This window comes from Neolamprologus brichardi, chromosome 18 (assembly GCF_056152115.1).
Source record: "Neolamprologus brichardi isolate AB-2024 chromosome 18, ASM5615211v1, whole genome shotgun sequence".
In the NCBI taxonomy this organism is placed as follows: domain Eukaryota; kingdom Metazoa; phylum Chordata; class Actinopteri; order Cichliformes; family Cichlidae; genus Neolamprologus; species Neolamprologus brichardi.
In genome coordinates, this window is record NC_142121.1 from 18,139,655 (window position 1) to 18,249,338 (window position 109,684).

General features: G+C 41.4%; 3 protein-coding genes and 1 long non-coding RNA gene across 12 annotated transcripts; 2 read left to right on the forward strand and 2 right to left on the reverse strand.

Annotated features, from left to right (window-relative positions):
* Positions 1 to 2,613: 2,613 nt before the first annotated feature.
* On the reverse strand, positions 2,614 to 8,081 carry gata6 (GATA binding protein 6). 2 transcript variants are annotated; one of them, XM_006792114.3, is made up of 7 exons: positions 7,974 to 8,081; positions 6,453 to 7,349; positions 5,695 to 5,867; positions 4,869 to 4,994; positions 4,659 to 4,746; positions 4,459 to 4,556; positions 2,614 to 3,981 (listed from the first exon to the last, which is right to left on the reverse strand). In XM_006792114.3, exons 2-7 carry the CDS (start codon positions 7,288 to 7,290, stop codon positions 3,820 to 3,822), a joined length of 1,485 nt encoding a protein of 494 aa, XP_006792177.2. In that variant the 5' UTR covers positions 7,291 to 7,349; positions 7,974 to 8,081; the 3' UTR covers positions 2,614 to 3,819. The 2 variants fall into 2 exon arrangements, with proteins under 2 accessions (XP_006792177.2, XP_035764247.2); XM_035908354.2 differs by lacking the exon at positions 7,974 to 8,081 and adding an exon at positions 7,500 to 7,669.
* Positions 8,082 to 19,828: 11,747 nt separating this feature from the next.
* On the forward strand, positions 19,829 to 35,072 carry LOC102780226 (uncharacterized). Of its 2 annotated transcripts, none has more exons than XR_004843676.1 (3): positions 19,829 to 19,914; positions 21,767 to 21,968; positions 34,929 to 35,072. It is a non-coding gene; the product is annotated as an uncharacterized LOC102780226 (long non-coding RNA). The 2 variants fall into 2 exon arrangements; XR_004843675.1 differs by lacking the exon at positions 34,929 to 35,072 and adding an exon at positions 33,302 to 33,630.
* Positions 31,494 to 88,733, reverse strand: mib1 (MIB E3 ubiquitin protein ligase 1). 7 transcript variants are annotated; one of them, XM_006792112.3, is made up of 23 exons: positions 88,455 to 88,733; positions 87,845 to 88,059; positions 86,906 to 87,077; positions 82,307 to 82,436; positions 78,051 to 78,155; positions 76,950 to 77,016; positions 76,398 to 76,602; positions 74,995 to 75,178; positions 73,820 to 73,964; positions 73,554 to 73,687; positions 72,626 to 72,733; positions 72,286 to 72,483; positions 71,503 to 71,654; positions 43,591 to 43,723; positions 42,206 to 42,292; positions 41,579 to 41,737; positions 38,305 to 38,486; positions 37,111 to 37,300; positions 36,947 to 37,025; positions 36,692 to 36,832; positions 34,629 to 34,700; positions 33,822 to 33,922; positions 31,494 to 33,624 (listed from the first exon to the last, which is right to left on the reverse strand). In XM_006792112.3, the coding sequence occupies exons 2-23, from the start codon at positions 88,044 to 88,046 to the stop codon at positions 33,484 to 33,486; spliced, it is 3,087 nt and encodes a 1,028-aa protein (XP_006792175.1). In that variant the 5' UTR covers positions 88,047 to 88,059; positions 88,455 to 88,733; the 3' UTR covers positions 31,494 to 33,483. The 7 variants fall into 7 exon arrangements, with proteins under 7 accessions (XP_006792175.1, XP_035764275.1, XP_006792176.1 ...); XM_035908382.2 differs by having other exon boundaries at positions 34,629 to 34,697; positions 36,746 to 36,832; positions 87,845 to 88,733; XM_006792113.3 differs by having other exon boundaries at positions 36,746 to 36,832; positions 87,845 to 88,733.
* Positions 88,734 to 91,603: 2,870 nt separating this feature from the next.
* abhd3 (abhydrolase domain containing 3, phospholipase) lies at positions 91,604 to 104,878 on the forward strand. Its single transcript, XM_006792109.3, has 9 exons — positions 91,604 to 91,868; positions 94,148 to 94,311; positions 95,990 to 96,172; positions 97,474 to 97,519; positions 100,166 to 100,278; positions 100,561 to 100,734; positions 102,598 to 102,646; positions 102,734 to 102,899; positions 103,044 to 104,878. The coding sequence occupies exons 1-9, from the start codon at positions 91,707 to 91,709 to the stop codon at positions 103,223 to 103,225; spliced, it is 1,239 nt and encodes a 412-aa protein (XP_006792172.1). The 5' UTR covers positions 91,604 to 91,706; the 3' UTR covers positions 103,226 to 104,878.
* The last annotated feature ends 4,806 nt before the right edge of the window (positions 104,879 to 109,684 follow it).

A 109,684-nucleotide genomic window follows, 5' to 3' on the forward strand; every position in this document is an offset into this window, starting at 1 on the left:
GGTAAATAAGGGATTAAAAGCAACATCATTCACCCGAGCTCATTCCCGGGTGACACGTGTAGCACCTGACTCGCTTTAGGGTCAAAGGCTTTCAGGTTATTGATGAATCATCGGACCAATGTTCATTTCATGTTCAGCTTTCTATCACATCTCCTCCCATTAAGTCCAATTCCTGACAGCTTCCTTGCATTCCTTACAGTACACACATGCACACACAATCGTACACAGTCAGAGTCAGGCCAAGGACATGTGCTCAGCCCTCTGATTTTCACTCTTCTCTGCCACAAATGTCATTCGCTTCTCAACGCCCTGCCTTCCCTGAACACACGCCCAGCATTTCTGTAATAAATAACACTGACTATACATAGCTATATGATGTAATCACTACACTGCAGATTTATTTTTATAGATACTGTTTATCATTGTTTCCTATTATTTTGCACTGACCCTTTTCCCTCGTGTGCAACAAACTTCCTGTGAAATTGACTCGAAGAGCTTACGACAGGGCAGGAGGCGGTACCTTTATGATTGGTTGTGTTTGCCAACCCAGAAGGCCGTGTGTACACGGTTTTGAAAGCACGGTTTGGCTTTTTCTGAACCCTTTTAAATCACATGATAACAATAACAACACGGAACAATAAAAGGGTGATGGACACAAACGCTCCTTCCATTTGAGAGACTTTTTGATGCAAGTCCAAATCTAAAAGACTCTGCAACCAGCACAGCTTTAATGTTTTTAAGTGTTTACTCTACCAGAGTATTCCACAGTGTCTGTCGAGGAAACCCAAAAGGGCTGAGTCAGAGATCCCATCTCTTCCGGAGGCAGGGTTGAGCGTTGCTCTCCTTTGAAAGGCAGCATGGAAAGATCAACGGGTATCTCCTGAGGGAGCCACTGCTCCATACTGTGCTGCTGTCCCATGGCCAAACAGCCCGGGGCCCTGCAGTCTGCTGCTGTTAGCCTGTCTTGTTTACTTAGGGAGGACTTTCAACCCTGGACAGCCATCATGATCTGTATTCTGTCTTTTCTGTTTGTCTGTCTCACCCTTCCTTGCAGCGTGTGATCACTTATTTGCAACAAATTCAAACTCTTATTTCAAACCTGCAACTGTGTGACAAGCATTGCAGCTTTCCAGCCCTCTCAGGTGGCAACTCTAGCATGAAAGTGACCCTCGGCTGTGCGGATAGCAATCCAGATGAGAGCGCAGGGAGGATTTCTGCGCTGCCGTGTTTATATTTCCTCCCTCGTAGCACCATGGATACAGTGCCAAGCTAGGACCTCCTCATAAATTCAGATACCCATAAATATTTGCCTGTGTTTTGAGCTCAACGGTAGTTTGCATTTACATATCTAAAGGTGCTTTTGTAATTTATCTCGTTGGAAGCTCAAGGACTTAATGCCCGGTGGTCTCGGTGGACAAATTGGGTTTTATATAACACTCAGCAGCAAATCATCACAAGCCATGCTTTTCCATTCAGTTTGAACACACAAGTAAAATTTAAAGAAAAAAAGGAAAAGCAAATATTGTGATGGATATGAAGGAAATAGTGAAAAATAGTGTCATTCCGATCTGATGTCAAAAGTCAAGTAAGAAAAATAGGTGCAATAACCGTTCACCTGAAAACTGTGGATTTGTCTGTTACGCAGTGCCGCGCATTCCTCCACACTCAATAAACTTAGCTGAATCAATATGTCAAAGAGCAGACAGATAACGCTAAGCTCAGGCATAAATCCTAACCATCTCTAAAATCTTTTCATGTGGAATTACTCACAGGCCATATTCTCTTAAGTACAGTAAACATTGTGACAGGTACTTTGAGCTGCTGGTTCAAGAGGACACAGGAAAGTGGATTGTTCTTTAAGCCCACAGGGGCCCGAAGAAAAGGAAAAGTCTGGAGTGAAAACGTTACCAGAAAGGATAAAGGTGTGGTTTGGTGAAATCACCCAGAAAAAAAAAGCTGGGTAAGTCTTGCTGTGCAACTTTCAGGCGAAATTCTTGTCTTGCATTAGCTGGCCGTGATGTCTTCTTCTTTCCTCCCAGTTGTGAAAACATCTGAGAAAATAAAGCCCTCTGGTATCTGTTCAGCCAAGGAGAAACGGGGAGTTAAAGTATAGATGGGAATGACTCACACAAAAATATGCAGAAGGTGGTTCTTTCCGTAATTTCCAAAACACTGACGCGTTTTGCTCTTCTTTTAAAAACAAACTGCAGATTTATTTGCATCACCAGAACAATTTATTGGATTGAATTTAAATAATTTCTCATAATATTAAAAAAAAAATAGTAAAACAAAAAGAAAACATGTTATTTCAGAAAAATAAATAAGTCCGGTTGCGTGAATGACATGCTCTTTTTTTAGGATGAAGCAAGTTGTGAACAAAAGCAAAGAAAAAAATAACTCTTTGTGCTAACATTTACATGTAACTTATCAGCCTTCAGTATTCAGTCTCTTCGGGTGAGGGTGGGGGGAGGGTTTTTTCTTTTTGTTTTTTAAAACCTGAAATAGCTCTTGAAGCTCCCACACCACTTGCTTAGGTCATGCAACAAAATGAAAAATCAAAAAGGCTTCTCAAATTCATGATTTGGCATGACCTGTGAGCTTCATAAGAACATGTTACATTAACAATTCTCCTTTTAATCATTACAGCGATTCATCACAGTCATCACAGTGAGCACAGATTTGTTCAGAGGTGACCTCACGCTACACTTTGGTCTAATTTTGGCTGAAATATGATGCAACAGCACATGTTATTATTATGAAGGGTATACAGTTTATAGTGAGTCAGGTAGCGCGGCCAGCAGCCTTCGTTTGCAGTTTATGTGTAAGAACATAAAGGTCAGAGGGTCCTACAGCTATTCTGGGCGTTCTTTGTTCAAACAAGCCATCCAACTGCTTTACATGTGCGAGATTTTGTAGAAGTAGTACCGTAAAGCTGCCCGTTGGCCGACAGTGTTCTCATGTCAAAAATTAAGTCTCAAGAAGTTGATTGTTTTTGCATCTTTTTCTCTCTTTTTTTTTTAATGATTAAACACAACACGATGTGATATAGTCATTTATACCCTGTTTAAACCAAACTAGTTTCAGTCAAATACAGTAAGTAAGAGCTTTCAGTGGAAAACGTGCACATTCAACACTACTGTACTACCGCTTATCGAGAGACAGAGAATAGAAAAGAAGACATCAGAATGGTTTAACTTCTACTCTATATCGATATCTTTATTAACAATCATAGACATGTTTTTCAACTATGGAAGATTTATAAATATTTTTCTTTCTTTTGATTTATGTAAGTTGTCTTGGCACTTATGGCATGATTCCAGTTTTGGAAAAAAACAAAAAATCAAAAAAAGTCCACAAAGAGTTGAGTGCTTGTGTGAAGCACTGATATCCAATCAACATCTTCAAAGAGAAATCCGTTATGTACAAGATGGCTTTCTTTAAGGAGCCCAGATTTGGTTCTGTGTGCCACGGATGGGAGAGATACCGAGTGCAGGTCCAGCAACCATCCATAGCAGGCCACCTAATTGATCATTTGGCCTGGCGTTTCCCTTTTGTTGTTGATGTTGTTGTATTTTAAGGCAAAAAATTTAAAAAAAAGACCCTGACATCAATCTGGAACCCGATCGCAGATACTCCATGCTTGATTCAAGCTTCTAGTCTGACTTAAGGTCATCGCAAACTTCTTTCCCCCTCTCGTCCAACTCTTCTTGCATCAGCTGAGAGGGAAGGAAACCAACACTGCACCCAAATACTTCCACTATACACAGCATCCAGACACGAGGGGCCGGGGATCTCTGTCCGCCCAGAAGGTTAAAATGTTCAGGCTAAGGCCATGGGGCACCAGGGTTCGCCTCTCACTGAAGCCACGTCCGATGACTGGGTCAAGCCCACGCTGCCGTACAGGCCGTCCTGTCCCGAGTACTTGACGGCCGAGCCCGAGCCTGCTCCCTCCCCGGAGCTGGACAGCACAGATGAACTGATCTGCAACCAGAAAACTCTCGGTTAGCAAAAATTGTGAGTTTATTGTATAAAATGTCAGTAAAACTTTTAGATTGTGTAAAACCTTTTTTTTTTTTTTTAATTATCATTATTGAGGACTGAAATGACATTTACATTGCAATAATGGGGAAAAAAGGAGCATGATCAATGTGACACTCATATTAGTGTAATATCACAGTGACATATTAGTTAGCAGCAGTCATAACCACAGAGCATCAGTCAGCCTGCATGTCATCTCTTTATCACAGTTTGTATTTTACAAAATATTCACTCATGAAAATGGGTGAAAAATCTGGCTTTTTATAGTAATTTCAAGTGTAGAAATTCCTATTTAACACACACACACATATATATATAGATATTTCATTGTTTTATTAATTATTAATTATTATTATTAATTAATTAATTTTTATTTTAAACTATTGAAAAAAATTAAAAGCAATTAAAAATCAGTTTTACCCCTGACACTTGTCCAGAGGGAGAGCTGGTTTTCGAGCAGTCTTCGGAATTGGATGAAGAGGTGGATGTAGGAGTCATGGAGACAGAGTTGCTACTTCCTGGAAACATAAAAAAAAATTGTTGTCGTTACATTATTTTAAAAGAGATAAATATGACATACATATTCCTTCGCGCAGCAGAAATATTGTTCAGCTACTCACCAGAGGATCCCTTTGCTTTATTCAAAGTTTTCGGTTTTCTTTTTCTCGTCTGGATTCCCTCTTTCTTCATGGCGAGCGGCCGAGGTACCTGTAAGATGTAAATTTTTTTTTTAAATGAAAATAAGAAATGATTTTTTTATCAATAATGCGTCGATTTAAAAAAATTAAAACTGAATTAGAGGGGGGAAATTCAAATCGCAGTGAACTTACTCCGTGTAATTTTGTGTAGAGGCCGCACGCGTTACACACCGGCTCTCCCTCCGCGTTTCTGCGCCACAGAGTGGTGGTACTGGTTTGACAGTTGGCGCAGGAAAGGCCGATTCTTCTGGACGTTGACTGTTGAGGCAAGCAAAACACAACATCAGTCACTATAATTAAACGTGGGTATGAAGGAAAATAAAGCACCGCACACTCAACTTATTTATTCATACCTGACTTTCCAACAATAATCCACACCCTGTTAGAATCCCAATTTAATTGGCATTTACGCACGGACTTATATTATTATTCATTTATTTATTACGGGTTGTTAATTCGCAGAGAGTTCCTACGTGCCATTTCACTTCCTTGTAAAAACTGTGCGTAATGGCACCATGGAAAATCTGGACACACTGACGCCTTTTTAGATTAGCTTACCCGACAGTAGCTGGGAGCTTGAGATAAAGTGTCTCCTTACATTAACGCTTTCCACGTGTGGATTGATTTAATGTGAATTTAGTGAATAACATTTTTTTCTTATGAAACAACTAACTGATTGTGCTTTCCTTCGCAAAGCACAAGTCCTTGATTCAAATGTGAAATGCATGCTTTATTTATTTATTTATTTATTTTCCCCATTTTATAGAAATCACGTGATCTTGCGTAAATAAATTTTCCTTGATTACAATCAGGTTTGAACTGGGGGCTGTATCATTGAAACCTTCATCCAGAGGCCGAATCGTGACAACGACAGTGACCTCCAGCAATTGTTTGAAACAATTAGGCAGGAAATTGGTTGATTTAAGTGGCCCTCGCCCCCCTCCTCCTGTCTCCTTACCGTCCGTTTCGGTGGTTTAATTAATGGCCGGCTCAGACCATTCATTTTGCTATAGAGGCCGCAGGCGTTGCAGAGAAAGTGGCCCGTGCCATCGCGCCTCCACAGCGGCGTGGAGATGGAGCCGCAGTTCACGCACTCTCTGCTCTCTCCCATGTCGTCCAGAATATCTGAAACTGAAGAGAAATGCTGGAATCAGAACAGGGAGCGGGCTTGTGAGGATTACACATTGTTGCTGGTCATTATTTCATAAGCGATTCTGCTTCTGCACTTCATGTCAAAGAAAGCAAGCGGATAGATACGGCGGGCAAAATGATCTGTTCGTGGATTATAAATTGATTAAAGCGAAGTGTTTAACAAAATTCACATTTTTAATAAATTTATACTGTTGTGGCAATGTTGTTTTAAAAGCCTCGGTGGATTTTACTTCATGTAAATGATTTATTTTATATATTTCTGGGCAGTCATTTGCACCTGTTTCTTGCACACACACACACACACACACACACACACTATCATAAATTCATTTTTGGCAGTGTATGAAACATATTTTTCTTCAACATTTTGAGGTCAGGCCTCGACGAGGGGAACAGGTTTCTGTTACAAAGACGCGCAGGCGATTGGTGCCTTCACTCCAGACACTTCAAGGTTGCGCGCGTGATTAAAATACCTTTTTTCTTTCCGTCCCACACAGTGAGAAGGAAAACTATTCCATCTTTGTGCCTCCCTCTACTTTGTTTTCGTTTGATTTTTTTTCTTACCTCCATTTGGTCCTCGAATCAAGGGCGCACTCCTGCTTTGCAAGGTGTGGAGCATCGTGTTATCAAAAGGTGCCCCGGGCCAAGGCGAGGGTAGCTGGGGTGCAACGTACGGAGAGTATGGGCTCGGGTAGGGCCCGCTGAGGGGACGAGAAAGGCTGTACTGGTCTCTGCTGCTCATATTCAGTGTGTTACTGTAGCCCGTGTCCCTGGGGGTCCCGTTATTGATGGGTGGGCTTGGAGGGTAGTGAAAACGACTGGAGGCGTGCGGGCTCCCGGTGCTGTACGAAGGGCTCTCCGGGGTGGACTGTGACCACACCGAGTGACTGGAGACGGCGTGACCGGGCTGAGCAGACACGTTGGCCGGCAGATAAGACAGGCTGGGGATCATGGTGCCCACCCGCGAGCTAGGGACATACACTGGGGAGTTAGGGTTGGAGTGCATATAACCACCAGAACTTGAATCATATCCAGTCTGGCTCTGGGCCGCAATGGCCAGTGTTTGGTACATGTCGGCCGGGTCCACCAGCAAGCTTGTCTTGTGTGCTCCGGTGGAGAGGACGAGTTTGCTCCCCTGGTCTAAATCCGTAAACAGCGGGATATCCTCGGTAGTGGTCAGGGTGTTGTTATGGTGTCCGAAGTGAAGGTAGGAGTGAAGGGATCTGCTGTCGGAGCGACGGTGCCCTAGCGCGTCAAGCTCGTTCGGAGGTGTCCTCAGCTCATCCGAGGTGGTGCCGTCCCTCCTGCTGTCACCGGGCAGGTAGTTCTGCTCAGCCGGTGACCCTGGGCTGCTGGACACTTCTCGCTTGACCATGGACCAGCTGTTTTCGCCCAGTTCCATCCAGGAGCACTTTCCATACACCGTAGGGGTAAATAAAAATGGCCAGGGAGTGGTCTACCCTGTAACAAAAAGAGTCGGAACCGTTAGGAAACCAGAAGAAATGACCCTTTTCCCGATGTTAAGGATAAGTGAATTGAAAATATATCCACAAAACATCCTGACAGAAAGTCGGCAGGTTTCTGAAAAAGGGGGGAAATGCAAACGGACACCTGGTGTACAGACCAGCATTCATCTTTGGATGAACTACATTTTTCACAATAGAGAATAGGGTAATAAACTACGAAAGCTCCAGTTAATTATTACTGAGTCAGTATCATCTCGAACTCCAATAAAAACCCAGTCTACAGTGACTGCCATGCTCTCATGAAGCGCTCTTAAGAGGCACTGGATCCATCCGTGTCAAATCCCTGTCCTCCCCTCCACGCGCACATACGCAAGTAGACGCACACATAAAGAGATAGGAAACAAAAACGCAATATGTCTTCACAGCAAAAGAGATAACCGTTTGATAAGAGTCAAAACAGATAAGGACCGAAAGGCTGACTGGAGCGATAAAACAATACCCCGAAATTATGAGTTAGGTCTCGCTGCGCTCGCCACGACACCGCCAGATGTTTAAAGCAGCTGTGCGCGCCGCAAAAGTGGGAGAAGAAACGTTTAAAAAGACGAAGAAGAAGACTTACCTGCTACAAGTGTGCCATATAAGTCGTAAGCAAACTTCCTAACAGTGAGCCTCTGCTTCTCTTGGAAGTAATGGGAAAGTTTACCGCAGTTAGAGGAGGTTTATGAGAGGAGGCGCCTCTGGTGGCTGCGGCCGCAGGAGGCGGACCAATCATGTGGAGCGTGAGCGGCTGGAGACGCGATGGGGGTGCCAGCCTATGAACTCCTCCAATCAATCACGCTGAAAAACAGAGAGGGGGGGGGGGGGGGGGACACTTCACTTGATCAAGTCTGAAAGTTGGATTAATGCGTTGATACGATCAAGTTTCATTATTCGAAACTTGTGCTTTCGGTTACAAATGAATACGCTCCCCAGCTGTTTCTGTTTTTTTTTCTGTTTGTTTGTTCTTTAAATTAAATTGTTGTTTGTCTATCTTGATCTATTTACAGGTGATCCACAAATCTGGTGATGAGCCTACAGCAGCTGAAACAAACAGAGAGTCTTTAAGATTTTAATTTCACTGGACTACTCTTTAATATCCAGCTCTTTCATAGGCTACTCCTGTTTTATGGGAAATTGTGACATTTATATGACAGCCAGCGGTTTAATTTAATAACTAGATCGTTATTAATTAAACTGCCAAGAAATGCAGTAAAAATTAACTTACCCGTCACCCTGAACGGGAAAGTGCTACTCCCATGTTTACGCACTGCAGTAATCACGTCTGCAAGGAGCACGCTTTTAACTTTCGATACTTTGGAGATTTTAAAATGATTATATTTATAATCGTTAATCCAGAGTTTAGAAGCTGGGACTTTCCACTGCAGTCTGTCCACGAGTTAAAGACTTGAATATTTTGTTTTGGAGCATTAGTGTAATAAAATGTTTCGTCTGGACAGCTTTTTACTGATGAGAATCCTTAATAAAGACTCCTTTTATTAAAACAACAGCCTATGAAATGATTGATCAAATATATATTCCGTGTGTGAAATGTGCCTTTGGCCTACTTCTTTTTTCTGGTTTCATCTTAATTCAAAGTCCTATCTCCCCCCCCCCCGTTTGTTTATTCTCTGTCATCATTCCAATGATCAATAAATCCCCTCTTAATTAGTTTAAGTCAGACGGCTCTCATTGAGCGTTAAAGGTGTGTGTGTGTGTAGCTCCTCTTTGAAACGCCATGATTCGTTCAGCCCGAATATACATTGAGACGAGTGAAGTGATCAAAAGTGGGGAGGTGTCAATTGAATCATTAACGCATTTGCAGGTCACACTCGCAGCCATTCAGTGGGTATTGTTACGGGTTTTTTTGTTTGTTTGTTTGATTGATTTTTTTTGTCTGGACAGTTGATCAGATTACCTCCAACAGCCCATTCATTATACTTCCAACTACCGCAGGGAAGTCCGAGAGTATACTCTGATACTTTTATAATATTCACCCTGCATCCATCACACTGATAACAAGCACCGAGCTGCATCCATGTTCATTGCTTCTGCAGCTGCACAGCAGACAAAACTGAGGGAAAAATCAACTCACCGCAATTCATGATTCATACTGTAACACGGTTACTCATGGGTCATAGCAACGGAAGGCACAGGTGCACTTTTTGATTTACTAATATCGTCCCAAAAATTGCTAATATGTTATTAATTGTCCCTGTCCCTGCCAATTAGACTCAGCACGGAGTTAACTGTTCACAGGGCCTAACAGTAACAGAGTCTTCGACTGGACTTATGTCCAACGCGTGCCACTGCCAGGCCTCCCATTGTTCCTCCTCTGTTTACTTCTCGCACAAACACTATTATTGTCAGACAGTCATGAATATTATTACTGTAGAGTTATTTTCAATGCTAATTCGATACCCGTGGGCGCAATCGTGCAGCCGTGCAGCAGGTGTTCCTGCCGCTCTTATTTTAATACTGGCTTGATGATTCCTGCTGCTGGATCCTTCTCCTCGCATAACTTCAGAGGGAAACAATGCGGGGGGGGGGGGGGGGGGGGGGGAGAGAGAGAGAGGGTGTCTATTTGTGTAGTGGTTATGCTAATCCATGTTGTCTATCTGATTTCCCAGAACTTTTGCTGATAGAAATTCACGCTTAAGGCGATATTGTGACTGCTAGGCGTCGAGTCTTTCAGGTCCGAGAGGTGATTCTTATCAGAGGCAGTAACCGCACCAAAATGCGCTGCCGTCTCCCATCCCATCACCTCAGCCAGCAGTTGTCAGGAAGGTGAGAGAATACAAAATCCTGTTGTTGCTGTTTTTTTCTTCTTTTTTTTCTTTGTTGCCCCCCTATTCCACCATCACCCCACCCTCACCCCTCCACCCTCCCTCCTTTTTTTCTTTGCGGCTTCTGGCTCACTGGCTGCGAAGCCTCCAGTTGATAAATGAGGTGTTTTCGCAGTAATGTCAGCGTGGGCTGCTCTGACACACGGGGCCCGTGAGAAGAAGTGGCAGGACGCCGCCCTGTCTCCGCGTTTATCCAGCACAGCCAAACACTGCAGGCCAGCCACTGACTGTCAGCTCCGGCCTGTGCGCTGACCATCTCCATCACACATAATTCAACCAGATAGCCTGCAACTGGTGGATAATAATAATAATAATAATAATAATAATAATAATAATAATAATAATAATAATAATAATAATAATAATAAATGGAAACGATAAATAGTGAACGAAATATTTAATTTATGTATTGGAATAATATTGTCAAACTGTATTTAAAATATTTAATAAATACAATTTCGTTAGGAAGTAATGAAAAGACGCAATAATAATATTTATTATTATTAATTATTATTATTATTATTATTATTATTGTTGTTGTTGTTGTTGTTGTTGTTGTTGTTGTTGTTGTTGTTGTTGTTGTTGTTGTTGTTATTATTATTATTATTATAAGCTCATCGCTGAGGCTTTAATGTTGACCCTCTTCAGGTGTCTCAGCCTTATGTACCGACTTGATAATGATTATCTCCAGCCCTCGAGTGCTCGTTGCAGCTTTCTCCTGATTATGTGATGTTATGGAGATAACGAGGAGCAGGAGAACGAATTACGCACGAAAGGGACAGTTAGGGGCATCACACGGTGGCGTGGGCAACTTTGAGACTATTACTCACTTTTTTTTTATTACTTACTTCTTTAAAAATGCCGTCCTTGGTCGTCAGTTTGACTGTGACTGTGTAGAAAGGGCAGCTCTGATTTCTCTTACACGGCAGAGCAATAAAAGGCACTGTGGACGCCAACACGCCCCACGTCCGAAAACATCTTTGATGTCTCGATTATGATTAATGAGAAGCGACTGCAGCTACATGTAAAACACGCAGGAAGGAGACGCAATTCATCATCTCAATCACCCCACGGTTGCTTTTTTTTTTTCTTCCTTTTTTCTTGCTATGTTTTTATCTTTGCATTTCACACACAGAGTCTGTTTTCAATCAAATCCTGTATAATTGGCTTTTAATAACGACGGAAGATTAATATCCAGTATTTAATCTGTGCGGTGTTGTTTGGATTGTATTGTTAATTGTATTTTTATTTTGTCAAACTGTCAATAAAGCAGCTATCCTGCACATATTTGCACCACAGCTTTGGTGACAATCCTGCGTTACTGTACTTTGAGAATCTGGGCTTTTAACGACTTAAATCGCTATAACATTTATGCTACGTGTTCCCTTTACAACACAAAGATTTATCTTAGAAAGCGAAACATATGTAGAGTGAACTGGATTTGCACACAAGACGCCAAATATTTCCAATTTAAAAAAGAATACCTTAGAAATTAAAATATAATGCATTAATTAAATAGACATGTTTCCTCGCATGGCTATATAAAAATACACTTTGGATTTTGTGGTTTAATGATTAATTGATTGATTTTATTTCATTCATACAAATCACACACACACATGTATACACTATGACCATGATTCTGTGTGTGCAATAAATACCAGAATAAGCTGCACTAAAAAGTCATCATAAAGAGCAACTTATAAAAGTGATTTAACTTTGACAGATATTCAAAGTTCAGCTTTAGACACTGATTATTACCATTATTTTCACATTTTAAATGTATTGCGGCTGTTATTATGAAACATAAAATATTAGCAGTAATTCTGTTTGCATAAAAATCAGATTGCAAGTCTGGTTTAATGAATTATTTGTGCATGAAACCCAAAATGGGAAAATTGAATTGTTAACAATTATTCCAAAGAATCTTTTTTATTATATTACATGAGAAAAATGTAATATATTATCCAGTATATCCAAAAGCAGTGCAGCATATGGAAAAACAACAAATATCCACTCTCCCCACAACAATAGCACATTAACAATGAAATACATGAGAGGCGTTGTGAGTTCACGCTGTCTTAACGTGTAGCTCCATCCTTAAAATCTAGATCATTTTGTTCCTGATATAAATGTATTCCCGCTCACACTCCGTGCTTTTCTATATTTACCTCCAGTTCCCAGCGCCTATAAACACTGACGTATTTGCTCTTATTTTATGGAAGACACAGTTAAGTTTTATACCTGCGCCGGTCTTTTTCTCCCTGTCCTCCACAGAATGGCAGCTTGTCCAGAGCCGCTGGAGCAAAGGCTGCTGGGAGGCCGTGAATGCCAGACTCTCCTGTTTGAAGTGGTAGATGATTAAACGGGTCATGACAGGTGTAAAAGCAACCTTTGTCATTTTGGACATGTACCGTCCTTGCTTCCTTGGCTCGCCCACAACGGAACGCCCTGCTCACCTGCCCGAGTGTGTGTGCACTAATGTGTGTGTGCACGCTTGGGTGTGTTTGTGTGGAGTGGATTTTCTGGAGGGGATTGATGGCTGTTAACAATCCTGCACCATCACGCTCCCTGCCTGTCATGTGATGAATGAGTGACGGATACACGTCTGATGGATGAGACGTGAGCCTGTTGTCTGCATATTTGTGGTCTTGGCTCTGTGCTGCTCGGTGTTAAAAAAGAAAAGAAAAACAAGCATAAAATTGCTGCAGTGGAAATGAGTGAATTGTCTGTGATTTGAGAAGGATTGAGGTTATATTTATCTCTTATTATTTGCGTCTCCAAGAATTTCTATTTATCAAATCAGCGTGGTGATGTCATATCAGCCTGACATAAGTTTCAGGGTTCGTTTGACCTATTCTCCTAACTTTGGCTCCAATCGTGTATCTTCTGTATCATATTATTATATTACAAGCTGTTTTTTTATCACTTGTACTTCTCTTATCTATTTTCCTCCCCGAGCCATCATGATGCATATACAGCAGTGAAATGAAGATAAAGGGTTTGCTCTGGTATCATAATACCACAGCTGAAATTCAAATGGGGTTTAGACATATCAGGCGAAATCACTCTGTCATATGCAGGATTAAGTGGAAGAAAAATACCAGCATTTTGTTTTGTGTAATTAAAATATTAGCTTGCTCATTTTTGAGGCTGAATTTGGAAGCAGACCCACCCCAGGAAAAAGTGAATCCTTAATATAAGCAATAAGGCCGAAATGGAAAAAATCTTTACTCATTCTTTGTCGTTTTCATCTTCCCGTGTCTCATAACTCTTGAACAATGAGTCTGACTCACAGCAGGACTCTTCTGTGGAAGCTCTGAGCAAAGCCGTGATCAATTCTGGGCTCACGTCAAAGGAAACGGGTAATCTGATAATCCTGGTTGCATATAAAGCCATAAGAGTTTAAACTTGCATTCAAACAAATAAGGCAAAGTTGGTCCGGTTGACACACAACACTCCTGGAAGCTACATTTAAATTCATACCCTGCTATGATTTTAGATTCAGTGCACATCAGGGCCAAATTTCATAAGATCAGGTTATTTCAAAGTCCCAGTTTGGCAGCTGTGTTTCTCGCCAGTAGCCAGATGAGACAATATGGCCATCTAACACTAAATACAACGACTTTGACAACCTTGCTTTCGACTTTAGACCCTTTATTGAATTGAAAATAGCACAAAAACATTAAAATCTGAAAGTGAGAAACTGTTTCACTAAAAGAAAAAGAAAGTCATTATAAATTAGATGACGTCAATATGTTTCTTTTTATTAAAGGTGCGGCTAATGAAGTTTAGAAAGGTAAATATTTTTCCATTCCTGCTTCATAGAAGAGCTCAGCCACTCAAGAGTCTGAGGCCTGCTTTATCACAGATAATGTGCCAAATGTGGTTAACTGGGTTCATGCCTTCATCCGCTACTACACCCACATACCATTACACATTCGGCTCTGTGCTGATAACACACCTTATGGTCATGATTTAGCCCAGAGTATGTGGGCCTATCAACAACTAAAAAAGAAAGAAAGAAAGAAAGAAAAATCCTCCCGTTTCAATTTGTTTCGAGTTGTCTACTTCTCCTCAGTCGATCAAAAATTACATTTATTTTTTGTGCTTTATTTGTATTCATGCAGTGATTTCCAGCACCCTCCATTCTCTTACAGAAAACATAGTTTTATATTAATCTTTTAAGGCTTTTATGATATTGTGTCCCATTTTCTTTGCAGTTTTATGGTAAATGTAATGTGACTGATCTGTTTTCAATAACCCAGACTGATTTATTCTTTTCAGTGTAACTAATATCAGTAATATTATTATTAAAATAATAACAGTACTACAAAAAACCTTTTTAAAAAACATTTTAAATGTGATGTTTTTTTGTTTAGAATAATAATTATAATATAAAATCTTTTTTTAAATTTTAATATAGGATTTAAATCAAAATAAATCACTGAAGTCTGTTTAATTGTGTAACGTGTCCAGTACAAATATTCAGCTAGTTGCCAATTAGCTTAGGTAAGACAAGAGACTGGAGGGTTGGGATTATTAAGAAATTCTGGTTCTGTCTATATGTTAAACAAACGAGATGCAAAATGCCAGGTATTGAGCATTAGCATTAGGTTTTGTTCACTTTGGGTCAGACAAGCTGTTTTTCTGCGCTACCATGTTGTTAAGTGTTGATAAAATTAACAAATGTTCACTGATACCATTATTCAGCCTGACGAGTATTCGGCTCGTTTACAAATGTTTGTAAAACCTGTAGTGAAAGAAGAACGAAAGAGGACGCAGCTTCGCTCACAGACGCCTCTGCACCTCTGTCTCTGGAAAACAGAGCCTCATCTCTTGCGTAGATTCTGAGGCTATGTTATTGTTTCCATGCTAGCGTCTCCATCCTGTGGAGCCAGTCCCCCTCTGTGTGTTTTGTCTCAGGAGAGAAGGTCAGGTCTCCAGTACATTTTCTTACTTTCCCTGAATCAGCTGTTTGGAGCCCCAGCCTGAGAGAAAACAGCCTTGGCCAAGGCAGCGTCGCTGATAGCAAAGCAGAGGCAGCCTGGAAGCAAGGAGGTGGAGGTGGCGGGATGGCTTAAGGGAGTTTGGAGGGATCGGATACTCGGGCATGGCGCTGCATTGTAGCAGCTGGAAGATCTTGCTATCCCACTCAGGCTTCAAGGTCTACGAAATCTCAGCTGCTTGTTAGAAAGATAGCAGAGGAGTGTGTGGTGGAAATAAGACAATCACCAATTGTTGAACTCACGAGTGGGAGACAGATGGGATATTGAAGGAAGTTAGGGCACAGTCTTTTTCGCAGGTTTTGTTAAGAATAATAACGGCTGAATTAGTTTATCTGTAAGTTTTTGGGTCTCGGTGTTGTGCATGTTGCTTCTCTCTGGCATGGCTTAGTGGGACCCTTGACTAGAACGCATGCTATCTCTGCTTCACCCGTATCACACATCAAATCACCCAGGGTGATTCCAGAGTTAATGAAAAGACATATGACCTCTTCCTTCTGATGGCGCCTTAGTTACAGATTCTTAAAATCAGTGAAAAACCTGCAGAATTTATGTCATATATATTTGTGTTAAAATTCAACAAAAACAACAAAATCTTTACGTTTTTAAGAAGCTGACCAGGTGTTTGAGAGTGTTAGACTATAAGAAGGGACTCCAGTGCGTGAAAAAGCCATAAAAGAGTAACGACTCACCAGATTTTCTCAAGCCTTCCTTATTTATTTATTGCCATTTGCAAGAAACCCATATCTTACTTCAAGCACCGCAACTTACTCAAACTTGTGCAATCTATTTTTTAAGGTTTGTCTTGGTCGCCTGTGCTTTAATCCTTTAACGGCAAGTTTATCATATTTGATACAAGAGATTTAATGAGTTTATTAGACTTTCATATTGTTAAAAAAAAAAGGCAAAAACTGCTGGTGGCAGCAAATATGATGCAAATTTAAACTCATATAGGCAATTAACATATAATGTCTGGGTTTTGTTTGGGTTTTTTTGAAGACTCCATTAAAAAAAGGTGGGTTTTTTTGGTAATTATTTCCTTTTCCATTCTTTATAGGGTTAAACACATCATGACTGAGGTTTAAAATGAGACATGGCTTCAGAAAAAGTGCAAAAAGGAGCAACTGTGATGCTATGGAGCCAAAGAAAGAAAACTGAGATACTCTTCTTTACATCACAAATTCAGTGAATGAATGACTGCGTGTATAAAGTTTATACAGCCTGATTATGTACATCTATACAATTTAGACAGGTCAGGTCACAGAAAAGGTCACATTTAGTATCAGTTAAAGTCTATCCTGTAACTTTTTGAGGGTTCGCTCCTTCCATCCTGCACAGAAATCTGTCTTTTAATTTCACCAAAACCACTTCCTACAGTGGTCATTGGTTGAGAGAAAACTCTACAAAAAGCATTGACTCAAAAACCTGCAGATGTGGGAAGAGGAAATCAAAGTTTCGATTTTGTCATTTGGGCACGTGGATGTCGCAAAGAACTACCACCGATGTCTCATAGTAACCGTCCAGTAGGAAGTGTCGAACATCGGCCCTGACCTTTTTGTAAATACACTCCTTTCCAGGAGAAAATGTGTGCAAAAAATGTCTGCAGCTTTTCAGCAAGTAGAACAAATAAGCTCTTTTATGATCTGATAAGCTTCTCTCAAAAGTGTCTGGAGCTCCACCAGACATAGCCGACTTTGCACGGCGCTTGTCCTTCTGTGACCGTACAGCCTCGCTTCGTCTCGGCCTCTCACACTTAAACACACATGCAGATAAACGCACGTACACGCCGCTCCCCTTCCGCACACATTAAACACACTCTCAGACTGACTTGAAGGTTTCTGTCGCCCTCTCCTTCACTTGAGTCAGTTGCCAGACAATGAAAACATTGAGAGGCAGTTTCTATGGCGTGACCGGGGCTTTTGTTTGACTGAAAAACATATGCATTCTACATGCTCCAATTATGGTTTTATCAGATCGCCGTCAAACACACCAATCATGCACCTTCCTTTGTGCCCTCTCTAACGGTGTGTACTGTACCACGCGGAGCAGTGGCTCGCTGTGTTTGCATGTTTGCCCATGGTGGGAGTATAATATCTCAGGCTGGTCTGCGTCCACGTTGGTGGAAAAACTCGCAGCTTGGTCGAAAAGCAAAGGCGAGACCGTCCCTTTTACTTCACAGCAACAGATTTTGAATGCACAAGTGAATTAGCACGGGGCCCTTCTGCTCTTTCTAACAAACACATTCAGCTTCAGCCCTGACCACCACTGGCTCGGCTGTTGGACACAAAAAGGGCCATATCAGGGCAATCTGCGGCACGTACAGTTAAGTCGCTTATTGTGACTTGAACTGTGTGCTCCAACAAAAGAGACTAAGAAAGACACGGCCGATCTGAATTACCATTGGCTCAGTTCTCGATTGGCCCGACTTCCCTTCAGTGTCAAAGTCACGTCCACATCGCCAGTTATTTCACAAGAATGTTATCAAAACTAAAGTTGTATAACCATAATATAAATATATGTATAAAAAAAAAACCCAGAATGGCACACCTGTGGCTATTAAATCGTTGGTACATTACTTTGGGAGCATAGACGCTGCCTTAAAAAGAGAATTTGATTCTGTTTACAAACCAGATTCTGAACTTCAAAAGGAGCTGTCCTCCAGTTTGACCCCTGCCATTATTCTTACTGACATTAAGACGAACCCTGGCCAGTGTGTGTGTGCGCTTTGTTTTGATAGACGCCGGTCAGCAGCTTAGCCTCGTAGGCTCCACTAAGCCAAGTGTTTACAGATCTGCTAGAACGCAGCCTTGTAGATTCAAGATGCTGCATCCAGGCAGACGTCGCTCCAGCCCGAGGCCTGGACTGATATTATCCATGAAGCACGATTAAACCGACGTGATAACAGCGGCGAATCAAGGCGAGGATGGAGCTCTTGTCAGATACCAACGGTATCTTCAGTGTGACCACATGACGCAGTGTGAGAAAATGCGTGGAACAACGGCAAAGATGACCTGAACACGATGCCCAGGTTTTGTCTTTTAGTTATTATCATCGGAGGTGGGAGGTAACGAAGCAAGTACTTGAGTACTTCTGACTGCTCTTGCATTTGAGGGAAGTTACATCACACATCAAACCCAACTGACCTTAATGGAGGAAACACATAGACAGTCCTATTAATGTATATGGTCTATGCATCACTCAGTCAGCAGGAAGTACAAAAGGCGTGTGTGTAAAAACAATAAAATCAAGTATTTTATGTCAATTAAAATATTTTTATACAACAATTCTATCATATTATATTGATTTCTAAGACATTTTTAATTTCAGCAAAACTTTTTACCTAAATAAACGATGTAAAGAAATCACTTTGTCAAAAACTCATTGCAACTTCTACCTTGTATGAGAACTGTTCTGTTTCCAAATGACTTTATATCATTAATGACAGACACATTTATAACACTTTCATTTTTAGGTAGACAGTCAGTTTTTGGTATGTCAGCGGGACATCCGGATGTTTCAGCATCTGTTTAGCAACAGAAGAGGAGCGAGCATAAAGGGAGCAGTGTTTTTTCAGCAAGTGAAAAGCTCAACAAAAATCAGCAAATACGCAAACAGTTTGTGTGCAGTTGTCTGCTGCATACCTAAATGCGCAGCTACTTTAGTTCCCAGGGAGAGAAATTAATGTGACACAACATCACATCTCAGAGAAAGATGCAAGAAAGACGGAGGAGAGGAAGGAGATCGTTTTAAAGGTAAGCATTGCTCAGCCACATTTGATAAACTGGAAAGTTAAAGCTTACATTTAATGTCCTCATTCTGAACAGTTCATTTTATTTGAACGGATACATGGTGTGAAGTTACAGGGTTTTTTTTTTTTTCATATTGTAAAATATTCTGCAAAACAAACTGAAGCATGCTAACTTTGTGTTATTCAAAGGTTGCATGAAAATACTATGGTGGACTGATGCAGAACAGAACAAAAGGCAGCCAAGATCCAAAGAAAAGCTCTGGATGTGCTTCAAGAAGCCTGGAGAAATATTCATGAAGACCACTTAAATGCTTTGCTGAAGAATAAAGGTGGTCATATCAAATATTAACTTTAAACGTTGTATTTTCATGTTTGTTTGTGCACATATTCCTTATTTTCTTACCAAAGTGAGGGGTGACTTAAGACTTTTGCATAGTATTGTATGTATGATAGGTACTTACTCTAATAACGCATACATTTCTGCTGGGGAGAGTTATCCCTTGTTGGACATGACGCTTGTAGAATTGCCCTGACAAGGATTTCCACTTTGTCACACCGGCTAAAAGCTTAACACTTGGTTTATAAACAAAACCACAACACAAGCTAATGCGCGAAAAAACGTGTTTTTTAAACGCTGCCGTTAGCTGGTTAGCTATCCATGGGTTCCCTATATATGCTAACCTAGCATACAGCAGCTATAAAAAAAAAAAGGTAATTTTGATTTATTATCAGTAGGAGGACTGAGACAACATAGCTCCAGTTTTGATTTGCAAGGTTTTGATTGTATTAAATGCTTGTCTGTAAGTATTTAGGTCGTTACATCACCAAAAGATACTTTACAGCCTTCATCATTTTATGCCAGCAGAAGCGGAGATTCATTGCTCGATGAAAGTTGCTTTCAGCCACCAGCTGCTTCTCAAACAGGTCGGTAAGATTCTGTTGTGATATGATTGCGCTCTATTAAAGAGGTTTTCATTTGGAAACAGGGTCCCTCAACTGGGTAATTATAAATGTTTAACTAACTACTAAGCATCAATTAGGAGAAAACAAAAACATAGAAGAATTTGACTAGAAGAAGGTGTAAATAATGTTTTGTTTTTTTTAGCTGTTCAGACTATTTCGCTATAGCCATCTCAGTATTATGTATAATGGTACTCTGGGGACCGTTATAGTTAGAAGTGTAAACCATTTAATATTCAACTTGTTATGTTTCTGCCTGAAAGATTGTTGGACTGAAAAGAGGTGAAGTTGGATAAATCTGCTATAAAACTGTTAACTGTATGTATATACACTTACTGGCTACTGCTCAATCTAACATAAATATCTAATCAGTCAATCACATGGCAAAACTCAAAGCATTTAGCCATGAAGACATGTTCAAGACCACCCGATGAAGTTCATACTGAGCATCAGAATAAAGAAGAAAATGATTTAAGTGACTTTGAACATTGAAACAGTGATTGTAGTTCAGAAACTGCTGATCTCCTGGGATTTTCCCACACAACCTTTTCTAGAGTTTACAGAGAATTGTTTACAAATGAGAAAATATCCAGTAAGCAGTAGTTGTTTGAGTGAAAATGCCTTGTTGATGCCAGAGATCAGAGAACGGTCAGACTGCTTCGAGGACGTCACCACTAGCTCAAATAATCACTCGTTGCAACCTATGCAGAAGTGCATAACTGAAGACACGGCATTTAGAAGCCTTAAAAACAGATGGGTTACAACAGCAGAAGACCACACTGTTAAAGAGAATCACCAAAACCTTACAGCACAAGATTGGAAAAATGTTGCCAGGTCTGATGACTGGTATCATTTCTGCTGACACATTCACATAGTAGGGTTACAATTTGGTGTAAACAACCTGGAAATATAGATAATTTTTTTCTTGTATCAAAGGTTCAGTGCAGACTGGTGGTGGTGTAATATTGTAGTGGATATTTACACACTTTGGACCCCTTAGTAGCAAATAAGCATTGTTTACCATGTTCATCCCTTTATGATCCCAATCTTCTGATGGCTGCTTTCAGCAGGACAATGTGCAATGGTCACAAAGCTCAAATCAATGAGTTCACTCTACTCAACTGGCCTCCACAGTCACCAGCTCTGAGTAGATGTGCAGCTGACAAATCTGCAGCAGCATGTCAATATGCACCAAAATCACTGAGGAAAGTTTCCAGCACCTTGTTGAGTCTATATCACAAAGAATTAAGGCAGCTCTGAAGGCAAAAGCAAGGCCAACCCAGCACTAGCAAAGTGTACCTAATAAAGTGGCCTGTGACTGTATATATGCCAGCAGGAGAGAAATAAGTGAATGCAATAAATGCAATAAATTCAGCATATCTTGATTAGTGGACATAAATGGATAGATATCAGCTGAAAGATTAGTTTACTATTCTTTTTTTATTATATTGTAAATCTTTATTGTTGTGTTTAGCTTTTAGAATTTTTCGTATGTAAAAAATGTTTCCAGGAACACTAGGCTAATTAAATACATTTGTAGCTTTTGTCTAATAAATAAAATAATCACTGCTTAGGCCTGGTGGGGAGTGGGAGTATAGGAGGGGGTTCAACTTAGGTAAGGCATCAACTACTGAATAAGATATGATTAAGCTTTAAAAAAAATTACAAAGTAATGTAGCATCTTTCAGCAGCGTGCCTTGCTGTACATATGCTGTGAGTCATTCATTGTGGTCCCCCACACCTTAGACTTTTTCCCCAGATTAAAGTACCTCCAGCACTACATGCCAAACATGGTTCCACTTTTTTCTTATACCAGACATCTTCACGTCTTGGCGTTCTATGGCAGAGAGGATAAAGGTCACCATGAAGGTCACAGAAAAAGATCCAGCGAGGGAGGTGACTCAGCTGCATGTCTGTGTGGGAGGGAAGGAAGCTAAGAAGGACAATGAACAAGAAAAAGAAAACAGAATTATGAAAAGGAGGGAGGCCGCTTTCCAACACCACATGTGGTGGTTCCGGTAAGTGATCCACACCATGAGAGCAAATCCACACCTATGTGGGATTCCTACCTGTGACTCAGGTCAGTGGGAGTCTCAGGAGCGAGAGGTGGTAATCAGTAACAGTGTTATATGGCTGTGTTAATAGTTAACGTGGCCCCTAAACACCGTGCTCCAAGGCCCAAACACCTGCAGCCTATTTTACAGGCGTAATCCATGGAAAGAACAAATAGTGAGAATGCTTGTTGGGCACATGAGCTTTTCACGAACTGGCTCATCTAGCATGCCAACAGATGTTTGTCCAAAAAAAAAAAGAAAAAAAAAAAGGTAGCAGATTCTTGGTTAATAATTGTAAATCAAACGTTATTAGCTTCATAAAAACAGGCGTGCTCTGTGGGACTTTATTGCCAAGTTTGTGTTTTTCTCTCTTCTCTCTCTTTTCTTGATATCCTTCCAGGGTCATAAGCACAGCAGTGTATGCTTTCTGCCTACTGACTCCCCCAGATGGCCTTCTGGCTTTACACACACACACACACACACACACACACACACACTTGACAAATACCTTTGTCAAAATCTTGTAGCTGCTTCAAAAAGTAACTCCTGCCTCACAACGTCTCTCTTTCTCTCTGCGCAGAGGTGCAAGCATGCACTGGCAGGAACACAAGCACACAGGAACATGCCTCCCTGGGTTCTTGATAAATACACGGTTAAAATCAAGCTCAGATCAGGATAACCTCTTGGTGACCTCTCTCACCATCTACTGAAGCCGCCCGGTCAGTCAACACCGCTGCATGAAATTAAATGCAAACCAGTGCAACCAATTCTTGTCCGTTATGATTGGAGGTTCCCCATCCAGGCAGAATTAACCAAGACTCAAAGTCCAAGAGCTTGATGCAAACGTAATGGCAGTGACATCAAGAGAGCACTAAGGCAATGCTAATGCCTCTCTATCCGGGCAGATGGAGGTTTGTGTGCACAGTGCAAACAGACCCTTGTACCGAGGAGGCTAAGCTGGAGCACTCTGCAATGTAAAAAAATCTGAGCTAATGTCTGTTTCTCTCTCTAAATTGTTTTTTGATAAGGGAATATCTGGAGATAAGTGTTGTCACTATCCTATCTAAAAAACCGGAAGCCAATTCGATAAATCTCCTCTGTAATCTAATGGGAGTCATGGGCAGTAGCTGCGATCAAGGGAAGACTTGCTTGCTTTCTCTCCTCAGTTGGGTGCTGAGGCGAAGACTCTGATTATTAAAGAACATGGGAGAAGTTAGCCAACACTGCAAGCTTGTAAAAATTGATAACATCTTTACATTAAACAAATGACTATCGCTACTCATTCAGGATTACTTTGGATTTGTTGACATTGAAGTAATACTGATAGCCTTTGTCAGTTGCCCAGTGACAGTACATCTCTGTGAAAGTGCAAAATCCTTGTGGGAAAATGGGGCATATGCATTAGCCTACCTTATGTGTACCTAAAGCGGGGCAAAGATGGTGACACTGATGGGAAACTGCAGTGTTACAATAAAATAACAACAGGGTTGTTTGTGTATTTTCCAAAGCGCAGGAAACATCGCAGCCATGGGGGTTAGGATTTAGCCCACTGTAAGGTCTGTAACAGCTGAAATAAAAGCACTTTCTCATTAACGCGCTTTACTGTGGGAAAGTCCGACGTCTAAATTCAAAAGTCGGCTGCAGAAACACATTACAGTTATGCGGCGTGATGTCAGGAAATCCAATATTGATAACGAGCAGTGTGTTGGCTCAGACAAATACGAGCATTTTACTACAAGCTCGTAGTTACTGGCATCACGTGTTTGGCTGACAGATGTTACAGCTTCTTCGACTCGGATGAAACAGATGACGGTAAGAGTCGTTAAGCGAAACTTAAAGTGTCAACAAAGCGTCATTATTTCGGCAAAGCAATAAAACTGTGAAATGTAATCGTTATAGTAATAATAGTAAAAATGTGTGTTATACTTTTAACAATAGCAGGGTAGGTGATCATTTTAAAAGTAAGTGTGTTGGTCTCTTAAGGGATTTGATAACTACTTATAAACTATATCAGCAAACACAGAGGCCTTTCCACTGTCCTCCTTTTCCTGTGACAAAAACTTAACCCTTTGAGCTGGAGGCGAATGTGGTCCCCCCCCCCCCCCCCCCCCCCCCCGTGACCCGTGCTCCCAGGGGTTGGTGTTAAGTAAACTTTGTCAGCCATGCAACGATCCCCAGCAAAGCGCCGTCTCCCTGCTCATCAGGAGACCTTCTCCCTGACCCCCACCGCTCCCTGCTTTCGGCATTCCTCCACCACACCACCTCTTTGACCCACCTTTTCCTCATGTGCCCCCCCCCCCATCCGTCCGTCCGTCGTCTTGAGTCCTGCTCTCCGTCCCGTCGGCCAGCGCGGCCGGCTGGTGTCTCCTCCTTTGGAGACAGCCTATCAGGGGCCTCACGTCATCTGTCTCCAAGATTTGACTGACAGGTCAACCTCAGAGATTACGGCTACTATCAGAGGAGGAGGAGGAGGGGGGAGGACGGGGGTGGTTGTCTGCCCTCCCTAAGTGGATGCTCCTTTCCCTCACCATGACGCTGGTTGGGAACTGCATCCTGCTTTAGGCCTCTTAAACTCTGATGTGGCATTTTATCTGTCTGGGAGCCACTCTGTTGATTTACCGCAAGGTCTGCAGGGACGAAGGACCAGACGGTGACAGATATCAACTATCTTGGCCAGAGTAGACTGAGAGAGGCGAGAAAATTTCAAGCTTGTTGGCCTTTGCTGTAAAAAAAAATTGTGTTAGTTCCATCTGTCAGTACCAGCAACACTACAAGAAAAGCAGGGGTCTGCTATCGAGGCCCATGTGTTGCATTCCCAGGCTGCACACCGACACAAATATTAACAGAAACTGGAGGCAGAGGGCCGCATTTACAACTCAACTCATTATATTTATTCCGGTGCAGCTTGAAATATCACGGAACAGTGTTTATATTATATATATATAAGTTCATGTCCTTAATGTGGCTTTAACAATTTATCAAATCATAAAAAATAAATCCGTTTCAGACTAATAACTGATCATATGTTCTTTAAAGATTTTCCCGCAGTGGATTATGGGAGAAGACTGAGATGATTACCAGCATCTCTTAAGCCCATCAAGCAATACAGCTTTTTTTCCCCTTAATTTTTTCATCCAATCCAGTTTAACTGATGTGTAAAATCAACCGTCTGTTTCTTAACTGAGCTTTTTTTTATCTGACGATGGGGAAAAGCTTCAAGCTGCAGATATCTCCCTTCATTAAAAGACCAGTATTAACACCGATTTAAAAGCAGCAATGCATAGTTTGAATCTAACTAACACAGTCTGACCACATGCTTTTCACGCTGACTCTACCAGAAGCTTCTGGCCTTCCACATCAGATCATTCTCCTCTGGCAGGTGGTGTAAAGCTGGCTAACTCTCAGGCCCTCGTCATCGCTCCCCGTCCAGACCACGGAGCCCTGAGATATTTGTGTATCACGTATTGATTTGGAGGTACAACCCTTGGCTGTAAAACAAAGATAAAGAAGTTAGCCATTAACTATTTTTCCAGGGGTCACTCTGAGCTTGTTTCACATAGTTGGAAGCCACCTGGAGAGAGAGAGAGAAAAAAAGCACTAAATTGCCTGGCCATGTGATGGACTCTGGAATATTGATTTTTCTCTCAGAACAACAACAAAAAAAAAAGGTCTTTGCAGTCAGCATTTCCCTCTGAGCTCAGATAGGGCTGCTACATTCCTGTCTACTCCCTCCAAGGTTACTGCCTGCTCGGCAGAAGCGAGCACCTGTCAGATGTACATTGTAGCATTTGCTGTCTCAATAGAAGCCCCTGTTTTCCAGTAATGAAAAGAGATCGTAAGAAAGGGAAAAAAAAGGCATCAGTTGGGGGAATTCAGTAAAGTCTGGCTTCTGGGGAGTTTCTTTGTTGTCTCTATCTGGTTTTACAATGATTAGAAACTGTGGCTTTGAATGCTGATCTCCCCCCCACCACCTACCTCACCATCCCCAAGCCTCACCTGGCAGCGTGCGGGAGGACAGCGACACCAACGCCGCCTTGTTTGCTTAGCTGAGGGTTCACAGTGTGTTGAGATCTGCGCTTGTTGATGAAGTACGGCTACCCCATTGTTCAGCGCGCTTGTAATGCCGTGAAACTAATCACATCTAAAGACACCCACAGTGTCGGAGCTGGTTACTAGCTGCCCTGATTTGATACTCGTGCTGTTTAATGATTTATTAAAGTAGCTTAAAATGTGAACATAATGCCTCTTTGAAAGGTTTAGCCGTGCGTGTGCCTTAGTAGATCAATGTAATCACAAATTCTGGATGTACTTTGACCCATTTTTACTTGATTTGAAATTCTAGGCCTGTTAATCTTTGCAGCTTTTCTAACCTCATCATGAATCTTTTCAATCTGAGCACTTGACAGTTTACTGCCCAGGCAAAGGTTGCAGCGCCACGGCTTTATAGAATTATTAAGTAAGCAATTATGATAACCCACTGTTTTAAAGATAATAGGCCGATAAGGTTCTGCCAAACTCACACCATAGTTTGCCCTCACGCCGCTCTTCCCGAGGGGGGGAAATCAATATCTTTTGCTCTCTAGACCCACCGAGTATTTATCTTAAACTCTTGAGCATCAGCTCGTTCCAGATGTTCTGCAGAAAAAAATAATAATAATTGTAATCTGAAATGACACCTTGTAGCTACACAGCGTAATGACCCTGCTCGCTAGTGGCATTTTATCAAAGCTCATAAACCTTGAATGACTATATATTGATAAAGACTGTTTAAAGTGTCACTGGAACGATAACATTTGCACTGTAAATGTGGCTCGACGGCTCCAGTTTCCAATCGTGCTGCGATGATAAGGACGGCACAAGAGTGGGCTACGACCGATGGGTCAAAAGCCGCAGGATGTTTGCTAAATTTTTACAGAGTTAAAAGCCTCGCATTAATATTTTTCAGGTAGCAAGGCATCAAATGTTACTGCGATGATATGCAACGCCTGGACAAAGCATTTGCAGCCGATGCAATGTCAACTGCCATTAATCAGTATTTATGTCGTTCTGAGTGCTCAGCTTGCAGCTGTGAATGTGCAGCACCTCCACGCCTAATAAACTGTAATTAATTCACATAAGGATGTGATATAGCAGCATACAAATTTTTTCAAATTCAAATTTTTTATTTGTCACATACACAGTCATACACAGTATGATATGTAGTGAAATGCTTGGACAACTGCTCGTGACCTAAAGAAAAAGAAAAGGCTATGAATAAGATAGGAAATAAATAAATATGAAAATAAAAAAGGGTAAATTTAACCAGGAAGGAATAAAATAAAATATAAAAAAATTAAGTTAAGAATGAGATAACTGTACAACACAAAAAGAATGAAGGGTAAATTTAACTGGGAAAGAATAAGATAAAATATATAAATTAAAGTTGAAAATAAGATAACTGTACAACAAAATACAAAGTATAGACATTTATAAGAATGTAAGAGAAATATAAATATATATACACACAATAACAGCAGCTGCAATCCACATTATACAGTGTCTTGTGCAGTGCAAATATGCTTAAAGTGATGAAGTGCAAAACAATGTCCAGAATGTCCAGTGTGTGTGTAAGAACTATATGTGTGGGTCAGTACTGTGTGGTGGTGTGATTGAGAGACCGTATCGCCTGCGGGAAGAAGCTCCTCCTCAGTCTCTCTGTGTTGGTCTTCAGGGAGCGGAATCTCTTTCCTGACCTCAACAGAGAGAACAGTCCGTTGTTGGGATGGCTGAGGTCCTTCACGATCTTCCTGGCCTTGGTCCAGCACCATACTTTTCCACGCTTGTGCTAGTATAGGCAAATTCTCTAATGTTGCATCAAATTAAGATTAGGAATGGGCATGAATAATCCCTCGGCGGCAAACCATTTGAATACAGTTGCTCATGATTACTTACAGTTCAAGGTTAAGAGAGCAAAGGTGTGAAAGACAGAGGGAAGCAAATTGGAGATCCCAATAACATTTAAATGAAAAGCTACTATTGACTTGTTCCCTGTAATCTACTGTTATCATTTACAGCGACTGCTATTACGGCTGCATGTCATTTCATTTTTAGTATACTGGATTATAATGAGCTCACTTGTATTGACTTGTGTTGCTTAAAAGGGTCGTAAAGCTTCATTTCTTAAGTGATTATGTCCTGACAGCAGTCGTTTTATGATGATATTTCTATAGATTGTTGCATTTTTTTCACTACATTTACTATTTTCCATGTTGTCATAGAGATTTGACATTTTCAGTAAACTACATGTCTGTGCGGTCCACTGCATGGATTATTGATTGGGGTTTTAAAGCTCGCCTGGTTATTTTTATGGATGTATTTGTGACGGCTCACTGTGGACACGTGTTTCAGTTATTCTGTGTTAATACAGAGTACCTGATAAACTGGCACTGAGCCTCCTGCTCCCTTATGCCCTTACACCTACAGGACTCTGTTTCATTCAGACGTTGTTTGTGTCAACCTCCCCCATCTCCTCCCACTGCATAAATACCGATTAACCGCTTCTGACGGAGATGAACAAGTGGTTCGACACTTTGCCCAGATCGATATCAATAAAGCAATCAGCAAGTCAGGGGCCTATATGTTTTGAAGAAGGATCTGAGGTAGAGGATAACTGAGTTTATGGCTTTACTGTCTAAGGTGGAGCTTGCAGGTACACCCCCCACCACCACCGCCACCATATAAACACATGAAAACACGTGAAGGATTGTATCATATCGCGCCATTTGAATGACTTTAATTAATTTCTTTAAAAACAACTATAAACTGACAAACATGAAGACATTTTATCTTTATTGTGCCAGTGGTTAAAAATAAAACTGCTCATGTCTGTCAGCAATTTACTGTGTTAAATTCCTTTAAAAAAACAAAAAGTGATCCCAAAATGCAGCAATGTACAAATCCAGGCCCCCTTTGTCACGTCCCTCCCTTCTTCTCTGGTCCTCGAAGAGTTTGTCCAGACAACCAGATTGCACTTTGCTCAGCCCGACCATAAACTGAGACAATAAATTCAGCCAGACTTCTGAACTGCATGACATGAGAGAGAAAGAGAGAGAGAGGACCTTCAGACAGTCAGAGATCAATGCTTCCAACATGGCAGGAAAAGCCCAACCGGGCCACAGCAAGATGGATGAAAGCATTTTCACCGTCTTTCTGTGTGGCCTGACTGGAGTCATGGAGCAATTGATTTCTGAAGCTCAGAAAACGTTAAGCTTTTGAAGTCTGAATTTCTCCAATGCTGTTTACACTAAGAAATGGCTCGAGGTCTAAACCCACACCAAGTTTACCTTCTTTTTAAAAAACTAAACAAAACTCACCAGTCAATAGAGATAACTCAGAAAAAATGCATTTCATGTGCAATAAGTAAACTTGTTTTCATTGTGTGTTACCTCTGGGTCCAGGGGTACGTTTTTGCTCAGTTAGCAGAGGACCTGTGGGATCACAGCTCGTCATGTTCTGCATGCAGTCGTAAATTTAAACTGGTGTGGTCGTTTTGGAGCTGCAGGATGAGGAAAAATGGTGTCTAAAACCAAAACAGACTGTGTTGCTGTCCACAAATACAAGGCCCTTCATGACAGCAGAAACCAGTAGTGTTTAGTCGCTGGGTGTACTGCCACCTTGTGATGTGCTCTGAGCTCTGCATGTGCAAGCCCTGTGAGGAACTTCACTCCACGTTAGATGTGTGTGGAGTGCATTTATTTCTGTCTGTCGGGTCATAACTTCAGAGCCAGTGCCAAGGGCGAAGCCTGAGGGAGTGGGGAGCCATACACCTTCCTCCCCCCTGCGGCACGCTCAGTCCTCCGACAGATGGATGTCACTGACCCTTCTCAGTGATCACAGCAGAGGCTCGAAGCGGGGTAGCAGTCATTTTTCTGATCGTGGTCGCCCCGCTCCGCTCTCCGGGGGTTTGTTTCATATCTATCTGCTGCTCACTCAAGCCTGCCCGTGCTGGGCCACCATCACTCACACTCCGCGGGGCAGCGAGTGGATTAGCTGACCCCCCGGTGTGGGAGTAACAGGCCCCCACAGCCTCGTCAGCAAACACTGGAATCTTCAAGCAGCTGAAACTGGTGGGTGAGGTGGTCAGGGATGCTCCCCAGGATCAGGCAGCGGCAAGGCGAGAGATAGCAGCGTCTCCGGCACCCCGACTGTCAGTCAGCATGGCAGCGGGGTCTGCAGTCAGTCAAGAGTGATGGACACAGAGTAGTCTGGCTCCACCAGCCAGTTTTGTAATGGTATTCAAATGGTTTATGGCTTTATGAGGCGAACATTACACTCACATGTCATGGTTGAATATCCCAAACCAAAGTCACTCTTGTGAAAGACATTTCCAGAGAAGCAATGACGTCTGCAACATTGTTGGGCAATAAGGTACAGCTTCACAGCTGACTCCAGATGAGGCTGAGATCAGTCAAACAGTTCAGTTTCTTACTAGTCTCAGAAAAATAAGTAACTTGTTGCCCTCTGTGTGTGTGTAAATGTGTACTGGTAGTCAAGCCTATGACCTGCTACTGCTAGGAAATTTCCAGCTTTAGCCTTTTTAACCAGAAACGACTTTATGGAAGCACATTCCTGCCACTGAAGTTATTTTATCAGATGTTTGAGTTAGTAGGTAAAATTTTTGACTCATAGATATCCACTCCCAGTGGTGGAAACAAGCCTCCACAGATTTGTGTCAACAACACCACTTTTATCCATCCATAAAAGAACGTATGTCGCTTTTATCCCACTGACACGTAGTTTAAATTAGATTTAGGCTAGCGACTCTGTATAACAATGTAGCTGGTCAACCATATGGTCTTCTACTGTTTTAAAGACTAGTGCTTGCATATAAATAACCAAGCATCACAGATTTGCCAGGAGACTTTACAGCATCTGTAAGGGCCTCGTGCAAAAAGTCACAGAGATCCAAGATGGTATGAAAAAGTTGTCAGAGCCTCCTGTACAGTGTTCACTGAGTGAGAGGGTGACAGCATGATGGATGTCTCGCTCTGAGCAGCTGTATACTGCTGCTGCATGTGAGACAAGCTCAAAGACGTCCAGGTTATGAATGGACTAGTCAATGAGCTAGAACATAAATGGCCTTTGGTCATAATTTCTCACTGCTCAGGAGATGCCCTGCTGTCGCACTGCTCAGCGGAGAAGATGCATCACTCTAAACTCCCTAAACCCACCGCGCCGCACCCCACTCTTGCACTTTTCTGTCTCTTTCTGATTAGCATAGCTGACCTATCACACGCTGGTGCTGAGTCATTATGAGGTGTTAGCATTTTCTATTACCTCTCGCCTCCCTTCTGGGCCACCCGTCTCCTCTGCGAGGGCAGACACTGCACAGCAGGAGAAAAGCAACAAAATGCTAATTTTCTCGCCTATAAGACCCTAACACGTGAGCTCAACTTTAAAACAAAAACAAACATAAGAAAAGCTCATTAAAATTTCAGGAGAATCTAAAAACAAACAGAGACTTTAATGTCTCTTGGTTCACGGAGGCCTTTATTTCAGCTATATGGTTGTTTTTGTTGTTTTTTTTAAAAGCACTTATTAGCAATACAGACTGAACGTTTTCTTTTATTGACACAGGTCGTACTGCATATGTCAAACATTCATGCCAAAGAAAATACTACCGTCTACAGGTCTAACAAGGACAGTTACAGGTACTGAAAATAAAGAACAAATGGGCTTTTTGTTCAAACACAACCATAACAAAAAATACTACCATAAAGCGTATTAGTGCTTCTAGCTTATAGAGTCGTGACCAGGAAAGAAACAAAACTGTACTAAAGTTGCTTAAAAGGCAAAAAAATTTAGCTTGCATGTGGTTGCAAATTCCCAAGCAGTTAGTTAGTCGCTTTGCCGAGTCGCCGCACGGGCAACTGCTTTTTAAAAGAGGTAAGGCAAGTTTATCTTTCCTCTCAAATAACAACACAAAAAACAGACACTTTATGACAAAAAAGTTTTTGTTTTTTTTTTGTTTTGTTTTACAAACGAACAGGTTTGCCTTAAAACTGCCACAAAATAATAAAAAGCTTCTACTGATGATTTCTAGAAAGCTACTGTCAAAAAAATGGGGAAAAAACACAAAGATTGGAGCAGAATGTTTGAGAGACTTTGAGGCTACATCGTAGGAAGGCAGTGACACCTACAAGTCCTATTGTTTGGGCAGCGATACAAAATAATTTACTCTATATTTTCATCTTAGTGTTGTAATAGATTGTACTAGGTAGACTTTGAGAAAAGGAAATACACTTAAATTAAAAAATAGTAACACAAAGAGCACCTTACCCCCCCCAACGTTCGTTCACAAGTTTTGTTTTTTTTTTTGTAAGCAAATGGCACGATGTCATCACCGATAAATTAGCAATTCAGTGAACTGTATATATTTATATATACATATATTTTTTGTTTGCTAGACAATACCAACAAGTCTCAAAACACTTTAACACTAACTTGCGACAAGATTCTTCTGTTACAGAAATGTTTGCCTCATGTGGGTTTGTGTGTGGAACAAACAATTACAACAAGAGAGGTGGGGGGGGGGTGGGGGTGTCAGTGGACAGAAGTCGAAAGAGTTGTTGTGTTTGTCTTGAATCCCTACACGGCTGTTCTTAAATCTGCAGCCGATAGGGTGTCGCAACACTGCTGTCGTTACTCAGCTCAGTAAACAAAGTATGGGGCGTAGCACGCTACCTGGCAGTTACACTACTATATCTGCGTTTGTCACTGAGCTCCAAGGGTTCCCCCTGGAGTCAGCGTAGGGGGGGCGGAGTATTTAAACCCTGCTTTTCTAGTGCAAAAACTGCCAACATTTGGTTTTTAAGAGCAGGGACAGTCGGTGAGCAAAGCGTTGCAATAGCCAAAGCTGCAACCATACTGTCGTGATAAACAAAGGAGCTTCCAATACAAATACACTTGAATAAAGGTTTACAAATACAATAAAATCTGCCTGCAGTGGCACTGGACTGCAAACAGATGAATGAGAACTTTATATCAAACGGTAACAGGCCGCCTTCGTCGCCTCCACGCTTCTCACCCCAAAGTAATCACATCCAAAACTCTGATTCTGAACTTCAGACTCGAGACGGGAAAACTGTTTGAAATGTTGAGAGAATAAATGGAAACAACACAAAAAAGGGAGATGGGGGGGTGGGAGGGAAAAGGATGAAGTCTCTGAAACAGGTGTCTTTCTTTCTGGCTGCACTGACGGCGACAGGACAGCACAATTAACTTCAGTCAATTCATCGATTTTCCTTGTTTTGTAACAGGAATTCCACCTGAACACAATCGACCCACTGAGAAAGCGTTTGTGGGACAGAATTAGATGTGCCTGGCTGACGCGGGTGGCTGTGAGGATGGAGGCAGCAGCAGCAGCAGCAGGTGTGGTTGCCGCGTGGCGAGCGTGTTCAGCGTGGGCTTTAAGAGAAGCAAAGAGAATTCGTCGGCGGGTCTAGTAGAGGAGTATGCGGCGTTCGATGGCCTTGCGGCAGATGGGACACTCGCTCATTCGATCCCCGCACAGCTGGCAGGTTCCGTGGCCGCACATGAAGATCATGTTCTTCAGCCGGTCCAGGCACACCGGACACATGGTCTGCACACAAGTAAGCAACAGTCGTAGTAAAACCCTTTCGACATTTAGCATGTCAGTATTACTACCGAGCCGAGCCCTGCACAATAACTTTATGGTGCCGGCGTGCGTTTGATCCCTAAGAATTTTACAGCAATGGTTATTGTTTTGCAGTTCAACTGCGCTTTAGTTCACGAGCCACACCTGGTTAGTGACCTTACCTGTTCCTTGATGTCTTGGAGCTGTTGTTGTAGCTTCTGCACGTCAGCGTTGACGTTGGTGTTCGCCTTGTCTCTCTGCAGGGCTGGGATGTTTCCGCTGGCTGTTTGGACATTAAAAAAAAAAGACGCAAACAGATGGTGAGAATAAAACAAACTGCACTTATCAGCCAAAAGATTAGCACCAGTGGCAATACCTCAGATTTGACCTCTTAAACTATAAACTATATTGCCAATAAAAGTGAGTGCAGCCACAACAACATTACCGCTCTGAAACGAGCCGGGTGCTCGAGTACGTTTTAAAACATGGGTTTTGGAAAATGGAGAAGGATCACAAACACATGCGCGCTGAAGTTTACTGTTGGCAAACGAGCTCGGGCTCTGGCAGTCCGCGCTAACTTGCTTTTACATTTGATTTCTGAAAAGCACACTTTGCAATTATCTGGAATATAAACTGGCACAGGACAAATGATCATGCAGCGCTCGCTTGCTCGCTCGTATATAATGAAACGTGTGTGAAACTTCCTGAACGGATTATTTAAGTGCTCGACACAAATTTTCTGGACTGATGCCCTCCTGAGACTTATTCTCGCTGTCCAAACATCTGCCAGAACACGGCGAGCACCAGTGTGACTCCTGGGATGTGCATCGTACGTATATATATATCATCACACTGAAAGAGAAATGGAGGAAAGGGGGTTAAGGGGGAGAGGGGCCAGGGCAGCACCTTCGGGTGGGGGGTGTAGGTTTGCTGGAGGTTCTCTATAAACAAGGCTCTCATAAGGGAGGGGATCATGGAGGTATACTTACACCAACTTAGTGCCAGATTGTTGGGCTGGAGAAGATCCTGGGATCCCCCTGCCATACTGTTAGAGCTCCCTGCTGGGAATAACCAGTCACATTGTTATAGCAGGAGCTGCCCTCACCAGCTCAGCGGCTGGCCTGATGACCAAGACTACTCACTATAGCCTCTATGAGAGGTTCAGAGAAAGAATCTGAGAAGCAAAACTAGCAAGTTGGAAACAGTGATCAGGGAAAGAAAGGGAAACAGAGTTTCTTCTACTGGTTGCTTAAAGTCGCATGTGTTTTTTCCCCTTTTTTTGCTTACAGGTGACTATTGCCTGGGTTAGAGGTAAAACATGAAACCCATGCACCAAATTAAAGAAGAATGGCGTCAAAATGCTTCAAGTGCCAGGTATATTTTGCACACTAGATTTGCTTTTAAAACAGGAAGCAACAAGCAGGGTTACTGGGGAAAGGGGGGAAATAAAAGCATTCAATGCTGCCCCTTGCATGAGTGTATGTGTCACTGCTTGGGTCTGCATTCACTTTTGCACGTCTGGTAAGTACGACTTGCTGACAAATGGAGAAATTAAAAAAATTAAGATGTGTGTAAACATGAAAGTTGCATACTTGCTACAGTGCCACTGTTAAACTCAAATTAAAACAAAAACAGAAGAAATCACTAGTGATATGCACCGCTGTCAGAACAGAAAGATGAATCGTGAATGCAACCAAAAATAAAATAACTTGTGCATCTTGTCATCACAATATTTTAGGTAAAATAAATCGAAACTGGCTCTTTTGCAGCTAGAAAAATGTTTTTGAAAACACCGCACAGTTTCATAACTGCTCCATATTTCTTTTCAGAAATGGGGGAGCTCTTATAATGTGGATTCATGTGGGTATTATATGCATGCATCATAGGAGGAGCTGCAGGTCATTTCTGCGATACGCTTACAAATGAGTTCATCCATTCTATGTGAATGTGATTAGTCAAACTTTTGGAGGCCACAGGAACATTAATAAGGTTATCTGTGTGCTCTGACATTATTACGTTATTCAGTAAAAGTCAATCTGGAGATGGCTTCTAGGGTTCTACATTAAAAGATTGGGATTTGAAACTAAATCTTCTCTGCTCTGAAGATCTGTGTGCTGATTTCAGACATGGCAGTGAGGCTGCCGTCCACTAAGTGGAGGCTACTACAAATGGTGCGAGCCAAATGGTTCTAATGATTACATTATGACAGATTTAGATGTAGAAGTTTGGAAAGCAAGCGTAACAATTTTATTTATTTATATATATATTTTTAAATGTGTCTCTATGGATGAAAAAATACAAAGAAAACATGACAGTGATGATCATTCCACCTCAAATCATAACATATTTATAACTTTTTCTGCTCAGCCACCTCTGATTTGCCTTAATGTGCCTTGATTGAACTCTGGATATATATGATGATGATTTTGGATCGTTTGTTTGTTTGTTTTTGTGGTACAGTACATCATATTTGCTGACTTGTGCAAGAAAACTGAATGACAACAACACTTTTCTTAATTTTTCGCATGTGTGGTTTTGCATTAACACGACATGCAGGTACATTGTATTGTATTATTTCTGCACTATCAATATTTTTCTTAAAGTGTGCACAAACATGGAAATTTGTAGGACAGCTTTAATCTTTTTTTGCCATATTTTATGCTGAAAAATTCAGAACATTTCTTGATGCAAATTCCACATTTTATTGTATATATAATTTTTATGGTAAGAAATGGTGGTGAGATTTTCATTTGTAATATATCTTAAAACGTATTTGATATATGAAGCAAAAATTTCCCAGCAATCATTATATATGTCCAGACTTTGGACCATAAACTTTTTAGGCGATTCAGGGATGCTCGAGCAGAACGGCCACGATGATTTGAGATAGAATGACGCAAACATAAACAAACTGCAAAAGCTAAGCAGCAACAAAGCAAAAGATAAAAGTAAAGCAGATTATTTGGAAAAAGTAAAGAAATGAGAAAAGAAAAAGAAAAATCTTTGAAGAAAGGGGGTGGATTAAAAGGAAACGTGTGGAAAATTCACTCACTAAGGTCATCATCATCATCATCATCATCATCATCAGCGGCATCATCCTCCATACCTTTCCCTCCACAGCAAAGTACGAAGGGGGTGCGGCGTTCCACCACAGCCCGGCACTGTACGCACTTCTTCATGAGGCTGGCACAGTCTGGAGGAAAGATGAAGAAGATCATCAGTGCAAGAGAAAAAATCTATATTCGCTTTAATACTCACACAGAAGCCAAAAGAGGCAAAATGATGCTGAAAGGTGAAGTTAACTTACTCTCACAAGCGCACATGTGACCACAGGGCTGGAATAACACCGCTGCCTTTTTATCGGAGCAGACTACACACTCCTCGATCTGTGGACGGACAAACACAAGAATTAAAAAAATTAAATAATCCTCACTCCTGTCTGTGTCAAGTAGCGGCTGTGCTTCTTGATACCTTAGTTCTCGACTGCACTTGTTCTTTGCAGATGAGACACTTCTTGACACGAGGCGAGCAGAGGGAGCAGGTGGCGATGTGTCCACAGGGCCCAAAAAGAGTGTCTCTCTTCATGTCCGAACACACCATACACTCCTCCAGTGACTCGATGTTGCTGTTCAGAGATGGGCTGCGGGTGCCCACCTGGCCGCTGGAACAGAAGACAGAGTGTGTGAGCGAGAGAGAGTAACGATTACAAGCGAGAGGCCGGAGAAAACGAAAGATGAGGAAATGAAATAAAAAGAACAAAATAGAACATGACTGTACCAAAATGTTATCTCTTCCTTTATATCTTTAACCCTTTAGTGCATACCTAGAATTAATGCCATTCAATGTGTCCCAGACCGCTGCTTCCTTTCACTAATGGGTTTACAGATATCATGTAAAAAGCGCATACAACAACAAAAACATTATAGCCCAGACACAGACGCGCTACGGATCTGATCAGCTGCTCACAGCACTTCCTACGTTGGAATATACGTCATCACGTTGTCAGCATGTATTTTGACATGTTTTTATGTTCAGCAACTGATGTCATCTTCCCGGGAATTGTAGTGTTTTTCCCTCCTCCAAGGCCTATCACAGCTCCTTGGGTGCTATTAAAAAGAGATGTCTGACTCTGTGCCTGTCTAATTACAAGTTCCTGGGATACTTAGAACTCTGATTGTGCTATTGGAAATACTTTATTCTTTTTGCTAAATATGCATTTGATTTTTTTCCCTCTCTCCACAGTTTATAAAAAATGATTGCATCTGAGGTTTTAAAAAAAATCAATGAAAGCACCAGAATTTCAAGTTTTTTCCTGTCCCCTATGCTCCACACATCTGCTCAGTCTCATGATATTCAGTTTGGTAATTTTTGTGTAATCTTGTTGATGGACAAAAAGGCATCATAAGCATGTTAACTTTCCAGCTTTAAGGTTGGTTGTGTGTTGAATTCCTGAGACTCCATGAAGCAGCTAGCCAAGGAACAGCCTGGCACATAATGTTCTGTGAAACCGTTTCACCTAAGCTTTTGTACAGATTGTCCACGCTTGCTTTTTTATGCTGAGCTCGGCCCGGTACCTCCTGGCTCCAACTTCATATTCACTGTTTAGTCATGAGTGGCATCGATCTTCACATCCAATTCGGCAAAATGTCAGATGAGAACGTTTACCTGCTCTTTTCTTTGTGGCATTTGGCCAAAGCCTTGCAGAGGCTGGGGTCCGGACACAGGTCTAGAGGGGACTGGCCCTTTTTGTTACGAATGGTCAAGTCTGCTCCATTAGCTGCCAGGAAGCAGGCGATGGATGCTGCGCTCTTCTTCTCTGCCCCCTGGGTGCCCAAGCCCATGATTAACTGCAGAGAACAAGAAAGAAGCAGGAAAACACATAAAGTTAGAGAGGCACCAGGTTTTTTTGACATGACAGATTATTTTAAAGTTGAACCTGGGGAGAGGGGAGGTCTGTGATGTGCCTCTACCTCACACACAGTGGAACTTGAACCAGTAATGTAGTTAGGAGTGCAGTTTTTTATTTTATCAATGTCTTCAGAATTAAACTCATGTTAAAATACATACGGGTCACTTTGAATAACACGATCAGAAAGACATCTTAAGATGACTGTCAGAAAATATATTCTTCTAACCCCGAACCCAAAATCCCATTAACTGTAACATCTGTCTCCCTCCCATAGCTCATCGCCACACTCAGTCTACCCCAATTCAAAGTCTCTCCTGCAATTTAGAACTTCCATGTCTGATTGTCTCCAACCAGTAGCTTTTACATCTCATGCTGATGGAGCCATCGGGCCGGCTAATTCAATTCTCATTTTGATGGGAGGGGAGAGCCATGGGAGAGTGACCCAACTGCACACATCTCAATTAGGCCTGCTGTCTGTCGGTTCCGCTCCTCCGCGGGGGGAACCAGAGAGGGCAGGAAGCGGGACAGAAGAGAGGAGGTGGAGAAAGAGAAGAAAATGGAGTGGAAGGGAGACGGAAGGTGACAGGTACGGAAAATCTGTCACAGAAGCCATGCATTAAACTTCTCCCCATAGGGCTTAGTGATGTGGTGTTAACATGGAGACAGTTGAGGCCTGACATGGTCCTTTTGGCCTCTACGGAGGGACAGACTCGTTCAGGATAGGTAAAAGGGAGCAGCAAGCCAGATGACTGTTGGCTGCTGAGCGGATGATGGGCTGGTGCAGTTATCCAGTGATGCTGGTGATAAAGACTGTGGAGCGATTTCATTTTTCACATATTGGAGAGTGGCCCACGTGCTGATGTTATTTAAGGTGTGTATACAGGTCCTGAAGAGCACTGGGACAACTTCCAAGTTTTCCAAGAATGCAAATGCTAAAAGCTATAACAAGAATCTACACTCAGTCACCTGAGAGGAAAGAGGAAAATATGGAGAACTACACTATAATGCCAGATGAATTCACTCGTCCATCCAAATCATTGAATTTAGGTGTTCCAATCATTTCTGTAGTCACAGGTAGTGCTGGGCGATATGGAAAAGAATATTTATCACGATATGAATTATTTTATATCACGATAACAATATATATCACGATATACCACCTGACCTGTGGTCATCTGGAAAGTACGCAGTCTGTAAACAGCGAGCGCAGAGGGTGCAGTCTTTGTTAATGAAATGGTTATGCTCATGTAGGGCTGCGTATCTCTGCTCGTCCGTAGGTCAGTCGTCAAGGCATAATGCACGACACTGCAAACATCCTTCTCTACGTTGGCCCGGCACGCGTCATATAAGCGAGGCAACTCGACTTTACTGGAGTGCTTACGTACCTCGGATGAAGGACTTTGACGAGGTCACGAAAGCTGTCCTTCTCAACTACATAAACAGGGGCCATGCCTTTACAAATGTAATGCGAGATGGCTCCTGTGATTTGTTTATGGCGCTGGGACGTTTTCTCATAAGAGCCTTGTGTGAAAGACTGCTGTATCTTCGGCTGGCTATAGTTTTTCTTTTCCCAACTTGCTGCAAAGAAACAGCATCTGCATCAAAATAAACTATTTCCAACAGTGTAATTTTAGTTCTAAGCATCCCAGAAACGATACAGAAAAGCATAAAGTCAAACATAACTTTTAAAAATACCAGCATAGGCTTATAAGGCCCTGAAGGTAAAAGATTACATTTTCCGCGAAAATTACGTCACTTCTGGTTTCGGGCAGGTAATGGCGGACATGCGATAGTTCGCGCTGACCTATATTCCAACGTAGGAAGTGATATGAACAGCTGATTGGATTGGCAAAGCGTGTTTCTGGAATATTATGTTTTTGTTGCTGCAAGTGCTTTTTATGCAGTTTTTGCAAAGCCGTATGTGGAAGGAAACCGTGACCTAGGACAAGCTGATGGCATAAGATGTACAACTCCTCCGGTTTCATATGCAAAAAAAATTATTGCGCTAGCTCACGTGGTTCCAGTTCTACAGGGATTTAAAAATAGTTAGGCAAAACGGAGCGTGCCCGCTCCGACCAGTTTTAAAGGGTTAATGATATATTTTATGTAATGATTTATAAAATTAGGTTAGAAACAATAGAAATGATAGAAGACAAATGGCACGATAGACACTTTTCTATCGTCCACACGATATATATATCGTCATATCGCCCAGCACTAGTCCCATCCCACCATTACATGTTCCCAACTTTGTGGGAACAGTTTAGGGATGCTCCCTTCTGTTCCAACATGACCACACACCGATACACAAAGCAAAGTCCATAAAGATATGGATCAACGAGTTTGGTGTGGACACACTTGACTAGCCCGCACAGAGTCCTGACCACAAGCCGATAGAATACCTTTGGGGTTAATTACAGCGGAGACTGTGAGTCAGGCCTTCCGATCCAACATCAGTGTCTGACCTTACAAATGTGCTATGGAATAATGGTCAAAAATTCCCATGAACACAACCCTAAACTCCTAAACTGTTACAGCTGCAAAGGGTGGGCAGACATCATATGTGGATTAAGAATGGGATGCCACTTAAGTTCATATGCGTGTGAAGCCAGACGAGCGAATACTTTTGGCAGCATAGTGTAAGCTGCATATGTTACAGAATCACTAGTAGCAGGAAAACAGTGGCTGGTGACCAAACTTGTTAACGAGCCATATTACTGTGCACTGCCTTCCTGGCTTAATATATTTGGGAATGTCTAAATGAATCAGAACATCAGAACAGAATCATATAATAAGATGGCATTCCTAAAATTACTAAGTCAGCCTTTACTGCAGTATACCAGCATTGTTCATTATTACTGAGCTACAGTAAAAAATTCTAAAAACCTAAAGTTGTATATCAGTAAACACAGATACACAGAAACAAACATTTGTTTTATTTTTATGTATGGCCACCTCCTTAAGAATCCCTGACACACGTAAAATGTGATATAAGATGAACAGCGAGGTTAATAATAGATGCACATGTACCGTGTTCTTGGAAGGTTCCCAGGGCTCCACTTTGCTGACATCTTGCATATCTTGGAGCTGCCGCAATTGGGACAGCGTGTGGTGACGCAGTGCCTCGTGAAGCGGCGTGTCCCCATCCTTGTCCTGCACGTCGAGCTTGGCCTCTGCCCGCACCAGCAACTGTTAAAGAGAAACACATAAACAAAGAGTTGCACAAGCCGACAGCGGAGGGAAACTCGCAGCCGCCGTGAAACAACTTTAATTTAATGCTACAATGCAAATGCCACATCCTGATTTATAAGGTTGCCGGCTGCTCACAATGAACTGCTTCAGCATTGTGCTACCCAATTATAGAGTGCATTTTTTTGTGAGTCCACAAGGTGGCAACGTGGCAATCTCAATCCGATGCTACGCTAACACACTCTAACCAGCCTTAGAGAGCCTTTTTCCCTCCCCTCTGAAGCAGGACTTTGTTCAACTGCAGGACATCCAACCGTATAAATTAAATGTGGAGCTGCACCAATGTTTTTCTACTCCCCTTTGTGCACAGTGTAAAAAGACCGACTGAGAGATGACTAAAGACACAATGCTCACTAAGTAAGGCAAGGAAGAGAGGGAGAACAAATGAGAAAAAGAGGAACCACTAACCCGAACTATCTGGGTGTGCTGGCGCTCCACTGCCAAGTGTAATGCAGTCTGCTGGTTGACATTCTGAATGTCTAGGCTGGCGTTGCCCTGGGTGGTGGGAACAAGAGGGAAGCAAAAAAGCTTAATATACACAAGGGCAACAAACATGTTGTGCACACAGAGATGATAGACAAGTAATGAAATAAGAGAAATAAAAACAGGAAAAAAGAAAATATTTTATATTTAATTCCTTTGCACTTGAAAGACTGCAACATTTTTATTTGCCGTGACAGAACGTTGTTTCCTTTAGCCCTGCCGACCAACAAAGTATCACCCGGGAAGCTGGTGGGGGGAGAGAAAAAAAAAGGCATCCTACAATAACGCTGCATGTGATTGTCATTTCCAATTGCAAACACCTCAGCTGAGGAGATGTGGAGGGAAGATAAGTATTGTGATCAGGCAGCGTGTGAAATCCCAAAGTAATAAGACTGGCTGACTGGCTGGCTTGCTGGCTGGGAAACTGCAGTGCACCTTGTACTGTGGTGCAGTTTTTGAATAGAAAGCTGAGCCATCACTGCGAACAAGCCCAATGCAGGAACTTGGGGAGGAAAAAGCTGTCCCTGCTGAAAGGTAGCTTGCACTGCGAACACTCATGCACTGGAATGTTGCAGCAATGTTACTGCCTTGCACCATATCCTCATTAACCCAGTTCCTCCTTGATCAGGTGACTTTTGCTGTAAACCCGTGTGCGAGTTAGTCTTCAGGGAGCTAAACCTGCAATCTCGGTGAGGAAAAGAAAAAAAAAAAAAAAGAGCATGAACTTATGATTGCAGGAGGAGGAGGATATGATGGCCCAGCAGCACTAAAGAATACTCCTGGAGGACCAGCGAAGTGTATGGATTCAATAAAAAAAGAAAAAAAGAGGCATGTATAGGAGCTTCAACTGGTCTACAGCTTGCAGGCTGCAGGGGAGTGCAGTGAAAGCTGCTTTAATGGTCTGTAGGCAGGTAAAGCTAAGAGTGCAGGTTGCTTCAGTGCTTTGGGATAATTGTGAAATGTAAATTTTTTGTATTATGCTTTACACAGATGACTGTTTAAATGCGTTTTTCATTCACACGTCTCACAAGGGTCTGACAAAACAGAAATCCCCATGCCGTAGACTGCATTTCAGCGGTCTACGGAGGCAGGATAGATTCAAGATTGAAATCTACTTTCTAAAATTTTCATGGAACTACAGCATTGGCGTCAAACACTCCCCAACATCTGCTAGGTAGATACACAGGGAGCATGCTTCTGCTGCTCTTTTAAAGTGATAATGGTGCCTCTGTAGACATGCTGTTATAAAGTATGTATTACAGAAATAGCTGCCAGGTTAAGTGATTAAGCATGCATTCAAATGTTGCTACCTGGTGCACCAAAAGCTCAGCCACCTCCACGTGGTTGTTGAGGGCGGCCAGGTGCAGTGCAGTATAACCGTCGTCCTTCTTCTCGTCTACGATCCAAGGCCTCGGCAGTTTGGATAACAGCACACGCATGGCACTGCACAGAGGAGGAGGAGGAGGAAGACAAGGGCGGGAGAGAAGTCAGTGCTTTGCTAGATTCTGGGCTTTGGTGCATGAGAAGACAAAAAATCCTTCAAAAAGTCAGGACAATCAAGTTATTTTGGTATAAATTTTCTGATGTAATCAAAAACCTATCTATGACTCTCAGTCACTGTGCCGTACACGTCACAGCGACTGTGCCACTTATACACAGCACACTCCAATACACAGCTTTTCTTTTTGCAGCAGGGCATATCCCATTTTCACACATGGCGACAAGAATACTAAATCAACTTAGGGAGGAGTTGCTTTACCAAGCACAGTGTTATTTACATCAAGCTTTGAGCAGTGCAAGTGCTGCGTCTTATCTGAGAGTGTCCGTCCCCCCTACAGACTCTTGATTTAAAAAGGGCGGTCACTTTTCCCTTGATGATGCGCAAAAGCGCATATCATTGGAAGGCAACTTGGTAATCAAGATTTAGCTGCATTCACTCAGGTCTCCTCCTGGGGAAGAAACCGACGAGGTGGGAAGGGAGAAACATCTATTGTTTAAACAGAGCTGTTAAACAGAAGTGGTCCCGTGTGTCGACAAGAAGCGGTTCAGTGTCACTGAAGGTCATTTAGAGGATGTGTGCCACATAGACATGTGGCTGCAAAGGCAAATGTATGAGAGGAGTCACAGTGTCAGAGCAGGGATGAAAAAAAAAAGAAAGAAAGAAATTTATAAAAGGCCGACAGCGTCATTAAAGAAAGACAGAATGGCACATACATATTTCCATTGTTTATTAACAACAAAGGCAAGAGAACGTTAAAGTCAGAGAATGGAAATCTACGCTAAAGTCAAAATATGTAGATTTTACTTAAAAAGTTGTAATTAACAGTGTTGTAATTAAATGTCTTAGTGGCCTTCCAATTAAACAAAGCAGGTTTCACAGTATGGCAGTAATATACTTAAATATGTATTTCACCTCATTCATTATCTCTCTGTTCTTGACCCTAACTTCGTTCCTGCTCTAGTGCATGGCCGTACAGGAGAGAAATACTAAACGCTCAAATGAGACACATTCCCGCTTTTAATGTGCGAACAGTGCATCAACTCACTTTGTTCACATACAAAGAAATATAAAACAACATTTAGAAAAGCACATCCCTGAACTCTTCTTGTATCTTCTCTGTAGATAGGTACACAGTGTACCTTCAGTCACCATTAAGGCAGCAGCAGCAGTGCTGGGGGGGAACACTTCTGACCTTGTTTAACCCTGAATACGCATGCAGGGCATATCTTTAAAATGCGACAAAAAAAGAAACAGCCAGTTCGGCTCTGGTTCTTTGATACAACTGACCAGCGTGCACTGTGGTGCTTAAGATAAGCAGGATCTCAAACAGTAAAATGAGGCAGTGGGTTTGGGCACAGGGCAGGAAAGGCCACGGTCGACACTGGTCAGTGAAAATGCTCAACTGTTTGAAATAAAACGATAATCTAGCAAGCTTTTGGTCTAAATGGGAACAGGATGGCTGGCTCTCTGCGGGTGTTTTTTTTTGCTAAACCTATAGCTCGCCTCCCTCCCACTGGAATAATGAAAGAGAGCATCATCAGCACACCCTCTTGAGGAAAGCAGAGAGGCACGGGGCAGGCAGTCAGCACCTCTGTACGGACAGAGATTCAGGGCTGGCGTACTGCTGCAGTGATGAACAGCGCAGCACACTGATCCCAGTCTCCCTTGCTCTTTCGCTCACTCTCTCTCTCCCCCTCTCATTGCACAGACCCTCACACACACACGCACGCACACACACACACACACACCTGCATTGCTTGCAGCCATCTTCAACCACTTAATGCAGAGGAGCACTGCTTAAATGTGATAGCAACCGCACCCATTCTGCCTAATCTCACATTCATAACGTGTCCCCTTTGTTACAAAGACGTATTTGCTTACATACTGTAGATTTTACATCTCATAGGGGACTTCTGAGGAATTTCATCCGTGGCCCACCCGCTGGGTAGGACTTGAGGCTTAAACAAGCAAATCATTCAAGAAAAGATTTTGCCACATAAGGTTATCGCCTGAAGCTGCAACGCAAAACTTGTTCCCAGTGGTTCAAAACAACACTCGTTTAGCCTTGGTGAAGAATCGGCTACATAGGGACACACTGCATTTTTTTAAACCACAAGTTCCCACCAGAATCAAGGGCAAAACTGTCCCACATGAAGCCCCCGTTCTTACCAATTTTCTCACTCCTACTGGCAGAACATTCGCACATCTGGATTGGCTGGAAATATCCACCATGTATGGAAAAACTGGCCAATGAACGCACACCGGCTTTAATACAAGGGCACAGTGGCGCCTTCTAGCGTCCGAATCAGGCGCTTGAGCGCTGGGGCAGGTGTTTACTGGCGTAAGGAGCCCCTCCAATATGTCTAGATTGACAGGCTCCCCTGCCACGCTGGGTGAAATGGGCAGACATTAATATTAATGCCCCATACTAGCACTGCTGCAATGCAGTTAAGCTATTTGCTGTAAAAGCAGAAAAAAAAGACTGAATTAAGAACTGAGAAATAAATTTAAGTTGTGTTTTTATCTCTGGGGTGAGTGGTGTTAGCTGCGACTGAGGGGAGTATAGGAGAAACTGCGTGTTAGCTGATGAGGTCGGACGTTGAGAGGAAGAAAAGAGGAGAAAAGAGCGATTCTGACCAGCCCAGGGTGCAGAGGTTTTACTGAGCAGAAGAATGACTTGACCTGGGAGTTAACATTCACATAATTGAGATAACTGATGACTGAACCTTATAAAATAATGCTAGGGTGAATATGGAAAAGGTATGCTAGCATATAGGGGATAAGGGGGTACGCCATGAAACTGGGTCACCCTGTGAGAGATCTCAAAGAGCCCCTCAGGAACGCCACACTGGGTCTTGTTGTCTTTGGCTGCTATTTGTCATTGACTGTGACTCTGATGCCCTCAGCTTTGTGTGTGTTGGCATTTGTCATTGCATGTAAGACAGTGTGTGTGCACGCAATTGCTGGTGTGAGTGCGAGGGTCGACAGGGCCCTTCTGCTGCCCTCGCCTGGCTGACAGCCATCTGTGTGGTGGTCAGTAGCCGTTATTACAACAGGAAGTGAGAGTCAGGGGACAATAACGTGGGTAGGACAGGGCAGAACAGGAACAGTCAACATCCAGTCTAAGATTAATGGCTGCGCACAAACATATGGTTACTCTGATGTGGGAGACGTGTTTGGCATACCGTCACCCGTTAAATAAGGCTTCGAGCCCAAGAAAAAGATCCCAATTCTGCATCGGAAATGAGTCACCAAAAGGTGCCACCTGCTTCAAGAAAATAAAATTGCTTTATGCAGCCATTAATGAAAATGATCAGTCTCGCAAATCTTACAGTGTTTATATGGTTGAAACGTACAGATCCAAAGAATATGGCTGCAAAAACCCAGTACCTTCACCAAAGCTTCTGTATCAAAGGTAATTCTTGGCCTTGAAATAAAATCCCAGCAAAAAGTCTTCTTCTGCAAAGCTTCCAACAGTTTCAGGGACACAAATAGATCTGTTTTTATCCATATCAGGTAAAGGAAATTTAATGGATTGTATGACAACGCAGCAAACTGCACCTGCCAATCAAGACTATGTAATACAGCTGTAAAGCATTTGGAAAAAGCTGATAAGCAAACCTTTGGCTCAATGTATTTTGTCAAAAAAAAATGTTATTTGCCCAGCCTTTTTTAAACCGCCTCAACAGAGCTGGACTGGTAGCATTCCTTTCTACCTTACAGTAGGATTCTTTCCCCCTCCCAGGTCCTTCTTGGAATAGCCTTTCCAGAAAAGGCAAGTTCAGACGATACATGAGGTGTCAGCTCATTGAGGACTGGATCAATATATTCAGGTCCTTTGAAATAGTGGACCCACTACCTGACAAATCATTCACAGCTGCAGCACACTACCGCTGAAATGGAAAACCCACTTCTCCCCTTCCCACTCCGAGCAGGGAGGTGCTCTTCATCATGTGTGAGGCTCGATCCCCCCAACTCACCAGCAGCTGGTAGGGGGAAGAGTCATAAAACCGCTTCAGTGATGTTAAAACATGCTTACTGAAGGAGACTGCTTGACTGGTATGCTGCATGCTTCTAATGCCTTGTGTGTGTGCACATATGTGCGCAACTTCAATTACAGTAATTCAAGTAGCTGATATTTTTAATGCAAATATAACCCTCAGAGTTCATCGCGGCCACTGCCACACCCCTAGATGCAATTAGTTACAAGTTCACTTTGTCATGACCATCCCACAGGTATGTGCCATCCTGCTGTGGACAGAGTAAATAAACACAAGTAGCGTCCAGACCAGCAGTGCAGCAGAGAGCTGGGGACAAGAACCTAACTGGCTCCGCTCGATAAAAAAAGCTTTCATTACCATGCCGTGAAGAGAATAATTTTCCCCACAATGTGACCTTCCCCTGCCTGCCTCTACCTGAGGCCCCTGAGTGAGCATGCTTTTATTACGGACTATTTGCATAAACCAGGAAGGAAAGGGGTGCATTTCTCTGATGTTTTGATTATCGCTATAGTATTGCCGCTTCCTTGAAGGTTGTCCAGGAGACAAGAGATGCATTTTGAAACATCTCAAATTCAGTTTTCTGTCCATTTGGGCAGTAGGTGTGGTCTATAAAGGCTTAGCTTTAATTAGCCGTAAATCACCTGGTGATACGGAGTGCCCTGATTCATGGCAAGTCATGAAAAAGGGAAAAAAAAGGGACAGCAAGACAGTCAGAGAAGCCCAATGGCGCGTTAATATCCCATTGGTTCGAGATGACCCAATTATTTTCCCATGCTCCTCTTCCTTTGCACTTCATTCTCCTCAGCACCTTGAAAAAGCCTCATTTTCATTGCTGCACAAGCCATAATAGTCATAATACACATCCTTTTACTTAACAAGGGAAGAATGACATAAAAGAAGGAGCAAGGACATGCAGATTATATTAGACTAAAGAGACATCTAAATCATACTTACACTTACCAGAGAATGGCTCAATAACATCATTACTTATAAAACATCTATATAATTATTGAACACCACTTTTCCCCCTTATAGGCTTGGATAGACCGGGACTAGTGCAAGTATTTTGACAGCAGGGAGAAAAAATGTATATTAACCCACTGATTAAAGACTTATTAAAGGTTTAAAAAAGATTAATCAATTCCACTTAATGTGAAACAAATGACACAAATGTAAATGTTACTAAACCCATGCGTTAGTAAAACAAAGAAATAAATTGGAATATTCTGGAAAACAACTTGGAGCCTAATAATTTGTCCAAAATATGAAGGAAAAATATGATCTTGGTAGGCATGACTTCCTGTGATAGCCCTCAATGGAAGCAAATTATATCATTTAAATGAATAAAGCATATAGGGGAAGTGCAATGAGAATTAGACCATCATTTTATTATGGATTGTTAATGAATACTAAAAATTCAAACACATCTATAAAGGGAAGCTGGGAAAAAGAACTCAATATTGAAATATAAAAGAGTGACTGGCAAATCATATGGAAGAACCCCCAACCCACTAATTTTTGGACGTGGAGGGAATTTTGCTGAAATAATGTAATTATATGTTTACTTTAATCCTGCCTGTGATAAAGCAAAAACCCTCAAGTAAAAAGTGTGCTGGAGAGAAAATGTTAGCACTTGAAGAAACATCAGAATAGCTAAAACAAATCGCACAGTATGCATAATGGTAATAAAAAAGAATTAAATATGTTTCTCTAACGTTTCTGTGCCTTATGTAATTTTACAAATAGCCCCATTCTGCAAAGGGATAAATGACTAGTGAAATTATTAGAAATGGCTTATTAAAAGTCTATAAAATGGAAATGATGTCAGCCTGACCCCTCAAACCTGGGTCTGTAGAAAAAGTCACAAGTAGGGTGCAATATGGTGAAGAAAGGACTCGACGATGAGGATTCAATAACCAAACCCTTTGACATGTCATTGGATCTGTAATTCTGTTTAAAACAGAAGCTACTTTCAGCTGCTCCCTTATTCACAAGGGGTCACCACACCAGGAAGCGCCACATGTTTAATTTGGCTTCTTTGAGCAACCCCAGAGGGATTTGTGTCTCCTCCTGAGATTGAACCAGGAATCTTTCAATTTTTAAGTGAATGTATAAACCATTACATTTTGAATTCTAAAACAGATTTGGGAATGATAATACCATTGCACTGCACCAGAAGAATCTTATACCATCTATGAAGCGTGTTAGTATCATGTTTTTGGGCCTGTTTTACTACATGTAGGATAGGATGGTGCATCATCCTCAATATTTTCCACAGTAAATAGTCTAATATACTCTAATATTTTTATTTCATTTGGTTTACTGGCTTCTCTACTTTTAGTAAAGTGATTGTATTTTTTTAAAGGATTTAGTGAATATGAAAATCCAGGATGGTACGTACGTTTTAAACAAGTATAACAGTCAATGCTGATATTTGGACAATATATTGGTGCATCGCTAACATAGTTGGTTATATTGACATAGAAGTATAATAAACTTTGAAAGCAACAACTTTCTCTTGCTTGTGTTAGGCCTCAATCACACAGGCTTGCAGATTGATTGGAGCCCCATCTGGGATCTGGTCAGTGGTTGCCAAGGTTCCCTTTCTGTGTCATGCCACCACATCACTGCCATTTAAATTCTTCTCAAATGTTTAGGCTAAAGCTCTTTCCCTCAGCAACATCTACACTGCACAATCTGTGAGGCCAGTGTTTCATTCCCGATTAACAATTATTTTGCTGTGACTGAGATACTGGTCATGCTTTAATCATAAAGCTTATTTCACACTTATTTTGAACCAAAACTAGACATACTCCTGCTTGGTAAAATTAACAACAAGCCTTTCCAGATACACGCTCAAAGCAGTAAATAGAAACGAGTGACTGGCTACGAGTTCTGCAGAGCGGTGGAGAATTCGGCCACTCTGCAAGTCCTTCGATCGACAGCCACTCATCAGCCGGCCACTGTCACCGTATGGGAGGACAGTCTGAGAGGCCCCTATGATCTACAGGCTCAGGGAAAATCTAGCATCTTAAATCACTCCCGACTCCACCTCCCACCTTTTTATGCCTACAACCATGTCACAAATACATAAGCCCCACATTTCCCCTGAAACACTCATTTCTCTATGGTTTAAGCTGTATTAGTGGAAACCTGACAGCATCCCCCCTCAAGCATGATGGCAAAATGATGACAACGCACCATCAATTTTTCTACCACAGTAATTGGCAGAGCAGATCCAAAGTGACACAAACAAACTGCAGTGCTGCAGCAGATGAGTCTGACTTCTTCGGCATTTTTACTTATAGGCACATAAGCAGAAGACGACGCTGTGGCTGAAGGAGGAGTTTGGTAATTACAATCTATTGTTTGCAGTGGAAAATAATGGGGATCAAAGGACATTGTATCAGCTACTGCCTTCCCTAAGCACTGAGACAACAGGCCATATGTTCCACAGCAGCACAGAAAATGTCTAACCGCCAACTTGTTAATGGAGGGGAAATAGAGCTTATATGAATGTACTGTACATTACACACATACAGCACGGAAACGTCAACAGATTCCCCATAGATCCAGACTCATGATTCATTGCACAGATACTGCAATGAAGGTTTTCCACAGCAATTTTCCACATAGGCTACTCTGCCTAATCCCAATAATGTTTTTTTTTCCCTCCACAAAATGAAAGCCAATTTTCTTGAGCATGCAAGCATCACGCGAGTATCCACACAGCCACATGCACAAACACACCAGGAGACATAAACTAACAGAACTTCTTATCCTGTCTGACCTGTCGTGCTGCATTTACATGGAGCCATTGACTTCAGTGTCCATACGGGTTACCAAGGTAACATGGCCTGCATTATTCAACAGCTAAGCTTCGTTTTGATCTGAACACTGACCTGAATGTGTCCCTCAGAGTACATTAAGATTACGAATACCCACAAAAAACAAACAAAAAAAAAAAGAAATTGTATACCTTAACATGGACATAGAAAGCTAAACAAAGACAAAGCACATTTAACCACACATAATAATTACATCTCTCTCAGAGACTGATAATCAGGGATATGGATTTGAATCCTAAAAAATACTATTGTAACATTCCCAACCACAATCTAGGATGATGATAATGATATTCACTGTATGATACTAGTAGAATTTTGATAAATGACAAAATGTAAGAAATTCAAAATATTTGGTTATCTGTATAACTCTGGCTCTCTGAAAACCTGACTCAGTTATCTGAGGGCAGGAAGATATTAACATAAATTAACCCAATGCCCTATTAAACAGTAAAAAAAGGGCAATTAGGAGCTGCATCAAAAATTTTATATCAGTTTACTTTGCTGATGCTTCACCTCTCTACCAAGTTTTATGAAATTTGACTTAAAAGTTTTTGTGTAAAAAAAACAAAACAAACAAACAAAAAAACGCAGCGATATATATGTATAAAGTAGAACTGAAGAAATACCTGACAGCGAGTAACCAGCTGCATAAAATGTTACATACCAGCAAATTTTCTTCAGTTTTGTGTGGCGTGAAACTGTATTTAGCAATATTGAACTGTTACAGCAATGTTTTACATGCGTTCACTAAACTACGAAACAAGCAGCAAAGCTCAATGTTTCCTAAAAACACAAACCAATGTGAAATCACTGGTGTTAAAGTGTCACCTAATGCACAAATAAATTCTAAAACTTATTCCAATACATCAAATAAATAGATAAACTACACTAGTTTTTTAAGTGGTGGAGACAATATTAAAAATGTCTGACAGCTGCGTTGTGAAAGTATATCACCTTGCTCTGTCATATTTATTACCTGCATTGCTGAGGCACTTAAAGTGCCACAAATAAATCCTGCTCTTTCTAGGTTTGGCAAGTGGGCAAAAAGGGGAAAAAAATGCCATCAGTTAGTACAATGGCTTCACAATGCAAGCATTTCTCTTTGCATGCTATAGTCACTTTCCCAAAAGCTCTTTATGTCCTTGAGTCCCTTCCGTATGGGCTGTACCTCTCCCTCACTCCTTCCCTCCCTCCATCCCTCATTTCTTCTCTTCCCCCTCTATCCATCCATCCATGCCTCCCTCCCTCCGCTACCCCCAACCCTCCCTCTCCCTGCATGTGCTATAGCAACATAGCAGCCAGGACTCAATGTTTCAGCATGCCACAGGACAGACAGAGCATTACAGCATGGCTGAGCTTATCTATTGGCTCAGAGCCACTGTTGGCCCAACCCTAGGAGGAAGTGTGGGCGTTCTGATTGGTCATAGGGGGATTGGGGCTTGTATCAGCGTGTCCTCTGGCTGATCTGTTGGAGTGGTCCCAGCTCATAGAGAGGTGGACAATTGGGGGACTTTTCAAGTAACTCACAGTGCATGCTGCAGCAAAGTGGTACCCAGGTTTGCTGCATGAACCAGTCACTGCACTACATCTTTGATGGTTTCTCACTCCAGTGACTTAACTATTGAATAGGATACAGCGACACAATGCAGAGCCTAAATGAACAACCAGGGGAATAAAATAAAACAAAGGCCTAAATAATTACAAAATACAGGAGCAGCAGCTTAAATCAAGGTGCACAGTGTGCATGGTTTGATTTCTAGGTTTATGTTGAAATATCGCAGTGTGGATTTATCTTTTAATGAACTGTAGCTCCCCACCTGTAAATAGGTTCAATTCCACCAACATCCCACAAGCAGGAATGATCTAATATTACTGTGTACATTGGATCGAACATGGCAAATGGCAGATAAAATTGAAAAGACTAACAGATGCGTCACTGTGTCTGAGGAAGATCACTAATTTTGACCAAATTATATGACGTTCATGACAGTCTGCAAAGTTTGTGACAAAGTTTTCACACTGTTCTCAAACGCTAAATCATCTTTGTGTCCATAGAAGCTCTCTTGAGTCAGGATAAAAACAATCTTTAAAATCAGAAAGTCAAATTGTTGTTAGGTTAGGGCAAGCACAGCAATAAAACCTATGTAGAGTGCATGGGTTGTTTGCATCCTTCCTTCTAGAAAAGAAAAAAAAAAGATCATAAGCTATAAATTGAGGATGAGAAAATGGCCGTGGATTACAGGCATTTGTGCGAAGGTATCTGTGGAGTTTGTGAGTCACTTATTGGTGAAAAAATGTGGCACCAGTAAGCCTCGGTAAAAGATCAGAGAGGCAGAGGAACTTCCCCTGCAGTGAGGCTGAAGGGAACAATGGGCTACTGGATCAGAGAAGCTGACTGCCACTGGCTTCCCCCTCCAGCACCCAGGTAGGTTGGCCCTATTCATAAATCACTTTTATTCCTCCAAGCGCTCAACAGCCTCACCTCTTCAAATGATGCACTGTGTAAAGGGAAAAAGAGGCAGGCGGGTGTGGGGGGACAGGATACAAAAGCGGGGAGCTGTGGGAGGAGGGAGAAGAGAGGTGCTGATGGTGAAGTACGTCGAAATTAAGATGGTTAAAATGGTAAACATCTTTACTCTGTTTAACCGCTTTCTCGAAACTAAATCAGTATTTTTATCCACCTGAAAACTGAGCTTTCACAAAGACATCCCCAGAGGGTGTAAATCTGAAAAGGGCCAGTGCAGTGTAACAGTGTGGATACGCTAAACAGAACCTTCACATAGTAATGACCTAAAATAAGTCCAGTAACGATCAGGGGATGAGTGCCAGAGTGGACTGATGAAGAAAGTCTTGAATCTCCTCCAAAATGTTCTCTCAGGTTATTTCCCAGCCAAATTTTTTCCACATTTCAAAAGATACTGTCAATGTTTTCTGTTATGATGCCGCTGCGTGTCCTATGGTCGTTGTAACGTGACCTTTTTTTGGGGGCAATAGTACCAAATGAGAACAATAAACGCAGGACAATTAGGGAATTAGGGTAGAGGTGAGGGAGAGGGAGGATTTACAGGACAAGTGAAGCCAAAGCCAACTTTGTATAAAATTGGCAAAGATTTTTTGCATACCTGAGAAAGAGACGAATGGACAACCCAAAAACGTAATTCCTCTGGACACGGCTGTCGCTGTCACTTTCACGGAGGTTTATGTCTCCGTGAAACACTAATGTGGATGCAAATCATCCTGTATTTGGACAGCTTAATATAGACATAACCACAGGGAAGGCCCAGGCTCATGGGAAATGAGCATGAAGATGTACTTAAAAAGCACAAACTGAACTTATTAAAAGCACCTTTAATCCCTATATGATGTTCTCTGGTGGGAAGGTACACAGAAAGGTGAAATTAAGATATACTGAAAGACTGAACAAAAACTTCCAGACCAGCTTGAAGCTCAGCGAAAAAGCAGATGTTACACCATCAAAACAAACCAGAATTCCCAGTGCAAAACTTCCCAATCCAAGAGGAAATCTGCCTCTCACTTAGGTAAACTGATAAATGAGCTCTCGTAGGGACTGACCATCATAAGAACAAACCTAAAATACATAACGCTTATTAAGAGACATTTATTCCACAAACCATGTGAAAAAGACTCGTCCTACTGCAAAAGGCTATTTTTCTTGTAAGTAATGGTCACAGATGCTTGCAGTAAATTTTGGAATACACTGCTGAATACAAAGTTTAACATACAAAACCTACAATTGTACACACAGCAGTTTTGCAAGCATGTCTGGAGTCAGTGCAATCAATGCTGTTGCTATGTGTGTGTGTGTGTGGGGGGGGGGGGGGGTACTTTTACAAACCCCCTCATTGTAAAGGAATGCTAAACAACCAGCAACCATGCGAAACTTGCGATTCCCCTCTTCCTAACAGTACATTACAAACGCTTTGTGATCTACCCTGTGAAGCTGGAATCCCACTAGGTGCAAAAGCTCTTCCTAACACCAACTGGAAAGAAGCATCCATCCATCCACAATTTTCTTCTGCTTATCCAATTCAGGGTCATGAAGTACTGGTGCCTATCCCAGCTGTCATTGGGCAAAAGGCAGGATATACCCTGGACAGGTTGCCAGTATGTTACAGGGCTGAGAAATAAATATACAAATTCAAAATGACAACAGGTCACTGCAACTTCCTCTTCAGGAAAATAACTGATTCCCTCTAGTGACGCTAATATTGAATTTAAAAGAAAAATGTTTGCCTGACAGTCGTCAAAGACGATTAAAAGAATGGGACATTGATTATTTTGTTTTTGCATCGCATCTCACCTAACAAGCAAGAATGTAGAATAATGTCAACATAAAAGTCCAGTCAAAAATTCTCAACCCTTTGAAATCTGAACTATAATAAAATTGCCAGAAAATTGAAAATGGAGTGTTTATTGAACTGACAATTAAAAAAAATTTAATAAGAATTTGCATATATGAGTTTTAATTTGTATCATATTTGCTACATGCAGACTTTTTTTGTTTTTGCAATTTGTTGCTTGAAAATATATTTTACAATTTATTTAGAGTTTTCTTTTGGGAGGGTAGGGCATAACACACTAATGATGCAGAAGTCTCAAAAACTGGCAAATACTCATGTATTAAATGTGACAGACTAGGAATTAACGAGTTAACTGCAGGTCATACTTTGCCAGTTGTGCTAAATCATCATCCCACCATGGCCCTCAACTACCCCTTAGGTTTGCTGCTACAGGCTCAGGCAGCTGGGGGCCTTTTCATACTTTTCCATGCTCGCCTATTTTCTCTTCTCTTTCTCTTCACCCTCAAGCGGTCTCTGCAGACGGCTTAGCCCGGTTCTGTCAAATATCTCTTCCTATTAAAAGCAAGTTCTTCGTTCCCACAAACGCCAAGTACTTGCTCATAGACAACCAATTAATTACTGAGGTTCTCTCTAATATTTTAGGTTCTTTACTTCATAGTTTAAAGGATTTTCCGATGACTGCTGTAGTGAACTGAAGTGAACTGAGGCTTTCATGAGGCCTTGTGTTTTTACCAGTACTGCGCTATAACGATATACTTGACCTAACATCACTGTTGTACTTTAATATCACTTTTTTTAAAGGAAGAAAAAAAAGATAAAATATAAAAAATATAAAGTTTACACCTTTATTTTTGTACTATTTAAAAAGATTAATTTATAGAGGAAATACAGAAAAACATTAAAATATTTTACTTATTCTTTGTGCAAATGTCTTATCAGATGTAATCATGTTGCATTTGTTTAACACGTGCTGAATATTTTTTGTAGTATTCTACAAGTTTTTTTTTAAAGTGGAGATATGTCCTAACCGGTAATCATGAAGAGAACAAGCGCACCCACCCCTTCATCCAGTGAAACAAAGCACATCCATTAGTAGACCCTTTTCTTATTGATCGATTAACTGCTCAGCTAAACATTCAGCCCTGTGCTATTCATCATGGAGGGAAGATATAAGCCATGCCGCAGAGTTTCGGGGCAGGAGGGATGTCGGGATGTAATTGAGATTAAACTGGTGGGTTGGGTAGCTGGAACAGGCAGAGAGGAGACCCAAAGGAGGGGGATACACATAACACACAAGGGCATCCTCAGCGGAGTTTGTTAGAAGCCACAAAAACCTTAACCAACTTAGGGGAGAGAATAAAAACACAAGCCCAGACGTGCATGAATGGTAAGTGCATTAACTGTGTGTAAATTTAAACAGAGTACATAAAAAGGCTGAAATTACCATTTATTCAATTTGAAGTGGTTTGCAAACAGAGAGACTGTGGGACAGTCATTTATCTAGCTGCAATTCCCAGCCTTGATTGGCCGTGTATGGTCAAGTTCGGAGCTTGAAATCCATTTTAGCCAGCAAAATGGTCATTTCTTTTAATTGAAAAGCTATCATTTGCAGTGCCAATACATTACTTACACTACACACTTAAATCTATGCAGAATTATCTCCACAATGAAAAGGGTCTGAGATGTAACTAAGGGACTGAGCTTCTTAAAAAGCTTATCAAATAAAGGACTGGCAAACTGCATGAAATTTTTCCACCTCATGAGAAGACAATGAAATGCAAAAACATTAACTTTCTTAATATTCGGTTTTTTGCTGTTAAAATGCAGGTGAGGAGAGTAATAGGACTCGTGGAGGTACCAGTGGGAGGCTAGAATCTGGAAGTTTAAAACAGAGAAGAACAGAGAGTAAAAAGAGCGAGGGCACTGAGGACGGTGCTTTCGTACAGTATAGATGTGCACCATGATGAGACCAACTAATTAAATAGATTCTTCTGTGGTCGCGCCTCGGGAAAGCTTGAAAAAGACACTTGAAAATTAATGAGAGCTCAAAAAAAAAAAGGAAAGAAAGAAAGCAGCACAAACTTTTCAGAGCCTCAGAGGTAAGGGTTCCACTTGTCTTCCTGCACTGCCAGGAATGTTACATATAAATATATAAATAGATAAACAACGATATTTCCTGTTGTCTAATCTCTGCGCTACACAGTCAGCCTTACTCCTCCGAATTTTGCAGTTATTCTAAGTATAGCGGTGAGAAGACAGAAGCTCAACCATAGTCAGCTTGCTCTACATCTATTTAAAAAAAAGAAAAAAAATGATAAAGAGTGTGGGTGGGTCAAAAGGACACAGGGAAGTGAGGGGGTGGTATCAGAGGAGGCAGTGGTGGTAAGGATGTAAAGCAGGGGAAGGGGAAGGTTTCAAGAATACAAAAGTGGAAGCACGGGAGACCACTTTATTTGGAGCTACTAAAAATAGTGCAGCAAATGGTAGCAGGGGCTAGCTGGACTAACGCACCTCTCTCTCCCTTCAGGCCCGTGGAATCGATAGGCTGGGAGCTGGAGGGGAGGCTTCCCGGAGCCTGCAGCCAACAGTTGCTGAGGGGGGGATATGGAGAGAGTGGAGAGGAGAGAAGAGTGGAGTGGAGTGGAGCGGGAACTATTTTTTGCACTGCTTGACTAAATATGGTCAGGGAGGTGGTGAGACAAGACACAGGAGCAGCCCGGCAAAACGGGGCCAAGACATGTTTCGAATGCTTCTCTTCCCACAAAGTGCTAACCGTTTAGCGTAGCCCTCCACGACGTGGAGCCACTGGTCAGTTGGCCCCTTGCCCCCAACTTGCTGCCAGTGTGTTCTTCCTCCTAACTGCAGCAGCATCTCAATTTGATCCACTCGCCACACAAAGGTGACCCTTGCAATGCACTGGAATGTATACGCTGTGATATTGCAACATCCTCCACCTCTCGTCTCCGACAATGCTAATCGAACTTGCATGGATCACAAGCAACTATTAAAAGTACAGCTGTCTTCTACCGCAGAGACACAGCCTGCTGCTCTTCTTCTTCTTTCAATTTTTTATTTATTTTTGTAAATACCTCCCTCCCATTTCCGCTTTCAAACATTCAGCAAACTCCCCTCATCTAACCTGCTGTGTGTAAAGTTCCACTGAATAATAAAAGCGCATTTTAGGAGCAGAATAAAGCTCTGGGGCTGCGCTTTTGTCGATGGAATAAGAAAAAGGCAGGGTGGGAGTACGGTTGGTACACTTTCTGCCTCATCCACCGATCAGGGCATCCTCCCAGCTCTTCCCCCTCAGAATGCACATGATGGAGAGAAGAGTGCTGCAGTTTTTTTTTTCACTCCACCCCTCCTTTTCTCCCTCTTCTCCCCTTTTTTTTCTTCCTCTCAAATAGCATCTCTTCATGTCAGCTCTACGTCTTCCTCCTCTAAAGGTATGACTTGTGTTTGTGTGGGAATGTGCGTGCATGTGTGTATGCCCGCTGCTCCCCCCTCCCTGACTCTGGCACTCAACCCGCCCCGCCAACACCCCTCCTCCTCCCCCCAATCATAGAAGCTGATTCAGCGAGTCAGGCGTGCACCCGGCACACACGATGGCTGCAGCAGCTGGAGCGCTCTCTAGGTCATTATGGCTCTCTTCACTACGGGAAGAAGGAAGAGAGGAAAGGGGAAGAGAGGAGGAGCGGCTCAGATAAGAAACTGATCTGACAGGTAATATATGCTCTTCCATCGCTTTTGGACGGAGTTTACCCCTGACGGGCCTTGATGTCTCCCCCCGTCCTGTCTCTCTTTGCGCTCTCTTCTTCGGATGCAATCAGTTATTAACCGCATGGTTTGCCTGTGAGACGCGTAGTCGAAAGGGGGAGAGGACTGTGCTGTTCTGCAGCAGCAGCAGCAGCAGCAGCAGCACTGGGACAGAACTTAACCAGAGAACACCTTTGGGCTTTTTTCCCTCCCCTTCTCCTTCTCTTGTTCTTCTTGTCATTAGAAAAAGGGAGGAAAAAAATCAAGGCTTTGTAAAAAGAAAAAGTACGGAGAGGAAGAGGATGCAGGAAGAGGTGAAACAGGGCTGGGGAGTTGCTGTGGTCCACATGGATTTTAGCCCTTTTTTTCCTCCCCCCCCCCCCACCACACTCTCCACTCTATCTCTCTCATCTTTTTCTCTCTCCCTCCCTCCCTTCCTTGTCTTGCTCTCTCTCCCTCTCTTGTGTTCCTGGCACTGGCCGGACATGCTGCAGCAGCACAGCTCTTTGGCTCATTAGGCTTCATGGTTGCAGCCCTGCCGCTACCTAATGACGGACTCGTTAACTCAGACCTGCATTGGTGTGGAGACGTTTCCTTATCCACACTTCGCCCTCTGCATCCGACACCTTCCAAGATCCTTTTTTTTGTCTTCATGACTAAAGGATACTAAATTGCTGGGACTTTTGAAGTGTCTTTTGTTGTCTTTTTGGTTCCTGTTTTTGTTTTTTTGATGTTTTTTCTTTTTTAATACCAATTGTTAACTAAACAGAGGGCGGGGGTGGTCACTGCCTTTCTTAATTGATAGGAGGTAAGTTTGAGGATGCGTCGCACTCTTTGAGACCAAGGTTGACTGGCTGTGGCGGAAGAGTGGAATTGTGACCAGAGGAATGACGAAGCATCAGAATAATGAACAGCGGGCAGGTCATGAGTTCTGAACAGGAGGAAAAGCGGATTGACAGCACACAGCTGTGAGAAGTGTATTAACACAGATGTGGGAGGAAGGAGGGGGAATGGTGGGAGGGGATATTGGGCAGCAATGGCTGGCTGAGTAGATGTGTGTCACTGGCTGAACCCAGAGCACTTAGGGTAGTAACCCAGTTTCTTCTCTCTCCCCCTCTCTCTCTCTTTTTGAAGCAGATTGGTGTAGGTTAGGTAGGGCATGCAGGGCACACAATACTGCAGTGCTATCGCCAAAACCAGAACAGACACAACAACCACTGGGCTAATTTGCTGGTTCACGTCTCCCCAACCTCCACCGTGCCCTGTGTAGGAAGGAATTTCACTCCCTCTCACTCTCTCTCGGGCAGCTGTGACATTTCCTAAGCAGGACGTCACACCTTTAGGACCAGGCTCATCCACCTGCCCAACCCCATCTTCGTGCTGAGAACAACAGTCACCTCCACTTACACCTACCCTCATTACTATTCTAAACGCTTCAACTGCAAAAACATTGCACCACTTTTCCCATTTATTCAGTCCTCCTTGGCCACCTTAGTCTCCAAATTCACACCTAAGCTGGTCTCCCCTAATCCATTTTTTGTTGCATCCACTGCCTCAGCATTCAGCCTGCCGGCTAGCTTAGTGTGGTTGGAGGCAGTGTCGACTTGTGGAATGTGCTGGTCCGGGGCAAAGATTCATTAGAGACTTGCTGTACAATTCTCACCACCATGCAAATGGTTATTGATCTGGTCCACCCGGCAATAAAACAACTGGTTCCACTGTAAACACAGACAAGTGAGGTTTGATCAGAGGGAAAGGGGGTCGCAAGAACAGTCTATGTGTGGTAAAGGGAATGATTAACAGAGAGAGAGAGGGAGAGAGAGAGAGGGAGGGAGAAAGAGAGGTGGCGATGACGGTGTGTGTGTGTGCTGGGGGGGTGGGGGGGGGAGACCAGGACCAATCCACAAGTGCTGAGTGGGCATTAGCGCCTTCATGTGACCTATGGCCTGCCTCTGTGCCTAAAGCCCAAATCCTGCTCACAATAGCTTCCTGTTCAACTTGGATCACCCTGATTTTCAAACATCAGCAAGCGCTCCAGTTAGCCACTGGGGACGTTGCTGACACCAGAGAGACAAGGGACAGGAGAGAGAGGGGGGACGGTACATATCGGTCCGTGAGAGGTGGTTAAAGGGGGAAAGGACACCAAAATTGGGGCGGGAGGTGTAATAAGAGAACGAAATGATGGTGTGGAGGAGAGGAAGCGAGGGTCTAGTGGGTGGAGAGAAGTGATATGTTTAGTATGTCAGCGGGACCGCTCAGCTTATAGGTGCACCCCTGCTCCCAGGACACAGCAAATGATCGTCATACGAGAGCGAGCGCACCTTACAACACTTTTTTTTTTCCTTTTCCCCCCCAAGGAGAAAACTCTTATCTACTCTGCTGCTTTTTTTTTTTTTTTTTTTTTTTTTTTTTTAAACCTCCAACCACTTCAAATCTACCTCCTCAGCATTTTTCCTGGACAGAGAAAAAGGCCACCTTTTGATTGCCTTAAAAAAAGTACAAAGGAAAAAAAAGCTGTATTCCTCCCTCTGAGCCTCCTGGTTTCTCCCAGTTGCCTGGAGGACAGCAGGGGTCACTGGGACAGTCGACTATGGTATGGACTCTAAAACTTCTGTTATGTTCAGGGGCGGGGGGACTGGCTGTTCAGCCTTACATGGCAACCAAAAGGAAAGCCTTGAGTGTTGAACTGAATTTACACTCAAAGTCACCTTACAGTGCAGACTACCATACTTGGGAGAGAAAGAACGGTGAGGAAAAATGTTCTGCTCCTAACTTCCTGACCTTGGAAAGAGGTGAGAAAATTTCATATCTAAGATTACCTCCTTGGTGCACATACTTCTTTATGTACCCATATGAACATATGATAGCTATGGAATGTAAAGAAGTATGTATTCTTGGTGAGGTTCGAGCCCTCGTTCTGGAAAACTGATGTGCAGCACTGTCACAGGATACGTTTATGCTTTGTGTCAGATGGTGAAAAGAAAAACGGCAAACAAAGGTAAAAGTGAGGCAGGAAAAGAGTGAATTAATCTAAGTGGTGAGGCTCATACATTAGCTATACTGTCTCTGGGCAGTCTCACTGCAGCAATACTCGCTGTAGGGAAGTTTCTGCTTTCTCAAACTGGCTGACTTGGCCAATAAAAATCTCTCATCCAAGATACGTTAACAATTCATTTGACAATTACTTGGCATAAAATGATTGCAACCATGTTTTAGGCTCTGACAGCAACCTACACCAGCTATGAGCAGCTGCCTTGTGAGAGTGTCATATGAACAGAGCTTCCTTTCATTATTGAGTGATTTTGCTGCATTACAGCCCTTGAAATTCAGCCAGCTGCAACTTAGCACCAACTTCAGCGAGCAGCGAGTGGTATGCTAGAGCTGTTGGACCATTAATACCATAATCTTTTCCAGTGCTGCAGCACAGTTCAAGTGGGGAAAGAAAGCAAGGTGAATTAAACCAGCAGCCTGCCACGGTTGCTGGCTGTTTAAAAATAAATAATAATAATTTAAAAAAACAAAAAACGGAAGAGCGGTAAATTGTTGCTGAGAAGGCAGAATGAACTGTGGCCGCTATTGCTGCTGTCACAACCCGGCTCTAACCTATTGCTGTAACATATAGCTTCCGAGTTGACAACCTTGTGTGTTTAACTATGGCCACCCTTCCTTTATGCTAGTGCCCTTATCGACATCCCCACCCCACATCAACCCCGCTGCCCCGTTCTCCCCTCCCTTTCTCTGATTTCTGTGCTCTTTGTTCACGTTTGCTATGCTTGCCAAATGCTTTGCTGGGCTGCATGGCAGCCAGATTAGACCATCAAAAAGTGACAATGCAGGATCAGGGTCAACTCTGGCCTGTCAGCTGATTCCAATTGTCAACTGTTTCAAACAAATAAAGGCAACAGAACATAGGCAGAAGCGCAGTGAGAGAAACGAAGCGAGGAGGGGAAAGAGGGAGGCGGGGAGTCGTTTGCATGGAGAGCTATTCATATCTAACACTCTCACCTATTCTGACCCTCGCTGCAGCCCGTGTCTGGATCATATATAAGGCTTGTACCAATTTTAGCACAGATTTACCACCCTTTAACCCACAATTCTCCCAAATTTGGCTCCAGATTAAAAAAAAAAAAACAGGAGCACATGAAAGATATATTAATTATAAAAACAAGTGTGTTAAAGGAAGTGAATAACTATCAAACCAAGTTCAGTGGCTTAACTTTAAAGAACATAAATTCATACTAGCGATTTCTCTTTTCTGCAGTAAATGTGGATGAAGCCGACCTTTGAAAAGACAGGATAAACGCCTTTAAAATCCCTCTATAAAAACTCCTGCAGTGGAGTATGTACGCAACCATAGTATATAGGCTGTTGTCACATGAACTCATTAATATGCTAAGTGAAGGCCTGACTTACTCTCCTTCTTTTGAATAAAAGTAAAATCAAAGCAGAGAAGATAGGAGTGCAATAAACACATTATCTACTGTTATACGCATTTAAGCCATACAGCTGTTTGTATTCTATAAATTCGTTCCTTATTTGGGTTTTGCTCGGATTAATTTTTGTCTCTCCGAGTATGAGGAATACTGCAACGTTTTAAATACATGAGAATTTGAACAATGTTTAATTGTCAATTGCAGTTTTTACTATCTGCTAAATGGAATCAAATTAGCTTATAAGAAGTCCTTGAGGAACAGAGGAACTAGCAAACAGAAAAGGTCATTTCAATCCCAATCGAAAATAAAATACAAACCAACTTCTTTATTAATTTAAGAAAAACAGAGTGAAGCAGGCTTTTAAGCCTTTTCCCCTGCATTTATACCCATGTGGATCATATTCTCGCTGTCTTTTCTGTCAAAACATCAAAGGCAGGTGGGGTTGTGTGGCTCGCGCCTGCATGTTTCACCCAGGCCTTCAATAGCAATGACCTGCTGTCTGAGTGACAAACACAGCAGATGCTGACATTATCAAATGCTAAGTGCCTGTCGTCCCCCCGTGCTTTTGCCCTGTTATGGCCCTTAGACGAGGTGAGCGGCCCGGCCACCTGACTCTGAGGGACAGTGTGTGTCTACGTGTGTGTATGTGAGCAAGCGTGAATGTGCATGTGTATGTTACAAATAGACCTGCCTCTGGTGTGCCATATCAAGCTGGCCCTATGTTGACCTCCATCCTGTCTACAAGCAGTCCGGTATATCCCTCAGCTGTCGCCGGCCACTCTGAGAACCTAATTTGTGCCACGGCAGGAAAAGTCAATAATTATAACAGCTGTTTCGACATTTGTTAGCACATGAAAGAATGAAATATTTTTTAAAAAAGTGCCAAACAAATGTCACTTGACTGTATTTTAATGCAGCACGGGTGCTCGAGTCAAGTGTTTTGCAGCACAAATGAGAAAAAACACTGCAGCTATTAAGATTTTAAAGAAAAAACTATAACACCCCTATGCATGGCTAAAATATGGAGATTTCTTTATGTCTCTACGATAGCAGAAATTGCTTAATGATTTCATAATTAGCAACAACTACAATAAGTTTAGAAACATACTTCTCCATGTGGGTGCTCTTGATCATTTTTATATGAACTGTAATGACTTTAGGTACAAAACTGTACAATACTGTACTACCATGGAGCCCCGAAAGAGACATAAAATAATCTGCCCTCAGTCACTGTTCAATGTTCACAGTACTCTTTATACTGCAAATCAGTCCCCGTGACTTAAATGACTGGTTTAAATGAATGTTGTGACTTGACACCCCTCAGTGCTGCTGCAGGAGTATGAGTGAGAGAGTGTGTATGTAGTTATGCCTCTGCATTTGTCTGTTGGGCGTCTCGGTGACCGGAGCAGAAGCGTGCTTGCAGCAGGGCCCATCTGTCAGAGCCTGTAATTGCTTCATGACTCCAGGACATTTGACTCAAGTGCAGTGCCACAGATTATTATTATCCTTTTCTCAGGGAACAATTTTTCTCACTCTCTGAGAGGGGGGCAAACATAAAACTTAAAAAGATAGTGAGGAGGATAAATAGACTGCCTGGGAGGCAGCAAAGGAGAAAGTTGGGTAAGCTTAATCAACTGTACCTGTGTGTTATTGGTGTGCTGGTAAATGGGGTGGAGGGTGCTAAATGTACCTGTTTGTCACACAGGAGTGGATGAATGTGAAGAGGCAAAGGAAAAAAATAGGAAAAAGAAACCCGACAAGTAGGTTTGCATGTCGTGATGAGCCACGTGTCAATTTTTTTAAAAAATGTCTTCATGTGTTTCCCTCCTTCCTTTTTTGGATAAAAAAAGATTGCTGTATTTTCAACAGTTCAAGCGTTTTGTCTCTGACACAGTGACTCCACAATGCTTTGCTAAAGCTGGTAAAATGGAACCAAATCACCTCTTGAATGGATTTGGTCCCCTTCAACCAGCTGTAGCTATGCTTTGATGACTACCGGAGCTCCTTTTGCTGTGACGCATTCAAAACAATCACTGGAATAACAGCAGGCTACTTTTTGATGATGATGGCTTATGGCTTTCTCTCCACCAGCAACATCTGGAGTGTTCAGTGACTGTGCTAAACTTGTCTCATTTGACTAATAAAGAATCCAATCGCAGCTTCAAAACTCTTGTATGGTCCCCTTTCCTGAATCTGTGTTTCCCCTCTCTCTGCCTCCACAGGGATTTATAATCTCACCAGACTATCAACGGCTGTTTCAAAAATAGCAGGGGGACAGAAGTGCGGTGTGCAGTATTTCAGAAATACACCACTCACATGTCTGTGTGAGAATGTACGGCTGTCTTGCTAAGACACTTTCTAAACTCACTGTCACTAGATGCTAACAGTCAATTACACTGTGGGTGGGAGCAGGCAAAAGGAAGGTGGGTGGGGGGAAGCTGCTCCGCAGAGGTACAATAGAACTGCAAAAGAGATTGTGAATAAGAAATACAACAGCAAGACTGCAAGAAACCCAAGAAGGAGCAAAATATAGCCGTTTAGACAATGTACATTACACACAAGCACACTCAGACTCTTTGGCCTCCTTTTCATTAAGCCTGATGTTAGTGATGTTAGACTAGCTGGGGTAGATGAGAGCCAGATGCTTCGGAGGACAGAAGCTTCACGCACAAATCACAGGAGCAAACAGCTACAGGCTCCCACATTCACTCGCTGTGGGTGCAGAACAAGCAGGAAGCGCAAACCTAACTCCCTGTCATAGGACGTCTCCTGCCCGCACACATGAACTCCAGAAAATGTCAAGGGCATCTGGTCAGGACATTGTCAGAAGTTATTGTTTTTCACATGTACCACACAGCAAGAGATCGTTCCAGTGAGCATTCTTTCTTTCTTCTGGAAATTTAGTGTGTTTTGTTTAGGTGAGGATGTTGCCTCGCGTTGAGCTTGAGGACGCGGGACGACCCCTCGCTAGCTGTGAATTCACCTGAGTGAATAGGTATTTGCGCTATTCTCTGCACCTAGCATGTTAATGAACCTAACTGGACCTAACTGATTAATCCCCTTGTGCCTCAGATCTCTGCATTCAAACACACGTCTCTATCGGCGGGAACGTCCTAGAAAAGGCCAGGACTGCAGTGCATGTAAGAAATGCCTTAGATGCCCTTTTTAAAAAATAAAAAAAAAGAGAGAGAAAATATAAAACATAAATATAAAAGTCAGTGCTAAATCATTTGTTCCACAACTGATCTAAAAGATGTAATTTGTCTAATTATTTAAAGCAATTAAGAGGATGTGTGTATAGCATACAGACATTGATTAAATCTCAATTCGATTTAACAAACTTGGTTATAAATTGTTTTTCATTGGACTAATGACCATGAAATGCATTTGTGCACCCTAACAAGCACTAGTTTTCTCAATCAAAGCAGTCCAACTCAATTAGGCTGAAAGAAGCAAGAGTGAACAAACCTCCTGTGTCATCGATGTCAGCGATAAAGAAAATCTGAACATGCAAACGTTTTAATGCAAACATTTGACCCATGTCTCCACTCCTTTCTAAGTGGGATCCCTATTACAATACTACCATTATGGTGGTGCCTATTAGTGCCGACATTACAAGGGGAATAAATGTCTGCATTTCAGAGCACAGTGTGATCTCCTGCACAACCCTCCATCTCCTCAGGTGAGCCAATTATCATATGGGGTTTTGCCTGTATGTTGCCGTATTAAAAGAAAGCTGAGAACTATAAGAGGAGAGGGAGGAGGGCAAATATTACAAGGAGGTGACACGTAAAAGGGTACGGACGGCCGCTGCAGGGCTTGTTTAGAGCCCGTTTATGAGTCATGGGCTATTAATCGTATTGTTTACAGTATTGTAGCAGCTACTGGCTTCGAGCAGCCCAGGGGAAAGACAGAGATGAGCCAGGCTCCCCTTGCAGGCTAGAGCTGTGGTAAACACACAGGGAGAACACACAAGAAAATCCTTCTTCCCGGACATGTTACTGCTGGTTATACCAGCACTTTCAATTTACTAGCAATTGTAAAACTTAACAACTAGCTTTAATTTATGAGGAAATGCCTTAACATGCTGCAGCCGTGTCTGTGTGTGAGTAATGAACAAGGTAAAATATAGTACAACTCCCCAGTTCCTGCTGCTCGCCTGTTGGTAGAGTTGATTTGTCTCAGTGTTTGGGACTCCAAGTTGAAAGATTCATCTGTCACCCACAGGGTTCTTCCTATGTGTCTTCCTCAATCTTGTTTCCACTGCTGGAAGACCCACCCACGCACATAACACATTACAAACACACCAGGGACTCTGACGCAGTCTCTACTTGAACCCAAAAGCCAGCATTTGATGTTTAGAACATACATCACTTAGCGTAACAGAAGAGAGGAAGCTCATTTTTAAATTGTTTTTCGCATTGTCGTGGAATTACACGGCAACAAGAAAATTATATTTTACACTTGTTTGAGCCACGAATGCCAAAAGAGTCTGTGCTCAAACACAAGCAGGTCATCGGGCTTATTAACCTGACGGGTTTTGTTTGATATCCTCCATCTCAATGCTCTCCGATTGGCTTCCAGTTTCAAGCAACTCTCATCCACAGCCATCGAGGCTTTTACATTTTTTTCCCCCCTTTTACAGAAGTATGTCGGGAATTTCTTTAAGCACTCAGTCAAAACAACTGCCTCTCCACTAAAAACACGCCAGACAAGGTGCTCCCACTTCAGCCTAGGGAGACATTTCCGAGGGCTTTAGGACTTGTAGACCGTCTCCACAATATTGCAGGAGCCCGAGTGTGAAATAAAAGTAAATGGGCAGACTGCAGAAGGTGACATATATCTTTGTCTTTCTGACGGCATGGGGACAGAGCGTGGACTGAGACAAGCAAAGCAAGCACAACAGGGCCTTTGATATAGAAACCACCGTACTCAAATGAATCTTTCAGCAGGTCAGCTCTCTAACATATACTCTCAAACCCGACACAGACTATTGTATTTAAATATTTAAAATGCAAATATCTTTTTGTTTAACGGTGCCATTTATTCCTTGAGCATGTTTACTGTTGTTCATTAAAGTTTAAAGGTTGTGCAATAAAAGATAACGGTGGCCTTGCAATATTTTTTCCGCCCTCACCCTCTCGGATAACACAGACAGACTCGGACTGCAAACATATGGCCAATTTTTCAGTTTCCTGTCTGTCATTTTCACTTCTTTCTGCAATTTATTCAATCAATTCTGAAATAGATTCAACAAAGACAACCCTGAATCTATGTAATCATGTTTAATTACAGAATTTCAGGGATCATCAACTCTGGAATTACCTGCTGAAGAGAAGCAGGCAGGCTAGTTTTGTATCATTTCAATAACAGAAAATAAATGAAACACTGCAGACTTCATTTAACATATTTCTGCACCTGTTTTTGTTTTTCCAGAGCATGCCGTGTATCAACACTGGCTTCATATTTCATTTAAGTTATAATTTATATATTATAATATTAATATAATATATTTTATAAAACTGGATCTGCAATTTGTTTTTGAAATTTTATATATATATATATATATATAGCCAGCAAATAATATCAGCTGCTGTTATAGCTGATATTATTTGCTGGCTTGAAAAAAAATAAAACATAGCCCCACAAACTTTAAGATCCTTATAATATTTTAAATTTGCCAATACATTTGAACAAGGACAGATTTTAGCCTTGATAAATGCAGTTTTCTGTATTAATAAAGTGATTTTAGGAGGTTTTTTCAATCTGAAATTAATCAATGTTGGAAACAGGCACTGGCTTTAGATAATCTGACCTACAGGGTACCAGATGTGGAGGGGCTGGACCAGGCCTGTGACCTTTGACAGGTGTTCCACAGCCCTGTGACCTTAATTCCATTTGTCCTAGTGCCAAAGGAATAAATGCCAACGAAGGGGAATGACATTTACCCTGGGATAACCACGCTCATGCGGAAACACACACCTGAAGCACTCACAGCGGAAAGCAGATGTTAACTTTTCTACAAACTGCTCCACTCCCTTTACCGTGGCGATGAAACATCAATTTCCATCACCTTAAGAGGTGGATGATAAACCTGATACACACAGTCATTGCTCAGAGCCATCTTTAATATGCTCATGGCTTAGAGAGCAGAATAAAACAGATAAAGACTGGAAAATCAACCTGCTGGCCAGGAACAGCACCGACAAGGACAAGACGAAGTGCTGCACTGCAAGCCACTCCACACACAATTGTGGAATAGCAAAACAGTGTGCAAACAAACACAAACGCTCCAGGTTTTTAGCTGCACCAATATAACAGTCAACACAGGAGACCACAGCATCCCTTTGAAAGATAGATACGCCTACAGTTCTTTAAATTAAATAGTCAATATAACTGAGATACCAAAGTAGAGCTTACAGGAGGATAACTTTTCTTTAAATTTCTTTTAAAGCGTTTTCAACTTAAACAAAAAAACAGCAGATTCAGTGGAAGCAAATTTCAGCATGAAATTGGTAATTCCCTTTGAGATACTGTAGTACCACATAAAATTAACCCATGACTGTCCTCATCTAGACAACAGAAGGACTCAGTTAAAGAAGTGTAACAGTTATTGGACCTATACTAAGTACAACTATATTCCTGTAGGGTGGTGAGCCCAAATCCTTCATTAAGAGGAGGATAATGAATGATTCTGCCTGGCTCTCTGTCTTCTAGCTGCTAACAAGCAAAATATAAACCCTACTTGTTGTAGTTTTGAATAATTCTGTGCATTGTGTGGGTTCATTAGATTGAAATTAATCCTCTCTTCCTGTTTGATGACACATCAAATTTAATCTCATGCAGGAAAGTGTGAATAATATATCCAGGGGTTTTTTCCTACATATAACAAATTCACAGACATTTTTGTTTATTAAATGGCCAGGCCAGAAACAAGCCGGTTAAATCACCAGGATAAATAAATAAAAAAAACAACTCATATACTGAGACCATCTCATCACTATTTCTGGGGCAGGGAGGCCAACTAAAATGTGATTTGTACACCACACGGACACTTCAAGATATTTGGTGTATCGCACAGTGTGGGTTCAATATGGCGTTTAATCACTTTATTCATATTCATAAAGTTCTCACTGAGGCAATTCTCTGTGGGACTTTCCTGTTAATCTCTGGAATTTGAGAATCAACAAATAAATTAATCAAATGTGGTTAATTTAGTGTGTAGACATAAGCAATGCACATGTCTCTAATTTTGCTTCCACTGAGCATATGAAACTGTTATTAACTGAGATCTGCATCGGCAGATTCCACTGAAACAAGCCTTCATCCGTCACAGTCGCCAAACCGAACATGTCACACACCTGGGGTTTCCTCTCAGGGCGGCGTGATGCAAAGCATTGAACCCGTTGTTGTTGGTGATGGTGACGTCAGCACCCGCCTCCAGCAGCACTGACAGCATATCATCTCTCTTCTTACTAATGGCATCGTGAAGAGGTGTGTCACCCTCTGAATCCTGAAGGGGAAACCTTATGTTAAGGACTGCTGTTTAAATAAGGTAATTACAAGTCAGGTCTGCAATGACCCCTCAAGTGTTACAATGTACTTCAAAAGCAGCTTATTCTATTCAAATTTATTTATATAGCACCACATCACAACAATAGTCGCCTCAAGGCACTTTTTATGGTAAGTAAATACCCTAAATTAATACAGAAAAAACACCAACAATCAGACAACTCCTATCAAGCACTTGGCAACAGTGGGAAGGAAAAACTCCCTTTTTGACAGGTAGAAAGCCCTGCGTACCATCTGTGAACGCCACACTGTTGCTGTTTTGTTGTATACAATGTGGAAATTTCTGTAGGACGTCCTGCGCCTTTATTGAAGTCTTTCGCACAACACTCAAGCCACTTTGTAACTTAATATTTATACCTTTGCTCCCTTATTGTGTGTTTTTTATTGTATGCTTTGACACAGTATTTGCTTTTTATCCTCTTGTTTTGTCATTTATATATCTTTTTATATATCTTTCACAGCAGCACCCACAGTTTAGTTATACATGTACAATGACAAATTCGGGGGAAGTAAGCAACTAAGCTATGCCATGAAGTATTTTCTTAAAGGTAAATAAGTCAAGCGATACATACCTGAAGGCTAGGGTGGCAGCCGAAGTCCAAAAGGGTTTTAACCACCTGTAGATGGCCTTTGTTGACAGCTATGTGTAATGGAGTCTGCCTTCGTTTGTTCCTGGCATTCAGGTCTGCACCGCCCCTGTGCAGCACTTCAATGACAGAGCCTTCATCACCAAAAGCTGCGTGGTGCACTGCTCGGTCTCCATCTTTATCCTGGGAACAGTGACACATCCAAATAATGACTCAGTGTTGTGTGAAATCTGGTGCGAAATGCAATATAAAAGAAAGCTGAGATGCGTTTGTGATAAGAAGTAACACACATCAGAGACAGGTTATTTTTTCTAATTAGACAAACCTCAGCCTCCAGGTCCACATTGTGTTTAAGAAGCAGCTTTAGGACATCCACGTGACCGTTCTGACTGGCTGCCTGCATAGCGGTGTGTCCAGCACACTGCCCGTTCACCTGGAAAAACACATCAAGAGTCACTCAGAATACGGCCGCGTGTCAGCGTGCTGTTTAATGTTTAGATCTGCCAAACATATGGTGATGAGACTGGTGAGGGTGTGTTTTAAATATTTGGATGTTGTACATGTGCATCCACAGTTGTGTGAGCAAGTTTCATCACCAACTGCAGCACTGCAAAAACTCAGAGCATAAATATTAATGTGAACTCCTTTGGGAGTCTCGAGACGTCTCTTGTCCTGGCAGCCAAATCACTTGGCCAGCCTCAGTGTGCTCAGCTTTAAGCAAATAATTCCACTGAAAGGCAACGGGGCATCTGGCCAGCACTCACCAATGACACACACACACACTCATTCAGTCTCCCTTTCTCTAAAGTGAAGACGGCATGGCAGACTGACGTAATCTTTTCTCTAGACCTATAGAAGGCACAGATTTCTGTCCTCCTGCCTGAGTCAGAACAAAATCTACAACCGTGTGGGGTTTGTAGATCTCCACTTGATTCTGAGAGTGAATCAGGCTCTGTGCTGCAGTGCACACCAGTGCTCATTGGTGCCTCCTTTGGGCCCAGCCTTAATGCCTTTCAGATTGAGAGAGGTGCAGGGGTGGGAGGATCTTTGAGAGGTTTCCTGGGAGACTCTCCTCAATATAGCCTCCTCAATATACTGAGAGAAGAGCAGAGCACAGCCAGGGGTATTCCAGCTCCAATTATAAATGTACCTATATCTTCTGCATAGGTTTAATGGTAGAATCATTCATCAAAAAGTCATCTAGAACTTCAACAGTTCCTTATATCAAAACATCAAAATGCTGGAGCACTCACATCCACATCGGGTCTCTTAAGAATGTCCTCCACTTTGGCCAAGTCTCCATTGGCTGCTGCCTTGACCAGCTCCTCATTGATGTCCCCAGACTCTTGTGTCTCAAATAGTTTCTTCAATAACTGAGACAGGCGTTCTGGACAAACGAGCGGAAAACATCAGAGATTGATCGCATGTAGGTGCCAGATAACAGAAAGCAATGAAGCAACGAGGACAAAAAACTAAAAATGATGCTCTCTCTGAGTTAGCGGTGCATGTTCGCACATACCTCCAGAGGCGTTGCTGACAGCGGAGCCGGAAGGGGCGATCTTGGTGACGGCAGCAGGGTTGTACGTCCAAGATGTCCCACAAACCTCGACCTTAAGGTCACTGTCAGAGTAGATCTGCTGCACACGGCCTACCTTCCCCAGGGTCTGTTTAGAAATGTTGTGACAAACTCATTAGTATATGAAGGCTTATTGTCTTTGGGCTACGTCCTGTGTAACACAGTCTGTAAGTGGCAGAGGACAGATGAAGAGGGACTGCAGTGAGGAAAGTAGAGCTGCGAGGGAAAGGATAATGTGGAAAGTACAGCAGCTCAAAAAGCCAGCATCCTACACAGAGCAGCTTATTATAAAATAAAACACTGACAGAAAAAAAACAAGGTATGAGAGATGTTTGAGCAATGTTCTTATTATTCAGAGTGTACTCACTTGCACAAGAAAAAAGATGGATATAAAAGAAAGACCCTTCTACTTGCTAGACCATTTTTCATCTATACAGGCAATTTGGAGAGGACAGAGTATAACGCATTCCAATTTTGAATTATATCATCTCGATCCCGGCTATAAGGGAAAGAGGCACTTTGAGTGTGTTGAGCCGGGTCTGGGGCTGTCCTGGAGGATGTCATCAATAACGGGGACTGCTGCAGCAGAAGCGGCAGCAGGCGGCAAACAGCCATGGTTAGTGATCAAAGCTACAACCCATCTCAGAGTTTTAAGGCTCATTAGCTGCTGAGGGGGGCCAGTTTGGCAGGGACAAGTGGCATATTGGAGTAGACTGGCGTTACATAACCCACGGCATGCTGGGCAGCGATGAATAAACTTCATAATACGGGAAGAATAAAGTCATGTTAAGACTGAGAGAAGATTTTTTAAAAGAACTGGCAGCAAAGCATCCATAGATTTTACACAATGCTGCGTGTAAAGTCTTGTAGTAACTAAGACAAATGTAGCTACAATGAATAATTTCATTACATGTCCCTCTTTGTAGAAAAATTTTATTTATCTATACACATTTATTAAATAAATTGAATTTTTTTCCCCCAGCAAATCCTTAACCATAAATAATCGATTTAAACATGTCCACATTTATTTCCTGTTTCTATTAATGTAACAGCCTCAACGTGACTGTGAGTGCGGTCAACTCTGCACAAATCAGTGTGAAAATCTATTAAACTCTTACAGGCAGCATCGCCTCAGCCCATTCTCCATGGCCTCTTTGTAGTAACTTGATGCGGTCAATGTCGTAGCAGATCTGGACCAGGTCTCCCACATGGAACTGGGAAGTGCCTCCCTCTGCACCAGCTGCGACTTCGCCACTGCGCACTACGTTAGCCTTTGTCAGCACTGCTGGGTTGAACGTCCATCTGAGGGCAGAGAGAGCGATGCATTCAAGCAACACCGACTAGCTCCCCTAAACTGTGATAGCTGATGTGAGGTATAGAATTTGAGCAAGCTACGCTGGAGCAATAAATAATAAGGCACCGATAAATGGGCAAAATGGGGCATTTCTTCTGAATTAATGCAAGCATTTCTCCCCAGACGTGAATGTAAGAGCATAAAGTGTTGTGTTTGATTTCTGACACAAAGCTTGCAAAAAAAAAAAAGGGCAAACTTTTTTTTTTGCTTTGGTGAAACAAAAATGGTGCATGAATTGTCTAGCTAGGAACTTTAATTTACAACATTATTTAATTTGGATTTATTTCAACAACATAATTCTAGGCAATATTAATGAATGCAAAAAAACCTATAGTAAAAAAAATTGCTGTTGTTGACTTTGCTTTTTTAAAATCAGTCAGAACTCATTCAAAGATGGTATGTGAAGCAAGGAAGTATCACTCTGTAACAAGCTTCTTTCAGCTACTCCCTTACCCACAAGGGATAGTCACAGTGGATGTATCTGCATATTGAATTTAGCCCACATTTTACACCGGATGCCCTTCCTGATGCAACCCCTCTGAGGGTCTGTTCCTCTTGTTCGTGTGTTAGGCAAACGTGTTACAGAGTGATATAAGCCTCACTGTGCAATTAAACTGCAAAAAAAAAAAAAAAAAAAAAAAAAAAAAGCAGAGAAAGCGCATCTATACCTCCAACAGAGCAGAAGTCTGAAAGGTCTTCTCCCCAGTAATTATCTTCACAGCATTTGAATAATTTAAGCTCATCAACGTAATAAAAATAAAGTGGGAGCTAAATTTAGACCGCTTTTACATTACTGGTCCACATGCCCAATATTAAACGACTCCCAAAAGAACTTGATCGAGGTATATCTATGATCACTATCAAAGAGCATGTTGAGAACATTTAATAAACACTAGAAGCGACAAAGTGCTTTTACATTCACAGAAAATCCACTTTAATTATGCATTTCACTAGAAATTGACTGCTAATTTATTGAGAGTCTCTTCTCTCGAGTGTTAAAAAGCATAATTACATCCTACGGTGAAGATGTGCTGAGAAGTGTTTTGCTGCTTCTGAATGACCTTAAGTGGAAGGGGTTATCTAAAACTAAGAAATATGGTTTTTAGTAGTCAAATACTAAAAAATAAGTAAATCAATTATTCCGAGCCTCCATGTCAAGCGCTGCACCTGTTCCCGCTGGGGTACTGAACCACAATGTCGTGATCCTCATCAATGCCGCACACTGTGCCGGTGGTGGTGAGCGTCTCAAACATGCCGTCAGTCCACCCTCCGTGTCCATGCTGGAGGGACTGTACAATCTCGAGATCCAGATCAATGTTTACCAGGTCCCCAATCTGAAGGCCACCAGGATTTCTGTTGCCATTCTGTTCACCTGAGACGATTAAGGTAACATTAGATTTATTAAAAATGTAATTTGCACGAGTTGCCCTGAAGAGAGGCAGCACTGCAGAGTGATTGTATATACTACACATCAAAATTTGCTGCAGTTTTAAACCCAGAAAGACAATTTATTCCATGAGTACCTGAACACTGTAACTGCATGACCTGAGTCTATACCTGGTTTTGGAGCCATGTGACTATGTAGTGCTGACATCTAGTGGCCACACAGACTTTACTACAAGAAAAACTCCTCGAATGTCCTTGAATTCACTGCACCAGCATGCTAGGTGAACAAATTGGTGCAATAACGACGCAGACACATATCACCGGCTTGCTTACCTAAAACCGGACAGTGGTCTCTGTAAAATGTCCCTCCTTTGGCATCCTGGACACATTTGAGGTCCGACTAAATGGGGAAAAAAAGATGGAACGGGTTACATAAGGTAATTCCATTAGAGGGGAATAGTGATGGATAATGACACTGAGAATTTATGCACTTTAGTTGCAGAAGCACATCAGTTGCCTACAATACCCACAATATCAGTGCCCTAAGCAACTTGGTATATGGCAGGAAACTGAAACACTATACTGCTACACGGAGAAAGCATCATATCATTTGTGATGACTCAGATGTGCAGCCACTGTAGCAGAGTTAGAGGGCAGAGATCATCATAAGACAGTGCAAACGCTCCTCTGAACTGATGGATCGCCAAAGTCATGACTGCAACACGTCTCAGTAAATTAATAACTGTCTCTTGGACTGCATGCAGCCAGCGGGATGTGTTTGATCTTATAGTACTGTGCACATGAAGCAGGCATCGCAACAGAGGAAACGCTTTGGTCTCTCACGCTGCGTTTGGAAAATACAGTAAGCTGCAATTCTTTTTTATTCCTTTGCAGGATTTATCCGATCTTCATAAAATAAAGCCGAAATAAAACCGTCAATACGGGGGGTCTAATCCATGATTTACTTAATCCAAAGGCAGATGCCACCTACCTTCCTTTCAATCTATTAGAATAACAAAGGACAAATCTGTTATGCAACTGAGAAACCCGATTGGCCGCTTTCATAAAAAGGAAGAGGCAGTCTGCACCAATGAAGGACATGCTTTTCATCTGGAACGCGTGTGTAGCTGAGCCCACGACATCCCCAGGAGAATGTCCCCCCTTTCTAAAGTTGACCGCCATGTTCACCCTGTCCCCTTATAAAGCAGAAGGAACAGATTGCCTTTATCATGCAGATACCTCCCCCTTCCAGCTGCCTGGACAATAGCGCCGTACTCACGCTGGCTGCGTGGCTCTCACAAAGGCCTGGCAGTAAAAGAAAGAGCCTCAGCTCCACGGTTAGATACAAAAGCCAACTGACAGCTGATCTTTTGTGTGAATCCGTCTGTGTGAGAAGGTTAGTGAGCATGAGGTTCATACTAGAAGTTTGCTCACCATTCCCTCAAAGCCAACTCTGTACAGGTTCTTGGCCCCGTTGTCCCACAGTACGTAGGCAGCGCTGTGAGGGCTGGCCGCACTCCAGTCCTGGATCTCTGTTACCTGTAGAGAGAGGAGGGAGGAGATGAGAAACAGCAGAGGACACATTAAAAGCAGGGTGTTTTAATCTGAATTACATGAAAATAAAACAGCAAACATACAAGGAATATACTGCAAAGGTTTGTAAAACACCAAAGCTCTTCTCTGGGTGTTGGCTCCCTTTTGCTCAGTTCTTTGTCAAGATGAGTCCACACTGCTTTAATAATATGGAGGTCCAGGCTCTGAGGAGGCCCATCCATTACTGAAAGTGTTCCTCTGAGCGTTTTTCTAAGCAAGTATGTTTTTGCTGCTGAAAAATGAAGCCATTGCCAATATGTTGCTTTGCAGATGGTAGTGCACAGTGGGTTGAAAGAGAGTCCCAAACCTTGACAGAGCCTCCACCATGTTTTACAGACGGCTGACGACTTGAACCAAAGACTTAAAATTTGGATTCATAACTCCATGAGATCTGTTCCCTCTGATTTGCAATCTAGTTATTGTTTAATTTGGCATACCTCAGCCTTTTCTTCCTGTTTCCCTTACTTAAGAATGGCTTCTTGACAGCCACCCTTCCAATGAGATCATTTCTGATGAGGCTTCAGTAAAGTGTATCAACTGAACGGTAATGTGAATCTCCCCAAGACTCTTGCACAGTACTACGTTGTTTCACATTCTCTGCAAGTTGTCCAGTTACTGAGTTTTTAAAGGAAAGTTTATTCCCTAAACACTAAGAAATATTAGGGGTGGGACTAATCAAGCACAAACCCAATTAGGCGTTGATGTGTGGGGTCACAATTAGATTATGTTTTAGTTCTCCCTGAATTTGCATTTTCACAGTCAATGCTAAACCTTTTATTGTTTCCACAGTTATTTATACCTGTGCAATCTCCAAGGATATTTTAATGAAAAAAAAAAAAAAACAAATAGTGTTTGTTTAAAAAGAAAGAAAAAATAGGCGTCGTTTAGACAAAGTGCACGTTTATAAAAAACACGAGAGGTTTTAACTAAAAAAAAAATCAAGTATCATGTTTTGTTGCTTTTCTTATTGGAGTTATTTATTTTTAAATCTCTATAAATCCCTGAGCATCAGTACACAGATATTAAAGCACCATTACACAGTTGTAACAAAGTGTCATCTGACACCATGTCCCAAGTTCCAACTTGCTTCTTTTTACACACTTTGGAAACATACAAGAAACTGCCTTACAAAGACACTCCCACCACTACCAGACCCTTGTTTATACAGAGATATAAAAAAACCAAAACATTTATTTTTACATGATAAATATAATAACGCCTAGTGCTATTCGTTCCCAGAGAGAAGGCTGTTCTTGTTCTTGTGGTGATGCACTATTAAAATATTAATAAACTCCAAGTAGCTGGCTGCGCTAAACTTCTCAGTGTGTGGATCCAAGTTTTATAATTAGAGGGGAGTGAGTGGAAATCAGTCAGGCTATTCTTGACTAGCTTGTAGGTCCAGTGTAATGATAAAACTATCACTAAAGACCCCGACAGCGCCTTTAGAGATCCTTTTTTTGATTTAGTATTCACTGGATTAAACCATCAATAATGCTATACATATACATTTGTTATGAGAACATGACTTTTAGCTGTAAGCTAACTAAAATGATGCGTTACAGGCATAAAAAATTTAAAAAAGCAATAAGCTATGAATATTGGACTTCAAAATCCATTCTGCTTTGAAAGAAATAAGGATTTTTACAAGACAATTCTCTCCTCATCAGAAGCAGCTCAGAGCTTTCATATCGCCGAAGAGATGCTGTGGAGGAATAAATTATTTCTTTAATTAAAGGCTGTGCCTTAAGTAAATACAGAAAACAAACTATTAAATTATGTTCAGCCCCCTTCCAGTGTTAATTGATTAATGGGCCTTAGGAGGTAATATTCATGCTAACCTAACAGAATATCTAAGCTGGAGGACATGTAATAGTGGTTTTCTGGAGAGCATACTGCTTACAGCATCATAAAACTGTAATGAGATATGCCATTAAATAACACAGCAAAATGAAGTCTTAAAATGCCTAGAGGGACTCTTAAATTGAATACTCTGGGGACTGGACCAGAGTCAAAATACACGCACTTTACAGCACAGCAAGAGCATAAATCTAAATAGACTGGGCTAAACAAATTCAACCTCATCAGACATCGCATTACTTTCTAATGACATATTTAAGGCTAGAATAACCTGCAGCGAAGAAAAAGTGTTTATAATCACAGAAAAGATGAACAGGAATCAGCAGCGTGAACCTAAGGGGAGGAAAACAGGCGCTTCAGTGACGCACACAAGGTCCTGTGTGGAGGACCTGACAACTAAATTGAAGGGTAAAGTTGGATTTTTGTATAGAAACAAATCCTGTTTCTCATTTTCTACTCATGAAGACAACTGTACAATTATGTCTGCTCTTGATTATGGCCGTATTGTGCACATCCACGCCTCTTCCTCCCCCTGTGGTTACCACAACAGGCCCGCACAACATGCAGAAAACCTGCGATGTGAGATAACACCAACACGACTTCTGATAAAAAACATTCGGAAAAATGCTGAAGGGATACATGTAGATGTGCACTGCTCAAAAAAACATTAAGGGAACACCCAGTCATCACATTGTAGCGAATGGAGTTTTAAACATGGCAGATATATAATACTCTTTCCTTAACCCTGCTCACTTATTTCTCTTTAGCTTTGCTTTTAGTTTACTTGTAACATCAGGTAGGATGAGAGAACACCTGCAGCACAGGTAGTCCAGCTCTTTCAGGATATCTCATCCAAAAGTGCTGTAACAATACTCCCATTACATGGGGGGAACTGGACCGGGCTCTGGAAGGGCATGAACCCAGCAACAGAACCTGTATTGGCTTGGTTGTGTGAGGAGAAACAGAAGAAGCACTGCCAGCGTGCTACAAAATGATCTCCAGCAGGTTATTCACATGCATGTTTGTGACCAAGTGACGCAAATACATAACGTCGGGACATATGAAGGTGTCCCAGCATCCTTGGGACACCTTAGTGCTCACAGGCCCATGCTGTGCAACTCAACTGGCATTCACCAGAGAATATCAGAACTGACAGGTCCACCACAGGCACCCAGTTCTCCCTACAGATGAGATCAGGTTTACACCGAGCACATGTGACCGGCATTAAAGAGTCTGGAGACACCCAGGCAAATGTTACACTGGCCTGCAACATCATCCAGTATGACCGGTTTGGCAGTGGGTCAGTGACAGGCAGGTTCCACAGATCTCCATATGTAAGCTAACGGTACCCTGACTGCTGTTACACACCAGGATAAAATTCTCAGACCTGCTGTCACACCTTATGCTGGTGCAGTGAGCTTTGGTTTCATCTTGGTTCAAGTCAGTTCTTATGGAAAATGCAGCTAAATCTTTACAATCAATTGTCACCTTGTTTTCTAATTTTGCTTTTTAAATTTCCTTTTGCTGTCCACAGAAACTTAAAAGTATAGAAGGAGCAGTAATGGACTGATCTCTTTGTGTTATGCTCCTAACATGTTGAGTCAAGCAGTGAATTTCCTGTTTTGTTTCAGGCTACTGTGCTTTGTTTTTAACCAAACCATATCCTGGGATGTAAGATTGTTTTTTCCTGCCTAGGATTTTTTGTGAAAAAGATCTTTGAGATTTCTCTGGCAGGTTTGCTAGGCCTGTATTACCTCCAAGGATTTATAATCTTTTTAGATGTACAGCTTTAAAATAAGGCAGAGACAGTTTTGCCTGCATTTCTCAACGCTATCCATTAGTAATCTCGTATATTTATCTGAACAAACAAAGCTCACTTGTGAAACAGGATTTAGTGGAGACAAATTTCCTGTCTTTTTATTACCATTGATGTTTGAGTTGAGCACTGTTTACCTTTATTGAATGTCTCAATACTATGGTTGTTAAAGATTATTCTAAGTGACTGGGACCCAGATGAGCTCTCATATGAGCAAATTTATTTATAATTTTATTTATAAAATTGCTCATCTGTCCTTCTCCGTAAAGCTAGGAATAGTAAACCCAGAAACACTTTTGTAGGCACTGAAAGCACATCGCTTTGCTATTCTAGAAAATTGGTACATTGCTTGATTTTGGCTTGGGGAGGGAAGGGGGAAAAAGGCACAGTTAGAAACTCCAATTTTTCTGGCAGCTTCCCTTACCTTTCCTCTCCTCCCATTCCCTCCATCCTGGTCTTCCCATTGCCAGTCGACTCCTCTCACAACCCGACCACCAGCAAAGATTCCTCTGGCTGTGATTTTCTTTGACTTGCGACGTGACTCCAAAAGTACTCTGTCAAGACAAAATACGTTTTATAAATGTAGGCCATTATTGTTTATTTGGACAAGCATTAATCACATGCGCTATACTCATCAGTAAGGGTTTCTGTCAACTGTGTTTAGGTGGATCAACTCACATGCATTTTAATTATGTGTAAATACTGCAGAGGAGTGCCTGTTGCACAATAATTACTAAATTATATGCCACTATTCCTCCAGCCACAGCTCGTCCTTAACTGTGTGCCTTCTGTCCAACTTCACTTTCAGTACATGGGACGCTGTTACTATCCTCTTTTGTCACCTCGTGTTTGATTGAAGCAAAAGATAATAAACAAAAGACTTCTGTCACAGTTAGGCTGGATTCAGACTTTTGCTGGCAATTTTGTAGAGCCTGTAATGTAACCTATGGAAGTGTTTGACGTTGTCGCCAGTATTTACCGTGTGATCATGTCCTGGTGTTTTACACACAGTGCCAGCGATCCAATAGAAATAAATAAAATGCTGGGACTTTTTTCCCTTCTGGGTCCCAGCTCTTATTTCCCCACTTCTTTGGAAATTCCTTCACATTCATTCCGATAGTTTTGGCAATCTCCCTCCAGGAATCTGCTGACGTTTATGGGTCCTTATATTGATGCTATGTTTATTATTCTTTATTTTGAGACAATAATTGTTATTCTCTCACTGATAAATTTCTAAACTTTGGCAAAAAAGTAGCTGGAAATGTAGAGGACGAATCGATAGAATCAATAGCTGTAGGCCACATCGACCTGATGTGTAGTTAACTTCTAGGGAGGTGTGTAAGGTATGCCATAGGGTACGCCATATGTTACATCGCAAATTCCCAGCTAAAGCAGTTAGAAAGGGACTGGAATTGATTTTATTTTCTAGTCTTACTGACCACTCAAGGAACTTTACACTACAGCCAAAAACACAAATGCATTCATACAGAGCTTTACTGAACTTCATGTATTCAACGCAATTTAGAATTACCAGTCAAACTAACATGCATGTTTTTTGCAGTGTGGGAGGAAGCTGTAGTCCCCAGAGGAAACCCACACAGGTACAGGGAGAGCATACAACCTCCACACAGTGATGCGCCAAACAACCCAGAACCTTTTAGCTGTGAGGCAGCAGGGCTAACCACAGCAGCACTGTGACAGCTGCCCTTCCTACTACCATCTTCTCAGGTATTTTTTAAAATCACAAACACACAATGTCACAGTGAATAGCGATTAGCTCTCTAGAAGACAAAAGTTTTTATGCACTCAAAATCAGACACACTAAATTTTTGGCACAGCAAATGAAAAGTAAGAAGTTAAGTACTCAAACACACCATCACAATGCTCTGAGGCATGCTCAAAACACCAGCACAGCTATAAGGAAAACAAATTAATAGATATTGGCAAATAAAACCTCAGATAGAGCTCTAACAATCAAAGACCATATGAGTCTTGGTAGGCACAGCAGCTGGACAGTGTAGGTCTAACCAATGCAAACAGCTTGTGGCCTCTAACCACTCCCTCCTCAGCAGTTACTGAAAGAATCTAATGTGGTGTAACAAAACACTCCTCCATGCAGTAGGAGCGGTGTGAGTCAGGGAGTCCTCAAGCACCCATTGTACATTATGCAATGTCTGTCTCGGGGGAAATGCAGTTGAAAAGTCTGCCAGCTGTTGGACCATGTGTTCATTTACTAAACTACGGTGCTTAGCTAATATAGGCCTGAAATGGATGCATCAGAGTACTGACGGTATAAGTCAAATCACAGTCAAGCGCTGGTTGTGCAATTTAGGAAGTAAATACTCTTCCAACAAAATAAGCATCCTTACTCTTCATCTACAGCACAGAGAGGAGCCCCCTGGTAACTTTAAGCTCAACCCATGAGCAACTGTGATCCGGCAGCTCGGGGTGAGACCAGAAGAGAATTTCTCTTCCATTTCAACTCTTCTGTTCTTGTTATCATAGCAGAGAAAACCTCTCTAACACTAAAAAATATATATATATATACAAAACTATAAATCAATTGAAAATCCTGCAGGATATTACTCAGACTGTTCAGGTACACTTTTTTGCTCTCAAACATATGTTGGCACTTAGTCTATAAAACTTAAAGATCCTCTGATAGAGGGCAAGGCAGAGTAAAATTCTTTTCTTCAATCTGACCTGATCTTACCTGAGTGTGAATTATTTAGTAACAAAGTTTCTACTTTCAACTTCTGAAAAAATTTATCAAAGCAGGAATTCAGATAAAGGATATAAAAACAAAATTAGTTTTCCCACATAAACCATGTCACCTGTAAACAGGCGCTTTAGCACATTAATTTGATTTTGGTGAATAAGACAGAAAAGACTGATCGCATCAGATGTCATATGCTCCTGCTGTCATCTGTTTAATGCACGCAGTTCCTTGTGAAGGATTCATGACAAATAAAAGATGTTTTTGTAAAATTAGCTAAGGTTGCTGACAGTGTCAGTACTTCTTGAAGAGTCTTTACTGTAATCCTACCACTTCCTTTACAGTAAAACCAAAATTGTGAGTTGCAGGATCTTACCCATCTCTCTTTAGAATTTTTTAAAAGGTATTTTCGGACAATAAAATTAGATTTCAACAGACAATAAAGCCCAAAAACGAAAACAATGGGGCACACAGTGACACAATTCAATCTGACTGTCAACATCAACTTCAGGTAAATACTGATAACAATATAAAGTAGGGCTGTACGATATGGCCAAAATCTCATATCCCGATATAAGAATTCTATCGTCCCGATAAAAAAATGTAACATTTTCTGTAAATTCTGTGAATCTCGGGCAGCTCGACTCGCACGAAGTGTTTCTGGCTGGGCGTCGTGTATCTGGAGTCGAGTGTTTTATCGATGTATGAAACAATACATTTTTAGACATAAGTTGTAGCAGCCGCCGTTTTCTTTGTGAGTATTTATTACACATCGTGCTGCGGGGAAAAGCCTGCATACTCTTTCATGTGATTCAGTTTATTTAAGTCTCGACAGGATGTTGAGCTTTATTGTGAAAGGTTTATATGGAAAATAAACAAGCAGACATGCGATGGTTTTACCGTTGTTGTTCCTAACAGCAACGAATAAAAACAGGCGCTTGTCCGTCCATAGTGTGGTTATATATAATAGAAAGAGAGAACTTTAAGAAATTAATATATCCACTACAGTGACCATCAAAACGATGAAAAAATATTGCCGTAAACAGTTTATTTTGCAACACCACGAAACAAACGATAGCATAAAATGAAACAATAGACGGTTTAATATCGTCATCCGATATATATCGTTATATCTAACAGCCCTAATATAAAGTGTGGTAGAGTCACTCTCTGAAAACTAAATAATGTGAAAACACTGGATTTCACATGCCTAATGTTATTTTTTCACATCCTGAAGCAGTTATAATAAGTGTATATTTCTATTTTATTAATTTAATGTAAGGTGTCAAATACCTAACAAACTGCTATTCCTCATGTGCACAATGTGTCTATAAAAATCAATCTGAAAAAGTTCTGAAATCTTAATTCAAAACATACTTTATAATAATTCAGTACTATCACATTTTCAATGGAATAAAGACAAACTCTGCAGCAATACTTTGTCTAAACTTCAAGTAAAACGCCTAACATTTCCCACTTAACACCATCACAAACTGTTGTTGGCAGGTGTGTTGCTTTGTTTGCCAACTTATAAAATATTTTTCATTACTCTATAATGCGCTGACACCATCTCAAGCAGTTTTTTTTTCATAGCCACCCAGGGGGATCTGACCTTGCACTAAAGGGAAATCACTTGATTCTATTACTAGTGCTTAATTAAACCTTAAATACATTTTGAAATCAAATGGACAAAAACTTTAAGTAGCGCACACTCTATAGTTTTGCCTAAAAGTATATTTTAAATCGTGAAAACAATACCATAAATGCGTAAAAACTAGTCGACTAATCACTTGAACTGACAACTACTAGTACACAAGAAAAAGAAGCTGCATGCATCCTCCAGGAGACAAAAAAAGATTATATGTTCTCTAAATGGGAAACACTGCACTAATATGATTTTTGAAAAGGTCTGACTGATCTTAAGGTGAGGCTGAGTTGTTGCCAGGCAACTGAGGGCTGGGAGCATAGAGATAGACACAGTCTGCCTAAAAGGCAGGGTGCACAAAAGACCCACAAATAACATACACACACAGCTACAGAGAGTGTGTAAAGGGGGAGACCAACCAATCACAGTAAAATACAGGGATTACCTGGCTACTCTATGTCTACTTTATAATTGTTGGGTCTACGATGAGGAACAATAAGAGCAAATATTGTTAGGTTACACTAGAAAACAGCTGTAGTAAAGGGCCGATTGCTGCATACAGATGAGAGAGCAGGGAATAAAATGTGACACACTTTTGTCTCATGTGATTTTTCGCCTCTGTTCACATGGCAATCTAGAATTTTATATAAATATTAACTAACCTCTCGCTGCCTGGGGTGGTGATCCTGTAGAACCGGTGTCTCAGGTGATGCTTGTCTCCATGGTAACAGGTTGTGCAGAGGTCGTAATTGGTGCACTCTGCACATTTCCAGCGAATACCAATGATGGGCTGTTGACGGCAGGTGTCACACATGGTTCCATCATGCTTGATGCCTGACGGAGCAGAATTAGTCAAAATTTAAACATAATAATGTGCACAGTACACATCGGTAATATTACTGCAACAACTTAGCTGCACTTTGCTACCAACAATGTGCATGCTATCAGTTCAAAAAGAGACACATTCTTCATACTATTAAAAGAGCAAGAAAACGGATTTATTAATATACTGGCAGTTGGATTTGTTTTTCCTTTACAGCTTCTTAAAATCTTTTCCCCTTCAGCATGTCCTTACAGGTTGATCAACAGTGTAAATTACTGCAGGAAACTGCTCCTTATCCAGTGACTAACCAGGGGGCGGATATGGGATGTCTGTCAATGGGATGTGTACTGAACAAAGTAATTGGATTGACATGTATTGCTATTGGTCCTTAAAACCACATCATGCTTGAAGTTCAGAGTCATGATATGTGCTGACATGTTTACGACAGTGACTCATTTTCATACCTTCTATACAAAGCTTTCACTGCCTGTGTACAGACAGGATATAAATATAAATGGGGTAGTTCGTCTCAAATGGTGATCTTATTATATATTCTTAAGTTGCTTCTGAGAAACTTGCAATAACTGTTGTAGCACAAACTCTCTGTTATTCTTACACACTGTAAAATCTCCCAAGTTAAGCCAAAAAAATGAATACATTTTAAAAAGTCCCGTAGCTTGCAAACGGAGCACCCCTCTGTTACACTGGAAGCCACTTCCATGAGACTAAAACTCAGCCTGAAAGTGCGAGCAGAAGCAGGCAGCTGATGTGAAGTTACCTGTTGGAGCACTGTCTAATATCCTCACGTCATAAGCTCCAGAACAACGGTAGTTGGCAGCCGTCCCGTTATCCCAGACAACCACCACTTCCTCTGGACTTTCAAAACTCCTAACGGTGCCGACATGTCCCTCTCCTCCATCCTGCTTCCCCCACTTCCAGTCAGGTCCGCGAACCACTCTCGCTCCAACTCCTTCCATCATGGCTCGGTTATTCCTGCCGGTGGTCATTTAAGAAAAGATGTCGCAAAGGTACAACAATCCTTAAAAGTTACCGAGCTAGCACTCTTTGCTAGCCAACTATGTGTGCGCTGGTAGAGAGTTTCCAAACGCCAGCGAGAGCAAGTCCTAACAGGAAGGAGACTGGAACAATCCACAAAGCTAGCCTGTTAGCTGTGTGTAGCTGTAGTTAGCTGCCCAAGAAGGATTCTGGATCCTCTCCCAAAAACTATTACAACAAGCTAGCATCAACCTCGAGCCAGTGGCGTCCAAGTGTTGCCTCTGGCAGTGAGGAAGTTAATACCCCAAAGTAGCCAACAGCTAGTGCAGATAGATCTCAGTACTCAGCAAACTGCCAGTCCCTCTCCTCCAGTCCACACACTTGAATCCCACCTCTTCAACTTAGCAGGCTAGTGAGCGGAGTTGCTAGCTATCGCAGCTAGCAGGATAAAGCTCTCCTGGCTCCCTGTGGCTGGGGTGAATGTGCTCCTTTTCGATGTTGCTTGTCCTTATTATTATAGTCTGCGATGCAGAAAAAACCCTCCGACATGTATCCTTTATCAGCTAGAGACGGTGCCATAGACTACTCTCAGAATAATCGCGTCGCCATTATAGTCAATCACCGCTCAGACAAGCAACAACTAGCTCCGGAGCTGGACGATAAAGCACGAAGACGCGAGGCTTGGAAAACAAGCGAGTCCAGCCATTGCGCATGCGCACCTGTAAGACGCTCGAGCATATGGACTCATAATACGTGTATTACCGATTATTACAAGTTTTTTGTTTGTTTGTTTTTTACGTTTTTTTATGCTCTTAACGTGTTTTTCTTTAACTATTCATTTTTTCTTAATTTTGAATTTTTTTTATTGTGATTATTCCTCGTTTTTATTTATTTTGTTTTCGTGTTGGGTTCATTTTGTACATTATTATTTTTACTGAAATAATTTTAATACATGACAATCATTTTGATACATATTATAATATCAGGGTTTTAAATCTTTTGGTGATGAACATTTATATAGTGCCATTTAATTGCTTCACTAATTTTCCAATCAGAATGACAATTTAAACTCTCCCACATTCTAATTTAAGTGATTTCACTAGTAAAGAACAACAACAATAATTATAATCATAATGACAATCATGATCATCGTTGTTATTATTATTATTAGTAGTAGTAGTAGTATCTTTCAGCTTCTTCCTTTATTGAATTTCTGCCTTCATTTCACATCTCTTTAATCCTCATCTGTTACACAAACTCTCTGGATGTCCTCCGCTGTTTCTCCTCTGCACATGTCCACGCTATCTCAGCCTCTTTGTTTCTCTAACTTTGTCTCCACATTGTTCATCCTGAGATGTCCCTCTGAAGTACTCAAATTACCAATCCTGTCCATCCATTAACATCTTCAACGCTCTAACCTCCAGCTCTGCCTCCTGCCTCTTTGTTAGCCTCCCAGTCTCCAAACCAAACATCATAGGTCTCACTACCATATTGTAAAACTTCTTTCACTCTTGCTACTACCCTTCTGTCACAAATCACCCCTGACACTCGTCTCCACCCACTCCACCCTGTCTGCACTCTCTTCTTCGACTCTCTTGTGCTGTCTATTGCTTTGGATGGTTGTCATTTACCTTCATGCACGTTCAGATTTCCACCTGTCTCCCTCCTGTTCACACACATGTATTCAGTCTTGCTTCTACTGATTTTCAGTCATCATCTCTCCAGTACCTACCTCTCCCGGTTCTCTTCCACCTGCTCCCTACTCTCACTACAGATCACAGTGTCATTTGCAAACATAATGTACTGAGACTCGTACTTGACCACATCTGTTATTACTACTGCACAGGACACTCACTGTCTCCATACATGTCCTGCACCACCCTCACATACTTTAGCGCCTCTCCTGACTTCCGCATACAAGACCACTGTTCTTTCAGTTTTTTTATTTTTGGTGGGCTTTTTGCAGCCATATGAATTGACACGAATTTAGAACAAAATGGGATCCAACACGTAAGGGTAAGTCAGAGGGCACCTTTTTTAATTGTTCCAACTGAGTAATAATGTATACTGTAGTTATCAAGACACATATTGATTGTCCATTTATTTATTATGATTTTTAGAGTTTTTCTTTCTGTACAGTCAAATGCCAAATATATTGATAGGATAGTGAAGAATTACTGAATGAAAACTAAGCTCACAAATAAAAAATGATAAACTACATTTACCTACACTAGAACATATTTAAGGTAACTTCCATATTCATTGTAAGCAGTTTCAGCCTTACAGGTACTCATCATCTTATGTTTTCCTTGTATACAAAATTATGTACCAGATTGTAAAACCATTAAACTTTAACCACCCCAGATTACATTTAAAAATGTGAGATTAGATTATTTTTTAATTGTCTGTTTAAAAATTGAAAGGACTAATTCTCATATGAATATGTTCTACTTTATCCCAAAAACTTCTCTCATGTTATTAGCGCGCTAGCTATTTTCATGGTGATCTAACATTTGTTTGTACTGGAGATTTTGTTCCTTTTTATTTACACTCCATATGAAAGAAAAATTCTTTAAATGATCGCTCTCTTGGGTCCCAAGAGCAAAGCCTTCCATTGGGTACTGCAAGTAAAAAGTACTGCAATAATGAACATAAACATGCACAGAAAACACCAAAACAACATCTTATACAATATACCAGTACTTTGTGTAAGCACTGTTTTTGAAAGGCTGTTTGATCAGGCCAATTGTACAAGCTGGATGTACAAAATGCATTTATTCACAGTAAAAACATCTTTCTAAAAAATTTACAGCATTTCGTTTTTTATTTAAAGGTAATCCAAAAACAATCAGATTAGATTACCCTGGTTTCCAATCCAGCTGAATATACTACATATTCAATATACTGAATGATTTTAACCCTTTGTATGGCCCTTGGATCAAAAATGCTCTTTAAGCCCAGTGATTCCCTGTTTTTGGACTTGTGAAAAACTGAAAAAAAAAAAAGAATAAATAAATAAATAAATAAATAAATAAATAATAATAATAATAATAATAATAATAATAATAATAATAATAATGTATTTAATTTTTTTTAGCCCAGGTTGCCTGTCTGTGGGAATAGATTGGAAAACAGTTGCCATAAGGCCCCTCCAATTAAATTAAACTATACAAATTTCCACAAGGTAAACACCTCCACTGGTCCCCATGGAGGTGTGTACCCGCTGGGGCATTTGCCTGTTTTGCTTGGTAAGTAAATTAATTTCACCCTGTACTTCCACTGCAGTAAGTGTATTTTCTGGAGGTCAATGTGCACAGTGATGTTGCTGCTGTTTTTCCAAACACCTTTTTATTGATTTAATCGCCAGCTTTAGTTTCACTTTAGTTTTTGGCTGAACCGTCAGCTTTCCAATCCCTGTGCTGCACTGAGGGTCTGTGGACTGCAGGGGGTGCAGGGATGCTTCTGAGTTCCCTGTTCTGCTTAGCCGGTCAAAGAGCGCCACCTGTCGCTGATACCTATATATCTCTGTCCTCATCGGGTCCCCTTGACTGTCTCCTTCACTGTGGGCTCGCAGGCACACACAGCCGCGTATCACCAGAGCTGGCCGCTGTCCTCGCAGTACCTGAAACACCAGGGACCTTGCAATGATCTCGCTGGACTTAAATTTCAACATTTTGACTCGGGACCTGTCGCATTACCTGGAGAACCAAGTGAAAGTTGGGCTGTTCGGTTCGGGAGTGGGTCTGTCTCTGGTGTTGGGCTTCAGCGCGGCGTACACCTGCTACTATTTGATCTCAGTAGCGAAGGTAATTGACATTAACTTAAGGGTCTGTGTCTTTTGTGGGGAGTCTTCACGGTATACGGCTTGTATATGTCACATAAATCCCCGTGTGCGGTGTGTGCTCTTTCGCGGAGAAGCATCTTAACTGTCAGGGGCTGGTGATGGTACTCGGCGTAGGTGCGGATGGAGGTGTCTGTTAGCTGGCATCAGTTTAACTAGAGGGATAACGCCGCAAAGCAGCACGTGTACGTCGGATGTCAGGCGACGGAGCAAACACTAATCCGTATATAGACTCAAAATGGGTGTTATCCATATTAAAGTTTAGCTCGTATGTAACGAGAAAAGGACTGCAGTTAGACGTCGGCATTAGGGAAGCTAGGCTAGCTTTTACTGTAAGCTAGAAATGCCGGTAGAAGGTGTTATGTAACGCCCGCTGAGCTGCCGCCGTTCATTTGAAAAGGATGGAGACGAACAGCGTTCACTAAATGAATAAAAAGAAGCTTTTCGTCTGTGACTTTAGGGTTTGAATGTATAAATGTGGTTAAAATAAACGTGGATCTGTGAAATTGCCAGTCAGAATCTCTTAAAGCGGTGGTGTCAAACATGTGGCACGGGGGCCAGAACCGGCCCGCCAAAGGTTCCAATCCGGTCTACTGGAAATAAGTTTTTCTTTTTGTTTTTTCACTTTCTTCTTCACTGTACTACACAGGGATGAAAAACGTATGGCTGTTTAAGTGTTGGTAGAGCTAAAGTTGTTTAGCATAAATAAAGATTAACATACTGTAGTTTTTTTCTTGTTCCAAAAAAACATTATTTTTTATTGTTCATTTTATTTTTAATTTGCATTTATTTATTTCTCCTTGTAGCAGAAGTCACTTGACCTTTGAATACACCAGAAATATTGTAGTTCTGTAACTTTTATTAAGTTTTTGTGACTCACAGTCTTGTGAGTGGTAAAGTCTCAATAAAATTTCAGTTTTGATTTTGTTTGGTTTTTTTTGCCAAACTAACAAACACTAAAACTAAAGATATTGCCTTTATAATTTTATTTAATTTTATTTTAGTCAGTTTTTTTCACATCTAATTTTAGTTTTGTTTAGATTTAACTACCTAGATTAACATTTGTAAACAACACATAAAAACCAATCACATCAACATAAAGCAAACAATATACACACACTTTCTTCTACTTTCAGAGGTTTGATGGCTTGAGACATAAAAGACAGTTTAGACCTATTTTTTGTGAAAAGGGGGGGGGGGGTAATTGTGCTGTGGAGATGGTAGTTTAAAGGAAGAGGTCTCATCACTCACAATGTTATTTGCTTTTCTCCACACACAGTCCGTATAAATGCTTTCTAAACTTGGTAATGCAATTCCCAACAACATGTAATGGAAATGTAATAAAACCTGTTGCTTAAATTGCTTTAAACTGACTTCCCCACCATAAGCGATGTGATACAACCACCAGGTACTATTTGTCAGTGGATCCCGGAGGTTGCTGGCTCTCAGTAGAGGAAAACCTTTAGCAGATTGAAATGGTTGAAAATATTTGTTTTGCAGCACAAGCTGGAATTGGGGAATGTTCGCCTTCAAATAGAAGTTGTGGCTCTCTGCTTTTGCACTGAAGGCAAACAGGATATGTTTCTAGTTTGCACCACACTTTTCACCGTTTCACTACAGCTCGGAGACTAGCTGGCCAGTGTTTGTAGATAAATCTTCCACTTCCATTCAAACTACACCAGCTACTAAAGAAATACCTATAGCCATTTTTGCTAGTTACAGGTGGTTGCCAGGGGGTGAGTGACTGGTCTATAGGCCTGCGTTACCATGGAGAGTACCCGCAACCTCCAGCAACCACTTTTATACCCTCAGTCAGGGAATGCAAATTTTTTTTGTGTGTGTGTGCGTGTTTATTTCTTTACATTAAAAGGTTGGTTATTAAGCAGTTGTTTAACTAGGCCAGCTCACTTGAGATTATATTGGGCCATGTGTGGCCGATGAGTTTGACACCCGTGACTTAATGCAAAGTAAGCAGCTTGTTATGCTTGAACATGGTTGTGCACATTAATCATGCATAACTAGGTTTATGCACTCATAAAGCAAACTCTGTCACAGTTTGATCTGTATTGGTCTGCATTAGATGTGATTTGATGATAATGAATATATTTAGATTTAGCTTTACCACATGTGACAGTAAATTTATTATTACAGTAATGGATCTATTGTTAAGACTAAATAACAGCACTTAGAAGTCTCTTATATGATTTTAACCTGTGCCATCCTACATTCACGTCTGTTTTGCAGAAGCCACAGCTGATCTCTGGAGGTAAGAAGTTCTACCATTTTCTGAGGGAGCAATGTCCAGTAGTGTCAGAGACCTACTACCCCACCTTTTGGTGTTGGGAGAGCCGCATCCAGACTCTGCTGAGACCTTTCGTCACAGCCAAACCGGGGGTCATCTACAGAAAGTAAGTCCCCGCTGTGACTGATGTGCCAATTGTCACTTTCATCCTCTAAGCTTATATTTTATTTCTCCTTTGAATCAATTTTGTTTCACAAGAGCTTTCAGCATTACTAAATGTCAGGGAAAACATTTTGAGTACTTTGCTGCTGACTGTGCTTGGCTTTATCAAACTTGCTCACTGAGAAATTGCTGTTGGTCGTTCTTTCCAGTGCCACAACTGGAAACAAATCCGGCTCTTGTTCTTTGCCAATCTCCAAAGCCCAGAGGAGAAAGAGATCCTTTGTGTCACCGTGCTGGCTTGGTCCGCCAGGCCTGCTCCTTGAAAATGTTAATTCTGTTGAAGATTAATTGGCACTGCATCCCTACCCCCCACATATCTCAAGATAAGAGATTAGAATGAGTGAAGACAGATTTGGTTTTAATTATAACACATGTATAACTTATTTATTATTTTTTTTTCACTTGGGGGAAAAAAGACCCTCATTTTTCACGTACATGCGTTTTGCCCAAGTGTGTGTGTTTGTAACTGTAAACTGTACAACTGATCTGATGTCCTTATGTTTAGGTGTCTGTACCATGTACTAGAGATTAGAGTAAAAGACAAAAATACAATCTTTAATATTCTTTTTCCTTGTTTTCTTAATTCCTTACATAAAACCACAGTTGATTTTGTTTAAATATGACTTTTAATTCAAGGGAAACGGTAAAGAATTAAGAACTGTACACCATTAATCTGCCACAAGGACTTTGGCACTGCCTCTGCTTTTCACAGAGATCTTTGTGAAGGAGAAAAATGCTCCCATAATGCCCCTGGGTGTACAGATGCTAGTGGAGGTCTGTGCTACCGCATCAAACCTAGAAAGACTGATGGTTGCATTCACTCAAGTTATTATCACATGGCCTCTGGGGACAGCAGGACATTCCTCCTATAATGAAGTTATACAAGGTTGACCCAAGGACGGACAGCGTGAAAGATGTCCGATGTATCGTAGGCCGTCTGGGTGAAATTCCACTCAGCTTGTTGTCATAGCTGGGGATTAGCACCACGGACTCTGCTGGCTTCTCCGAATTGGCCTTTCTTGACTTTAAAGTCTCGCCTCAGGTGCATATTTCATGGCCGTTCTGTAATTTCACGCTGTCTCTCTTAACCGCCGGACGGCCAAGTTGGGCTCAGCGGCTGCCGCGTGTGTGCGTTTGTGTGTGCGGAGCAGGTTTAAAAATGCACCGAGACTGAATTACATCATCTGCCACGCACGGGTTGTGCATCCACGAAATTGATTAGCTATAAGAACCCATTGGTGCAATGCCCTCCTCTTTATTTGAATTTGCTGTGTGTTGCAGAGTCTGCTGACAAGGTGCTCGCAAGGGAAATGAGGCAGCTGTCAGTGAGTGTTGTGCTCACATATCCAGTCCCCACTTTAGCAGCGTGTGTAACGGATGCAATGAAGTAATCACGTTACTTAAAAGTATTAATTGTGATGAGAAAAGAAGTGGATTTCATTAGCAGATATGCTTTTTAATTCAAATTTCACACCAGTGTTGTCCCATGTTTGTGTCTGACTGTATATATACTGTATATATACAATGGATGAAACAAAGAAGACGATATATACAGGCGCACAGAGTGATCATTGTCAGGAAGACCGGTGTTGCTGACTTGCGTGTCCTTCTCGTCTCTGCAGTGAGCTCATTAAAGCAGCAGATGGAGGACAGATCTCTTTGGATTGGTTCGACAACGATGACAGCCTTTCTCATCCCGACCCTGCCACCAGGCCCACAGTCCTCCTCCTCCCCGGTCTGACCGGCACCAGCCGAGAGTCCTACATCTTACACATGGTCCAACAGAGCCGGGATCTGGGCTATAGGTGGGTGGTCTTGGCTGAATAGCCTGGCTGACTCAAAGAACTGACAATTTCTCTGCTTTATGTTCTAATTTGCTATCCACACAGACTACAGATTTCTTGTCCAAATAAATTGAAAGAACTTTCACAGGCTTTCATGATTGCAAAGTAAAATCTGCAACCAGTTCTGTAGTGCTTTTGCAAGATTTTTTATACCTTTATATAATGGGTCCATGAGTGACAGGAGCTCGGGGTTATTTGAGGTGAAATCACAAATAAAGTGGGCAGCTAAGCTCCGTGTCGAGAGCTGCTTTTGTAAATAGCCAAATGTAGCCTGAGCTTGAAGAGTTGCAGAGGGAGGCACTTTTTTTCCCCCTCCACTTTCCTTCATCTCCAATAGGCCCTGTCTATGTTCTCTCTGCACTCATTCTTTCACACAGATTTGGAAAGGCATGGGAAGAGAGCCGGCAAACTCAGCATCTTCCACCCCTCTCCCCTGTCTGTGTAGCTTAATTAATTACAGCTTATCCGGGTACAAGCTTTGCAGCTTAGCCCGGACCAGCCTCCGAGTGTATGCTGCAGCGTGTTTAAGCACTCCACCACCACCACCTCCTTCTCCCCCTCCTCTCGCCCAGCACCCTGTACAGCTCTGCCCTGCTGCTGCTGCTGCTGCTGAGTTATGCCGATTATAAAAACAGCAGGTCTGACTCCAGCAGATAATAGATGACTGGCGAGATGCTGATGCCTTTGCTTTGCAGTACAAACACAGTTCCTTCACACAGCTGTGCCTCCCTGCGCACTTTATCGTATACACAGTTCATTTCTTTTATGTAAGAAATGTTTGTTTAAAGAAATCTTTGGCTGTTGCTTTCATTTGGACGTGACCTTTTATAGGCTTTTGATTAACTGTAAAACCCTGAAATTGGCAGGAAATGTAAAAAATAAGCCATTTACTAGCGATTTAGCCAGTTTGAAATCTGAAGTTGGTTAGTTTACACCAATCAAAGGCACATTTGAGGATGTTTTATCAGCAAACTTTGGATTTTCTTCTGGAAAGCTGAGTAAAAGAGCTAGCCAGTGGTTGTTTAATGCACTAATCAGTTCTGATCTCCTTATATTACATACACATGTACAACATATACAATTACTTTGCAGCATGCAGTTAGTTTTTATAGTAATAAATCCAAATATTATGTATAAAATGTCAAGAAACAGCACTACATTCTCGACAAACTCAATCTGATATATTCAAAATGTAACATTTACCTGCTGCCCATTAAATTTGACAGTGATTATTAAAATGGTATATGTTTTGTGGATTTCAGATGCGTGGTTTTCAACAACAGAGGAGTTTCTGGTGAAACATTACTGGTAAGATCTGTCCCAACACGTGTCAAAGATTTCATTCTTCTTTTTTTTTTCTTCTTTTTCGTCCGTGAGCCCCGTCCATGTTCACAGCGTCAGACACGACTGTTTAGGACAGCTGCCCTCCCTGTAGAGTTGCTCTTTTTCTTCTGTTGCACACGTGTCGCAGAGCCCACAGGGAGCCTGAGTGGACGCCGAACAGACAATGTTGCTGCACAGCAGGGATTAAGTTACAGACAGATACTGTATTTTAATGCCGAGCCACAGAAATATGAGCTCGCCAAACACGTGCTGTCCCGACACCTGGCTTAATCTCTCCTCTTGCACTCGGGTATATTGAGCTAATACAAATTAGCTCAAACTTGGATATTGTATTCCATGCACATTGCATTTAATGGCTCCACTCTCTGCACTCTCTGCATGTCCTCTGCTTTAGAATAGAGATACCTTCTACTACCTGCTACATTTACTATCACCATTGCATAGAGATTTTAGTCAAAGTGGTGTTTTATCACCTGGAGAGAGTGCACAAAATCAAACCTTCAGATTTGAAACAAGAGCAAAGGATCCGTGTCACTGTGTTTGATTGGGGTTTACATCCAGAACTCAGTTGGTTCAGCTGTTATTACATTTGAGCTGGACCCTGTAATCCTGGCACCGTACCAGGTCGTTGGGGCAGTTTTCTCCCTCTTTCAGTGGAGAAAATGGTGCGATATTCAGTGCAAATGCTTTAGCACTTGTATGCTTCTCTGAGCATTTTCTCTGTGTCCAGTAAGTGTGAATATCCTCCATTGTTCAACCAGGCCAGTTTTTCCAAATGGCCCACTGTGTGAAAGATGCATACTGATACAAAGATTATCCCTAAGTGCTATAGCCCTATTTCCAGACCTTGAGAAAACGCCTATTACATTACACTCTCCTGTGGAGTTGCTTTGCAGTGAATATGTTCACTCTGCTAAGTCTGTTCCCCTGAGACATTATTAATTTGTTGTTTTGTTATATATTCAATTAAAAAATAAGCATAGTAAGATCTGGTGGCCTATTAAAGTTCTGCTCTTGTCCAGAACTATTAAAGGAAGCATAAGAGAAGAGAAAAGCAGGAATATAGTTTGCCTGAGCTTCTTCTTGAATCCTAATGAGCAGCCTTGGAGAGCTGAGAAACTGGACTTGTTAAATAGGCTCCTTCAAGTTAGAGCAGGCTTGTTTTAAATGTTAAGTAGCCTGCTCTGAGTGATAACACTGTTTCAAGTCGAATGAAATGTCACCCCCACATACACAGAACAGCATTCTTATCATACTCAGAAATTGCCAAATAAACAATAATAATGAGTCTCAGAAAAATGGGTTATCCTGTGCTGGCCTGCTAAAACATTTTTTATGTAGATACACAGCGTGAACAGGTAAATGTGAATCCACTTTTCATGGCTTTATAGAGAGGAGATTCTCGTGGTCTACTGAGCAAATGACTTTGAAGGTTTCAATAGAGTTCACTCACTGGATACTTCATTATGTACACCATGCTATTACTGAATTGGAATACCCTTTGCCTTCAGAGCTCCCTTAATTCTGCGTGCTGAAAATATTCCTCAGAGAGTTTGGTCCATATTGTTGTGGTAGCATCACCCAGTTGCTGCAGATTTATTTACTGCACATCTTTGGTTCCATCACAGGTGCTTTATTGGATTGATACTGACTGTTAAGGGCATTTGAATACACAGAACTCTGTGACATATGTAAAAAAAAAAAAACAGTTTGAGATGATTTAAGCCTTAGTGACATGGTCCGTTATCCTGCTGGAACCAGCCATCAGAAGAATGGTACACTGTGGTCATAATGGGATGTACATGGTCAGCAACAATACTCTGGTAGATTAGGGCATTTAAACAACACTCAGTTGTTACTAAGAGGCCCAAAGTGTGCCAAGAAAATATCCGTATTATCATGAGATCACTGGCAAAAGCTTGAATGATCGATACAAGGCAGGATGTATCCATTGTTTTCAACTCATCAGACCAGGCAACACTTTTCCAATCTTCTGTTGCCCAATTTTGGTGGTCCCAATGGGAGCCTCTCTTTCTAGTTCTTATCTGAGAGGAGTGATACTCATTGTGGTCTTCTGTTGCTGCTGTAGCCCATCTGCTTTAAGGTTTAACATGTGTGTTTAGAGATGCTGTTCTGCATGCCTTGTTATTTGAGTAGCTGTTGCCTAAATGCCAGTTCAAAGCAGTCTGGCCTCTGGACAAACATTTTCACCCAGAGAATTGCAGCTCATTGTATTTTCTCTTTTGATGGCCATTCTTTGTAAACCCTGGAGATGGCAGTGTGGAAAAATCCCAGCAGATCAGAAATTTTTGAAATACTCAAACCAGCCTTTCTGGCACCAACAACCACATCACATTCATTTAAATCACCTTTCTCCTCTATTCTGATGCACAGTTTGAATTTCAGTATGTCTGTGGACTGTCAGCCTGTCTCCATAAAATCCTTTAGAAGAAACAGCTGCTCTAACAAACTAATAAACTGTAATGTCATCTAAGTTTTTACTATACTAAGTTTCCAGTTTTCACTTTTGTTGGGTCTTCATCGTGGTTTTGACAGAGACAAAGAATCAGAAAGGCAGGAGTGACTGTGTTATGTTGCTGTCATACTCAGACCCCAAGGACCTACTGTGCAGCCAACACAGAGGATCTGGAGACTGTTATTGAACACATCCAGAGGGCCTATGAAGCTGCTCCACTCATGGCTGCAGGAGTGTCCATGGGCGGGTAATGGAGCCACTCTTTACAAGCTAGCTTGCACATACTGCTAATAAAAGTCAGAATAAACATTAAAGCTACTTTTCACGATGCAGCTTTAGTAAACTGTGAGATATTGAACATTTACTGTGTGTTGGGGACATGTCAGTGCTTTGTTTTATTATTTTCCAGTTGTTCGGCGCACTCTGCCAAATAATGTGTTTTTTATTGCACAACAGTAATCCTCTGAATTGGGGGATTGGTCATTCAGTTTCCCTCTGTCCCTTCATCTGTCCCTTTCTCCATATTCAGGATGATGCTGGCAAACTACTTGGGGCGCAAGGGCCGGGAAACCTGTCTGAAAGGGGTCGTGGTCTTCTCAGCGGGCTGGGATGTATTTGAGTGCACCGCTTCACTGGAAAAACCCCTGGACCGTTTCCTCTTCAACTCCTACCTCACCAGCTGCCTACAAGCCTCTGTGCACAGGTCAGCCAGGGCTAGAGCAGGGATTAACACAGCCACTAAGTCACTGCCAGTGCTATTTTCTAAACAGAGGCTTGAACAACTGGGTTTCAAATATTTATGTTTGGTTTGCTCATTTAAAAGTTGTGTGTGTGTGTGTGTGTGGGGGGGGGGGGGGGGGGGGGGGGTTATGCATCATTGTTTGTTAGGTGATGAACAAAACATTTAAACAAAGCCTGACTACATATCCACAATATATTCCTACTTGTGTGTTAACATGAGCAATAACATATGCATGATAGTGCTTTACCTAGTGCTGCCTCATCATTTTTCGTATTGGACATCACTGAGTTTTTCCTAAGTTATTGTGTTAGAAGAAGAAGTAAAAGAAGATATTTTTTATTTATCCGGTTAGAAAATTAAATTAAAACTAAATAGCTCAAATACATAGACTAGTGACAGCTCGATAAATTACAATATGACAAAACAAATATTTTAATAAGGTATAAGCCTAATCGGAAATCAATAAATGCTTAATCATAATTAAGTAAATAATAATTATGATGATGTAGTGGTTTGCACTGTTGCCTTCCAGCAACAGGGTCAAAGGTCATGGTCAAGGCTGAACCACCTTTACATGGTGTCACTCTGGGTACTCGAGACTTCCCCTCGCTGTCTCACTGTCATTTGCTGTGTAACCACATGTCAAATGCAGGATGGATAAATAGCCGAGTGTAAACCTAAAGAGCACCTTTATTGCATTGATGATGATGATGATGATGATGATAGTAAATCCAGAAATCCAGACTAATAACGGACTAAAAGACTAATAATTGATTTAATAGCCAGGGACAACACAAGGGTGGATTGATAAACACTGAGGAGAAGACAGTGCTATTTCTACACATGAGGGTAATTAGTAGAAGTGGACACAGCAGGGTCATGAGGCACATGTGATTATAATGAAAGACAATGAGGCATGAGGTGAAGTAAAACTAAACACAAAACACAAGTGAGAAATGACGCCTAAGATAAGACAGGAAGTGAGAAACAATAAACAGGGAAACGCAGACACAGGATTGAACTAAACGAAGAAGAATTGACACAAGAGGAGAAGACGGGAAACACTGAGGAAACAAATGAAACTGGAAAAATAAATTATAACAAGAACTAAAGACTCCAAAAATGCTAGAGAATAAATTAGGATCAATGGTCACCATTATGAACAGCTAATGAATTCAATGCCAAAAGTTGAAAAAGTCACAGTCCAGAGTTAATAGATGGATAAAAATGTTCTTATATAATACGCAAATGACATCCACAAATGGCATCTTCATGTTGCCTAGCAACTGCAATTTTTTCTAGCATTTATGCAATTAACATTTAACAACAAAAGTTGAATTGAAGCTGCCTAGCAACGGGCTAAAATGGCCCATTTTTCACAGCCTCTACGACCCCCACGTTTTTTACTGCTCTTGATGCGAATGAGAATATCAGTTCATGCTAATTTTAAATAAATATAACTGATATCAGCTTATCATCAGGCCAGTTGTGTTCTTTAGAATATTGCTATTTGAGACAAATAGTGATGACAACGTTTCCACATCTGAAACCGGGATCATGCTGAGAGGAAATGAAGGCTATGTATGAGGAGCTGAATTTCATTAGCAGGAGGAATGTTCTCATATTGATGTTGATGTTTTATTGAAAAAAGCTGGATGAAGAACAGATCTTCTTTTGAATTTATCTTTTCTTTTCCGGGGTAGTCTATTATGTTGTTACAACCTTGTCAGCATTTCTGGGGAATATTTTCAAATGCAAGTCATGTAACCTAACAGCAGTTAGTGACCCGTTTTTTGTTTTTGTTTTTTTAAATCTGCCCCGCAGGCACAGACCAGTGCTCGAAAAATGTTACGACATTGATCATGTCATGAAGGTAGGGGATTATTTTCAGTGGCGTTAAGCCATGCCAATTTCATTAAATAAAGTAGACCAAATAAATCGTTTTACTGCATTCCCACAGGCAAGGACCATCCGAGAGTTTGACGAGAGGTTCACCTCGATAATGTTTGGTTATCCTACCAATGACGACTACTACCGCGATGCCAGTCCTGTCCACAGGCTCAAATCTGTGCAGGTGCCAATGCTATGTCTCAACGCTGCTGATGATGTCTTTTCTCCATCTCACGGTGAGTCTCCAGTCCAAAGTCCAGTTCATGGGTGAAAATACTTCAACTACGTGAACTAATGATAACATTCTGGCATGTCATGTAAAGACATTGCACAGAGATTAAACAAAAAAACAAAAAGTGAATTCTGTGTTTTGTTTGCAGCCATTCCAGTGGAGGCAGTGAAACAGAACCCTAACCTGGCCATGCTCATTACCCATCACGGCGGCCATATTGGTTTCCTGGAGGGCCTGTGGCCACGTCAGAGCACTTATATGGACCGAGTCTTCAAGCAGTTTGCAAAGGCGGTCATTGAGCAAAGCAACCAACTCAAAGACCTCTCCTGATAAGAAAATGTAACTGATGTTCTGGTTTTACATTTTTATTATGTCTTCTTGATACATTCTGTCCTTTATTTCTTCCATTTTAAATCCCATTCTTGTTTTTTATACCTTAATCAGCCCTTTCTGCATTACATCTATCTTCTCCTCTCTACCAGACCAGTTCTGCAGTTTTTCTTTCTTCCGATGACTTCTTCTATCCTTGCCCTCCATAGGTCCGTTCTATTTTTGCTGCCACAAGCAAAAAAAAAAAAAACTAATTCTTTCTCATTTTAAAGGGCACATTTTATTGAATGCAGCATTTGTGTTGCACTCAGCATTAATTTATTGATTCCATGCAGTTAAAAGTCTGTAGTCCTGCAAGCAAAGCTGTTCATGTCACAGCTGAAATACTGAATCTGTGCCCATTTGTGCATTAGCTAGCTAAAGAATTATGTGATTACCTTGTGCAATCATCAGTACTGTACATGAGATTCCAATCATTTTTGGTAATGAAGCATCCTCTATTGCTTTTATCATTAAGACATCTGTAGGATTTTAGCCCTCAGGGATTTTTTTTTATTTCCTTAACTTCATTTTCCTTAACTTCTTTCCCTCCTTTGTACTTTCTCAGTTATTCTCCTTGAGTTTGAGTTTTCCTAAGTTTACGTCCACACAAAGTTATTTATTTTCTTCTAAAGTAATAGTTTCATATTTTTGTCTTTTGAGTTGTGAAGCTTGAATTCACTTTCTTTTAAATATGATGCTAATATCATGAGATGAATAGCTTAAAGATTGGAAGCATAAAGATTGGAAGCAGAGGAAAGCAGCGCCTCTGAAGCTCTAAATAAAATGCAGTGCCGTGAAAAAGTATTTTCCCTCTTCCTGAGTTCTTAGGGGTTTTTTCATATTTCATACTTCAGATCAGCAAAATAAATTGTAATATTTAACAAAGATAACCAGAGTAAATACATAAAAATCTGTGTGATGATCTGAATCATGTAAGTAATGTAATTTAATAAATGTGCAAAAAAATAAACAAATCAGGAAGAGGGAAAATACTTTTTCTCTGCATTTTAGTGTAATGTTACTAAGGGATACTTCCCTCTCGTTGCCAGGAGAAGAATTGTCATGGGAGAGGAGTACCCACAAATTAAACATGAAATTGCAAAGCTCTTATATTTTGGCATAATTTCTGTCGCTGTTAATAAATAATCAGAAATCAGTCATAAAGAAACGTAAGTCCTCGAATGCAGTAGTTTGAGCGCGCTGCATAGTAATTACACATTTTAAAGCAAAAAAGTACAAATTTAATCATTTTTATCTTATTTATTTATTTATTTGTTGCATAGTTGACATTTTGCTACATCAGATGGTCAAAAATAACTATTAAAATATAGGTTTGCCTAAAATCTGTCCAATAATAATAAGTACTTACCTTTACCACACACAGACAGATAATGTAGTGCCTGGACTAAAGCTTTGTTTCTTTTACCTCTGAAGTTGTCAGAGGTAGGAGTGACGTCACTCTCGAGCTGACCGTTCCAGTAGTAGTAGTATGTGGAAAATATCGTATTTTGGGTTATTTCCCAATTTTATGTAGTTTATAATTTTGACTTCTCAGATACATAACTCATAATTTTTGAGTTATTAAGTAATTTAGCTACCCCCCCCCCCCCCCCCCCAAAAAAAAAAATATAAAATTTAAAAAAATTAAAAAAAATTCAGCTTGTATAGAGTTCAAATTGGAAAGTCCTACATCAAAGTTGGGATTTCCAACTCTTCAGTTGGAACACAGTGTATTTCCTAGTCTCATGAGTGACTTTAATGTGTTTGGTTACCCGTGTAACCCTGGTTCTCTGAGGTATCTCGTGATAGGATATGCCCTCTGACGTAACGAAAAGCTCCACTAGCACAAAGTCCTTCTACGATCTTAATTGCTGATCTATTTGGTTCAAGTCCACTGGATGTCTTTGTCATCAGTGCGTGCGAACATCTGTCTGGGCATCTACGTACCTGCCTGTTTTTTGTGACTGCACGGAGTCGTCTGTGAAGAATTTAAATAAGAATGGACCAGCTACCCATCTATCCCAGGCAGTAGGCATAAAGCAGACTTCAGAGAAGTGTAACAGAAAAAACTACGCAGCTATTGGGTCTCGAACTGTAAATCAATATCCATCAGAGTATAATCAATGCTTAAAGCCTAGGTTATGCTCTGTTAGTTCATTATCATGTAAACTGTCTGCAAAAATAATAGGCAGACAAACAGACATCCACAGAAACCTGCTAACCATCTGATGACGAAGGGCTCATTTATAATAGCCCTTGGCCTCAATGTATAAAAGCAATGTATATTTGTCAGTCCGCTAGTTGAGGCTGCCATTTTAATTTAAAAAAAAAAAGAAAAAAAAAAGGAGAAATCTACCTAAATCAACCTGTTTTGGAGCTTTACAGGGATAACCAAGCTGAGCTAGTTTCCCCCTTCTTTCATTCTTTATGCTAATCAAGTAACCGGCCCCTGGCTGCAGCTTCATATGTAGCAGACCGAGAGTGGAGGGGTGTCAGCCTCCTTATCTATCCCACACTGCAAAATCGAACAAGCATATTTTGAATTGTTCCTGTCTGTACGTCTCCTGCATGCACTTTTATTTTGACTCATTCTTCCATTCATGCACCAAATAGTTTTACAACATGGAGGCAAATTCATCAATGACGAGGAATGTAAAATTGCACTATGTAAGTTGAAAAATTCCTTAATGCAAAGCACTTCATTTCATGAGAAAAATGAAAGTGTATCCCAAAGGTTGAACAGAGCAAATGAGAGTATGGCAATTTCACAAGGTTTTCTTTCTTCAAATGTTGAAAACGAGTCCTTAACGTAGGTCTGAGGGTGCTAGACTCAGTGGATGTGAATGAAATAATGCACACGGTGACTGTCTGAAAGTGTTAGATGTTGCTTTACTAAATGCAAAGCCTGGTTTCCAGTCGTTTTTTGTTTTCTTTTGCCAACAATGATCAAGGGGCTGGCTACCATGTATGAGTTAGCATCAGTGAAACAATCAGATCTGACTGGAAGCCAGACTTTCAGTAATGCACTGCGTGGAGGATTTTTCCTGTTCCTGTGGAATTACGATTTTTTTGTGTTTGTTTGTCCTGCCGAGTGTCCATTGTGCAGCATGTGTCTTATCAGTGTCATCATGTCCTGAACGTTAACACCACTTTGTAATATGTAGCACAAAGGACATGTTTGTCTGTTCATAGGATTCATTTCATTTTTTTACACTGTATAAAAAGAAGAAAATGAAACATTCGGTTCAACATGTGCGGCAATAAAGAGTTTAACTTTAAAACAATGTCTCTATATAAGTACTAGTATATACAGATTATCAACATGAGTGTAATATGCTGTATTTAATAAATAAATAAACAAATTCTAAGTCATTTTGGCTCCTGTCTCCAGATTTGTTTCTTTTTTCTTTCTATTTTTTTAAACTTGTTTTTTTTTAAAAAAATAATTACATTTAGAACACAAAGTTGGATAGCCTTCCCAAGAGTCGCGTGAGACTGCCTTCATCATCGTCCGCCGACGCCAGGACATTTGACAGTCCACCATTTGAGCTGGCTTACTGCGTGACCGCTGTGTCACCAAAGGGTCACACTGTCTCTCCTCTCACACCATTGGATTGGGATTTGGGCCTTAGAATTGACTCGCTCCACACTCATGAGCTTAGCCGTTGATAGGATATGCATGACTGCAGTAGAGGATGTGATCCACCAAAAGCCAACTGTAATCCGCCAGCACTCCACTTCCCCACAGACCAAGCCCTCAATAAGCCCACAGACAGATGAGCTTCGGTTTTATGAAAACCTGTGATTAATTAGAGTAGACTGCCAAGAAGGATGAGTAATTTTGCCTATCTATCTAATATAAATGTCCCACTTTGGACTTTACCCTCCGTATCTGATCCAATTGTTGCTTTTTCTAGACATATCTACTGGGATTGCCACCAAAAAAATTTAAAAAAGTGGCAAATTTCATATACATATATATCTCTGAAGCATAAGCAATAAGCAACACAATAAGCATGTTTGTGTGCGCTTGTTTCTTCTTCTACACAGTCATGAGTTGAGCCCCAAACTTGGCACACAGGTGCATAATAGTCCCCTGATGGTTTTTTATCTACAGTAGATATTATGGCATCATCAGGTTGCCTGGCAACCACATAGCAATGGGCTAAAATGAAATGGTTTTAGCATTTGTGCACCTGTAACACCTTATAATAGCATCATATCGTTTTTATTCTGTGACAATAACTTCTCATTTATATCCACAAAAGCCATCTTGTTGCCTGGCAACCACCTAGCGATACTCTACTTGTTTTTTGGTCTTTATTCACCTGCAACTCCTTGCAAAAGCAGCTCATCATTTCAATTTCACCAAAAACATCTCATTTGTATCTTTTTGTTTTACTTGTCTTCAGTTTAACCATTACACATTCTTCATAGGTCATGATTTAACAAAGTATTGTAATTATCTGACATTATTAACTGGATGACTAATCCTTAATAATATTTCAAAGAGCAGGAAGAGTATATTTTTTAGGTTTTACAATACTGTTTTGGAAAAACAGCATCTATCCCCCCAACAGCATGTCCTTTTTTACCTAAGACACGAAAACACAACAGTAATGATGGCTTTAATATATTTTATTGAAAATGAAACTCAGAAGAACAGTTAGGATTTATTATATAACCATCTATAACCATTACAACCATTAAACTCTGTCCTCAGGGCTATATCATAAAAAATATTCATACTATTCCATTATTTATATTAATTAAACCCAGAATAAATGCTTTCTAATTTGGGTATTGGTTATTATCTATTGATTGGTATCCATGGGTGTGGCCAGGAGCAGCAAATTTGCATTTAAAGCTACATGCATTTGTGAGCGATCGGTGAGGTATTGCTGAGCTGAAACTTTGAAGATACATTCTGGGAATATGTGAAACTTAATTTAAGCTGATAAAATGGGCTACAGTAGGAGAGAGAAATAATTTAAATGAATTTAATCTTCTGACCTTGCAGAATTTGGAAAAATATCACCTCAAAGCCCAAATTAAACAATGAAACCAAACAAGAAAACTGTGTGCCACAGGAAGCTAATAGTACTGTAAATTAATAGCCTTAAAATAGTGAGTTACCCCTCTGACATCTTTGCAAGCATCAGATTTCAAACGCATAAAAATCATCTAAAATCACGTGGGCTTTCTGCACAATGCCTACTTTTCCATAAAGAACAATCATGAGGTGCCAGAATCAGCATCCCAGGCGCCCTTTCATGCCTTTACTTTCTTATCCTGTCCTGACAGCCGCTGGCTGAAAATAGCCTTGTGTTATATCACACAGAGGTTGTAGGTTGATGGAAAGGCTGCTCTAATATTACCTCACAAGAGCTGAAATAGTAATGTCCCTGGACCAACAATGCCCCTGTGCCCTGACAGTGATGATGCCAGAAAGAGCCCAGCATTCATTATGAAGCTATTTCTCTTCTTGATAGTGAGAAAGGTCATTGTACATTATTCACAACAAAGATACAGAGGTGCTGAGATGGAAAAAACACATCAGGAGAGATGTTGCTTCAGAAATAAACAAGAGGGTTTACTCTGGCAGAATAAAAAGATCTGGCATTGTGTGGATGAGAGTGAGGATACTGTTAATCACAGGCTAAAGACAGGGAGCTTGAAGAACCCTACTTAAACTTTGTATCAGTGCACTTGTCTTCAAAATACAACATTAAAGCATCAAAACCAATGGAAATCAGAGCTTATAGAATTCAAACATGCAGCCTAAATGATAAGAAGTAATGAAGGCGTGATACAGTGATTAGAAGTTTCCATACACTCATCATGGGTATTTCTTTGAACTGTTCTTTTTCCAGTATGCATACATACATATAGGATCAAAAGTATACATACACTCCCAGCAATATATTTGATTAAATGTCACGTCATCAAATGTTCTTGCTGGATAGATGACGACTCTTCTTGACAGAATTGGTAGAGTTCATTTAAACTGGTTGGTTTCATTGCACAGACCGAGCTTTTAAGCATAGTCCACAAATTTTCAACAGGGCTGAGGTCGAAACATTCCAAAAGCTTAATGTTATCCTGCGTTATCTATTCCAAAATCAGTTTTGAAGTATTTGGGATCATTGTTCTGTTGGAACATCTGATTGTGTCCAAGTTTCAACCATCAAGCTGTTGATTTGAGGTAAAGTTGAAAAATCTTTCCATCCACTTTCTGCAATGCACCAGTACAAGTGTCAAAAAAATAGTCCCACACCATGATGCTGCCACCACCATGCTCCACAACTGGAACGCTGGAAACTTTACTCGCTCCGTTCTTTGTTTTGTCTGAGCATAAAACTTTTTGGCTTGTCCACATGAGCAGTGGCAAATTTCAGCTGAGCTTGAAGGTGTCGA

Excerpts from the sequence above, each read along its gene's own strand:
- gata6 (XM_006792114.3), bottom strand. The coding sequence starts at position 7,290 with ATGGAACTGGGCGAAAACAGCTGGTCCATGGTCAAGCGAGAAGTGTCC. Across the intron at positions 4,995-5,694 it reads TTAAACCACCGAAACGGACG|TCAACGTCCAGAAGAATCGG; the intron begins GTAAGGAGACAG and ends TTGCCTCAACAG. Across the intron at positions 4,747-4,868 it reads TCTACACAAAATTACACGGA|GTACCTCGGCCGCTCGCCAT; the intron begins GTAAGTTCACTG and ends TACATCTTACAG.
- abhd3 (XM_006792109.3), top strand. The coding sequence starts at position 91,707 with ATGATCTCGCTGGACTTAAATTTCAACATTTTGACTCGGGACCTGTCG. Across the intron at positions 100,735-102,597 it reads CTACAAGCCTCTGTGCACAG|GCACAGACCAGTGCTCGAAA; the intron begins GTCAGCCAGGGC and ends TCTGCCCCGCAG. Across the intron at positions 102,900-103,043 it reads TGTCTTTTCTCCATCTCACG|CCATTCCAGTGGAGGCAGTG; the intron begins GTGAGTCTCCAG and ends TTTTGTTTGCAG.
- mib1 (XM_006792110.3), bottom strand. The coding sequence starts at position 88,073 with ATGACCACCGGCAGGAATAACCGAGCCATGATGGAAGGAGTTGGAGCG. Across the intron at positions 42,293-43,590 it reads CTGAGCTTTTGGTGCACCAG|GGCAACGCCAGCCTAGACAT; the intron begins GTAGCAACATTT and ends CCCACCACCCAG. Across the intron at positions 37,301-38,304 it reads TGCCACAAAGAAAAGAGCAG|CGGCCAGGTGGGCACCCGCA; the intron begins GTAAACGTTCTC and ends CTTCTGTTCCAG.